Genomic DNA, 108,116 nt, shown 5'->3' on the forward strand with positions numbered 1-108,116 from the left:
CCCTTCCCTTCCCTTCCCTTCCCTTCCCTTCCCTTCCCTTTCCCTCGGATACATTCTGCCCATTGAGGCTGTCCCATCCCAAGCCAGCCTTGGCATCCGTGTTCCTTTTGCTTCCCAAATTAACTCTGTTATTTTGCAGAGTAAAAGAGGATTAAACAAGTAGTAAGATGTTATCATTAGAGGCTTCCTATTAAACTATTACTATAAATACTGGCACAGGGAGGATACGGCTTCCTCAAGCTCCGCATGTTAACAGCTGATGTTTCCTTAAACACTGTCCGCAAGGCACATTGGCTGACCCCGGTGTTTATCGGTGCTCCCTCACAAACCCACACCCGTTTATTTTAAGTTACTCCCATATTTAGTGCAGTAATGCATTACCTTCTACATAAAACTGCCCCATTAAATGGGTTCCCCAAATGATTTTCAACACCACAGAGGCAAAAGGATGAAACCGAAGACCACTGAGGCTCAATAGGAAGCTCTCACACAGCAGCACTCAGCAAACCCCTCTGTCCCATAGTGTATCTTGATGCCTTTCGCAGTTTAATTACCATTTTGGATTCCCTTCTTTGAAGTGCTGAGCTGCTCTGCTCCTTCGTGTCTCCTTCGCACGGGGAAACACAAGCATGGGAATCCCATCCGCGGGAGCTCCTTGCATGCCATGCATCCCACAGGCAGCGGCCACGTGTGTGCCTGGGGATCAGCTCTGGGCTCCACGTGGTAGAGAAGGAGCAGGCACACTGTGACTGCTAAGAACAGGCTGTCCGAAAGGTGTTTTATTAACTGAAGCTGGGGGAGAAAATGAAACTGAAAAGAATACGACTGCATATTAAACTACACGAAGTGGTCGTGACAACTGGGGATCTCTGCATCGTAAAACTTTAACAGCTGGATGCAATCAATGGGGATTTTCCTTTTTCTTCTTCTTCTTCTTCTTTTTTTTTTTTTTGTTAAGCTTAAGAAAGAAAAAGGGAAAACACAAAAGCAAAGCTTCATTGTACCCGAGCAAGCTGTTGGTGCAGCTCAGCATTCCCTGCTCACCGGCAGCAGCTGTCATTGCAGCTCTGCACACCTCGTCCCTCCCACGGCCTCCCCACGCCGTCCTGTCCTGGGGCAGCGGTGTCTCAGCAGGAGGTGTGCAATATCCAGCCAGCAGCGCTGCGAGAGACGGAAACCAGAGGAACGTGTGGTACCAGAAATATTCTCCAGTGGGAACACCATTTTCAGATCATACCGAACAATTAATTAACATCATATATATTTTTTTGCCTCAGGGTTCATTAAGTATAATTTGGGCCTGAACTCCCACCATAAATCCCATAGTATTTCTTCAGCAACAGGACTCAGCTCAGAGGTGATGGAAATGCTTGGCTCCTTGGCCAGGCATCTTCTGCTTTGTCACCTGTAACCACAGCACACTTTGTACCCAGTATCTTTTCTTTTGGTCCAGCACCACTTCCCTCGTGTTGATGTCAACACTTTCTTTGAGGTAATTTGAGAAATATTTTGCAGTCTGAGATTTATCTAACTGTAGAAAAGAGGAACATTGGCCAGAAAAGAAAAGTAATGGGATTTTGACCAAAAAAATAATGCATATGTTTAGAAAACAAGGCCAGAATTGCATATAGCTTACTGGAATCATATTCCTTGATAGCTCCACTGAGGACTTCCTTATTCATTCAGGGAATAATGGGATATTATTCAGCACAAGTAAGTTTGATGGCTCTCAGTCTGACTCGTACGGAGCTGCTCAGGCAGCCTTACAAGTCTCTGCTTCCTCTGTTTGTCATTATTTCTGTGCCTGTTAAAATGCAAACCAAGCCGGGACTTCTGACTCGACGTGCTGAAGGTTGCATTTCAATGTTTGTTTATCAAAATAACTTCACTTCTCATTTACTGATTCCTTGTGAAACCAACCACAGCTTGAATATATCAGAGGAAAATCTGCTGCTCGCTTTGTCTTCTGCCCATCCAAACCCAACTTGTTCCTGAAGGCAGTTTCCAGAGCACAGCTTTGCTTCCAGGCAGACTCCAAAACCCCATTCTGGAGTAGCATGGAGCACTGTGAGCCTGTACCAGGGTTGGGGTGATGCTGGATGGAACACCAGAGGTTGGCTTAACAAAAAGAGCCAAGATCCTGGGAAGCTTTCCCATTCAGCCTCCCTGTTCCTTCTTGAGGTTACCCCCAATCTTGTATTCCACATTTCTCCCCCAAAAGTCATTTGGAAATGCCTGTGGAAGGGCCAGAACTGGCAGCTGGTGATCAAGAAGGGTCAGGCTGCCCTTCATCCATGTGCCTGGGGAGAGAGAAGACAGCTCTATCGAAGCGCTCTGGAGAAGTGTTCTTTAGTGGAACAAGTTGCCCAGAGAGGTGGTGGCTGTCCCATCTTTGGAGACACTCAGGGTCAAACTGGACAGGGCTCTGAGCACCTGATCTAGCTGTAGGTGTCCCTGCTCATTGCAGGGGAGTTGGACCAGATGGCCTTTAAGGGTCCCTTGCAACTCAAACGATTCTCTGATGATCCTATGAAAATGCTTGGCAGGAGGTGGGGTGCTGGAATGGGGATCTGCTCTTTGCATCTGGGAAAAAGATTCTGAACAGAGGTGGACTTTTGGGTCGGGCACTTGCTTCAGTACCAAACGTCCCCCAGCTAGAAGAGAGCTGCTGCTGCATGGTACAGCGACGATGCTGCAGGCGATGCTCTGAGCAAACTGGGGAGCTGTGAGTGGGCTGCAGCCGGGCACGCACCGCGCAGGAGCTCGCGGCCGATTCATCCCCGGAGGCCGAGACCGGCCCTCGCCGGGGCCGTACCCGGGCCGGCAGCGACACCTCGCGGCCACGCGTTTTTATTTTTACTTATTTATATTTACTTTTACTTGCATGCATTTAAATTTAAAGTTTCCTTTTATCTATTTATATTTTTACTTTTACTGTTTACTTTCTAAAATTTATTTTTAATTTTTTTTTATTTTATATTTCCAGTGATGGAGATGTATGAGCAAATCACTGCGCCGTGTGAAGCTGACAAAAATCTCTGACCTGACTGTGCTCATTTCTGTGCTCAGTGCAGCACTCTCAGCCTATTTTTTTTTTTTTTTTTTGCACTAATGTATGCCTTTTTCACTGTAAGGATAAACCAGGAACAACACCAGGGATGTGAAGCAGCTGCAAAGCGCACCAAGGTTGAAGAAACCTGAAGGCAACTGGAGAAGCAGTGGGCATCCTGCCTGGAAATCCCAAATACCACCTGATGGTGCTGGGCAATGATGAAATAAAGACTTTTCCCAGAATAGTGGAGAGGAGAAAAACAGAGCTTTGAAAAAAATTGGAAGTTATTTTTGTATGCTTATTGTGAGACATAAATTCATGAAGAGTTTGGGTACAAGCAGCTCAGAATTAGCAGTCTTACGAGGAATGGCAGAGGGAACTGGAATTGTTCAGTCTGGGGAAGAGGAGCCTCAAGGGAGACCTTATCGCTCTCTACAACTGCCTGAAAGGAGGCTGTAATGATGGGGGGGGTTGGCCTCTTCTCCCAGGTTAAAGCAATATGATGAGAGAGAGTGGACTTAAGTTGCGCCAGGGGAGGTTTGTGTAGAATATTAGAAAAATCTCTTCTCAGAATGAGTGGTGAGGCATTGGAACAAATAGCCTTCCAGGAAGGTGGTGGAGTCACCACCCCTAGAGGTGTTTAAGAAACATGTGGATGTGGCACTGAAGGACATGGTTAGTGGGCATGGTTGGGATGGGTGAATGGTTGGACTAGGCGATCTTAGTGGCCATCTCCAATTTTAATGATTCTCTGATTCTATGAATGCACCAGTCCACGGGTGAAGTCACCCTGCCCAAGGCTGCTGACCCCAAGTGGATCTGTAACACAGAGCTGGCTCCGTGCCCACACAGCTGAAGCTCTATGGGCACAGCATCCCCTTGGCCAGGAGGTGACACGCATTGCGCTGCATCTATGCCTGCCCAGCGGGGACATGGGTGCCTGAGGGTTATGTCACTGAGCCCCACAGTTCTGTGCTTTCTTCTCTTTAGAAGGATTTCTTCTTGATGCAGAAGGGCCTTTCCGTTATTTTCTTTCTCTAGCATTCATGTTAATTTTGTACTTTCAACATGCTGATAAATGTAGCAGTCTGCTTTCCATTTTCACAGTGTGTTTTGCCCACAAACTTAATCTTCTAGTCAGATGTTGAGAGTTGCAGACGCACTTGGAGAGCTCTCAGCCCACATGCACTGCCCTGGACCACACCTTTTCCTTGAGGAATTCCCAGGCTTTCAACTCGAGACTGTGATCTCGGTAAGCCCTTGTCTGTGATATCTGAATATTTGCAATGCTTCTCATTGTTCAGGGTTTAGCAACAGCCAAGTGCACGGGGCAGCTTGCCATCCCCTGACAGAACAGTGCCGAGACCCCTCCAGCAGCGCTCCTTTATCTCTGGGGTCCTTGCTGTCCTCCTGTCCTGTGACCCACATCCCCAGGAGGATGCTGGTGGTGGTCAGCCCCATGAGCCCCAGGGAGCCATGCTGCTGCCCCCCCTGGAGCAACCTGCAGAAAGGCGTTTCCCTTCAGCATGCTCATTCTGCACTTGAGACAGTCCTGAAACGGTGCCTGGAGCCCTCAGTGCTTCCTCAGCTTTGGTGCGAGGCAAGGCAGAGCCTGGGAGTTCCAGTGAAGGAAAATAGCCCACGGTACATAAATAAGATTTAAGACTAATGGAGCTGTAAGAACAATAATTGCACGGCTACATGCTGGTAAATTTTTATCGCACAATAATACATATGGCACCAGCAAAGAGAGTCTCTGATTTCTTTGCTTAAGCATATAAAGTACCACACATTTATAAAAGCACCATTCCTATTCTGTTATGCTGTTCGGAATGTGTTTGAAAAGCACATTAAAGTGTGGGGAAGTGTCCAAAAAAGTTGGATTGGTCTGTTTTATGACTGACAGGAAAGGCCAAGCAATTATCTGAACTCCTGATGGGACAATTTTGTTCAGATGTAGTTTGGGGTCAGGAGGCAAGGATTTCATCAGAGAGAGTTCTCCAGATTATGAAACGTACAATGTGTCCAAAACAAGGTCTGAAGTTGATTAGACCTAAGTATTCAAAAGGAAATGATTTACATGACAGCACCAAATGTATTGTCCGCTCCATGAGATCGGACCCAGCAGCGCTGAGATAACTCATTTGTGAAACAGGACGTGTGGACACAGCGAGGAGACTCATTGACTCATTTTAGTTTATTTTTTCATGGCAGTGCTTCGTATGGAATTAGTGTATGGAATCTTCATCATGGAGCAGGTGAAAATACAGCCAGTTTAACTCAGCAGGACCCCACCAACCAGGCTGGTGTGCATTGGCAGAGAAGTGGGGACATGGTTTCTGGGCGGGCTAGGAGGTGGGATTCCCATGCTGTTTCCCAGTGCTTGGAATGAGGCATTCTTGGACCATTTTTTTTCCATTTAGAAGTAACTTCCATGGAAGAATAATGGGCTCATGGATTTCCCTTCTATCTAAGATGGCAAAACGAGCGTGGTTGCGGTTGGCGCGTGCTGCCTGCCATGGCTGCAAGGGGCACGTTGGGAACACCTGCATTTTGCTCCAGCAGCCAGCCAGAGGATGGAGCAGGATGGCTCTGCTCCCCCGGGCTGCCTCTTCTTCATCACCTGGAATGTGCAGTCTGAGCCTTCGTAGGGAAAGATTGCATCAAACGGATTAATACATACCTTTACATACTATATACATGTGCATATATTGTTTTCTGGCATTTTTTCCTCATCCTTAATTTTCCTATTACTTTTTATTTAGTATTCTGGTGGACAAAGCAGCCTATTTGGGAGAGTTTTATTCTTGGTGTGGTGAAATGCTGTTGTTTATTTCTATGCCTTTCTCATTTTTACTTCACATTGTGGTATGCATGGTATATTTCTCTGTGAAATACTGAGAATGGGTATTTTATAATTGAACGGGGTTCGCTTTTGTGAGCTTTCTCCTTCCAGGTGAGATCCCTTTCTCACACTTTCTTAAAGGGCTTTGCAAAGGTCCCTCATGCTTTTAGTGAGACGGGCTTGATTTCTCTGCAGGATTTATGACGAGTCACAACTTAATCAAGGAAGGAGAAAGATTCATTTTTCATGCAGCTTGTACAGCATCATCACCTGGGAGACTCGGCACTAGTAAATCTTGCTGGCATACTGTGAAGGGTGATCCCAGATTTTCAGAGGCTCCCCAAATGCAAACTGAAAGGATACGCTGCTTTATGTCTCCTTCCAAGCCCAAAAGAAATATGTTTGTGAAATAAGCCCATTTTATGGTGATTTAATCTGTGGCAGATGTACCCAGCAGTGCTGACATCATCCCAAAGCAGGTCTTTCCTCCCCCACGCTCCCACCCATCTTTACAGGAAAGATGCGGAACATAAAGGGATTTATCAGGTGTCTCACCATAAATGTGCTTTATATCCCAAAGTGCCTCGGTGAGTTGGTCCTCCTAGGTAAAAACAGCTGTTAGCTCAAAGTTGGGACAGATACACAGAAAGAAAGGCTGCATGGGAAAGAAAGAATTTCCAGTAATCATGTATGTTGTGGGGAGGTGGAATAAAATCCAGTATGCATCTCATTTGTCTCTAAGCATGTGTTTTCTTTTGCTGTCAGAACCATAGGTGAGTTCAGATGAAAGTGAATGCTGAGCTGGATTTACCAGCAAGCAGCAAAGAGACCTTCCCTGTCTGATCCACGAAGCCCCATCCATTCAGTCGTCACCGCTCTGCTGAGACAGCCAGCACAGCCACAATGTGTGTCACCTCCTGTGGTGGTTTTGGTTCTCTCCTCTTCTGTCGCATGTGGAAAACAACCACACCATACTGCACTCATAGGAGAGAAGTTAGAATATATTTGTGGATATAATATGGATGGAATACAGTGATTTAACAAAGTTTAATTGTAACTAAGGCGGAGACTTGACAAGATTTGAGATGGCTGGATACAGTGGATTATTTAACTGCATAGACGGTAGAGTTCAACACACACATACAGGAGGCCCTCCCGTTGAGTCACAAAGTTCAGAGCAGATCCTCTTGCTTCCTAAACTCCTTGAACTATGGAGGTAAAGAGCCTGGGTGCAGCTGGATCCACTCCTAGAGTCCTAAACCTGGTCAGTGGTTTGTGTCTATGGGACTGTATGTGCACAGTCAACCTAAGATATAATCTTAGAGAAGCTAACAAAGCCTACAATCGATCTAAGATGTGATCCTACGAGGCTAACAAAGCCTAAAACAATTAGTCACTTACTGAAGGTCTCTATCAGCAAGATCTCTTGATGTCAAGGTGTAAGGAATCACTGCACAGGTGTAACCTCCACCTGCTGCTAAATTCATAGAGCATTCATTAACATTTATTTGTCATCATGTCCAAGGCAGGCTTTGGGTACAGAGGTTTGTTCCCACTGCCTCTTCTCCTGGCACTTGGCACCACTGAACAGAGCCTGGCTCTGTCCTCTTTCTTCCATCCCATCATTACAGACACTGATGAGATCCCCTGGAGCCCCCTCTTCTCCAGGCTGAGCAGGCCCAGCTCTCTCAGCCTCTCCTCATGGGGGAGGGGCGGCAGGCCCTGCAGCATCTTCGTGGGCTTCTGCTGGGCTCTTTCCACTATGTCCAAATTTTTCTTGTTATTGGGAAGCACGTTGGAAATTTTGCGGTCTTTTTTGCTGTGGTCCCATAGACAAAAGTTCAGGGATCTCATGGCAGGGGGCAGTTTTCTAGCCTAGACACAAGAGGGGACATGCAAGACAGCGTGTGGATACCTATCACCCCATACATGCTCCCATCCATACAATAGAAAACACCTGTGCTTTCACCACACGAACCCCACAGTTATGTGAAAACATTCTTCCTGCAGTGCTTGCTCTTTTTGCTCTTGAAATGCCTGCAGCCAGCTGTGAGCACAGTGTGTGCCAGAAACAAGAGATGATTGTGGGAGGGCAGCACAGAAGGACCAGCTCTGTTGGTGGGTACCAAACCCAACCTCTTTGAGATGCCTTGGGCTTTGGGAAAGTGGAGAGCTGCGCTGACCAGGCTGAGGGCAGAATTTATCCAGATGTGACAGAAATACATGTATTTTTAGAAGGAAAAAAAAAAGGATAAAATTAATCGTTACTGTAGCCCTTTAGGACTTGGCTTTGTGCAAATTGTTTCAAGCCACTGCCATTGCTAAGTGGGTCGGTGGGCCAAATTCGATGATAAATACAAACCTTAGAGATCGTTATTCCCTCTTTGGGCTTTAACTGATGAAAAGCTCTGTTCTGTTTGGCTGGGCTGCACTCCAAAGCCCGGTGACCACCCCGCTGCAGCAAAATGCTGAATTAGAGTATTCTTGAAAACCAACAGCATCGCTGGAGCTTTTACTGATAGGAAACAGATAATGTCCGCGGTGTGTCTTTCTCTGATCTTTTGTGTCCTATTTTCCTCCAGGCTTGAAAAACCTCTGCCATCATGGCCCCGTGGCACAAGTGGGCTTCATCCTGGCTCAGTATTAGTTGGGCAATTCTCTCTGCTTTTTGAAAGCATCTGCCAAAACCTGGGTTGAGAGCAGAGTCTTCATGGGTGTTAGCAGCAATTGCTGGACTTTGGTTAAACTCATGTTTTACTTCCACAGGTTTTAATTTGGGGCAAGAGTTGAGTGTAATTTCAGAGCCAACATTAACAATGAGCCAACATTAACTTGTAAGTTTAACGTTCAGCTCCACCTCGCTTCTGTTTTTACGTGGGAATGAGTATTTCAGGACAAAAAGAAACCCAAGTCCCCCCAGCGCATCCACCTCCACTGTAGTAGGTGAAACTTGCTTTCCACAAGAATTCCCAAGCACATTATGGCAAATTTCCCCAAACCTGCTGCAGCTGTGCTGGCAGCCAGCCAGTGAGCTGAAGGCAGCATGGAATTGGATATCAAGGTGCAATATACATAGCCCAGAGCTACCAGCACGAATGGCTCTGCCCCAGGTCTGGCGGTGGCTGTGGTCATGGCAGCAGAGAGCATGGGGACAGGGTGAGGCATTCCTGGCAGAGACAGTGACACTGCTGAGGTGGGCAGCATGTTCCAGGACATCGCAGCCAGGGCTTGGCTGCACTTGGACGTTAGCACCCTCCAGTGTCAGGAATTGCTTAGGGCAATCAGAATGTGTATCGAAAACCGTTTGCCTCTTACCCTGTGAGGAATGACAAAATGTTGACCTGGAACAGATTCTTCAGGCTTGTGTTTGGGGAGTGCGGGCAGACTTCTCTCATGCCTTTGCTTCTTCTCTGTGATATCAAGTGCCAGGACAAGAGGCCATGGCACAAACTGGAGCACAGGGGCTCCCTCCGGGCACCAGGCAGCACTGCTGTACTGTGCGGTACCGGAGCACTAGCTCAGGTTGCCCAGAGGCTGTGGGGTCTCCTCCTTGGGGATGTTCAGAAGTCCTTGGCCATGGGCCTGGGCCTCCTGCTCTGGGTGTCCCTGCTGGAGCAGAGGTGGGCCCAAGGGGCACAGGGAGCCCTGCCAGCCTCAGTCTGCCTGGGGTTCTGGGGTTCTCCACCAAGGAAGGTTTCTATGAGCTTTGCTTCCCTGTAACAACAACCCCTCTTGGCCTCAGCAAAACAATGTCTCTCCGTTTTGCTACTTCTCTGCAAGGACTGCATGGAAATATTAATCCTTTCTTGAACTGAGAATTATTTTTACCTTGACACAGCAACAGTTTTACATTCCTCTTCTTTTCCAGGGCTGTAGGTGCTGCTGCTCCTACTGGTGGCTCCCAGAGGTGTTGGAGTTCAGTTTGGAGGGGGCTGTGGATGAGCCCAGGTGCCCACAAGTGAAGAATGAACAGCAACAAGAAACACTGTATTTAATGCATTTTTAAGAGTTTCAAAATAGCAGTCACCAGGAACTTCATTACGCAGACTTATGCCTTGAACACACTGGGCGGCACTTCCCATAGAGGAACCAAGATGGATTGGGTTGGGGAGGACAAAGCAGGTGGTGGTGCACACCTTGACCATAGCAGGGCATTGAATCTGTCCCCCGTCACGTTGCTGTAAGGACAGCTAAGGAAATACAGGCCAGATGAAGTCATTAGTCAGTGGGTGCACAAGTGGTCGAAAAACATACTGAACTTATCACAGTTCACCATCGAACTGAAAATTCTTTTTTAATAGGGTCACCCAGGGTCTGTCCAGGACCTGTTTCTATTTGATATTTTCATTGGTAACTCGGATAATGGAATAAAGTATGCTTATAAAATCTGCCCATCACACTAAGCCAGGAGGATTGTGAGCGTATTGGGGCCCAGGATTAAAATTCAAAATAGCTATGAAAAATTGGAGAGGTTTTCCAGAATCAACAAATGGAACTAAATAGAGACACGTGCAAAGAGCAAAGGGGTCAAAAGGACTCCTATTGAAATGGAGGTGACTGACTGGACTGCAGAGGAATCTGGGAGATGCTGTGGAGCCAACACAGACCAGTGACCACACGGCACACCTGTGTGTGCCCATGGGGATGAGGGAGGTGAGAGCCGGAGATTTTGTCACAGAGGGGATGTTGCAGCTTGAGCACTGTGTCCAGCAAAGTGTATCAGCTTTAAAGAATGATGTAAACAATATAGAAAGTCCCAAGAGACCAGTAGAGAGGTTAAGGGGTTTATAAAATCTGACCTGTAATGAGAGGTTGAAAGAACTTAGGGTTGTTTGTCTAGAGAACGTGGAGGGGGCAGAAGGGAGCGGGATAATGGCCTTCAGAAATTACCATAAAGAAGATGAAGATGAGTTGCCTTGAGTTGCCTGAGAATGGGACAAGGAATAGTAGTTTTAACTGGAAGCAAGGGAGATTTAGGTTAGATATGAAGACAAACATCTCAGCTATAATCAAAGAAAAGCTCAGAAGCAGGCAGCCTATGTGGGCTGGGGGAGCGCAGCCATTACACATTTTTAAGAACAAAAGAGGCAAAGATCTGTTGGTGATGGCCTGTGACAGCCCATCTCACATCAGGGATCAAGCCACCTCATCCTACATTGCTGGGATTGCTTTGTTTTCCCCACAGTCATTTCCTGGAGTATTGCAGGTGCTGAGGGAGCTGTGGGCCTGCTATTTGGGATACAGGGAACTATGGCAGGAGAAGAACACAAACACCTCTCTGGGGCATGAGCAGCGTGAGCATATGGTGCTGGTACTGCACACACCTTATCCACAGATGAATGCCTTTGCTTGCAGAGCAGGCACTTATTTAACTTCCATCTGCCCTTTGGTTTCCTTGCTCAATGGGGTGTTTAAAACATCTCCTAACGTACTTGAGGGCTGAGATGAAGTTCTGCTCTGATGCCTCATTCCTGAAGAGTATGAGCAGGTTTAGTGCTCAGAGGACACTCTCTGGAACCAGCCAACACTATAGTAGAATCATAGCATCATAGAATCTTTTGAGTTGGAAGGGACCTTTAAAGGTCATCTGCTCCAACTCCCCTGCAATGAACAGGGACATGCACAACTAGATCAGGTTGCTCAGGGACCCATCCAGCCTGACCTTGAATGTCTTCAGGGCTGGGGTGTACACCACCCCTCTGGGCAACCTCCCTCAGCACTTCACCACACTTATCGTAAAAAAAATTCCCTTATATCCATTCTAAAGCTCCCATTTTTTTCAGTTTGAAAACATTTCCCCTTGCCCTGTCACAGTCCCTTTTAAGGAGTCTGTCCCCATCTTTCTTATAGACCCCCTTTAGATACTGAAATGCCGCTATCAGGTCTCCTGAGAGCCTTCTCTTCTCGAGGCTGAACAGTCCCAGCTCTCTCAGACTGTCCTTGTAGGAGAGGTGTTCCATTCCTTGGATCATTTTTGTGGCCCTCCTCTGGACGTGCTCCAACAGGTCCATATCTCTCCTGTACTGAGAGATGCAGTCATCTGGAAGCAGTACTCCAGGTGAGGTCTCACCAGAGCAGAGTAGATGAGCAGAAGTAGATCATCTCCTTCACCCTGCTGTCCATGCTTCTTTTGATTCAGTCCAGGATACAGTTGGATTTCTGGGCTGTGAGGGCACATTGCTGGCTCGTGTCCAGCCTGCCATCCACCAGTACCTCCAAGTCCTTTTCAGCAGGGCCGTGTTCCATTTTTACATCCCCCATCTTGTACTGATAATGGGTTGCCATGACCCAGGTGCAAGACCTTGCACTTGGATTTATTGAACATCATGAAGTTCACATGGGCCCACTGCTCAAGCCTGCCTGGATATCTCTGGATGGCATCTCGTCCTTCAGGTATGTCAGCAGCACCGCACAGCTTGATGTCATCCACAGACTTGCTGAAGGTTGGGAGACAGCCTGTGATAAAATGTGATTTGAAAAGCACATGGTTAAATACAATGTGCAATCTGCTTGCTATTACAGATCCTGCCCTGAGCCGTGAATCAGTGCCTTTTCTCTGCAACAGTCCTGGGTTATTTAAGCATATAGAGCTGTGTTCTAGGAAACAGTAAAAATTGTCTCCTCAATGATAAATAATTGCTGCTTCTTTAGGAGCACTTGTTATCGCCTCCTCATATCGAGTATTTTTAGTACTGGTGAAGTATCTTCTTTTCAGCTCCCTGGAGACATCTGCTCTCCATATGGCTGTCTTGCTGCCGCTCCCACAGCCTGTTTCTGGGAAGGAGACTCTTTATATGACAGATTGGAATTATTTCCAGCTCCTCGAACCCATCACTGGTTCCTGACTCATGTAATTGAGCTTAACAAATTCTACACGACTATATATTTTTTAATCCCTCTTGACGAGGAAATTTGCGTCACTTTGCTTCTGTTGTCAACAAGCTGCCCTTGGAGCACCGAGGCAGAGAGCTGGTGTGGTGCTGAGCCCACCTAGCATGTGTGGTTTCTTTGAGCCCTTCTGGTCCCTTGCAGAAGCCTGTGGGATGTGGGAAGGGACACAAACTCACTGGTGTGGCTGCTGGCCCAGCACAGCCCCTATGAAGAGCCCCATTCCTGTGACCTCGTGTCAGAAAATCAGGGCCATCCCATGGCTATGCTGTTGCGTCAGTGGTTTCCAAACCTTATTCTGTGGAACAAAGTTTTGTTCTGCGATCACGGAGTGGGAACATCTTTTTTTTTTTTTGTTGGCTTGGCAGTGGATACTGGAGTATGGATCAAGAGCTAAAAGATAATCGCTCGTGTTTGTGTGTTGTGTGCATATCTATAGTTACCTCTTATTCCCTGCTGCACCCTGGCACATGCACACACTCTCTGATCTCACACTATGAAACACATGCACTGTTCAAATACGTTTCCTCATGCCTTACTGCAGGAACTGTCAGTGTGAACCTTTATGGAAGTTGTTACAGTAAAAAGAGACACAAAACTCTGCCAAGTGATGCACCCAGCACAGCAGAACAACGTTGCGAATACCAGAGGGGGAAAACGCCACAGCTGATTTTTTAAGAGCAAGACCTTCACAAAAATGCAGCGGTCAGTGCTGAATGTTAATACCTTTCACTCTTGATGTCTGCATACTGCAATAGCAGTCCAAGCACCCACTCTCATTCCAAGCTATCAGGAATTAGGGAGCTTCCTGCAACCCAATCCCAAAAGCCATGTTTGGGAGATGCCGTGCCAAAGCCCCGTGGGGCCATAGATCTGGGCACCACTCGTGTCAGAGTAGCACGGTGTGCTTAGACCCATGGTTGCTCCTGTGCTAAGCCAGTACTCATTTTGTCCTGAAAATCCGACATTTTGAGCTTTCTGCACACTATCATTTCAATGCTCTGTAGCTAAAACTTCAAGGATACAAGATGCGGCAGCGAAAAATTCACCCAGCCATACCACCTTTTGATAGCACAAATTCAATGGTTCTTAATTAGAAATAAGTCAATTAGTTCGGTAAATGTGTGCCTGTGTGTCACATACAAAATTCCTGGAGAAAGGCACTCTGGGTCCCACTGGCAATACTGGGGACAAAGTAAAATAATAAACCAGGGGGAAAAATACCGTGTTTCTGCTAAATTTTTGGTTAGTGAGAAACTTGCCTGTCTTTTTATCTGCTAAGTAAGAGATCTGGAATACAGATTGTTTCTTGCAAATTAAAATATCACGTGGGCTTGCACCTTTGAGTTGGTTCAGAGATCTGTGTTTTACGGCTATGCAAATAAAATCTACATATGAAGCAGCATATAGGGCACATTCAGCAAACACAATACTGCTTGGCTTCTGCATATGAGACAATTTCTGCAGCTAAACAATATTAAATGCATTAGTAATTCACTGCATCATTAAGGATCTAAAGGGCAGAGATCTGTCAAGTCTGCTATGCTGCTTTGTCTCAACATTTCCTACATCCCGGGTTAGAGCAGGACAATTCAGCGGCATGTTCTCCAGCACAGAGCCACTGCCAACATTTTCTTAATGGGATTAAGTTGTGCCTTGTTACTGTACAAAGACGTATTTTAAGTATGCTTGGCCATTCATTTGGAGTGGGATTCTCTTTAGGTCAACTATTATCCTAGATTTATGAATAGTAAAGTCTTTATTTCATTACTCACCAAAATTCTTCACCTTGAATTTATCCAATTAGTGATAGCGGTATTAATAGAAGGAGAAGCAAGATGGATCATTTAGATCCACTAGAAGCTTTCCCCTTCCATTAGTATCTCTATCAGTAACTGAATAAAAACCAGAAGAAGTGCAGCCTTTTGACATATGTACAGTTCCAAAAAATATCGAACAAACAACAGCACAGAGGAACTCTCCTGAGATGACGCCATGCCTTGTGGAAGCAGGAGGCTCAGACTGCAGCATCATCAAGCACAGCTAACCCTAGGCTTGGAGAGAGCACTCAGGGCACAGAGTGGAACTGGGGATGGAGGGGACTGCTGCCAAGCTGGGGGTTGGCATTGGCTGCCCAAGGAGCAGCAGGGACTGAGTCATTCTTGGGCCATGATGCAGGTGGAAGTCACAGCTAAAGCAGCCCAGACATAATAAAAATACTTCTGTTTGCTTCAGCCTCAGCCAGGACCCACACCTGGGCAGAAGTGCCCAGCACAAAAGCCAGCAGAGGTTTCACTCAGGCTGAGCAGGGCAGCTCACAGCCATGCACCACATGCTCACCGAGGCATTTGGCATGCTAGGTACAGCAGTGCACTGGACCTTTACAATAGCTGCAATCATTACAAGTAGTGGGTAGAAGGGCAGTACCTGTACAAGAGGTAATGGTCTCAGGTTGTGCTGGGGAGGTTCAGGTTCGATATTAGGAAAAATTTATTTTTTGGGCATGGTGGGGATAAATTGGCAGATGTATCAGATGATCTTAGAGGTCTTTTCCAATCTTAATGATTCTATGATTCTACCACAGACTTGAAATCTTCCTGGAGGCTTTTTAAGCATCACATAATGTCCCCTACAATATTTTTTTGAGAACTCAGCACTGTCTAGGAATGTTATCAAGAATGAGTATCTACATGTTTTGGTTCTTGTAATTGTTCAGTAGTGGAAGTCCTTCACTCACATAGATGTGGATTTATTAAAGACTTTGTTATGATCTTATTTCACAGCTATATAATTCTGCTGCTATGAAGTTATCCCAAATGACTTCTAAACACACCAAATGAATGTGGAATAATTAGGAGCATTGCCAGTACGTGCCTGGGGAGAGCATTCCTGTATTTGATTTTGATGTTGGAGCACAACGCCTTTTTCTCCCCTCTTAAAGGGTGGTAGTTGTATGAAGTATGTTGTATGTCACAGCTGCACTGGTAAAAAGAAGAGGCAAATTAAGACAAAGTCTCATCTCAAAGATGGATGTTTTCCATCTTTATAGTTTTATTCAAAAAATCTTTCTAGTTCTGTGGACCAAGCATTAGCATCGTTGACCAACTGTAGTCTGTAATTAAGCAGGGTCGCCCAGTAACTGCTCACAAAGGGCCCAGGACAACACTAACAAGCTCTGCACCCCTGACGATGGCTGCATCACTTTCAATGCAAAGGCCACTATTGGTAGAATTAAAACAAATTTATGGCAAAAATTAAAACATTTATATTTTAACATCTCCAGACTTTATTAGGTGTTCTTTATACAGTCATCTGGTATGTTTAAAGAGTGAGCAATCATATAAAAGGAAATATGGTCATAACTGATTGAAGTAATAAAACCCTGAAACTAAATAACATCTCATAACTCATTACACAGCATATATTAGATTTCATTACATCAGTATATGACTTAGTAGTAAATTCTCCTGTCGGTCGTAAACCTCTGAAGTGTTGTCATCCTGAAAAATGAAATTAAAAAAGAGAAGAAGACAATGCCGGGATGCTTTGGTGCTGCTTGGACTGTTGTGGAACAGCCCCACCTGCCGCTGGGGCAAAGAAACCTTCATGGGCCACGGGTGATGCTGGGGCATTTGGTAGGGACCTCAGAGAATCCACTCACCAAATGCGTTACCCACAGAAACAGCACTGCTGAGGCCTTCTATCCCCCTCCTTCTCACTGAGGGGCACTCACAAACACTGGGCCTACCAAGTTCCAAGGGCTCCCCAGGCCACTGGTGCCTTCTGCTGTCCTTCTAAGGCCTGAGCGCTGCCCATAAGGCTGGTGCCTTGCCACAAGGCCTTCTGTGCCCATCTCCCCCCTCCATTTTAACAGCTTATAATTACACCAAGCAACCGGTCGGCAGTCGTGCTGCCTGCAACATCTGGGAGATCTTAAGGCCGATCCCAGTCCAAGCCACACTGATGTAATTGTTTTGCTGGGTGAAGGATGATAACTCTCCCCACGTGTGTTTATACTCCTTCAAAATAATCCAATGGTTTTTTTGAAGATCACTTATGTCAACACGTGCTTTATTGTGTCTTATGTGTTTTTAAAGTGCTGGGTGGAAGCAGCTGGGAGAGAAGTCCCCTTTCAAAGCATACCTTCTCTTGTTCTTCTTGAAACAGTTTGTTGGATCACTGTAAAGCAGAGAGGCTTTAACGGCTGTTTTGGAGGTGTCCAGGCACAACACAGAGTATAAAAATGAATCAAAGAAATCCCCCAAACCTCGAGGAGTGGAGAGGGCTACTCCCCTCCTTTCCACAAAGCTTGCAATCATTAAGAAGGAGGCTATGCAAAGCCAGGCGCCGCGTACCCCAAACCTGCACCAAAACCAGCCCTAGGGAGCAGTTGCAGACCTTCAGGCTCTCCAGCAGGAGCTGCTGCTCCAGCAGAAGCTGTCCTCAGGGCATGAACAGCAGATGGGACAGGTAACGATGCTCTCCCAAGCAAGACAGGTGAACCTGGGCTGCTACATACAGGCTTTAAACTACAAATAGGAAACATCTGTCGTAACAGTATCACCAGCCCTATAATGGGAGTAGCAGTCTCTCCTTAAGACAGCTGTACTTCTGAACGAAACATGCTTTGTTAGATTTTCCCCAGACTTTTTTTTCCTGCGAAATACAGAATAAAAAAAATAAAACTAAAAACAAAACAACACCACACCTCTCTCTGCTGTCAGTGCAGGCTCAGGTTCTGATTTTGCTCTGCTACAGCCTAAGTAGCCCTAAGCAGGGATGAGTGCCATAATAAAGCTCCGAAATGTTGATCTCATTCTCTGGTAACCCAGGTTTTGCAATGCACAGAGCAGGGCTGAGCCAAACCTCACCTGGCAGCAGAATACATTTCGATTTTTATCAGAGCCACTTTCACACTCCAGCAACAGTCTCACAGTCTCATTTGCCCTAATAGGCAAGCTGGGCTCCAAGCATCAGCACAGTCCTGCCTATGCACTGATGGAAAATTAAAGGAGTTTCCTTTCATCTTCTTCAGTTCGAGAGTGCAGCTGAGAATCTTTCAGGATTTGAAGAATTTTTAGCTAATTGAGGTAAACCAAACATACCTAGCTGATTTTATGACTATTTCAGAACAGTATCTTTTTAAGCTAATACTCCACTGGGGAGCACAACTTGCAGACAAAAGCCCTCTGAAGTGCCTTGAAGAGATCTGAGCTCTGGGCTCTGAACTTTGCTGCTTATAAACAATCATTTCAATCTGCCAGGCCGCAGCGGGAGTATGGGGCTTCATAAAAGGGCTTAGGTGTCGTAATACTGAGCGCAGCAGCGAAATGCTGGGTGTCTCACTATCCAGCCTCCCTGTGCAATCCAGAAGTCTTAGACACAAAGAACCAGATCCATGCAAGCCAGCAGGGAACCACTTTAGGAAATGTTGAAGAGAGCATAGCCCAGCTGTGCCGAGGTACCTCTTTCTGATCAGGTTTCAAGCCCCAGATCCCTTCCCAGAGTAGGAACTGAAGCAGCACACGCTCATAAAATAGCAACGGCAATTATAACACTTGCTTAGGCCTTGGAAGAGAAAGATCCAGATCTCCCCTTACACTGCAGAGATGTGAATTTCCACTCCCAGCCCCAGGCTGTGACTATTGGATGTCCTCTTGAAGCCCTTCTGCTTTTCATGGGAAGAAGTAGATGAGGTTTGGCCAGAGGAAATGGATACTTTGGTTATGTCTGGGCACTCTGGCAACAGGACAAGGACAGCTTGGGCCCCTTTCCCAACTCAGTTCAATGAAAGATACTCACATATTTTCTGAGAAGACTGAAACCTCAGTGAGCACCATGAACTGGGGGCTTCCTAAAGCTAAGACACACAGGTGCCACCTTCTCTAGCAACATGCAAGGCTTTTAGTGAAGAAATTGAGCCCATTGCTTGCCAGCATAAATTAGCTTTGAATCGCTAGTGAGTACAAGGTATTGATGTGGTCTTCTCAAGTCTTACTCTGAGAACACCCACACTGCCAGGTAAACGGAAGGGTATGTGATTCCTGGCCCCCCAGGCTGCCCGACCAGCCTCTCACCCAGTCCGGCACTGAGGTCTCAGGCAAGCCAAGAACTGTTTGACACTGAAGCATTTACAAAACTGTACTGGAGGAAATCTGCACCTCTGCATGACTTGCAGTAGAATTTGGGAAACTGAGCTTTGGGATCAGGCCTAGTTCTCCAAGGGCACTTAGATACTAACCCAAACTGTTTGTTTACCGCGGAGACAGTCGCCTAAGTACTTTCCAAATCTGTCCTTTGGGTCTTAGACTGGCTGGAAAAAAAGAAGTGAAGTCACTCAGGGCACTTAAGTCAGCTGCATACCCAGAGGACCTCCAAGTTCCATCTCTGGCCTTCCCCCAGAGCAGCAGTGGTGCAGGTTGCATTTGCCTTCTGTGGATTGCACGGGCAGTCCTTCCCGCAGCTGGAGCTCCAGTCCATGAAAGGCAACTGCAAGGGTGCAACAGCACTGCAGTGTAATCCTAAAGACAGTCTTTGACTTCTGCTGTCTAGAGAGACAAAATGCTTCAAGTAGGAATGTGTTTACCATATTAATCCCAAAACAGTTCCATTATAATGACAAGCGTGATGTTTCATCAAAATTCTTATGAGATTTATATCTGCTGTAGCTCTCTTTTGGATGGAAGTTGGATGTAAAACAAGCATATGTTTCTTGTTACAGAGCTGCAAAAAAAATCCATTGTTTCTTGGTTGACTGATTGAAAATTTAAAGAAATCAGTCTGCCATGACAAACGTGATCTCCACAAATCCAAATGTATTCTTGTATTTCACTGTGTATTTAATAAAGGAACTTAGATGAAGTAAAGGTTCACTGAAAAACAATTAAAAGCACTTAAGCTATACCCATCATCAAACTGCAGGATTAACAATATTAACTCAGATTCTCTTAATTTGATATTTAGATGTGCCTAGAAGTGTGAATTCAAACTACAAAAAAGATCTCAATTCATGGAATCCATGGGATATGGAATAAATAGACGTTATATACAGAAAACTACTATCGAACAGTAAAACAGATCTCAAACTTTGCAATTTGTGTGTAATAACACAAAACAGGTCTCAAATTAACACTACCATTAAACTCAAGGTCTTCAGCAAGCAAGAGTTGGTATTTCCAGATACACCTGAATCACTTCTGTGTTTAAGTAGAGCCTGAATTACACATCTCCAATGTTAAGCCTGTTAGCACAATAGTTTAAAATATTTGATGCCACTTACTGCAAACAATATCCTCTAGGTCAAGAAAAAAAAAGAAATGGGAAGTTAATTATACTTGAGAAAGCACATCTGCATACCACTTTTATCCTTTAAAAAAATATCATAAGCTGAAATGAGACAGACATTAAGATTTATATGAAAATAATCTTTTACGCTTTAACAACACATACAGTATAAAAACCTAGAAAAACACTCTCTGATTTTATGATTAAGGAACCATTTACATTTGTCATTACTGTAGTACATATGTGGTTAGACACACAGACTGTTACATTCTGCTGTCTCATGACACCAACACAACATCAAGCACTGGCCCTGTATTCTCACCTCCAGGGAGAAGAGATGAAGGAAATATCGCCTCCTTTTTACGTTAACAGCTTAACCAGCAGTTCTGGGTGTTTCTTACCTAACCCTCTAACTACAGGAAACAGCTGTACTATGAAAGAAGTAAGAATCAAGAAGCTGGAATGAAGACTACATACCGTTAAGCTAATATGTAATGTATATGCTCATAGGAAAGATCTGAACATTAGCTTGCTAACATTTATAAAGAAGTTTTCCCAGGAGATTTTATACTTTCACATATTTATTTTAGTTGGATGAAGAGACTCAGTGAACAAGCTGAAACAAGTATGCCTTCAGCCTTACACGTGCTTCCCTGAAGACTTGAATAACCAAACATTTAGAAATATCAGAAAGATGTGGATATTTGCATGAAGTAGTTCAATAGTTATTTCTTGTTCCATGCTTCTCTTTCAAGTCGTTCACGGATTACTTCTTTTAGGTAAGGTTCAAGATAAGGCTTATCCTGAAAAAAAAAAAAAAAGAATATATTTAAACATGCTCATATTTAAAAAGGAGGTCCAGAAACAACTCAAACCATTCCCACAGATCACCTCTCTCTCATTCTTCCTCAGATTTGACTACAAAGCAATCTATGGAGTGGAAGAGAGGGGGGGTTAAAAAAGAAAAAAAAAAATCACATTACTTATTGTGAAAAGGTAGACTTGGTATCCGCCATGTCTGCAAAGACAAATTCCCTAATGTAACCACTTCTAATTCCTAATGCCTCACCAGCATTATCAAATAAAACGATGCTTTCAGTTACACCTTCAGAAATAACATAGGGTTGTTCTTGTTTTTTCTTGTTTTGCTTTTTTGACAAGTATCCAAATGAGCAAGATCCACTTTAATTACATCAGGTCCAAGTAAAATACAAGCACGGGAGAAACTTATTTTCAACTTAACTTCTAAATAGCACTGCAAACAGATTCAACAGAACACCTGACTGTGTTCAGTTGCTAATCAAACGGCTGCTCAATCACAATCAACCTACACAAGCAGATCATCAATGCAGTATTTACCAAAATATGACCAATAACACAAGAAACAGGTTCTGCTTCTAAGAAACTCATCAGAAGAACTTCCAGGGTAGCTAGAGTGTATTTCCTTACCTGACAGCTTAGAACATTTCATCTGAATACAAGAGTGGTATAATTTTGAGCTGTAGTTTAAGCTTTTGTTATCTTGAACAAAACGTTCTAATTTCCACTGTTAAAATCCAGACTTTTAAGCAGAATTCCAGCAATTAATTAAGCAATGTTATTCAAAGGTATCTTATAAGATACACACTGATTTACTCATATTAAATAACATGTAAGCATGCACCTCTTCATAGAGATTCTAAGTCCCAAAGACTGATCACAGCCCTGTCATTAAGAGCACCTTGAGAAGGCTCTGTACACTTACCTCTTCATATTTCACCCACTGTTCTTTTGGAAGGATGCGATGTTTCAAGCTTAAATCAAGTGCTCTCTTTATGCGAAACATTCTTTCATTGTAAACATCCTCTGGAAGTCTCTTCAGTGCTTCTTTTACATCATCATCTTCATACAAAGTATCATCTCGCATTAATCCTGTACCAGAAATATTTTTACAGCATCACTGAGTGATGTTCCTAAAATACAGATGTTCCTAAACAAGATTCAGGACGAACAAAGATGTTTCTAAACTTGGATGTAATGCTTAAAATGCAAAATTATGAAGAAAAAAAGGACAAATCCAGAAGAAGAAAAACACTAATCCCTCATAAAGAATAAAACAGTGAATATTGTCTTTCACATACTTACTTCTTTTCCTTTGCTTATGAAAGAATATGGAAAATGGATATTTGATTCAATGTGGTTCATCAGATATTCAGACCCGAGAGTGGATTTCTACTCCATTTTATATCCTTGTATTTCAGATGGCAGTCTACGTAAGAGGTTTAAGAACTGATTCTACTGCAGTCAGTTGACCACAGATGTGACTACTTCAGTACTGAAGAACAATTCTCTTAAACTCCAGTGTGAAAAAAACCTTGATGTCCACTGACTATAACAAGCAATGGAAACATGAAACGACTCAAACTGTTTGTGCCTGAGTTTCTCCTTCTTCCCTCCAATTGGGATTTAATTCAAGGAGTGACATCTAGTCCTCAGAAAGCCAAGAACACCACCACATTTTTTTTGGAATGAAGAATTTCTGAAATTTAACCAACCCTGCTTAAAATTTCAGTATTAACAACAGAGGACAAAATGTCACTTCTGTATCATTACAAGATTGATGTAGATTATAAGAGTACAGCTACTGACTTGAGGTCTAAGGGTTTTTGACCTCAGATGACTTGAGTTGGCAGTAGTCTCCCAGTAAAACAGAATTTCTTTTAAGCAATATATACTTGAACTCAGTTGTGCAGTTTCTTGCTAAAGGCACAAGAAACACAGCAGCTACTTTAATCACTGGATTTCAGAAAAGCAGCAAAAAGCTTCAAAGTCTTCAAGAGTTTTAGGAAACAGACAACACTGCACCTCTAGAAGCAAGACAATGGCATAGGAACAAACTTCAGTTGTTCAAATTTTGTTTTTCCTAATGTTCCTGGGGAAAGCATGTGAACTTCTTTTAAATGATTCACTCAAACTGCAGTCAGTAGTAATAGCAGTCTTCATATTCAGGTTCTCTTGTCACTCAAAAGCAGTTCTGCAATCTGCATTGTTGAAACGAGCTCACTAACAAATGGACAAATTAGGTACAATACCATCAAGGCAATCTCCTTGACATAAGGAAACACCACTTTTACAGTTACTTAACCGTTACATAGGCTAGAAATTAAATCACTCTTTGCGGATTGAATACTTCACACAAATATCCCAAACAGACTGACTGCTATTAGCAGCAAACTCTCCATTTTCAGTGGTAGCATTTGGGAACGTAACAAGGTTAGCAACTACTGATGTGTGCAATTGACTCATTGGGAAAAAAAAGAAAGAATCAAGCTCCGAGGATTGCTTTCCAGAAGTGTTTTCAACAGCTCCAGCCTAACTTTAACTGTTAAAAGGTATTTCACTGAAAAGGAGAGGAAATACAGAAATAACAGAAGTCACTTTTTTTTCTACCTTTTTTTCCACAAATAAATGTAGCAGCTAACACTGATGAAATAACACGTCAAAATACCTACACTGACCAGTTACCAATCATAACTAGATTGAGGATTGTTGCACTTGAAAAGCTTTAAGGCCCCATGAAGTACTTACCGTATTTGTTGAATCCAGCTGCGTTATAGTACCACTTTCGAAGTCTGTCCATCAGGCGGCCACCTCCTGAAACTAAAAATGACTGTCATCAGTTGGAGAGCAGCATAAAATTCAATATTCCACACCACCACGACAGCACGCAAATATTTCTCAACCTCCTTCACACACACAGTAATGGAGCACCACTGGAACTTATAGGCCTAGGCCTCTCTGCTTTCCAGTATTCAGAAACAGGCAATGAACGTATGTAATAAGTGCTTGTTCCATACAAAATTTTAATCTGTTCTGCACAATTTAAATATTAGACTACTTTAAGACTTATGTCACTAACAATTAATTACCAAAGACAGCAGCAATAGTTTCAAGCTCCACAACTCTTACTTGAGCTAAAAGCAGCGTTCTGCCACCACACTTTTCTAACCAGTTATCAGGCCTCATACTCTCACACTTCAGGACCTGAGAAGAAACATCACTAATGGACAGAGTGCGATGCCAGCGTTTGGGCAGGCCACCAGAGCCCGAGGCCTCCCAGAAAGGCAGCGGCTCCTAAGCTCTCCCCTATCGCGTCCGAGCCCCTCAGCCCGACAGAGGTCCGAACTGAAGGACAACCTCAGGGAAAGCTGGGACAGAGGTCACCAAGAGGTGACAGGGGCCAAGGACACGGGGCGCCCAAACGCGTCCCCACCTCCCCGCCGCGGCCTGCAGCCCCCTCAGAGCCTTGGGAAGGACGACGGGACGCAGACAATCTCGGCGGGACGAGCCCTGCGCCCCGGCCGCCCCAGTCGCGAGCCCTCCACCTCCTCACCCGTTGCCCTCGCCGCCATCTTGACCTCGGCGCGGCGCACTGCCTGTTGGGAGCGGCCTGCTGGGGACGCTGCGGCGCCGCGGGGCGGGGAGCAGCCGCCAATGGCGGTGCGGCGCGGGCGCATGCGCCTGGGCAGAGAGCCCGGGGGGTGGGACCGGCCGGCCAGGAGGCGGTGACGGGGCTGGGCCGGGGTCTAGCGGGTGCGCGACGCTGCCGTTTTAAAGAGAAAAAAAAAAAAAAACAAAAAAAACCGTAATTAGTCATTACTCTAGTAATACCACTGCAGCGCTCCCAGCCGAGCAGCAGGCCGGCGGACGGCCGGTGACTGCAGGCCAAACGTTTCTTCTGCAGGCTTTTCCCTCTTAAAGCCAAAAAGCACTTGGCATAAGGCAGGTCTGCTGTCCTCTCTCCACTGTTCTTTTAGCACTTGCATAAAGTCGTTTGTTGTCTTTCTTCGCGGTATTTCTGGGAAGCATATCTGGTGCAATCATTCAGCATTTCAAAGGAACTGTGTTAGCTCTGGCAGCAGTGGTTTTTTTTCGATTCACAAAGATTAAAGCTCAAATTTTAAGACGTCCAAAATGTGGTATGTGCTCTACCATGGTTTGTCACAAAATGGGTAGGTGCTGAGCACCGCAGAGTAAATTCACAAAAAACCCTCTCAGTTGCTGTCTGCAGGACCTTTTTCAGCCTCATACTCATGCAACACAAAGGGGTACTTAGCGTTCCAACACCAAGCTTCTAACAAATGGAGACGTTTTCATTAAATAAACATAAATCCAAAATGAAGACATCTGGATTTTAATTTCCTGACCTATTTTAACTGGAAGAATAGAAGCTTCTAAACAATAAAGTATTGGCTTGCGTTTGGGCTTAGTTTCTTCACATTGCTCAAATACACTGCAAAATATTTTGTAATTCTGTATTAACATAGTTTATTCACTGATTTTATAAAATACCTTTAATACTCCCACAATTCCCGTTTTACTTCAGTTACAACTGGGCAAGATAACAGTCAACTACACACTACAGCCTCTTTTTGTGTGGTTATTTCTATACCAAAGACAAATCACATCAGGGTGAAGTAAACTGCTTCTCCTGTCAACAAGGCAAAGACAAAGTGACTTAAAACTAGATGTGTCCCTAAAATTTAGGAGCTCTTTTTTTTTTTTTTATTGTGATTTGCCAAGATTCAATTTGCTGGGTTTTTCTGGTTTTTGTTTTTTTTTGTTACATTTTAAGCCAAGTTTCACACTACAGCTTTTAGGATATTAACTTCAGAAGCCAGCTTCCAAAAGAAAAACCTTTGTAACCTGTTAAAAATGCCCTTTTGTATGAGCGACTTTACATATGTAATAGTGTATTTCTGCCATATAAAAGAGCAAATAACATTGCAAGCTCTTAAGATGAGAACAGGTGATTGTGCTACTTCTCTGCTACTACGTTAGCTTGCTACTACATTAACTTGCTAGCTTGCTAGTAGGGCGAGGGGAGAAGATGGAGGGAGAGACTGGGAAGAAGTCATTAGCCAGTTTTTCCATTTCCCCAAACTCTGCAGTTATTGAAAGCAAAACAAACAAAAAAAAATCCACTTCAATTTACTTTCCTGTTAGTGTGCTCCATCGTTCATGCTGCATTAAAAGTTAGCAATTAATTACAAGGATTACATCAATGGCAGTAGACATATACCCACCTAATTCTTTTGAAATATACTTTTAAGTCACCATAAACATTGCTGTAAGCCTTTACTTATGAAACACTTGTAGGATGTAACTGATTCTAAAACAATAAGGAAATTGAGACCTTAAAAGGGAGCAGTTTTTAAAAATGTTTATTTCATAACTTTATTCCTTTCTACATGTGTTAATAATTAAATCGTTTTTAAGAATTTTTCAAAGTCCTGCATAGAGGCTTTGGCAATCTCTGTACAAAACACCTCATCGGGCAAGGACACTAGCTGGTCCAGAGAAATGTAGCTGGGCTGTGTTGGGTCATACTGGGCTCTTCCCAAGAATATAAGAAACATATGTCTCTCTTTGATTCGTAATAGCTTTGAGTTGAAAACCTAAGAAAGGAAGAAAGAAAGAATCATAAATTCGTGAAAGAGAATCTTTTAGGTAGTCTACATTTCAGACTCTGATGAATCTAAAATAAAACATTCTTCAGAAAACTGGACCAAGAAAACAAATAATTTACATCTTTCCTCCTCATTTTCATCAACCATCAAGTAGCTTGTATTTATATATACAATTGATTAAAATTCTAGAAGAATGTTTCAGTATAATGTACTGAGATGCATACACCAGGAAAATCAGGGAGTGATACAACTCTCTTGAGCATGATACTTAGTACGTTTATGTATAAAGATAACTATATGCTCTAATTTGTGTAATCACAGCCAAGGAAGTGGAGAAGACATCTGGAAACAGAGAAGAAGAATGCCTAAGCAGTTTCCCTCTATAATCAGAAACAATTTTACAGTCAGATTTAGATAAGCATTGTTATGGGGAAGAAAAAAAGAGGTGACAACCACAGAACAGTGGCATCAGAAAAGGTGAGTGGCTACACCTTCTTTCACAACACAATCAAAAGGCACAGCGCAGTGGTTCAAAACACCCACTTGTCTTCTGCACAGCAACGTCTACCTTTGAACATATTTGACATAAAAAGAATTGTAGACCATCAAAGGGTGAAAATAATGGTGAACAGCACCTACCATTTAGATTAACAGCTCACCTGAGGAAAACGAGTAAGCATGTTGTGGGGAATGCCCATTATGTTGTGCAGGTAGTCAAATGTCTGTCTGAGTCTCTTTTTACTTGCAGTTAAAATCTTGGGGGTTTTAAATGCAATCTGCTGAACTTCATTACGTTGAAAACCAAATTCAATCTGACAAACCTGAAAAAGAGAACAATATTCAAAAGTCAGATACAACAAAGTTAGCTTGTTTTAACATGCCAGTGAAATAAACTAATGTAAAATTATTCTATCTTCTACTACACAGTAATATGAATGCAATCCGTAATAATCTTTGAAGTTCTTTGAAGTCAGGGAGTGTGAACTGTTTATCACCCTGGATTAAAGTGTAATTTGTTTATAGAGTACTCTTGAAATTTAGATTACTTGTGCGAATGCTACCTATTTTTCAGTTTGTCTGAGATATGAACAAAAAAAAAATCTTGTATCTCAGTATGCGTGGCAGTTACAAGCATAAAAATTCTCCCATGAGAGTTTTTCATCAGTTCCAATACCAAACTTTCAAAAGAGACTGAGATATTAGTTGTGGAGCTGTTCAACCCAGTAAAACACAGTAATCAAAGTGACTACTTTTGTTTATGTGTTATTTCTTTTGCTAATGTATTCAAGTCATATTTTTTATATTATGGACTATAATTTCAATCCTAAACTGAAGTCTATTGAAAGAGCTGTGCAGAATGTGCACTGCATTCAGTTTATTTTACAGTTGGTTCATGTCTAAAGATAGATGTTTTTCTCAAAGCCTGCCTTGACTTTAATTATCATTTCTCAAAAGGAAAATAAAACACATTTTTTCAATAAAAACATGAGAACTCCTCCCAGCGTGCAGGCAGCAAGCAGTTCACTGAGTTGTTGATAAAGGAATTTATCATCCAAGAGCATCTCATAATTCAGCCATTTCTTCCATCCTCCAGTGACATTTAAAAGGAGCTTGCTTTCAGTCAAGAAGCGGGTATGCTTGCCAGTCATCACAAAGCAGACTTTGAAATCCAACTCAGGTACGTCTTCAGAGTTGGCAAAAAGATGATGCTTTTTGTTTGTCCAGTTTGATGTGATAACACTAAAGCTCTCCTGGCAAATGCAGAGTGAAGGGCCTGGAATCTGGGTTTTTAAGATACCTTCGGCAATTGCTTCCAGAGATGACTGTAATAAGGTCTTACAATTCCTGATTCTTTTTTATCTGCTTTATAAATATTTACCTATCATGGAAATACTAACCAAGTAAGACAGCATGCAAGTATGAAGAGATGTGTTTGCACTACAGTGGTGCTTTCCACAGATCTGAGTTGGCAGGGGTAGCTTATTGCATTACGAATTACAACTGAAAGTAAGACCTGGTGTTAAATCAATGGACACTTTATAGCTGGCTCCACTGCAGAGTTAATTCTGGCAAGTCTCTTCACCTTTTCTTTTCTACTCTGTGAAACTGAACAACAGTTTTCTGGACATAAATAGGGAGCTCATTTGTAAATTGCTTTGATTGTTTTTAGTTAATGTACTTGGTAATTCTCTACTCCACATGATGATTTCCTTACTGTGCAAGTCCTAGCTGTTACCAACGTACTCTGCATGATTCCCCCGACAGGTCCTGGTAATGCAAACTTCCCAGTTTTATTCTCTCAATGAATCTCTGATTGTGCTTGATGAGACCTTTAGGGGATGGATCTATGCTTGAGCTCACTTAGTCCATGATTGGTATGTTCTGACAATCAATGTCAACTGTAGCACTTGTTTCTAAGCAGCAGTGGGGGATAGCACTAGATTGCTTCCAAATGCTGCTAAATGGTTACACTTTCTGAATGCTGCTTGTCCACCCCCAGGTTAGAATATACAGGTCAGAATTCAGATTCTGAGTTGGATTCATCCAACCTCCTGAAAAGATGGTGCTTCTAAGTATCAGTACATTCCAACATCAAGGACCTAGAATTCCCTCTTCTCTCACCATACGTTTAAAGTAGGAATGCTACACCTCACTCTTCCTTGTAGGTAGACAAAAGATAGCTACCCAGAACTGAAAGTCTCAAAAAACGCATTCATTGTAATATACGGACTCCCCAGCCTGTGGAAACAATGTTCATTAAAAAGAAAGCACTGTTAATTGGAACAGTCTGCTACTTTCCAGTCTCCTCCCTTACCACACACACATTTCAGACTGCAAGATTCCTAGTGCTTAATGGTTTCAGAGCAGTGAGTCTGTCTGAAAAATTACATATTTTAATTCATAGTTATGCATTATAGGATAATGGGATTTCTCAAATTGTTAGACTACATCATGCTGTTTGGCCTAGCTGACTTTACAGCACAATAATTAAACCAATACATAGTTACATTTTCAAAGGGGAAAGGAGTCCCTGTGGGTTTGAAGTTATTTACCCAATGGTTGTTAATAATGACCATCTGCTATCAGACAATAGGTGTCAAATGCACATTTTGGCAGACTAGCTACCTGCCAAGAGGAAAATAATCAAAACCACATTTCTTCCTCCTAAATCTTCACGAACAAACCAAGTTAGCAAAAAACCATAGCAATTAAGAAGAAAAAAAGAAAAAAAAAAAAACAACCGAAAACCAAAAAAGCCCAAGGAACAAGCTCTATTTTTCACTCATTGTAAAGGAAAGGGTAACAATCTGTGTCATCGGATAGCAAATTTTGGCAGGAAGGGAGCCAGATGAAATTTCTAACCTACATCAGAATAGAAGTCAGAACAAGACATTGTTCCAAGTATGCTGTATGCTTACAAAACCATAGAGGAAAAAAAGCTGTTTGACAAAATGCTCAATTATTTTCTGTCTTCCCCAAAATTATTTCATGAAATTCTTTTTGTACAGGATTCTCCTCCAACAAATTTTATTTTCAATCAACTCTTAAACTATGTGGATACAGAACACACTTTCAACATCTACTAATAAGCTTACCTGAAGATTCTCTTTTACAGGCTCTAATTTGCCAGTCAGCAGCCTAGGAAAACGAATTACCAGATCCTTTGTCTGCAATTAGGGAAAACCCACACACAAAAGGAAGATTATTATTGACAGCATGCCTACAAACCTATCTATGAAGGAAAAAATACGGATCCCAAACAAACTCTATTTTGCAATTAAAAGAGGAATTAACTTTCACCTGCATTTTATTAGATCACTAATACAAAAATGAGTACATTTTTTGCATCTTGATAAATTAGATCTTCATGCAAAATCAAACGTCACGTTCATTTGGATAACAAAAAAAATACCATAGTCGCTACAAAACAGACAGGTAGATAGAGTAAAAGCATTCCCCAAAAGGAGAAAGCATACTGAAGAGCCCTTCCTCTTTCTCTCAGGCTTGAGTTGTTTTTCTTCATCTCTTTAAAAAGAATTAAGCAAAACACTACCTGATAGAGGCTATAAAAGAATTTTTCAGCTGCACTACTTTATCTATGTCAGGATCTACTAACACCATAATATTATGGAAACACAGGAAATTACTCCACATGTCCTGAGTCATGGGAGTACTTGTCATCCACCCCAAGTACAAGGCAGTGACTAAACTATTTTCCATAGACATCTCTTACCTGAAGCCTGGAAAGACCAAGAACAGGTATTGTGATAGCTCTGACTATTTAGCTAAGGAAGCCAACAGAACACAAGATTCCACTTGAAAGCTGACGTTTATTGTCACCACCAGCTACTGCAGAAGACTAAACACTGCCCACTCATTCTAGGAAGCTTAAGCTACTAGTTCTTGTCAAAATCCCAAAGCGTGGTGCTAAACCTTCTAAGCACCTAACATGGTAGTGCTCTGAGATGCGGTCTCAAAGATTACTCTTGGCGAACTGAGCACATGACAGTGTTTAGTTTGATTTGTATTTGGAGAATAGACTATTTTTCACTGATGAGTTAAGTATGTTACAGTATCTTGAAGAGACGAAAAGAGACAATCTGCTCAAAGTTAAAAAGCTCCATACAGTTTTCAGCAGTGCATTCAGTCCCGTGAACCACCACAAGTAATAAAACTGGGTACACACATGCTTGTTTGACAATATCCTACAGCAGATCATCTTTGAGAACTGTAAGATTCAAGTCTTCAGGATTTTTGGAATATTAAATGTCCTTATACTTTTTTAGAAGGCTAAAATCATGTTATTCATCCTGTAATTCTCTGCATTACACTGGTAATGTCACTAAAGTTTATGATGACAAATGTAAGTATTCATGTTCTAAGGCCAGAGAGATGTCACTGACAAGGTACTTAAAGACTTCAGAGTACAGATTTTACCTTTTTTACACTGAGGCCAAGTTCATTTTTGAAGAAACCCAGTCTGTTATCCAATCTTTCCACTGAAAACAACAGCAAATATGGAGCTCTTGAGACCATCTGAGCAATTTCTGCATTACCAAATTTTTTTGATTTTAGGTAAGCCACTCTAGAAATGGAACAAAAACAAAATAAAATCCAGTGATGAAAATTTTATTGCCTCCATTTATTCAGTACTTGTTTAAATTCCTCAGTGATATCTTATAAACGGACAGATGTTCTATCATTAACATGCAACTCTGCCAAAAATAATTAGAAGGAAATCTGCAGTTATCATAAAAGCAAAATACCGTCCCTCCCAATTAATTAGAAGTTAAATAAACCTCAGAGCAGAATGTCAATACTGAAGACAGATTTTAATTCCTTCCAGCTGTACTTAAGCAGATAACTATGTTAACCTACATTTAACTACCAGCCTGTCTCCTAGATTACAAACACATTAATAGATCATCATAGGATGTGGACAAGAAGATATACACAGCGTGTTGCTATTTTAATGAATTCCATTTCTACTGCTGAAAGAACAGAGTAGTATTCCTCATACATCTCTGTTTTGCCAATAACACTGAAGAAGAAATATCATACAACAATGCCACCTGTAAAGACATTGTCCAAAGACACTTCTAAATCAGCTGAAGTTCCTTCTGTTACAACAGGTTCCGATTTTTTTCCAAATTTCATGGAGTTTGAGGTGCAGAGGTTGGAGGCCTGTAACTAGCAGTGTTCCCTAAGGGCTGGTGCTGGGTCGGGTCTTGTTCAACATCTTCATCAGTGGCCTGCATGAACGGACAGAGTTCACCCACAGCAAGTTTGCTGATGATACAGAGCTGGGAGGAGTGGCTGACACACCAGAAGGCTGTGCTGCCATTCAGTGAGACCTGGACAGACCGATGAATTGTACAGGGAGGAACCCAATGAGGTTTAACAAGACCAAGTGTACTCTTGCACCTGAGGGGGAATAACTGCACGCATCAGTACAGGTTATGGGCTGATCTGCTGGAGAGGAGCTCTGCAGAGAATGACCTGAGTGTTTTGGTGAACAACAGGTTGGCTATGAGCCAGCAGTGTGCCCTTGTGGCCAAGAAGGCTGATGGTATCCTGGGGTGCATTAAAAAGACTGTGGCCAGCAGGTCGAGGGAGGTGATCCTCCCCCTCTACTTTGCCCTGCTGAGGCCACATTTGGAATACTGTGTCCAGTTCTGGGCTCCCCAGTTCAAAAAAGACAGGAACTCCTAGGAGTCCAGTGGAGGGCCAAAAAGATGATATAGGGCCTAGTGCATCTCCCATATGAAGGAAGGCTGAGTAACCTGGGCATGTTCAGCTTAGGGAAAAGAAGACTGAGGGGGGAGCTGATTAATGTTTATAAATATGTAAAGGGAGGTGGGAGGCAAATGGATGAGGCCAGGCTCTTCTAGGTGGTGCACAGTGATAGAACAAAGAGTAGTGGTCTAAAACGTGAACATAGGAAGTTCCATAAAAACTTCTTTATGGTAAGGGTGACAGAGTACTGGAACAGGTTGCCCAGAGAGGCTGTGGAGTCTACTTCTATTTAGATATTCAAGACTTGTCTGGGCACCTACCTGTGCAACCTATTGTAGGGTACCTGCTTTAGCAGGGGGGTGAGACTCAATGATCTCTTGAGGTCCCTTCCAACCCCTGCAATTCTGTGATTCTGTGAATTCAGTGAAAGTGAAATCCTGTTTCAAGCACTACTGCAATATTACTGAGGGGTCTGGAGCAAACGTCTTATGAAGAGCAGCTGAGGGAACTAGGATTGTTTAGTCTGGAAAAGAGGAGGCTCAGGGGAGACCTTATTTCTCTCTACAACCACCTGAAAGGAGGTTGTGGTGAGGTGGGGGTCGGCCTCTTCTTCCACGTTGGTCATATAAGAACTGATTTTATCTGACAGCAATTGAAATACTGTCTGGACTGTAGAATGTTCTGCAGAAGCAGATATTCAGCAAATGATGCCCACTATTAGAGTGGAAAAAAAGGGCTGTATTAAATTATATATTTTTGAGAGAAAAAAGTAGAAATGCCTTCTAGTCACTATATCCCCTTCCATAAAGTCTCAGAAATTAGATCACCATATGCCAAAAATCTCTAGAGAGCAGATGTAAAAATAAGCTCCAGAGGACCAATTCCTAACTAAGCAGGCATCTCAACTCAAAGGATAACAGCCTAGTCTCCAGGCAATGCTGATGCTACTGGCTACAGTAGCTTCAGAGACAAAGAAAGACGACAAGGGAGAGAAATATGGGACACAAAAATAGAGAATTATTCCTTCATAATTTATCTCATTATTTTTTGAATGCTGCAGCTTGGCTGTGCTGTACTTCTTCCATTCTATTTTTCAAGGGTATATCTGTCAAGGATCTTAAAAACATAGCTAAATGAGCAGTCAAAAAAACCAAAAACTTTTGGTTGTTCTGATTCTTCTCCTTTTGTTTTCTGGTAACAAGTTATTAAAACTCACACTTGAAGCACTTCTGTCCAACCTGGAAAGGCAAGAATTTTAAAAGGGGGATAGCAAGATTGTAATCAGCTGACTCTTCTAGACAGTACATTAAAGAATAGTCATTCAATCTGACCAAGGGTTGAGATAACTTTGTGAGTATTGGCACCAAGGTTAGCCCTCATTCTTACTGCAGGGGTCAGCAGTTCTATGTAGCATGTTAACAGTTTTAAGTCATCATTAACAATACCATAAAAACAAAGCATCTGGTGCAGCTGCAGTACAGACACTGATTTGCAACTGTCAGAATTGTTATGAATTATGGAATGTTTTGACTTTTACAGCGTTTATCCGAAGTCAAATGCCAAATCTATGAAAATTTCTGTTTTGTTTCCTGGCAATGTGGAATCCATAGCAATAAAACATTCCAGAGTGATGTAACCGATACCATGTCCATCTGTGATGGAGTGTTTATATAAAGGTGATACTTAGCTTTCAAAAGACAGCTATTTGAGACATGTTCAGCCTCTGCGGAATGCTTACCTTAAAGTTAGCGGAAAGGCATTCATCAATGCCAATCCGAGATAAATTTACTGAAAAAAATCAATCTGTAGAACATGAATAAGAAATGGGATTGCCCTGTTCAGCCCTAATCTCACTAACTGACCTCTGCCACAGAACAATCACTGAAAAACAAATCTGATTTCGCAGGTGAGTTACAATCCTCACTGTAGCAAAACTTACTCTCTTCTGGAAAACATAAGCAACTCAAGACAATCTCAACTCAAAGACTACAGCTGAAAAATGAACGAGGTTAGTTTTGCCTACTGTTTCCAAAATGACACTTAGTGAACAAGCAGATGGAAGAACAGAGGAAAAAGGAGAAAAAAGTCAAGTCTAGTTTAGACCTGAGTATGCTAGTATACTTGTTTCCATAAAGATGTACTTTCAGATTTCTGTCTTGGAAAGCTACTACATACATAATCCAAGCAGACAGACCTTCTGGCTTTGGAATTTCTACATACTAGGATATTGAGTTTTTTTACAAAGCACGTATGCATGCACACGAGTTGTTCTGAAAAAAAGTATTCAATTAAGGCAAGCCTGTCTGAGGTAATTTTCACAATCAGTGTCCATCTCCTGCAATTTTTTTTTGGTCTATAACCAACACACCTAATGAAAGTATGGATCAGAAGTATTAAATCACTCCATTTCAGAATCTAACGCATACTACAGATAGGTAACAAGCAAATACAGCTGAGTAAAGAAAGCTAGAATATCTATGAATACAAGATAAATCATATAGTTTGGTGGCATCCCACCTGTAAACATTTGGAAAGAAGCAATAAATGAAGAGAATAAGGAGAAACTGTTTCTATCCATAAACCAACAAGGAGAAAGATTGGCACACAGTTACAAGTCATCACATCAGCCCTGTGGCAAGGAATATTTGCATAAAAAAATACACACTAAAACCTACATTCAATTACTTTGGATAAATGAAGAACTAAGAGGAGCTCTTTTTTGAGGAAAAATATATTAATGCTACGTACTATCTTAAGTATCTTGAGTATTTTTGATTTGGGATATTTAACTTTAGGAAGGATTATGTTTAAAAGTGATGGGTTCCCTGTCGCAGATACAAACTTCATCTTTAAAGTTCTAGAAATAATCCTCCAAAGTTAACAACCTAAAAATACTAAGGACAGACTTCTGTGAATATATATTCACAGTTACCACCATTATGCCATTATATCTCTAGAACTGACCAAAGAATTGTTAACGAAATAATTACTGTTAAAGAGGATGTTCAACTGTTGGCAGAGAACAAGCAATACTATTAAACAGCTTGATTCAGACAACACTAAAACCAACAAAATTGGCAGTCAGACTGGCAGCTTCTGACACAAATCCCATCACTTTACAAATCATGCTGCTGGAGAAACAGGAGTATATACGTACATTTATCTTATTTCTTCAGTGCTTAGTTTCAGTCAAGTAGCTATTATATTCAGAACACAGTGTCTTCTGAAGCATATGTAATCAAGGGACAGTCTCCTTGGTAAGTCAATTTCAAGCTGCTACAAAAAGAGATAGTCTTTTCTGTTTATTCTCCTTTCTGAAGTATGCGTCTCATCTTTTTATGGAGATATGGCTTCACATCTCATTAAGTCAGATTGAAAACTTAAGCAGTAAAATTTGATATAATGGTCATCATTCAAATGGATCAGGGTGCTGATGTATGATACCACCAGGTGTTAACGCTGACTGATGGGAAAGGAACGTGAAGCCAGGAGCTGAATGTAAGCTGCAGCAACACACGTTCAGACAAGCTTAAGCCAATTGGGAAACTTCAACCCTGGGGCCTTAGCACTCTGTTGATACTTTACAGGCATACCTTGTTTCTAGAGCTTCCAGATCTTCACCAAGGATGTATGGATTTTTGGTCAGGAACGGTCCCAGTTGATTGTCTTCTATACCCACATCCTTCAGAAACAGAAGTATTTTAGTTATATCTTTTTCAAAGTCCAAGGTCAGTAAGAGTTGACCTGCCTTTTGACGTTTCTCCACTTGGGATAAGTCAACTCCTACAACAAATAAAATGAGAGATTGTTTTAATTAAACACAGACCTGATTTCCTATAAATGTTTCAGAAAGTCATGCTTAAGTTTCTAAGGAGTAATATATATATATATATATATTTGCTCTTATTTAACATACTTTGCTCAACACAGTAAGGTCATCATACCTGGTATATTATGGAAATGTTCCACATAAAACAAGCAGATTGTTTTTGCTCTTTTGCTAAATTTGTTTTCTGAAGGGAGACATCTCCAGTGAATCCCACTCGAGCACGCTAGTATGTCCCACGTGCACAGACCTGTCTTGTTGCACAGAAACACATACAAGGAACTCCTAACTCCATTACACAAGGGAAGGGGACAATTTCGCAGTGAAGTGCCCTTGGTGTGTGACTAACACATAGCAAATTCTTATTGCATAGGCCCAGATTTCTCCCTCTCAAGTACGTATTTCACCAACCTTCTTTTAGTATTCCTTAAACTTTTGGGTAACAAGGAAGGCTCCAGCAACCATGAACTCAGCTATTCTTTTTGCATGGCCCAAATGCTTTTTGATCAAAGTAAGGTGCTCTCCCACATCTTCCTCCTTTCCTTTTCAGTCTACTGTGTCCCACTTCTACAGTTCTGCATAGCAACCGCTCTCCTTCCTAGGTTGGAGAGCTGCAGTACTTTTTGCAGCAAATTAAAATATCCTTACTCAGGCAAAAATAAAAGACAAATGAAGTTAGACAAGTTACACAAAGAGCTCCCTATTTCCAGAAGCTCTGGGAGATACACTATGGAACTGGAGCTGGCCAGCCTTGTTTTCAACTAATTCAGCATTGCTGTAAGTCATGCAGGCACCTGTCTTGTTCCATTCACCCTGCAAAACATTCTGCTGCCCTTCTTATTGGTCACTGTTTCTACAGCCTGAAATTTTCAAGTTTACAAAGCCACCAGTAAGATCAAAACACGAACTGCAGAACCTCTGAAGCTTCAGGCACAGAGAAAACACGTAAACAAAATCACACATACCTAGATGGACAAGCTTGGTCAGGGTTTCTGAGTGATCAACATAATCTCGAAGTGTGGAAGACTGAGGGGGAAGAAGTGGATCTGCAATGATCTTCACAGCTTCTTCCTCAGAAATCTCCTCCAAAGCAGATGAAGGTGGAACGTCATCCCAGTCTAATAAATAAATACAGAAGATGAAGGTGCATTTTGTGAATGACAAAGCTGCAGCTCCCCTCAAATGCTATGGAGATCTCCTCAAATCCATTTCAAAATGCAAGAACATTTTGCAAGAGATGAACAGCTAATCTATCGTTATTTGAAAGTACATGCAAACAGACTCTGCTCCCAGTTTTTGCCTCTGTGATATTTCCTTGTCACTGTCCATCAGCTCTTGCTCGTAAGGCTAAATCTGAGCGAACTGGCCAGCAAGACTGCCTTCAGCCTCCCAGCTTCATCACTGCAGACAACAGATCACATCACCTTATTGAAAAAGACTTCTTTCTTGTCTTCTCAGATGCATTTTTGCCTGATCGTATCCAGACCAAAAGCTACTGGAAAGATTATTTTTAATTACCTGGTAGGTCTACTATCTTGCACCTCTTCTGAATACAATGCTTGAACTGCAGTTTTTAATTTTCAAGGTATTTCACAGCCAACTCCAATTGTGCTATCATGTCTTAACCATTACAGAATGGCTGCTGACTGCCACCACCTCTGACAACTAAAGAAATTGAGCTCCATTTCCTACTTATTAACGTTTCCAAATAAGCACCATTATGTTTGCTTCCACTAACACGTTCAGTCACACAACTTGGTGTCTTTTTTGAAAATATTTCCCCTAAATTCATCTATTTCTCAACTGACAGGATCTCGCAGCTGGTAAATCAAAACTGCTGTTTTGAAGGCTGACCATCAGCACTCACCTCAATTGTTCAACTGACTACTGATGAGCAGCACTATTTATAAACTCCTCAGGATGGGGATTTTTTGCATCCTGTACCCTACTTAGCACAATGACTTCCTAGACACTTGAGTGAGACTCTTCCGTGGCAAAATACACAAAGCTACGCCTGAACTATGAAGACAGGTTCCAAAATAAGCAGGAAGATTCTATTGTTCTAGGAAGAGTTGCATAGACTAGCTCAATTGTTGTAGCTCTTGCCATTTCGAAGCGTCGGCAAGAAAAGCACAATAAAACATTTTTAGCAACACTCACATCTTAAACAATAATAAGAGCTCTCTAGGAATCTATACGGATATGATGCATATCCTTTCAGGAACAAATCAATATCTACTACGATTCATTCTCATACCACAGATGCATTTTTTTTGCCTCTCAAAGTTTTTTAAACTTCCTATCATATAACATCTGAAATTAATAAATAAATCATAATTAAAAAAATAACAGTTGTGTCTCTCCCATTATGCACTGCCAACTGGGCAAATTGCTCCACATACTTGCACAACAGTAAGTGTGCCTGCAGATCAAAATCTGGCACATGAACAGACTGTGCTGCAGGTGCAGAGACATATAAGCTGGCTGACCTGTCAGATCTGGTGCTGCACAGTTTCCAGAACCAGCTGCACAAACACAGATCTCAGCTGCATCTTTGAGCCACCCCAAAAAATAAGCTCTGTAGGATCCAAGCTGTCTGAGCTCAAAGCTGAATTTGAACATACAAGACTGCCTAATAACTCCAGGTCATGTTTCCTTAGCATACTAACATTATTTTCAGATAACAGTATTTTTTATATTTTAATCCTCACTCAGATATGAATATAAAAAAAAAGGCCACTCTGAAAATATTTAGTAGAGAAAATTGAGGCTCATCCTCAGCGCGACAACACTAAGTACTCTCAGGACTCTCCTGTCCCTCAGGAGACAGTCTGACAAGCACTTCTCATTATGGCAGTGCTTCACACTCTGCTGTCCCTTGTTGCCTACTCTGGACCAACCCTCAGTGTTGTGTGAACTGCTTTGGACTGGTTTCCCCACCCCTGCTCATCTGCTGCAGGTAGTTATGAAAATAAAAGGTCTTCAGGGCACTGTCCCAGCCCAGCACATTACAACTTTATTTTGGATTAGCGCTATTTTTGGATTTTGGATTTATATGCTACGGAGCTACCGCAGGAATTCTACGCTAACTATGGGGGTAAAACCAAGAGAAAGTCAGGAACTTCAGATAAACGTTGAGAGCTGCTCCAAAAGTAATGCCTCCTATTTTATTCTGTTGGCCTGCGATGTCAGAGGTGGATGTTGGTGGTATGGCAGTAGAGGCTGCACCTTCCCACCAATACCCCATTACATGCCGTTGCTGTGTGACAGATGCCAGCAGAGGGGCAGTCTGACAAAATGGCGTCTAACATGGAAGTGTGAATGAAGCAAAGGTGTGTCACTGAATTCCTCCACGTGGAAAAAATGGCACCCACTGACACTCACTGACGCTTGCTGAATGTTGATGGAGACAAGACAGTGGATGCGAGCACAGTGAGGCGGTGGGTGGTGCATTCCAGCAGTGACATCAGCAAGTTACCTCCACTGGTGCAAATGCTTATAAGTGCTGTATGCAGGCTCTTCTTCACCACTGGCAAAAATGCACAGCTAACAGCAGTGACTATGTTGAAAAACAGTGCTTTGTAGCTGAGAATATGCTCTATCAAATAATTATTGTGCTCTTCATACCTGTTGTAGTTTGCATGGAAATAAATAGGAGGCATTACTTTCAAAGCAACCTATGTATTTTAGTTAAACAGGTCAGAAAAAAAAAGAGCAGCAATGGCAACACTTAAAGCATGATTTAGTCCTGCAGAAGAAACAGTTTCCCTGAGGCCTCTTACCTTCATACAATTTAGCTGTGCTCAGGTCAGAGACTGTCTCTGGTGCCGCCTGCTCCTGTTTTACTGCTACGGACAAGCTGCTTCTGGGAGCACAGCCCTCGCCCTTGGCACGGGACGGCTGAGCACCGTCTGCTACAGATACGTGCAGCCTCCACGGAAGAAGCCTGTGCCCAGAGAGCAGCGCAGGCAGCGGGGCCGCCCCACGGCACACCCGCGCGGCACCGCTGCGGCTCCTCGGGCCGAGCAACCCGGCAGCGCTCAGCCATCCGCAGCGGGCGGCCTGCCGCGCCCACACGGCCATCCGCTGCCACTGCCCGGCGCCCTGAGGAGCAGAAAGGACGGGCGGACGGAGCGACGCGGGCGCCGCGCTCACCTCACCCACGGGGCAGCATAAAGGCCGCGCTCGCAAACCCCGCCGGCCTCCCGCAGCCCAGCAACCCCTGCGCGCAGCGAGGCGGCATCGGGGAGGAGGAGCGCAGCCGCTCGGGAGAGACCACTAGGGAGCGGGGAGAGGGGCAGCAGGGAAGGAAGGGGCCGTCCCACGGCTTCCACGAGGGGGCGGCCCTGCTCCTGCTCCGCCCCACCCCCGCCTTCTCCCGTCGCGTGGGCGAGCGGCAGTCCGCGCACTGGGTCCGCCCCTCGGCGCGGCGGGCGCGGCGCTTCTCCCCTCGGCGGTGGCGGCGTTCGCCGGGCTCGGGCGGGTCGGGCCGGGCCGAGGGGAAGGGGTCGAGATGGCGGCGTGCGTGGGGAGCAGGACCCTGAGCAAGGACGACGTGAACTACCGCCTGCACTTCCGCATGATCAACGAGCAGCAGGTGGAGGACATCACGCTGGAGTTTTTCTACCGGCCGCACACCATCACCCTCCTCAGCTTCACCATCCTTAGCCTCATGGCCTTCGCCTTCACCAGGTGCGGGTGCCCCCTCCCCGCTCCGTGCCGCGCCCGGGGGAGGCCGCGGGATGAGGGGGAAGAAGAGGGGGTCCCCGCGGGGTGAGGGCGGGCGGGGCGCCGCCGGGGGCTGTGCCGGGCCGGGCCGCCCGTGTGCGCCGTGCTCTGAGGGAGCCCCGCGGGGAGAGCCTCCCCTGGAGGGGCCGTCCTCTGCTGCTGCCCCTCCTTGGCCTTGTCCGCCGTTTTGTGGCTCCCTTTACGAAAAAAAAAAGTGTGTGTGTTTTGAGCAGTAGCCAAAAATGGCTCTCCTTAGGCTATCAAGGAGCTCAGCAATGACATCACCCAAGTAGATAATCTACCAAGTGTGCAGCGGGCAGAAGCGGTTGCTTTGTGCTATCGTTTTCACATAACTTACTATATTGGAGGGTAATCACGCTTTTACTTAGGCCCCAGGACTGATAAGCTTGGCCACATCCTTTCCCCACCACAGAAAAAGCTCTGTGGGCTTTACTGCTGCACTCATTTGTGGAAATAAAGCTGAGAGTGGGCATGGATAACTCTAGGAGCCCCGCTTATAAACAAAGGGCATAGCACTGTCCTCTGTGGGGCAAGTTGCACTGCTTTTTCAGATTGTTCTTGTGTTTTATTCCTGCTACTGAACAGGTCTGGGAAGATGATGGCATTATGATCCTTCTCTAAGCGATGTCATGCAGCCTCTGGTAGAATCATAGCATTGTTAAGGTTGGGAGAGGCCACTAAGATCATCTAGTCCAACCATCAACCCATCACCACCATGCCCACTAAACCACGTCACTCATTGTAGAATCATTAAGGTTGGAAAAGATTAAATAGTGATTCCTGCAAGGTTCTAACTAGACTGAAGCATTGAGTTCTAGACTCATTGATGCTTTAGTGCTGTAGCATGTAGTTAGTCCCAGATAGCAGTAGCCTTGTTGATTATACTCTGCTTTTGACAGTGGAACATTGTTATTTATCTCTAGGGCTGAGATACAATTTGATGAGTAATCTGTATTACTCTAAAAATTCAAGTGGATAGTTTATATCCACTGCAAAAGTAATGATCAAGCCTGGGCTGAGCTGAGAAAATAGCATGAGGAGGTGTATAAGAGCGTAGCTGCAAATGGCCCTTGGCGTGTGTTTTCATTTTGCTTTTTATGTATGGCCCCATACAGTGAAGATATTCTTGGTAAATGCACCCCTTGTTCTACTCAGGTGGCAAAATCTAGGCTGAGGGAGTCTGTCTGAGGGATCCCTTTTTAATTCTTAGATCAGAAGTATGTTTCTATGCTTTGGTACGATATTAAATTGGGAATCTTTCCTATGAGGGCTGAATCGCCCCATCTGATAACTCATCCTATTGTAGGGCTGATTTAGGTCAAATTGATCTAATTTAAGTCAAACTTATGAGTTACTAGGGAATTCTCATCCAAATATCATTCTGAAGGATTAATGGAGTTGATCACTCACCTTTGGGAGAAGAAAGGGCTTTTACCTTTAATTGTTCCAAGTAGAGGATGAGTCAGCCAGCAAGCTCAGAGCTATGGAGTCTTCAAGGCCCAGAGAATATTGCTTTAATATTGTGGTGTTTACTTTTTCCCTAAGAGGGTTGCTAGTTTTTATTTCCATTTGTCTTGCCAGCTTTCTAACTGTGACTTGGGTTTCATTTTCTTCTCAGTCTGCATTTCTTCTCTGCCTCACTTCCGGTGTTTAAGTACCTATCAACTTCTCTTCAACTCTTCTCTCTTTCTCTTTTCAGGTTGTGGGAGTTACTCTTGTTTGTTTGCTTTCTTTTATGTTTTTTTTTTCCTCTTTTTCTGCTATCTCCAACTGTCCCAGGAGTTCCCTAAATGGGAGGTGATACCAAAGTGCTGCCACTGTTGCCTTATTTGGAGCACTACTCAAACTATACATTCTCTTTGAGAAGCTGAGGTGGAGAGGGAATAGTTTCCAACATGCTATCAGTGTGTGCTCCCAGCTCTCATCTTCCTATTCCCATCGGCTTACTGTGTGAGTCTGCAGTGGCTATGTTTAGAGCCCTACCTCCTGGGTGCAAAGCACTGTACACAGTTAAGATGTGACAAATAATTCTTTGCTTCCTCTGTGCCGTCAGTTGTTCCATAGTGCTTCTGATCAATTTATTAAGCAAGGGATTTTCCACGATACATTCATCTTCAGTAAATTATTTTTGTTTTCAGGAACTTCAGTGTAGGCAGAGGAAATTCTGCTTCCCTTGAAATCTCTCTTGCCTCTTCTGTAACTGTTCAGTGCCAGGAATACAGGAGGGTTCAGATCAAATTAGAAAATGCTTTTCTCTTGGATGCAGCAAGCCATAATGCACAATCTCCCTTGGGATCAATGAGAGTGAGATGATACTGTCTTTGAGCTGACAGTTGATGGTGAAACTCTGCTTCGGTTAGCAGTAACGTTCTCATATCAGTAATCATAATCCAGAGAAAGAGACGTGTTTTTAGCTTCTCCATTTTGAAGTGTGGAGTAGTGGGTTATCTGTTTTTGAAACACGTCCTTCTAGTGCTTCTGACAATGGCTGCAGCTGCCTTGCTCGTTTCCTGCTGAATGAGGCAGACAGCAGCTCCTCTGCTTCCAGGCTGCACCGCAGAGCAGAGGAGTGGAGTGGCTCTAGCTTTCCTTGTCCTTTTCCTCCCTGGAGAAGGGAAATGGTGGCCCTGCAGGAGGGCAGATTGCTGCTGGAGGAAGGTGACAGACTGGCAGCTTCTGGTTTGAAGTGCAGGGCTTTGTAGGAACAGGAACAAGACCTGTGAGGGTGTTGAACTGTAGTTTTTTTCACATCCCTTTGATCAAACTGGATTGTTATGCATTTTAGGGCGTTTTTGGAAGAATCTGTTTTCCCCCTCACGCACTCTAAATTTAGTGCTCTAACTATTTTTATCTCATTTCAGTGTCCTCTTTTTTTTTTTTTGTGATGTGATAACTGTTTTATGTTTTTGTAATGTGTTAGTGTATTACAATGTTCTGGAACAGGGAGAAGATCAAGAGAGAGGGAAAGGTTATGCAGTTATGATGCACTCTGGCTTTTTTATTATTTCTGGAGAAAGCATCAGACTTGAAAAATGCATTTGTGAAGTGGGCTTAAACTGAAAGAATTTTCTTCTGTCCTCCCACACAAGCCTCATTTGTGCTGTGTAGATGCCTATATTTCAAAGTCAGCATCAAAGTTCCTAAGGCAAAGTGAAGAGATGATTTAGCACGTTTTCCTGACTGCAGCTTGTCGTGATTGCCTCTTTCCTCCGACAGTTATTTTGCTTCTCTGTTTCTTTTGGTGATCCCCAAAATAACTCTTCCAGGAAAGCACTGTAATTCTTATCCTAACTAGCACGCAGCAGCGAGTCTCCTGCTGCTGCCTGCTTTTACCTGCTCCTGGTAAGGAGATGGGGTATCTATCCCTTCTCAAAGGTAACTCCAACCAAAATAAAGTGCTTGTACCACTCGCTTGGAATGAGAAGCGGTTTAACACTGCATGCAACATCTTGCTGGCACTCTTTTTTCCTCCAAAATCAATAAGATTAGAACAGCTTTCCTGAAACTGAGTGATACTCTGAATGCTGATAAGCAGAGGTGAGGGCCTTGGAGTGAGAATCAGTCGATGCGATCACAGTGCGCAGTGTCCTTCAGTTCTTAGCTGGCTGCACTAAACTGTGTGGTGATGTGACTTCAGTAACTTATCTCCTCAGAAAATAACAAGGAATCCCTTCAGTTGATGACACCAGTGACAGCATGTGAGTGTTATTTGTGTATGTTAAAGCAGGAGTATGGCTTCAGTTGAGCTGTTGGAATCTGGGGCTCTGTCTGGAAGTGCCGTGGATGACATGAGGCTCTTGGGGTTGCCAGGAGAGCCAGAGTTAAGGCCAGGAGCTCGGGATTCAGCCTGTGCAGCATGGCTGCTGGAACATGACTGGTGTATCTGGAGTCAGCTGGTTTGAGAGAAATGCTGTAGGGATTCCCAAAGGCCTGCAGAGAAACCATTCATGTTTAATGTAGTTTTGCCTGCCATACAGATGAACTTAACGTGGTACTTAAGTGCCTCGTGATGATGAGGGTCTTCTATGGAGCTGTTAAGGTGCAATTTTGAGGGAAAGGAAAATAATCTGGCAAAGTGAGAAACGTTTTATGACTGTAGCAAATTTCTAAGGTGGAACACACTTCTGCTGTCACAGATTCTTTGCTGTACCATCCAGAAATGTGCCAAATACTCTACCAGGAAGAGGTGTAGTCCCTCTAAAGTTGATGGGAATTTTTTTATTTATATAATGGACTGGAAATAAATAAAGGGATTTATTTAAATAGATAAACTGATCACAAGTACATTATAATTACCGAGATAGTAAAACTTAAAGTAGTAGTAGCTGATACATTGTGAAGTATTACTTTATATATTACTGATAATGTGCTTATTACTATAGTTGGAAGCTTTTCTATACCTACTACTGGAGTCCGCTAGAAGCTGACTGCTGATGAGGCTTGGATATGTTTTTTGGTCATCTCGTGTCTCCACGCTTCTTATTTTCTACCAGCTTGAAAAGAAAGAAGAGCTTAGTGAAGTGTGCCTTGTTATTCTGTCATAAAACCATGAAAAAACCCGAATTCTTAGATCTCTCTTCTGGCTGTAATATGGCAGTAGCACAAATGCTACCTGGTATTTCATTCAGAGCTATGGTTTAATAGATCACAAAGCAGATTAATGTTTTCCTCTGGTTCTTTTAAGTTCAGTTGTGTCACTGTTATACACAGTACCTTGCCTCACACAGCCTAGAAACTGTTCTGTGGGCCCCCAGCAGAGGGGCTCTCTTTTCTGTGACTAGGGTACAGGAACCTGGGGCAGTAGAATATTAAAGGCTGATTACAATAATTAATTTCCCTGTCCTGGCACTTATATCTGGTATTTGTCGTTGGGAACAGGCCAAGGGAACAAAGGGGATTGCAGAGACCATGAAAACAGGGGTAGCCAGAAGTGTAGCGAAAGTCATTCAGTGCAATTCCTGTCTTGACTTGGTACATAACCAGCATGCTTATTTCTTGTACTTTTTCTATGTAATCTTCATTTAAATAATGATATATTCAGTGTTTTTCAACTTCAGCCTTAAAATGACACTTTAACACTTTGATGCTCTCTGTCTCTTCAGGGATGATTCTGTCCCAGAGGAAAATATTTGGAGGGGTATCCTCTCTGTGATTTTCTTCTTTCTAATCATCAGTGTTCTAGCTTTTCCCAATGGTGAGTAAGGTTCATACATCGCTTTTTGCAACATGTACATTTCTCTTTATTGCCACTATATTTATTTTGATTGAAGTACCACTTTGATATGTAACCTTTTTTTTTTAACTTCTGAATTCCTTTGTGTTGTGAAACAGTCTAAAAATGGGTTGCAGTCAGTCTGAGGGGAGATAAGTTATTTATAGCTTGTCTTTATCTAACGAGGAAGTCAGGTTTTCAAAAGCAGTGTCTGTATTTGCAGGTGCGCGGTTGCAGCTCACAGTTGCTAAGTAATAATGCTGCCAGATCCTTAAGAAATGCATTAAAGGAATTTACCTTTAACAAAGTGTCATTCTACAAATTCTTAGAGATGTAGCACGCTAAGTAAATCACCTAGTGATAGTTAAAAGCCATCTAAATCACATTACAATGTAAAACCACAGTTGTTCAGTAGAAATTTAAGTCAGACAAAAGTTCTGGTAATTGTGTGGGAGCAGAAAGTGCAAAAGGGGCAGGACATTTGGGTGCCAATCCAGTGGAGGAAATGATATCTTTCCTGATTTTATTTGTTTATAAGTTTTGCTTATTGCTGTCCGCAAGAGAATTGATTCTTGGGTCAACTTCAAAGAATCTCAGGGGTGGCAGAGTCCAGAAATAAGTGAACAGTGATTGTGTTCATGACAGCTTTGTAGTTCAGAGTTGGAACGTATTTTTCTTGCTTTTGAACCTCATTAATTGATGGTTTTCAAAAATGAATCCCTGAAATGTCAGAGAAAAAAGAATTTCATGCTTACAGCCATGAGAGAGCAATCCACAGCGTGCACTGAAAGTGTTTATTCAGCCACTTCTTGCGACCTAGGTGTGTAACTCATGTGAAAGTGGAAAATGTCTAAACCAGACTTACCTCCTCTGCTTTTTGGGCTCGGAGGTTTTTAATCTAATAAAGTCAGTGTAATTACTGGCTCTGAAGTAAATAATAGTGTTACTGGTAAAGAACATAGGTGTATTAGATCCCATTAGATGTGTGACACTTAGTTTGCAAGCTTTTGTATGGCTGTTTGCTAACGTTTTGTGGTCATCTGAAGGCTGAGCACCGTGTTTCTTTGCTAATACACAAAAAATTGTATTTGATGACTTCGGTGATAGCAAGCCGTGTGTTAGCCGTGATCTGGAATCCAGATCAAGAGATTCTTAGCTGAGATAACGTATTTGCTCAGCAAGTGCTATATTACTGTTTTGGAAACAGCTCTCATTAAAATAATTGAACGCTTTGTCTGTCCTACTAATTGGCGGCGTCTTTCCCCTCTCAGTTCTGCTGTTAATTTTTTTTTTAAATATACAGCAAGGATCCCCCAAACGTTATGATATGTTACATACCTTGATGGAGAATTTTTCCGTGCTTATGCCAGATCTTCGTATGAGAACTCAAAAATGGATTATGTGGCTCATACTGTCTTCTAATAGGCTTTTTGTTTGCTATCCTCAGGACCTTTTACGCGCCCCCACCCTGCAATATGGCGAATGGTTTTTGGTAAGTTTGTGTTTCTGACTCTTTTGGTGCTTCTGTAGGACTGGTAGCCCCCCCTCCCTTTCCCCCCAGATGAATAGGTTTGTCACAAAACTTAATTGTGCATCACACTTCTGTGAATAACTCTTCCTTCCCACTTCTGTGCAATTACTTATAATCTGTTCTTAATTATGTTGGGAAACGTCATTGGAGTTTCTGTGTCAAGATGGTGTAAATTAAATCATCAGCGAAGGAACATTCCTTCTGATTCTTTGTTATAATCCTGTTTTGTCCTAATTCCCTTCCCTCTCTGGCACCATCTCTTCCCACTCTAAAAAGTTTTTATGACTACTATATGAGCTAGTTGACTTCTGACTAAATCCAGTTCAGCAGAATACTTCTTTTCATTATCTACAAAACATGCTATTCTTTTATTTCTTAGAAGGCATAGTTGTAAAGCTCAACATACATTTGTATTCCTAATGTGTATTTTTTTTTACTTCTAAACTTTTCCTTTCATAAAATTAGTGTAAATACTAATTGCATTCGTAGATGGGGAAAGATACTTCCGATTACAGAAATTAGAGTGAAATCCTGATCCTTAAACATCTGTATTACATGACAAAAATGTAAGAAATTGTATTTGTAAAATTCAGAGTTCACAGAGCGTAGCCAAGCCATTAAGCTTGCTTACAGAGAATTAGGCACATGTGCTTTAGAAGCTGATCCCCCTTTTTTTTTAAAGGGTCTATGAATACTTCTCTCTCCTGCCACCTTACGTAGCTAAAAATAAGTAGCTTCCAAAATTGGTTGTGTACTCATCTGTTGACATTGAGGGGGTACTGCTCATTAGATAGTACTCATTAATGAATCCTGATCCTGTTGGGCGGAAATGCAGGTCCTGCTGCTCCGTTCTGAGCAAATATAAGCTGAAAGAACATTCTCAGTTAGAGACCTTGTAATTCTGGGGGGAAAAGTGCAAACATTCAGGAGCAACATTTTCCCCTTTGTAATTCTGCTTCTTCTGGCTTGAGGTCTCACACCTGTGCAGCAGTGAAAGGCAGGAGTAGCACGTCCTCAGTGTTTCAGAATGCATCCTACCTGCAGGCCGTACTCCTTCCAGTAGTTGGGCATCCCTTTACCTGATGTGTTTATGGGATGCACTGCAGACGGCTGTGTATACTTCCTGTACATGTGCACTGGAATGGGACTTTTCCTCTACCATACTCTGGCGGTTAATAACTTCATCTCTAGTTATAAATTATTTTTTTTCCTGAAGAATTGCTATAATTTGTTTTAGATGGAAGATACTAAGTTTACTCATGTTAATTTTTCTGCCTTCCGTGACATTACTTCCATGACCTTGCAGGACACAAGTAAGTTTGAGTATTAGACTACAGAACTAGTGTTAGTGTTTATATGGTCTTAGATATCTGTGAACTTGTGAATAGTGTAAAGATGTGCTGCCAAAAACAGCTTCATCTACTCACAGGTCTACACAGGATTCTTCTTAACTTCTTACAAGTTTTTATTTTTTTAAAAAAATCTGTAATCTGGCATTGGGAAGAAAGAGGAAGTGGTCCAAAATGCAGTAATGTTTCATAATGTATAATGGTGTAAAAATGTACCATCATATTTATGTTCAAAAGTCTCAAACAGTAAATTTTCCAGCTCACAAAACTAACTCAAGCGTGCTAGGACGCTAGTTTATACTTGTAGCTACTCTATGTTGTAAGCATAGCTCAGAATTGCCAGGTAAGATTAATGAATTGATCTTTGTGTTGCAAACAAACAAAAAAAACAATCCTGTGATCCTAATCTGTCATTTACTGCAGAGCTATCCGATCACAGACTTGTGCTACTCGTGCTGAAGCGTCTAGACTCATTCTTTTTTGGCTGGGTTTATACACTTGAGTGTATATTATATGATGTGAAACAGGAGGTGATACGAAAGAAAGGCTGAGTGCTCAGAGATTACTGCCTGACTTGTCTGTTAGGCTTTGGGGCGCATAGCTGCTGTGTATAGAAAACTTACTTGTGCAAACCAGGCACATATTGAGTATCAGCTGGAAGGCAGCTTTATGGACTCTGTGTCCCAAGGAGTTTTATGTATGTGATTCTAAAGCAAAGTCTTTTTACAGGTCTCAGTGTGCTCTATTTTCTGTTCCTGGTATTCGTGCTCTTCCTTAACTTCGAGCAGGTAAAAGCAGTCATGTACTGGCTGGATCCTAATCTTCGATATGCCACAAGGGAAGCAGATATTATGGTATGTATCCTTGGCATTTTATTGGATGCTTTGGCTACTTAAGTATGTTTTACCTGAGTGGGAAGGAATGCATCTTAATTTGCTGACATGACAGGCACAAACTTGCATTGCAAAAGAGGGTGTGAACGACTGAGTACCAGAACAGAGTTATTTCAGGGAGAAGCAAGAGTTGTCAGTTCACCCTCCTCTGTCACATCGAGTTACTCTACCTGATCAGCACCTCTCTTTGCTCTCTGTTTTGTGTTTCTGTGCACCATGGTCATCTGCTGTCATCTGTTCTTGCCCCAAGAGTAAGCAAGTAAACTGGTTGTCTTATGTAGTAAGTTGCTATTTGCCGATGGCAATTACCACATGGTACCTAATTTAGTAGCAGCTGCAAAACTCTGCCCTGTAGCACATAAGAAAGAATGGAAATTTTTACAGTGCGCTTACCTTACATTAGATGATTGATAGTGAGGGCTGCATATAAGCTCCTTATGTGGAAAACTGAATGCTTCAGATGTTGCACCTCAGTTGATCAGCAGTATTTGCTGTGCAGCTGTAAGATCCGGAGCACGACTGTGACTTTGGTTTGCAGGATATGTGGTGGTAGTGAGGCACGGACAGCTTGCTGCTAGGGTGCTGGCAGGGCACATTCCTAAATGCAGCACGAGCATGGGGGTTAGTGACGTTGCTGAGCAACAAAAGGGAGCTGACATGAAGAGTCTGTTCGTAAGCCAGGCTCACCTGGCACTCCTGTCACTTTAGCTAGAAATAGATTCAAGTCAGGGGAGGACTTGTATTACTACTGTTGCCAAACTACCATACAGCGGATTTCCTGACTGTAGTGGCGAAAACTTGACTGTGTACTTTTGATCCTGATGTGATCACTTAAAGGAAGCTGGAGAAAATTTTTAAAGTGCAGCAGTAGTGAAGGCTGCAGCTTGGTCTCTTCCACTGTACTGGCAACGTGGCTTGAGAATAAAAGAAAGTTAAACGCATTTCACTGTATGACTGGCAGAGGTGCAATTGAAAAGCTTAGGTATAGCACAAAAATAAAAGCAAAAAAAAAGTTTTTCTCTTGTTTTAATCTGTACACCAGGGCAAGAGCCATGAAAAATAAGTTTACTGTTATAGTAGCCTTATTGTATCCAATCATCATGGAATTTCAGGTATCATGATGTAACTAGGAGCCCGTAGCTTTCGTTGCATGAGAATGTACATACTTTTGTTCAGGAAATTAAACACAGTGGCTTTAAGTGTGTGTGAGTATAGACTAAGGCACGCAAGTGTCTTCAACTCAGAGATTCCTGGGATTTGAACCTGGATGTTTTTCTCTATATATATGTGAGAGAAAAGAAGCAGAAATGTGGAAAGCAGCTCTTGTGTGTGTGGATTTGTCCAACTCTCTGCCAAGGTGTTCCCAGTTATACTCAGAATGCGGCAAATAAGCCAGTTTCAGATCTCTGGGTATTTGTGATAAAGCTGCAGCTTTGCCATCCTTCAGGCAGGTGACACACCTTTCTCTGAATGATCAGCAGCGGTGGCATCTGCAAGAAGCAGTGTCATTCTTCAGTATCAGGGAGCACCACCAGCAAGGGATATTTGTGGTTTCATAGTGGGACCTAGCTGCCTCTTGACAGGGAGCATGAGAGATGGGAGAAGTATTTGTGTGAAATTGTGTTCTTGTCTTCACGGAGACCAGGATTTAATTATTTATGTATCAATTCTTTTTCAACTTGATCATGGTTCACTTGTACAATAGTTCAGGCCTGAAGCTGAATCCTTGAATTCAGCAGCACTGAGCAGCGCTATTTTGTCAACTGCAGATGGCAGTGTGTATTTCAGGAGGGTTGGAGACCAGAGGGGTTTTATTTGTGAGCTCACCTGTGACAGAGCAGTTGCAAGTTCACTTTGATTGGTTATTTTTTCCCTTCAGCCTTATAACTGAACCTTCTTAAAATGAATGTGTTCTTGGAAATTGAGTAAGGAAAGCAAGACGAAAAGATAGCCAAGTGAATATTGAGGTGAATATCTTAACATTGCAAACTGGTGGGAATTAGCCACCACTGAGTATTTCTGACTACTAGACAGCATGAAAATGGGGATAGGTGGTTACTGCAAATCAGAACACCCAAAGAAAAGCGAAGAATCTGATTTTTTTTTCAAATATTTTGAAAAATATTCTGTTTGCTGTTTTTATTATTGATTTTATTTATTATTATTGCTGTTCCTCTGTTACATAAGAAATACATTCTCTTCCAAGAACCATGTTCTGTTCTCTCACTTCAAATTGGAGCTGCATGGTAACACTGAGTCTTAACACTGCAAGCTTTCCCACAGAGTTTAGGAGAAGAAAGGGGAATAATATCATTACAATTTCAGGCTTATTGCACTGGATAGGAAGTAGTTAACTTCATTCTAGTGTTTCTGCAGTTGTCTGTTCATTGAAGGCTTTTTGTTTGTTTTTATGTTCTATGTTTAACAGGAGTACGCTGTGAACTGCCATGTTATCACTTGGGAGAGAATCCTCAGCCACTTTGATATATTTGCTTTTGGGCATTTCTGGGGCTGGGCGATGAAGGCTTTGCTGATCCGCAGCTATGGCCTGTGCTGGACTATTAGCATCACCTGGGAGCTTACTGAGGTAGGTCACTCATTTGTCTCAAGTATAAGAAAATGTGTGGGAATTCAGTTGTTCTGGGGGAAAACGTGAATGTTAGTAGAAGGATGACTTACTAGTTCTCAGTATAAATTTATATTATAAGTCTTATCAATTAGATGCCAAGCAATTAGTGCAGTTGTACCTGGACTTTAGGTAAGTTGGGCAGATGAGGGCTTACTATTACCTAAAAGGAGGCTTACTAGCTAAAAGGAAGGAAGTCTCAGCCAGTATATTGGTGCCACCTATACTTTCTTTTTCTGATGTTACAGGAGCCAACACACTTGTGACTTCAGGTGCTGGCTTGTATACTCTGATTTAGAGCATATGTTCCCCTTTTTCACCTTGCAGTATCTACTGTTTTGATCCCCTTGTTCCAAATATAGCAATATTTAAACATTTTGTACAGTTGTGAATACTGTACAGCAAAAAGGAGATGCTGAATCCCCCAGGAAAGAGAGAGACCCATGAGGAAAAGTCTGTATGGAATGGCAGGACATAATGCAGTGTAATATTTTCTATCCTGAGGCTTGACAGCATAGACACTTGTTTTCAGAAATCATACCCCAAAGCATGGATTATTCATATCACTGACATAAAAATGTAGTTATTCTAGACCAGGATCTAAACCAGTTCACACCTATTATTGAACCATGTACCATAGTTTGGGGTACTGTGTACTTTTGTTGTTGTTGTTATTCAGCTTTACAATGGTTTTCCCAAGCACATGCTTAAGTTGGCTGGCTTTTGACACTTTCAAATCCTATTTTGGTGTAAAAACCTTCTGATACTTGAGTCAGTCATTAGACTGTTGCTTGGATTGCTGGTTCTTATTGTTCAACTTGTTTTGAGAATTCAAATTGATTGTTTCTTGTTTCTTCAAGTATTTTCGTTTTATCTAATTTGCATGTAACCTAGAGCTTGATTGGTAGAAAGGTGTCACCTAAATGCACCTGTCACCTAATATGCAAGGATGTGTTCCTATAAAAAATGAGTTTAATTTCATTATGTTCTTTGGCTGGATAGCTCAGAGCAAAATTAGAAAAATCTGAATCAGCTTTGAGGACAGTGTAGTTCAAAACGTCACACTTAAAGTACTAAATACAGATCTAAGCACCTGAATTTAATCTTTAAAATCTGTTTTCTATAGAGGGCATTTATAATTCAGAAATGTAGATAAGGGTCTGGTTGTCTAACGTTAAACTTCAGGTTTGGAAATGTTGGTGTCGCGAGTTCCTTTTCAAAGAAACGTTTTTGTTCCATGGCATTTGGTGATGTTTTTCAAGTCGTTTTGAAGCTGTTTAAGATCAGAATTTCACAAGTGCCCATCCACAAACAATAGCTTTGCTAGTTATTTTACTTATTTTTTTTTTCCTCTGGAAAAGAAGTTTAAATTTGGGTTTGTTTCACACACACTCTTATTGTTCAGTCTCACAACTGTTGTCTTCAATTTGATACCACATGGGGTGTCTAATATTCCCTGTTGTTGAAAGGGAGATCGTTGGATCAGACAATGTTCAACATATAGAAGGGTTATCACCACTCAAATGGATTTTTAATGAATTAGTTAATTCAAGAGAGTCACTAGAAACCTGCAGAAGTTATTAGGGCAGTTACATGGGGATTTAGCTGTGCATCTCCTATTAGCGTTAATGGTTTTCAGCTGGCTCCCCATTCTGAAATGGGACACTTGGCTCATGCTACTGACTATCAGATTAAAGTTGGGATGCAGGCAGACCTTGATCTCCTGTTCTGGGAAAAAAGCAAGCGCTTGAGAAACTGGTTGGCTAACACCTGTGGTTTGTTTTTTGCTGCCTCTCTATCTGTAGCTTCTGGTGTCTTTGGCTGGTTTATTGCTCATTGAGATTCATAGCCTACTGCCCCTTTAGTGTTAAATCTGCTTGAAACCTGAAAGGGAAGCTGTTTGTAGCATGATAATGAGTAACATTGTATAGCTTGGTTCCTGCAGGAAAATTCTGATTTTCTTTTCTACAGGTTGAAATTCATGTAGCTTTGGCAAAGAAGACCAAGCTACTTTGATACACTTCACAAGAATTTCCAAAGGAAGGGTCACTGTCAACATTGGTCACTGTAATTTTTTATAAATTGACCACTATTCACTCTTACTGTATACAGAGAACATTCTTCGTGTTCTTTTTCACACATCTCATTTTTTTGGGGGGGTGTTCTTTTCGTACATTTATCAACCACAGATACTCTATTACAAAATCATACCAATAATCTTCCACAGATGCACAAGTTGTGTATATACATTAACTGCTTAACTGACAAAACTTGTGCCATGTTTATGGGAGGGTTATTTAGCTTGTTATGTCTTTTGTTAAGCATCTCTGTGTGTATTCCACGGGCACTGCTTGACATAAGGATGTCTTGGTTTCCAGTCCACAACTAGATATTTGCAGCCTCTAATTCTTGTATTGTTGTGATTTTTTTTTTCCTCCCCCTTCTGGACTAAAGAATACAATTATTTTCTTTCAAATAAGAATGGGAAGAGGTGAATCCATTGCTAGCCCTCAGTAAATTGCACTTATATCTTGCCTTAACTGTGGCCGTCTGGCCTGTTGTCCTCCTTCACTCTACCAAAAGCTTAAAGTTACCCTTAAGGTTACCAAATGTATCTGCAAATACATTTAATTGCTTTACTGATGCCTCATTGTGGTCTTCAGTTAAACTGTAGATTAAATTCAGAGGGAATCCAATTGTTAAAGAAGTAAATCATTCGTACACTTTCCAGGGGAAGCCTAAACGTGTTTTTGATATATCCCAATCCCAGCAGCTTTTCAATCTGGTGTTGATTTGGTTTTGGCCTATTTTCCTACTTGTATTTTGATAGTATCTTCACAGTTAGTCTCCGGTAAGCCCTAGGAAGAGGGCCCTAAATGTCATCTCAATTGCTTGAGCCATTCTGGATCAAGTATTACAGCAAAGCTTGGAGTGTCTGAGTTATTGGCGAATTCTAAATCTCTTACAGTCATTAAATTACCTAAAAATAGTACATGAAAGACAGAATTTTGAAGTGTTTACATTAGAACAATGTTGACAATAAGGCATTAAGTCTTGAATTCCGAAATGCCTTATTGCTGACAGTTATTTCAACATAGATCCATTCTACTTATTGCGTCTTATTGCTTGTTCTGAAACATACTACTTCAAATAGCAGAAAAGAAAAATGTTCCTTTCGGTTTTTTAAAGCACAAAAACCAACTCCAAGTAGTAGTAGTAGTAGTTTTGCTTGCTTCATTTCATTTCTGTAAATATTCTGTGAATCCTCTTTGAGGCTGAAAGCTGAACGATATCCTTATATCCAAGATAGTCTTGTATACAGCATAGCCCCAGCAGGGGATGGGGAGAAGGACCTCTGTGGTCTTATCTAGACCTACTCAAGGCCTTCCAAAGTTAATGGAAGGACTCCCATCAATTTTCAGTGATTGTGGCTCACGTCCTTGAGGTATGACAAATACGAAAAGCTGATTTTTTTTTTAATGCGTTCTTAAAAATGAATTTGTATGAATTCTGTGCTGTTCCTCACCCAAAATCTTTTTTGCTGTATTCTGTAGCTCTTCTTCATGCATCTTCTGCCTAATTTTGCTGAATGCTGGTGGGATCAAGTCATTTTGGACATCCTGCTTTGTAACGGGGGTGGCATCTGGTTGGGCATGGTAGTTTGTCGTTTCTTGGAGATGAGGACCTATCACTGGGCAAGCTTCAAGTAGGTCTAAATTAAAGCTTGATTAAACATTGTTAGTTTAGTTTTAAATTCAGTTCTTTAGAAAGCAAGTTGTCTTTACATATGCATGTAGTATAGAAATAACATGCAATCTGCATGTGCTAACAGTGCTGTAAATTTAAATGTTAAAAATCCATCTTGTTGATGTTACTTGAGAGCATATATTCTTAAAATATGATTACATATATATAATTTTCCTTTGTAATCTAAGTTACAGTCATTAATCCTGAGTTTAAAAAAAAAATAAAGTAGTTATTTGCATTTTCAGTTTATTATTTGTGCCATAAAGCTTTGATGAAGGCAGTGAACAAAGGTAGTTGAAATTGTTTGCTCTTTATACAATGTTTATAAATACAAGTCTGGCGTTCACCTTGATGAGACATTAGTCTGGCAGTCTGTCAGGACTAGTTATCCATGCAGAAGAGAGATCAGGCTGATTGTACTTACGTTGTGAATTACCTTACCCTGCTATTGACCTTCTAAAATAAATCAAATTGCAAAATTAAGAAATTTTTGCATGTGGTGGCTACTTGCCCAGTAAGTTTCAATTCTTACCTCTCCCAAGTTTGATTTCTGCCATAGTTTTTTTCCCTTCCCCAACCTTCTTCCCTGCCAGTAAGTGGCAAACACAGTTATCTTTACATTACCAATAGATAGCATAGATGATACTAGTTTGAATAAAATGGGAAGGAAAAGGAGCTCAAGCCCTGACTTCCAAGTTTTTTCCCTGTATGGACTTCTGTCCTGCTTTCTTTCCTTACACATTTGTATGTAGCTTATAACAGTGCTATTTCACTTCTTACGAGAAGATTTGCATGCATCTAATATGAGAACAGGAAGGGCTGTGTGTCCAAACCTGTGGAGCTAGCCTCTTATGTGCGTAATGAATAACAGATCTGATTTCTTTGAAGGACAGATACCTATGAGCTCTGGAAAAAAAAAGAGGCATTGGGTGGGAGCATAGACTAAGGAGAAATATCCTCTAGATTCTCCAAGGCGTTTGCCGAACCATCATGATTGTTTCTTTTTCCTCACGGAGAGAATGATAGATGCATTTTGCTTTTAGTTAGACTGCCCTTCTCAGTCTTGAGTCTTTCATAGCAGAATGCCTGTTGCTTTTTTTTTCTCCTCCTCCCATCTTCCTTGTCTTCACTCCAGCCATTCTCTTTTTCTAGGGATATTCACACGACCACAGGGAAAATCAAAAGGGCTGTATTACAGTTCACCCCAGCCAGCTGGACCTATGTCCGCTGGTTTGACCCTAAGTCTTCATTTCAAAGAGTGGCTGGAATCTACCTTTTCATGATCATTTGGCAGGTAAGAAATAAATTCTGTGAAATCAAAGCTGCCATCAGCTCAGTTACTTATTGGCTGTGTTTGGCTAGAAGATATTCTAATGCAATGTATGTCCGTCATTGAAATGCACAATTAAATGAATTGATCATACAGAACCGGTCAGGGCATTGTTCACAAGAGTTACATGATAGTTCAGGAGTGTAATTACAGAATCTCTAGGAAAAAAAAAAAATGTTACAGATTGTTGTACTGGGTATCAGATTTCTCTTTGCAAGCGATACAGTTTTAAAAACTGCCAGTTTTTTGTGGTTTTTTTCTTTTCTTCTTCCCCATTGACTATTAGATGGCTCTCTTGTACCCAGAATTCTGGCTGTGATCCAGCAAGACTCCGTAATATGTCCCAGGTGCTTGAGTATGTAGTCATACAAATGCTGACAGACTTCACTAAAACCACTTTTTTAATTTGCCGCATTTAGTTTTTGAAATAAGATAAGAAGTGTTTAATGTATTTTAAAAAGAAATGATACGACCTCTTTTATCTCTCTTAGTCTTAATCATTCTTATCTGATTTAGAATATGAAAGGTTCCAGAAGACATTTGCGGTGCACTTTAGTATCTGACCCATTAACAAGTTTCAGGAAAGAGACCAAATACTTTCTTACAGGTGTCTAGGGGAGAATTCTGTGTTTTATTTGTGCATTCCTTATTTGTTCTAGGCTCTGTAAATTCTCAGCCTAACAAGCATGCTTATAGTGGAGCATAAACAGTTTTTCTTCTCTGTTTTAGTTCACATATTAATCTTTGCAATTTTTTTTTTGGAAGTAGATCATTAAGAATTATGCAAGTTGAAAACTGTTAACTGACTTTTTTTTTTTGCTGTTTTAGCTGACCGAGTTGAACACATTCTTCTTGAAACATATCTTTGTGTTCCAAGCGAGTCACCCTTTAAGCTGGGGGAGAATTCTCTTCATTGGAATCATTACGGCACCCACTGTAAGGTAATCTTGTTGCCATGGTATTTCTTCTTACCTCCCGAGTAGATTAACTTCTAGGTGCCTAAGAACTGCATGTAATTTGTGAATGACACCAGTCCATTTCAAAAAAAAAATACACGCTTTTGCCGCCATGAAAAGCAAAGTAGTCATCATTTTTCAATAAAGTGTCTTTTCTGCTCTGTAAGCTATTAAGATACAGGTGTGTTTCCGTAAGGATGCAGAATCTCTCTGTTCCATCTTTTGTTTGTGTAGAATCTGTGTACGTTATCTTTGAGGACCTTGTGCAAAAGTAGCTGAGTTGTTGAGTCAGATGCTCACAAAAGTGTAGATGAGGGAAAATAGAGCTGTTGATTTTTCTAACTAAGCTCCTTATTTTGCTTGTCTACTGGAAATGTTAGCGTGTTGTAAGAAAAGTAGAATATTACCTTATTCTGAATGACATAACAGCATATATGCACTGTTAACACATGTGGAAACATTAACCTGCTTTCAGTCATGCATGCTATTTCACATTGTCCTCATAATTTTTTCCCATGATGTAGCAGAAGATCAAATTCACGCAGTTTTGAAGACAGTCAAGCAATTCTCTAAATTCTTTCTTTTTTTTCTTTGCTCTGTTCTTGAGAGGAAAACATGCTTAGAGCACTCACCCAGGATGTGGCATAGCCACGTTCAGTTACTTCCCAGGTTCAAACACACAACTCTGAAGAAAATGCAATTGTTGGCAAATTAAAAAGAAACTGAAAAAAGTAAGGGATTTTCGGATTCTTCTGAAGCTATTGCATGTTGCCCAAAAGAACTGGAGATTCAGTGGAGAGGCAGGAGGCAAATTTGTAGTTTTACTCACCTAGTTCAGGTAATTTCCCAGTCCTTGCTCTCAGAATTGTTTTCTGTGTTGTTTCAAGCTATTTGATCTGTATGATAATCTCTGCTGCTGGAATCGAAGCCATCTGGTAGATATCCAGGTTGATTGCATGTGAATTCAAGCATCGGCACTTTATTTTCAGTACAGATCCACTTGTAACATAAACTACTTTTCTAAATGTAAATGTTCTGGGAACTTTTAACGTCACTGAAGAATTTTCTTGTTTTCCTTCTCAGGCAATACTATGCGTACCTCACAGATACGCAGTGCAAGAGGGTGGGAACTCAGTGCTGGGTGTTTGGGTAAGTGTTCTTGCTGCATGCAAACCTGCAAGCTTGGACAGGTGTTAAGCATGATTCCAGCACAGAAATAGGTTTTTGGTGAAGCCGATGCCTGTCATCTGTTCTGTTTAGTACGAAGAAGAGTGTAGAGAGATTTTCTTCTTGCTAGTTCAGATGAAAAGATAATGCTGGATTCAGAGATACTGAAAGGGGAAGTGATAGAATGAGTAAGGAGAGAAACAGAAGGAAAAAAACTGGAAACTACTGGTTAAAGCTAGCATCTTTCAGAGTAGCATTGGCCTTGCTGCCTGTATACTCAGATAGATAAGAAGGATAAAGCTTTGCACCTACTGTTTTCCTGTCATTAGAGTAACTCTTACCTGGCTGTTAAGGTGGACACTGCCGCTGTTCGAGTAATTGCAATAAAAGATGGTCAGACAAACCACAATTGTCAAAAATGCCTGTACTGTTCTCGAAGAGGGAAAAGAAGAATACTCAGAACAATGGTTACCTTGTCTGCAATTTCTTTCAACGTGTCTTGGAGACCTTTAAATGAAGAGTTAGCAAGATTATTTCTGGTGAGAACTCCCTTCTCTGGATGGGTTTACTGGAGTGGACCCTTCTTGAAACCAGAAGTGTATGCTGTTGTAGCATTGTAACAGCTTCCTGTAAGCAAGAAACATAATAGTGTCTCTTTTGTTTTATGATTTGGAAACTTACAAATTGGTAAGCATAAGAAATCTTAAGTCTTGTGAAAAAATATATATATTTTAAGAAACTAGTCAAGAAATTATTTTCCGATGGCAATGATTTTAAATTAAGACAGCTATTTTATTATCATTGTCAAGGTTACTGTATATCTTATCTCCAGTTGTCTGAACCATTTTTGTTTAATAGAAGAAGCTGTTGCTGTTTTAAATTAGAATAGCACTTCAGTGAGCCATAGAATGTTCAGATCTTATTTAGAGACAGTGCTTTGGCAAACTCTCTCACCTTTGCTGTTGGTCTCAGTGTTTCAGAAAGTGTTGAGTTAGCAGGTTTGTTTTCAGGTGCACCACCGTAAACAATATCCCTTTTGCAACAGTTAATTGAGATGAGAGCAGAACATGCTGCAGTTTAATTAAAGGGGTTTCTAATCTTGTTTTAATGGTACAATGGAGAATATGACATGTCTCCTTGAGTTTGGATGGACTTAAATACCCACTTCTTTCACTGAATTACCATCTTCCTTGATGGATCTATTGCTGTGTTCAGCTCATGATCACAACATCCAATGGATTTTCAAAAGGGAGTAGTATTCTATTCTTGTTTAGTTTTATTCTTGCTCTGTAGGAGTTTGTAATATTTTCTGTAAGTCTCTGGGGAGGACTTGGAATGTGCATTATGATTGATAAAGAGAGATTGTAATAATCCCAAAAAAGGCATTTTTGCGGTGATCATCACAGTGTAACCTGTCCTGGTTCTTGTGTGGATGGTGCTTTAGCACTGAAGATAACTGGTTAATCACACAGTTAATATGACCACTTAATTTACAATTAGTACCAAATAAACTTGCTCCATTTGTATATAAACATCTTAGTAGTTAAAGAGCAACTGAATTAGCATTTCAGATATTTGAATTTAAATGCAGACATTTTACTGAAATATGGAATAAATTATTTCAGTACATACAAACATGTCAGTTCCTAAAGGAATTTCTCAACCACAGATGGTAATCTCAGAGCCTTGTGGAAGACACATTTTAAACTATTTTATAATTTGAGAATAAGAGTTTACAAGTTCTGTGCTATAAAGAAAGACATATGAATGCATGTGGATGTAATCCTTGGTAAGATAAAGAGAAATACGATTCTGAATGTTTTCTTTCTCTCTCTGGAAAACCAGTAAGGGGTACGGTAAGCATATCATCCTTGGTTTAAAGCACATTAGTATAATATGTCAGAAAACAGATATTCAAATATTACATAATAGGGACTGCTATTAAACATTTGTTGACAGTCTGATCTAACTGTGCTAAGTGTGCGTGGAGCAAGTACCCATCTTCATACTGCTTGTTGCTGTAGTCTGCTAGAAAAAAGAGCAACATCAAGATTCTTGCCCGTTGTAGGCTGTTTATGCTGCAGAAAAGTAAAGAGTAAAAAATAAATTTCCCAGAGTCTTCCAGTTAATACCCTCATAGGGGAGCTGTTGTTTATACCTGGCAGTCCTGAGTTTGGGTTGTGAACATGAGTGAAATCTTTATTATTATTATTCTGTAGTATTTTTTTTTCAATTCCCCCTCTCTCTTCCCTTTACCCACAGGGTTATTGCTTTCCTTGAAGCTATTGTGTGCATAAAATTTGGACAGGATCTTTTCTCCAAGACACAAATACTGTATGTTGTGTTTTGGCTTCTCTGTGTGGTAAGTGAGAATTCTTTTATGAAACATAAGGCATGGTGAAAGCATCAAAAGCACCTAAAGTAGCACCACGGGGTCATTATGGGGAAATACTAGTAGAGAACTTTGTGCATCTTAGGAAAAGCAAAGCGAGGTCACTTAGAACACATTTTGGAGGAGCTAGAATAACTTTTTTTTCCAGTTCTTGACGTAGCAGAATGTAGCTGCTGTAGTGGTACTTAACAATGAGACAAACTGTAGTTTGAGAGCTTCTTTTCTCATGAAGAGAGAAAATATCAGTTCAATTTAAGATAATTTTGGAGATGCTTCCAGTGGTACCTAATAAGCAGTGCGTGTTGTTTCACACTGAAGTCTTAGAACTGCATAAACTCTGCCTTATCAGGCAGACTCTGCTTTCTGTACTTCATTGTGACTAGTGCAAATGCAGCACGAGATGCCCATTTTATAATGTATGCTAGTTTTGCCAGACTTGTAAAACCTATGTGAAATGTATTATTAACTGTCATTAAAAAAATAGCCAACACACACTTCTCCCTTCTGACAGGGAACACAGCTTTGAACAGGTGGTGGGGAGTTGGAATTGATTGCTGTGTTATTTAGCATGATGATTTTATTCCAAATACTTCAGAGTAGAAAGTACTAAATTGCATCCCAGATCAGAACATCGCAAAACCAAACGTGAAAGGCAGCACCAAGTATGGAGCAGGGAGAAGGAGGATTTTTTTCTCCCAGACTGATTGCTCCTGGTACATACCTAAATATGCCTGTCAACTGCCCATTTATGGTGACCATACAGGGTGAGGACGAAAATCATAGTAACAGTGGATCCAGAATGTATGTGAGTCATATGTACGTATGTATTCTCATGGTTCCATTAAGAGCTGGTCTGCATGGCTCAAGGTGGCACAATCTATGCACATTTTAAGTTGGAGCGCAAGTTTTATTAATCGCAAGGAAAGATGCAGAGAGAAACAGAGCGTGAAAATGTCCTACTGTGGAATCTCCAGGAACACAAAGACCTTGAGCTAGCAAAGAATTTGGAAAAAAATAAATGACTTTTTTTTCTTTCTCTTGTTTAGGCCTTTACAACTTTCCTGTGTTTATATGGCATGGTTTGGTATGCAGAATACTATGGACACCGAGAAAAGGTACCTTATTGGGAGGCCTGTTATTGTTTTATACCGAATTAGATGTTAGAATTCTTTACCAGAGCTAGCACACTTGTGGGAGAGGGGGATGGTCTAGAGTCTAACTGAAGTCAATAGAAAGAACTCTGAATTCAGTGAGCCTTGAACAGATCCCAGATTATGCTGTGGTTTCTAAAGAATGCTGTCCTCTTAGTCTCTCAAAACGAGGCTGTGATTTTTGTCTGAGACTTCAGGGATGAGTAGTTGATTAACATTCCCACTGCACAGGTGGTATGCTAGGGGAATATTAAGAACGCTTGATTTCACAACAGATCACCTGGCAAGTGGTGAGTTGTTATTGTATCATCTATGCTGTGCCTCTTAACTAGGAAGGGAAATGTCCTAAGTACAGGCTGTATCAGGATTTATCAGAATGTCTGCTGTGGTATAAATTTGTGAGTCTGACTGAACTGGAGAAGTGCTGATTCCAAGAACCAGCATCCTAATTACATGTGTCCCTCTTATTTTTCTCAGACTTTATCAGAAAGTGAAGACAGCCCGTACAGTCCAGATGCTTCCTGGCTTCATTCTAAATTCAGTAAAGGTATTGGCGCTTCTGCATGTATATTCACAAAGTGGTAGCATTAATGATTAGCATTAGGAGATGAAACTTGAGAAACTTGAAGACAGCTGGACTTCCTTAATGAGCTTGCAGGAGCTATACAGCTAAATCATCTGCAATGCTATTTGGCTTTACTGCCTTTTTTCTTCCAACTCTCACAAACGTATTTATTTTTTTCATGAAGTAGTTTCATTTTTCTGCTGGTATTCTAGATCATTCTTGTAGCTTTAGGACATTATGTATTTCATAACTGTTCTGAATGAGTTTTCTACCTGAACATTGCACGCTTGATTTTAAACGCATGAATGTGGATTATGCTGTTATTTCTGCTTTTTAAGACAGTCAAGAAATTGACCTGGAGCTTATGTTCTTACTGACGCTTGCCTAGTCAGTGTAGTGCTGATGGTCATAAGCAGCTTCCTCTGTACTAAGCGAAGACAACCCATTTCTCTGACTTCTTTTCCCTACACTAGAGCCTAGTTAAGTTACTTATCTCCTCCTTTTTCTCATTATTGTGGGCTTGCATATTGAAAAAAAAAATAAATTCAAACTTCACATCTGGAACTTACCTGTCAGAGCTTATGTTCCAGTTATGCTTGTATCATTAAAATATTTATGTATCATGAGTATATTAATTGAAAAGCACCCACAACAGAGCTTTTTTTATATGTGCTATATGCGACTTTTCTAGATGCTGATATTAACTTATTCTCAGTTTAATGAATTTGTGGACTTTTATATGGAGAGAAATTGCTTGCCTTTAGAAAGTCTCTCTCACATTGCTGGAGAAATCTAGCCAAGCAATTTTATATTTTCTAACTTTATCTGTTTCTTCATTAATTGCAAGCTTCAGCCTCTTTCATGATTCAGTCCCCTGTTGTCTCCCCTTGCTTTTTCAGAGTCACACATGGGCTGTCGTATGAAAGACTGAAAACAAGAAATGTACTCTTAAAGAATCTGTGACTTCATAGCTCATAGCTTTTGATATTACTGCATGCCAGCAATAAGTGTGAAGACTTTAATTATTGATGTCATTTAAAACAGAACATGTTGCACTACTATATTTTGTTATAAAAACTTGTGAAATTTCTTGTAGCATGAGGAATTTTGTAGAAATCTTTTAAGATTTTTTTTCTATTAGGCCACTAGGTGGAGTACAAGTACCACCCAGTTCATATTAGCTTGAGTTATTCCATACTATTCCATACTAGCTCCGGAAAGGGCAAGACCTTACTAATGTCAAATAGTCAAAAAGTGTTTATTTCTCAGCAGGTGCTGACAACAGTCCACCAAAACATCCAGTCAATAGTGAAAGCCATTCATCCCGAAGGAGGAATCGACACTCCAGATCAAAAGTAACAAATGGAATTGGCAAGAAATAAGAATGATGTCTGAAGATATTCTACGATGAGATGACAAAGAAATTCAGATTTAGCTCTGAGTTTCCAAATGGAAGATTGATTTTAAATTTTAAAAACGTTGTTGAAGAAAAGGATGGTCAAGGTGGAGCCACCAGTGTAGTGCAAATCATTGCCTGCTGATACTTGCCATTCACTGATTTAAATCTAGTTTCTTCAGCATGTGGCAACAAAAGCTAATGAAGAGTATGCTGGAAAGAATATAATCTTGTCAGGGTACACCCTGTTCTGTGTTCAGGTGTTGCAAGTTTTTAATATCTTAGTTGAGGACGTAAACACAAAGGTTAGTAAGCTGATGATCAGTTTGCATGGTCGGTGGGATTGTTTTATTTCACTGTGTTTTTGTTGTTGTCTAAAAGAATATGCAATCCTTTGGCTAAAAGCAACTGCCAGTCTTTCTCAGTCTCACAACTTTTCTATAGAGGAGTCAGTAAATATTTTAAATTTCTGTACTCATATCCAGCTGCTAGCTTTTTTTTAAAGGCTCTCCACACCTGGTGATGGTGTTTTACCAGCTAAGAAATGGGTCCAGATTTCTTGTAAAGGATGTGAAATTGACCTTCAAATATGACTTTTTAGTTCTGTGTTGTCCTTCTGCTTGACTGTTGCATACTCTGTTTCTTTAAGCTTTGTTAAATACTTCTATAAAACATATTGCGAAGTAGAGAGGGCCATGCCTCCTACACTCACACATGTCATTTAGTTATTTTTACCGCAGTACTTAGTTTTGCATCTTCAAGTGCAAGTCTGTCATTCTTTCAGCTGTGTCACCTTGTGGTCAGTGTTTCTTCCCGCTCTCCTTTAATTTGCCTCTGCCTCAGCTGGAACCAAGAAATCCCAGCTTCTTCAGACTGATAGCAGAAACTGCTTTGGAGGCTCTGATGTACTACCAGGCCTGATGATAAGGCAGATTTTCTGCTGAACTTGAGTTGCTTACTGCTTCCATAAACAATTATTAGTAAAGACTCTGTAGTCTTTGGTGTCTGAGAGGTAGTGTTGCTGGATGTTACTGTGATATACCACACTGATTTGGTATTTTCTATCATGAGGTCAGATAACCGACAGCAAAATGACTCTTTCATGCAGGTGGTGATTTTTTTTTGTTGTTGTTTTTTTGTTTGTTTGTTTTGAAACATCAATTCTGATGTCTAGCAAAGTGGATAATGCACCAACTGTGAACACGGAGATTAAGGCAAGAGGTAAACAATCAAGAACAATCTGTTCCTGTATTAAATTGGTTTTGTGCCAATTAGATTTTGGGATTCATGGAGTTCATACAAGTAGATACTTCAGTAAGGCTAATACCCATTTGTCACTAATCTGCAAAAGAGACTGGGGTTTTCTTGTTCCTTGATTAAGTTACTGTGATTTGCCACAGAGTAAATACTGAAGAAAACACAGCAAAGACTTTATACAAGTGTATTATACTGTAAATAGGAAAAAAAGTATCCTGTGTAAGCCATGAATTCCTATGTGCCACAAAATATTGACATTTTCAATGCACTTAACTGTGTTGCTGCTGAATTCCTCAGAGGCCCTTTATTCCCTTCCCTTTTTCAATCAAAGCAAGCGTACAACTTCAGAGGTAACGTAGAAGCTGCTATATAATCACTGATATGGTAACATTAAATGTTACATGAGAAAAATGATAGAAACACTTTAAAGCTTTCCTGAAAGTACTTGGTTGTCATTCACTTCCATGTATTGTCTTTATTTGTGGTGTGCTGCATATTGATGAATGTATTTGTAGATTTCTTTGGATATTCAGACTTGTTACTTTTTTATTTTCTTGATTAATGGCATTGTAAATTTTCTGTCAATTCAATACCAAAGCAAGAGGTTGGAAGTCTGATGGCTTGGATATGTTAAGTGCTGTGGTTTTGAAAGGTGAGAACCTGTTTTACACTTGCAAGGTGCATACACACAAACTGTGTATACAAAGCCCTGCATGTGCGAGCAGATGCTGAAGTACACGATCTTAGTTGCCTGTGGGGATGAGCCCACGTTTTGTAAATGCAGACCTGGTGCTTACACTGCTGAACTGCACCCTAAAAATATTGAGAAGGCAAATACAAAGTGTTGTCCTGGTGGAAGCTGATTCTATGTGCTGTTACAGCAGCACTGGTCTAGAAGAAATGTTGTTTGACAACACCTTTTAAATATTTTCTGTGATTTTTCTGTTTGGTTGGTTGAGTTTTCTTTGCTTCTTAAGAGAGGGAGGGCTGCGGTGAGTGTTAACTTAAGTCAGCTCTTCAGACATGGCTTGGAAAATGACATTTCCTGTCCTCTGTCAACAGTTGTGGCTGGAATTCACACGTGTTCTCACAAGTCCTCTGCTGACTGACAACTGTATTTTCAGCCCCATCATCTTTGGATATGAGCTTTGTGCTAGCTCGCGTTGGAAAGGTGCTTTTGATCACCGTTGTGAACTTAAAGTGATCCTGGTTTTATCATTTAGTATGCTACTGCTGAATTTGGTGTGTGTGACACCTACAATGGCAAATCACTGAGCTGTTTAGCAACAAGCATCCATGTATGAATTCTGCTGCTTGAACAGTGTTTTGTAATAGTCACAGGTACACTGTTCTGTTTTCAACTACTTGTTCTGTCTCACTTTCTCATTCTTGCTTTCCTGCTTCTGATGTTTCCTTTCTCTGTCCTCTGGTGATCTCCCCTGCTGCTAATGAGAGATCTGAATTGGCCTTCTGGAGGCTGTCCATTGGTGCTGTCAGTCATTGAAGGGAGGCTACTTTGGGGTGGCATGACATAAGCAGAGGGTCGTGGCATGAACTTTATGTGGTGGACTAACTGAAAATGAAGAGTTTTAAGATGCAGTCATGAGGTGAACCAGTGCTAGCCTGGAGTGCTTGATTCAAGTGCTAAAGTTGCTGTATAGATAATATACAGCATCTAATTAAATATTTGGAGTGTGATTTTTGACCAGTGCTTTTGTTACTCTTCTGTGAAGATAATTTGATGTTCCAGCTGTTAAAACTTTTAATATTTTTTATCATATTATCACAAGAGGACACAAATATTACCATGTATTTAATAGATTTGAATAGAATCGCTCTGTATTGATTGCAAAGTATTGTATTTTGCAATAACTCAGTAAATCAACCCATGTCACCCTGTGTGTCTGCTTGTCTGTACCTGTAAGGCATAGGAAAAGATTATATATAACCTTCAGAAATTACTGCAATTTACTGTGTGCAATTCCACGCTGACAACTATAGCAGTTCCTCAGCAGCCTACTGCGGACACTAAGATTTTGCTGTAATTTATTATTTCCACACAGCAGATCTGATAATATGAGCGGTTGTATGCCTTCTGAAGCTTCTACAGTTTACAGGGTAAGTCTTGTCTTACATTTAGTTACTCTTTTGGAATTTGTTTTACCTCTGGATGGGAGAATTGAGTTGCAAGATGGTCTCAAGAATCACAGTACTGTAGGAGTTGGAAGGGACTGTTAGTAGGGTCAGACAGTCCAACCTCCCTTGCTAAGGCAGGTTCCATACTTCAGGTTGCATAGGAGAGCGTCCAGGCAGGTTTTGAGTATCTCCAGAGAGACTCCACAATCCCTGTGGGCAACCTGTTCCAGATGTCTTTGACTCAAACCAGCTGATGTTTAGAAGCATAAGCTGTGTTTGTGTGGAGGAAGATTTGAGAAGGAATCCCTAGTGAGGACTATCCTGGCACAGAGGCAGTAGGTAGAGTATACCTGCTGTGAGCCATCCACGTGGTCTCTAGGCAGAATCAGCCTGGGACTATAACCAGGTCAGGTTTTACTTGGCACCGGTTCTGCCTGCTCCCAGCTCCTTTTGGAGTTACTAGTATGCCTTTCACGCTTCTCAACCCATCTGGGTCCAGCAGGACTTACCAGTGAAAGCATGAAGATAATCAGCTTTCAGGTTTGAATTAGCTCCTCGTGTTTGATATGGTTCCTATCAGGGCGATAACCTGCCCGTATGGGAGGATCCCATGCGTAAACCACCTCTAGAGACCCATTTAGGACTGGAAGACTTTCCAGTACTTGTTGGGTTGGTTTTTTTTTATGTTTTCCAAAGGATTTCAGATTTTTTGCCTTGGACAATGCACATTGGTGACAGAACAAGGGGAAATGATTTCAAGCTTAAAGAGGGTACATTTGGGCTGGATATGAGGAAAAAGTCTTACAGTGAGGGTGGTGATTGGACCAGATGATCTTTAAAGGTCCCTTCCAACTCTAAGAATTCTATGATCCTATAAGCAGCTTCTCAGCAAAACATCCTGAGTATCTTCATACTTAAAGATGAGTCCAAGGCGTGGTTATGTTGAAAGGCTTTCAAAATGTTTGGTAGCAAATTTTATTTCCAGCTCCTTCTTACATCTTTAATTTAGATTATATCTTCTTTTGATTCCATCATCTCTCAGACCAGAATTGCTGTCTCATGTTTGGACTTTGCTTGTCTCACAAGGATGCAATCCTGCTGCCCTCAGTGGTCTAATTTATTTTGTGGTGAGGCCAAGTGAGCTTTTACTTCAATTCAGGGAAGAAAAAAAGTCTGGGAAAGAATGTAAAGTGTAAACATTGAATTCCTATAATCAGCAACAATGTAAGTGCCAGACTATACTGAGCGTACACATGGGTTTAATTTTCATAGTTTTTGCGGCTCTCTGCTTGCAGATGATCATAGAATAACTGGATAGCTTATTTAATGGTTTTCTTTCTTTCTTTTTTTTTTTTTTGAGTAGGGGAATTTACAGCAGTAGCATTCCTATGGGTGCGATCCAAAATACGTTCTGCAATTGTACCCTCGGATTCAGTACCTTGATAGTTCTTTCTTTAAAAAAAAAAAAAAAGCACTAGATGCCTGTGAGTATGTACATATATACGTAGAGTTCACCTGGTAGATACATCGCATCGAAATGCTCAGGGCCTGATGGAGTGCAGTCTCTGTGGCAATGGCTGCTTACTGTGTGTCTGCGCGCAGGAGAGCATCCTAACGATGTGCGGGACAACGGGCGTTAATCTGCATCGCAGCCTCTAGAGGGTGCTGTAACACAGGCGCACAAATGTATTCGGATTTTCAGATGTTGCTTCTAATTTTGGGCCGCTAACTTTAGCCACCCTGGCTCAGTTTTAAAGGCTTTGTAACTTCTGTTAACTTTAATTACGTGTGCCATACACGTGGGCCTGCAAAGTGCCCATGTTGTCAAACTTGCCCCGGGACAACCGAAGCAAAATAAAGTCAAATGAGTAGCTTTGAGGAGGCTTTTAATTAAAGCATGAAATGATAGCTCTAGTCTTTAGAGAACAAGCAAGAGAAAGACTGCTATTTTGGTCGCTACCAATTTGTACCTTCCCAGTTTGAAGGAAGCGCTGCTCCTCCACAAGGTCTCTGGGCTGAAGCTGTGGGCAGGGTTCCTCTGGCTCCTCCTGTGCTCGCTGCCCTTTGTGCAAGGCTGTGGGTCAGGGCAGGGCGACCGCTGTTTGATCTTTGCCCCCAGGAACACTGCTGCACCAGCCCACAGGCTCTGGTGCTGCATGCTTGCCTGCAATTCAGCCCATTGCACCACAGCCACGAGCTCATCTGTGTGCTCAGATGAGCCTATCCCTCATCCCCGCGCTTTGGGAAAAGGAAGCCACTGTGTGCAGATTCATAGTGCTTCATCTCGTTATGTGGCTCAGAATTTGGAATGGTTCGGTGGGTGTTCAGAACGTCATACCTTATGGAAGGATTTCCCTTGTTTCTTATAAAAGCCTGTCATCAATAAGCATTTTTTTTTTTTAAAGGTTTGGAAAATCCTTTCAGTTCCAAACCTCAGCAGGACACCTGACTTGTACCAATTACTGTGACTGTGAGCTGCACTGAGGTGTTCCTGGGGGCTCGCTGAAAAATGAAGTCCAGATCATGTAACTTGCATATGGTCAGAGAGGAAAAATTCCAGCCCTCGTTCCATGCAGGAGGAAGCACGGTGTCCTTGCTGTTCTGAATCGTGCTCTGTACGGCATCACCACCAGCAGTAACCTGGGGTAGCTTTGCTGTGGCCTGACTTCAGTACTTGCTTTCACAAAACTCTCAATGGACGGGAAGAAGAAGGCAGAGAAGAGCACCACAAAAAGAAACTTAGTTCCATTAATTAAACAAATAATCTGGAAGAAAAGTAGGACCTTTTATTGAATTACTGGAGGGATTCAGTTGTTTTTTCTTTCCGTCCTGTGCTGCAAGAGCAGTACGTAACGAAAAGTGAAGCGTAGTATCTATTAAATATTCTCAATCCTGCACGTTAGCTGACTTTGCTGTATCTGGATCACAAATCTAGATCTGCACGTTCCATTTGCCCACATTTCGGATGCACTTGAAATATCAGGACTGAGACTGGGGAGGAGAAGCCAGACGCATTATGTAGAGCTGAACTGCAACTTCCTGGTGCTGTTCTCTAAAGAGCCCAGAATATCTCTCAGATGGAAGCGTTCTTCTTGGCTTCACGTTTAGGCAGCACGTGTCATTCGTTCAGGCCCACTGCTTTTTGCAGTCAGGATAACGTGATTGGCAGTGATGATCTCTCGTGCTGTATGCTTTTCTTCTTGCACCACTTCAATATTGAAGCATTTTCTTTCAAACAATGCATAGAACATGGCACCGTTGATGGGGTGGTCAGCAAGTTTGTGTGAAAGATTAGAAATGAGGACAAAGGGTAAGGGCCTTGTCTACGTTTCCTCAGGAAGCTGAAGACAAAGACTAGAGTAAGATTCCAGATCTTTGGTTCCCATGCTGTAACCACAAAATTATCATGGGACTTCCTAAAAAAAAAAAAGTGTTTCTGTAGTAAATCCAAGAATGTTATCCACATTTCTTAATCCCTAAAAATGAAAACATACTGTGCTATATAAAAAGGAAACAGAAGTGAGGTGATGCTACTCCCACCCCTATTTATATATTCTGGAGTTTGGTTTGTTTTCCTGGCTTCCTTCAATTTACTCACCTTTTCCAACGAGCTTTCATGACCAATATCTCGACTGTTGATTTAAAACTCATGTTTACTGAAGGTAGGTAAACATGTGCGGGGCAAAGTAGAGCTTCAGACAGCAGATTTTGTTAGAGTGCAGTCATTGCTCTCTGGCTGCTCTGAGATTTGTGCTGTTGCTGTGCGAAGGCATGCTGGAGCACGGTGCTTCCTACCAGCTCTGTGTTCTTCTGACCAATTCTTGTGGTCACATATATTTGGCTTTCCAAGCAACAAAACAGGCAAGCAGTTTGTGTTCCTCACCGGTACAGGTGATATTGGTTGGATCAGGCCTGCAGAACAGGCATCACACAGAGGCTTGGAGCGAGGTTCTCATGCTGGTTTTGAGTTGTAGCCAGTTTCAGGGGGAAATCTTTGCCCTCGGGAAGACTAAACCTCATTGTTAGCCCCCGCATACGTGAAAAAAAAATGCAGCTGGACTGTCCTAAAATAAATAACATGTAAGCTGTGTTTTGATCTCATTGGCTCCTCTCTGCTTGTTGGGGCATATGCAGAGGTGCCCACATCTGGGTGTGAGATTATGTCACCTTTCCCTTCTCTCAGGTGTGTCCATTTGTCCTGAGCTACGATCACTTTTGTCTCGCAGCTTCCTTTCTGCAAAATTGTACCTGCTGTGGGCCTCCATAATGATCATCGCTTGCTTCTTGTGTGTCCAACTATCTCCTTCCAGCAAATTTCCAGAGAAAATTTCCGAGGAAGGCTGCAGCAATCAGCTGATGGCACAATCCTGCATCTCAGCAGTGCATATTTCAAGTGTTAGTGTTTGTCACTGAGGCACGGGCTCTGTTATGGAGGTGGCTATGGATGCTCCTTGCATGCCCCTGCCTGTGTGCAAGGGGCAGGACTCCATGCCAAGTAACCACAGTATTGCCAAGCAACTGCTGACTCAAAAATATACTGCTATACCTCACCTGGAGCACCAGCACTGAACCATCAGTTCCCTCTCTGGAGACCTTGATATCTGCAAAGCCCAATGCCAAAGTAAGATAGCAGCCTGGCCCCTGCATATATTTAAACTTCTATTTAATGAGCATCTCCACATTGTTGTGGAGAAATGTGTTTGCTGTGGGCTTGCGTGCCAGGCATGCACTGCATGCTTACACCGGCATGAGGAGATTGCAGTTTGTATCAGTTAATGGTTTGGCACAGTCCTGCCACGAATGCCCAGATTTTAAGGCCCTCAAGTTTTTGGTTTTGCGTTTATTAAAATTGCTGAGTGGCTGATCACCTTCCCATCGTCCTGCTCTCCTTGTTTGGTTAAAACAAGAAAAACTTTTTTGTGCAGAGGGTGCTCTCAATCCCCCTGTTGATGTCATTGATGAAGATGCTAAAGAGCACCGGTCCCAGTACTGACCCTTGAGGGACACCACTTGTCACCAATCTCCATCCAGACACTGAGCCATTGACCACCACTCTCTGGGTACAATCTCACAACCAGTTCCTCATCCATCAGTCTACCTGTTGAATCCACATCTTTCCAATTTGGAGAGAAGAATGTTGCGGGAGCCGTGTCAAAGGCCCTACTGAAGTCCAGATAGATGACACTGGTGGCTCTTTCCTGTCCACTGACATGGTTACATCATCATAAAAAGCCACAGGGTAGGTCAGGTAGGACCTGCTCCTGGATGAAGCTGTGCTGGTTATCCCATATCACCTCCCTGTTTTCCTTGTACCTTAGCATATATTCCCAAGGATCTGTTCCACGCTCTTCCCTGGCACAGAGGTGAGGCTAACAGGTCGGTAGCTCCCTGGGTCATCCTTTATAACCCTTCTTAAAATGGGTGCTATATTGCCTTTTTTCCAATCACCAGGGACTTCATCTGACTGCTATGACTTTTCAAATATCATTGAGAGTGGCTTGGCAGCTATGTCAGCCAATTCCCTCAGGACTCTGGGATGCATCTCATCGGGGCCCATAGATTTATGGATCTTCAGCTCCACAGGCAGTCACAAACCTGATCTTCACTTACAGTGGAAGGGGCAATGCTCCCCCAGTTCCCACCTTCTGAACCGTCTACCCGAGGGCTGTGTGTAGAGCAGTTGCTGGTGAAGGCTGAGGGAAAGAAGTTGCTGAATACCTCAGCCTTCTCTTTGCCCATTGTTACTAGCCCACCTGTGTGGCTCACTAGGGAGGGCACACCTTCCTGGACTTTCCTTTTCCAGTTGATGTACCTATAGAAGCCTTTATTCTTCTTTGTGCCCCTTGCAAAGTCCAGTTCCAGTTGGGCCTTGGCCTACACAGCCCAACAGCCCTATATTCCTCCTAGGTTAACCCTCCCTGCTTGCACTGGTGCATTTTCTTCTTGCTCTCATCAAAGACTCTCATCATTTCATACTTGACATGAGAATGCCACCCATTTTGAAGTAAAAAGGAATAAAAATTGCTGCTTTTGTTTCTGATGGGGGTTCCCAGCTCATCTCTGTCCTTCCATCTGACATGAAGAACGAGGCTGTATCTTCCAGAGAGTGAGAGAGGACGGTGGTGTCCAAGCGTGGGTCAGTTTCAGCCTCTGATCTCCTGTTCCATTCACAAAGGCCTTGAATTGTGCTAGGGGAAGTTCAGGTTGGGTGTTAGGAAAAATCTCTTCTCAGAAAGAGCAGTGAGGCACTGGCACAGGATGGCCAGGGAGGTGGTGGAGTTGCTGTCCCTGGAGCTGTTCAAGAAATGTATAGATACGGCACTGAGGGACATGGGTTAGTGGGCACTGTGGGGGTGGCCTGGTGGTTGGATTTAATGATCTTAGAGAGTTTTCCAGCCTTAACGATTCTGTGATTCAATTATTTTTTGCTTATCTCTCTCAGGACCTGAAGGCTTAGGTTCATCTCCCATTGATACAACTGACAGAAGTGCAAGGTTGCCATGGGCTTCCTTGACAGTCAATAATGGGTAATGTTTGAAGAGCAAGGCAGATCTCAGAGGGTTTAATCATTCTCTGGAGCTGCAGCTGACCACAGATGGAGCTGCACAGCAGGCGTGTGGCTACACCAGCCCTCTAATAGCGGCGCCTCTTGGGCGTGCCTGGAAGGAAGGGATGGCTCCCGGCCTTTGTCCCACATTGCTCCATTAGTTTGAGCCAGCCATCTCTTTTCCTTCATAATCATCACAGTGTGCTGCTGTTTTCCAAATGCTCTGGAGAGCCTTCTTTCTTCTGTGAACTGTCCCCAGGTGTAATTCATATTCCCCAAAGCTTCCAGCTTTAGGAGCTCCCTACTGATGTTATGTTAGAAGAGGGTTAAACAGTCTCTCTAGGAAGCAGAGAACTTTATCATAGCTAAGTAGGATGAGCACACACGTAATCCCCTTACAAAGCCACTTGCCTTCCAACTCTGGTGCATAAAAATTAAAAAAGGATTGGATCAATGTTATTTTTCTCGTATCTAATTCGAGAACAATAGAACACATTAAGTAATTAAAATGTTCACCTTTAAGGTGCTTAAAAGCAAAGCTGCCGGCAGATATATAATTAGCTGCTGTTAGCTGCTTCCTTATTTACTTCAGTTAATTTATCTAGTGTGGGGTCTTTCAGCTTGGAGCTTTATTTAGAAAATGTTGTTGCATAAGGTAATGCAGCGGAATAGGTGGGGATTACAATTAAAAGCTTACAAAAATGATAGTTTATTAAGCCAACATACATACTAGTATACAGCATTTCGGGTCCTCTTTGTAGTGTCATCTACAGGTGTTGGCAATTAATCTTTTGTCAGAACTATAGTCCTTAAGAGCTGCATAAAATCACCCCAAATGGTACTATTTTTCTTGTGTTGCTGTTGGTTTTTTTTGCACAGAGACTGCAATTAGCTCTCTCTCCATGAGCTGCAGGCATCACTGCTTGTGAGTAAGGCCTATTCATTTTGCTTCTTTTTTGTCAGGTGTCTTAACAATCCAATTGCAATGGGAAAGCAGACCTTGGGGAGCTGTCTGCAGTTTGTTTATTGTTCTGATGTTGTTTGTGAATGAGGGACTCCGCTGAAGAGCCCACAGTGTTTATGGTCTGGATAAGACATATGGGAGGCTGGGAGATAAAGACTGACATTGGGGCAGAGGGGAAATATCCCTTATTATTGTACTGGTGTTTTCTGAGCGTTGTAGAGGAAGTGAGCCTTTACAGTGCAAGATGTCTCGCCCCTGAAATGATAAGTAATGCCTACAGATATCAGCTGCTGGGATCTACTACTCTTGCTGGGCTGTCTTTGAAGGTTTGGGGGCTGCTCTGCTCCGGGTGCCCCAGGAAACCTCCCCACCTCTCCTGTCTTGACAGCTGATCTCAGCTACACCCCCGGGTCTGTATGTGTTTGTATTCCCATTCGTATTCTGACAGAGATAAAAAACGATGGTTTTTGCACAGTATAAATGATTGTACTTCCCTGTAGGTCTCGAGTTCAACAGCCACAGGAGACTGAGCCTGTCAGCAAATGAGCCCTACCTGGCTTTTGCTTTCTTAGCCAAGTGTTGATTCCGTGGCTCCTGACAAGTGCAGCTCAATATAGAAATCATGTGTGTGAGGTGACATTTTTCCTGTCCTACGGAACATTTTTCTGTGCCTGTATTTACTGTGTTTCTCAGGGTCTCAGGAGCAAACCCTGCTAGCAGCTCCTGTGCTGAACTCAGGACTGACCCGTCCCTCCTGGAGTACCACACACTTCTAATGACCACTGGATGTTCCAGGGCCTTACCCAGACTGCAACAAAGTGTGGGCAGTTGCTGGTCTGCAATAACGTTCCCAAAGCTGGCAGGGTTTTACCAAAGCTGAATCCTTCCAATGGGTGGGACCTGCTCCTCCCGCATTGCTGTCCCTGCTGGGCTGCTGCTCCTTTTCCCAGCTGACAGACAGACAAGCACATGGAGCCTTCAAACTTGACTTGGCCTATGCTACAGGGGTGGAAAGAGGACAAATCCCAGGCATATGGTGTTCCCCTGCTTTTCTGTCCACAAGTCATTCCTGTTTGACGGCTAGCGAGCCCACATCAGTTAATCTGCTCTTACAGCATGCTTTGAGTGTCTCCAGCCTCCATCTGATCTTCACCAAACGGTGAGAAAGGTGAGGAGTTTGTGCTTCATCAGAAATATCTCGTGCTTCCATGCATCTTCTCTGAATGTGACTCCCAGATGTTTCCAAGCCAACTGATGAGCCCTTGGGCACCCCTGCAGGGAGCTGTTGTAGAGCTGGGAGACTCCAAAGACAGTTGAGTTGTGCTCCAAGCCTCTCGAGGGTTGCAGGAAAGAAACAGGATCTTGTGTCTGCTGAGGATGGGGCCAGCTCCTCCCAGGTATGGGCGGAGTCACTCTGAGTACTGGGTAAGCCCAGATCAGGGCACTCGAAGACAGCAGCTCCAGAGAAATGCCTGTGTGAAAGTTCAGTGTACAACAGGAACTTTAAGCCACATCTCCTGATAAGAAACTAGGAACCTTAAGTAACAGACTAGGAAATGAGACAAAAGGTAGCAACTGTGTTTATCATTCAAAGGATCTGCCTCGCCCTCTGACTTCACCCTTCCTGCAGCAGCTGGGTCACCCAGACCTAGTTTTCAGATGACAGCTCTGGACTCTTTGGAACCATGATGAAGCTCCACTAAGGAAGAGCTTTCTCCAAGTGCTGGTGCTTTTCACAATCCCCTATTACCAAAACCAGCCGCTATGGGTTGTGTGGGCACCACGGCTGGAGAAACCCAACTGACGCTTTCCATGGAAGCTAATTCTCCTCCTGGCAGGCAGGGATAAAGGTTAACTCAGCTGTTCAAACTGATTTAAATTCAGCTGCACATGGCTGCAGATTGCACCTTTTGTTCCTGACAAATACGAGCACAATGTTTGCTCTGAAAATTCACCGTTTCTCATGTACGATCTTTCCCCTCGCTGTTCATCTTGGAGACGTGGAGTTTTGCTTGGCAGGAGGACAGTGCAGGAGGGTGGTCGGGCTGGGTGGGAAGCAGCACCACCTGGGATGTGGGGTTTCCTCTTTTCCTCTGAACTCTTGTGCTACTTCTAATATCAGCAGTGAAATGCAAACAGCAAAAAAATTCTTCTAAACTACTGAGAGCAAAGGGGAGAAGATGCGCTCTAGTGAGAGCAGGAAGAGGATGGTGGTGGATACAGCTGGTGACAGAGGGCTTGTTGGGGCCCTTTTCCAGCTTGGAGGCTGGATTCAAATACGGGAACTGTCAGGGCTCCCAGCTGTTTTCCAAGGGCGCAGTGTTACATTTTAACTGCCCTCCCTGCCTCGCATCTCTTAGCTCTGGATGTAAGGGCACACAGTTTCATAGAATAGAATCATAGAATGGCCTGGGCTGGAATGGACCTCAAGGATCATCAAGTTCCAACCCCATTGCCACAGGCAAGGTTGCCAGCCACTAGATTTCCTGCCTACCTGAGGGAAATACTTGTGGTAGGTGGACAGTTGGACTGGATGATCTTAGAGGTCTTTTCCAGCCTTGGTGATTCTATGATTCTATGACTTCACTATGTGGATTGTTCCCACCAAGGAGCACCCATCAGGAGCAGCGTGCCACAACAACAACCATACAGTCTGTGGAGCCCTACAAGGCCTATCAGACACACAGGGGCATCTCTGCTCAGGTAATCAGCCAGCTTTCTCTGCCAAACAGAGCAGGTAGAAATGGCTCTGCCTGACTCCGAAAGTCACTCCATGAAGAATTTGTGAAGGATTTCAAAAAAGTATTATTATTTTTTTAATTATCAACTACATTCTGTGGGAACTATGAAATGACTGCATAATATGGTCAGGCAAAGTGTTATAAGAAATTTCTGCTTGAGCTTGGATACTCTCTCCATGTGAATGTTTTACGCTGTAATGTCAGAAAAATGCGCATATACAGTATAACGAATGTTTGCAGATCATTTCTCTAGCTCTATGAACTGAGAAAATAACAAAGAAAATGAATTAGATAATATGATGCTGGTGACCACAGAGCTGTTTCAAGGCTATTCTCCAGCCTGTTTCCTTTCGCACAAAAGAGCTGACTTTACATTCTGCCCATTCCAAAACTCATCACGTTCAACACGGGACCAAACCACAGGCACAGTGCTGGGGAGCACAGGAGAAATGGAAAAGCTTTTCCAGAAGTTGGCAGTTTACAGCAGGATCTTGAAAAATGATTTGCTTGGATTCAATGATATTTCTTCTCTGCTCCAGACAGGGTTTTTCTAGGAGATCGTTTGGTTCACCATGGTTGAACCAGCTGAAATTCCAGCCAGATGAATGAGCTAAAATTTAGAAATTGCTTTCAGCAAGCTCTGCTTTCCTGAGCACTGCTGTGTCCTCACCCAAGCAATTTGCTGCCCATCATAACATCAATCTACTCACACCCTGGGCAGGTGTCTCATGGCCCTATGCTGTGCTCACTTTTATTTGTTCCCCCAAATGTCATTGTCCCTTAGCACAGCGATCTTACAGTGACACCAGTGGAATTGCACCTTCTAGCTGATTGAGTCCTGCTTGAAATGAGGTCGTCAAGGGGTGTTAAGTGTCCTATATCAGTACCTTAAGACTTGAGCAGTCCAGTCCCTGTGGTTAATTGCAGCGAAGCATGTCCAGGACAAGTGTCAGGGCTTGGGCACAAATCTCACAAGCACCACAGAAGTGAGGGGCACAGGTGGAAAGCCAGAGGACATGTCTAGCCTAAGAGTGGCTCTCTGGGGGTAATTTATCTACTTAAAGAACCTCTCCTGATATTGGTACAGCTCTGCTGGAAAATCTTGGTGGTATACTAACCTGGTAACGTGGATGTCAGCCAGATGAGCTACACCAGGGAAAAGTTTCTGATGTTCTTTACTTTACCCACAGGATTTCTACTAGTATGACACTACTGATCTAGGGCTGGGGCTGTCAGCAGACCTGACTGATGGCTGTGGCTGGCTGATGTCTTTGACCAGGAAACCAAGGGGCCAGGAGACAGGGGCACCTACTCCAGGCTTGGATTTGAGGATGGGCAGCAAATTATCAGGGTGAGGAAACAGCGGTGCTTCCTCATTAGAAAGCAGCTTCTAATGAGTTCTTATCTCATTTGGGAACTAGCTGTTGATATCAACAGCTGAGTACAAAATTTACTGATAGCATAACAGAATGATTTGGGTTGTAAAGGACCTTAAGATCATGTAGTCCAACCCCTCTGCCATGAGCAGCTGCTAGACCAGGGTGCTGAAAACCCCATCAAACCCAGCTTTGAACAGGTGCAATGATGGGACATCCATACCAACTCTGGGCAACCTGTTCCAGAGGCTCACCACCGACAGGTTCAACACAGGCCCAGCTCAGGCTGGCACTGATGTCCTGGCCCTGGTGCAGCATGCAACGTGGGGCTATCTAAGGCTGGCATGCTCGGGGTCCTTGTGCCTCAGAGGTGGCCCAATGCCACAGAGTTCCGGCAGTCATCTTCACTTGCATGTGCTGCAAAGTCTTCTCTGATGATTAGATAATAGGAATTGCCCATTTACTTTCATTTCAATTGTGCGTGACTGGATCAAGGATGCGTGCTCCCTCTGCTTCAATTACGTATTTTGGTTTAATGTAGTCCAGATGGCTATTTCATCTCAGCTTTTATATTTATTCATGGCCTTTCTATTTAACTTCCTTAAAACAAATACTCACTTGTAGGCGTATATTAATTCAGGGACAAGAACTGCCTCAATCAATATGTTGAGGTTAAGTTCCTATACCACAATAGGTCCTATGTACGTAATTTCTATTTTTACTACCCCATTGCAAGCCTCAAATATATGACCAATCTCTTTAAAGAGTTTACTTTGATTTTTTCTCAGATTTAAATAAATAACATCTATCTCGATCATTAAATTTACAACATGCAGATATTCTTTCTTTGACATTTTGGTTAAACCCTTCTGCAAACTTTGGCTGAATACTTGCACACCAAGTACCCAAAATGTTTGCCAATGTGATAGTACACCGCCTCCAACTGTGGCTCGGGCATCCAGCAGAGTGTATGATTTGTTGCTGAATTTTTGTGCAATTCTGCAACCAGCATGTGAACAGGAAGAGGAAGAAAGCTTGAGAGGCCAACAAATTAAATACTGAGACTTTTCAGCTTCCAACCACATCGTTGTCGAAGCTGTGTGTGCTGTGTGTTGGTGTGGATGTTGCTGCGGGGACCTGAGGGCAGAACTGAGAACAGTGGAGCACTGGGACGTGGTGGGAGCTGGGGCTCAAGCTGTGGGACGGCAGAGGGGGAGCAGGGAGTGGGGAGAAGGAAGGAACAGTTTGATACTTCTTGTATTTGATTTGGGCTTTTAGTTCTTGTTTGGATAACAGGATTGCAATTCCTCTTGGTACACTTATACTAAGAACATCTGAAACTCGGCTGCAGCTAGACAACAGACTTTCATTTCGCGTAATCTGATTTTAGCTTCAGTGATTAGCTGCTCTGTTGTCAACAGCAAAATCTAATTGTCATTGTAGTTTCTCTTCTGGAGCCAATACGTGCTAACATCTTACAAACAGGCTTTCATCTCACACTTTTTCTTCTCGTGTAATGTCTCCCTAGGCATTAGCAAACAGGAGTGTGCAGGGCAGAGGTAATTTCAGACCGAGGTGTGAGGAAGCTGGTAGCAATCACTTGCCAGTTCTTCTGTTGCACTCAATGGACACAGTGAGCTTTCTTTTAATATTCTGGGCATTACCAATGGTCTGAAAACCTGGTATCCATATACATCCTCTAGCATCCCTAGAATAAATGTTCCCTTCATGATGCTCATTGTGTTAGGAGTCCCAGAACCAGATTCTAAATAGGATTTTAGAACTGAGTGAGAGTGACTTCTCCAAAAATCAGCCTGAAACTGAGGCTAGATGGGTTGTTCACCTCCTGACAAGGTTTTGTTGGAAATTATTTTTTGTTTGTGAAATTATTTCCTCCAGCAATTGCTTTTAAAAAGAATAAGAGTTTTCCGTGGATTTTTCTCTTCCCTGCCAAACTCATTAAATCACAGAGCCAGATAGTTATCTTAAACACAAATCCTACACCTGGGAGGAAAAGGAGGTGGCAAAGAGTGGAGTGAGGAGAAGCGTCCTTGGGACGTGGCATATCACTGCTAATGCCACACATTAGCAGCCTTTGGAATCTCTGTCCATGGAGTTAGTTCCCTTTGGGATACCTTGCACGCTTCCAGCCTAGCAATAAGTTAAAAGTCACTCCCAGTTCATGCTTCAGAGAAAACCCTCCAAAAAACCTACACATGAGAAAACATGCGCTTTCCAGTGAAATGACCTTAGTCTAACTGGAAAAGCAGGAACAGTACACAGTCACCCTCAATGCAATGGCATAAAAGTTTGCCTGCACAAATTAAAGTCCACCCGTTTGTCAATATTTCTGCAGTTGTGCCCTCAGGATTTGTAGGGCACATATGTGCTTGTTTATCCCAAGCCACAAGCCGTGCCAGCCAGCTCAGACAAGCACGTTTTTCTTGATGCTGCCAGTAAACAAGGAGGGCAATACTCACTGTGCTGGACGCTATCCCCATGAGCCTGATGGAATGTCTAGATGGCTAAACCACTCTTACCCTGTTAATAACATACCTGAATGAGGCATCATCTTTGCTCATGACCTCGTGAGTAAGGCTGGAGCCTTGAGCATTTGGACTTGACCCAAGTTGGAACGCCCATGGTTGGCCCATCCAATGTTTTCCTCATCAGTTGGTTGAAAATTTCTATGCATGGGTGGGAGTCCATGCATGGCCCATAGCCAAAAGGAGGACAGGAGATTGTTTCACTCCAAAATCTACATCGGTGAAGGACTGAGCAAAGTCTCAGTTGTAACTGCAAGTTATAACTTGGCTTCGGAGTTATGGTGTATGCACCCTGGGCAGTACAAATACTGCTGTGGTTATAGGAAAAACTGTTAATTTGTCAGTTTTCTGAGTAAACAATAAATTCACATGTTAGAATAAAATCTGACCACAAAATCGCTGGTCAGAATTTCTGCCCCTTAAATGTAACATCTTTGTGAGCGTGTTTTCCAGCTGCCTTCCCAGGCTCACCTAGTGCCAGCTACCTGGTGCTTTAGAGGGCGTAGGTTTGCCCGGAATAAGCTGCACAGGACAGCCAGCATTTTTGGTTACCCCCATGAGGCCCTGCATTAACAGCTGGAACCTTCTGTAATCACTTGGATTATATCTATCTGACACAGACACACACAGTGATTGCATAGAAATTTAAGAACAGTTGATGGTGCTGAAAAGGGGAGCCAGGTTTCTTGCTGCTTGCTCTTATGTGTGCTATCCTGGATTCACTTTCCTTTATTGCTACGATTTTCCTTTCTCTGTTTAACCTCATCCCCATAGGCCATCTTTAGTCAGATTACTGACAACTGATTTAATCGGTCTTATGGGGATGTACTCTGAGAGGCTCTCATGGAATAACGTGAGATGCTTGGTGCTGGCAACCATTCATAACATGCCCCACTTCATTTTCCTCTTATATTAATTTTTGTAGTGTTGAGAGATGGTGCTCTTCTTCATAAGTGGATTGTTTTTGGACAGAGACAGGATGCTGCACAGTTTTGAGAGTGATTTTGCAATTGCTTTTAATAAACGTCACTGTGCTGCTAGATGGGAATTTAACTCATGGTGTGTAAGGCTGGAAATCAAGAAGCCATCAGTCCTACACCTGGCTTGGCCGATCAGGCTGTGACCCAGTTCTTTCAGGTAGGCTGTTTGAAACACAGGGTACTGGGGAATGGACCCATGGTAGGCAGCTTCAGCTGAGGCATGTGTGGCTCCTTTGGCAAGCTGCTGGCTGGGGAGAGACACGTGTGCAGGGTGGTGCAGAGTTACTGGTGTCACCAGCTCTTCTGACACGAGATCAGCATCTAGGAAGCAATAATTTTAGCAAAAGAAATTGACCTTCTGGAAGGAGAAGTACATGGAGAGCTCTGAGTAAAAGACGCATGACTACCAAGGAGCACGATTGCTTCTAAATTGTGAATTAAATTAAAGTGGTTTGTATATTTTCTTTCTTCGGTGGTACTTATAGACAGCAGTTATACAGCAGCACTTGAGTTTCCTCTCTGGAAATACATTGTAGACCACAGGAAATTGCTAAGTCTAAATAAATGGGCTTATTAACTAAATAGAATATCTATCAAGACCGGACTCTTTGTGATCACGTTTCCCATTACATTCCAGCAACTATTTGAAACGTGGGCAAAGATCCCAAAAATCCAAGTAGATGGAACTACATGAGTTTTCCCTGACTTCAGCACGGCTGCATAAGGACACGAAGGTGGATCCTGCAGAGGGGCTGAAGCACTGACTCACACAGTATCACTGGTAGATATCTCCCCAAGTTTTACAGCATAGGATCTTGGTGTTTCACTACATTTTGAATTGCACCTCTCCTGCTTTCTTGTCATTTTCTTACTCCCCTTTCCTTGTTACCAAGCTTAAATTCACACTGTGGAGCTAATTGCTCCCCACGCATTTGGATGCGGCACTTTCAGTGTGCCAGAAACTGCAGCCAAGCATGCTCACTTCTGAGAGCCCACTGAAATTATTTGACTCACCTTAGAAACACTGCAGGTAATGGCAGAGTTGTGTTAATACTGCCGTGAGGGGAAAGCAAATCCCGCAGAAACAGGCACAAGAGGCTGGTAATAGCAACTGCTGCCCACAAGACATATTTGAAAAATCTCATGCTGAAAAACTGTTTTTTTTAAAGCCGTTTGATTCATTGGTTTCTTCCTTGGCAATGTAAAAGAAGTTGAGAAAAAGACACTAGGAATAGAACAGAACTAGAAAATACTCAAGTTCAGGAATAAGAAATCTTTTGCTGCAGTAGTGTGAGTAAGGATTGACTAAATGCCATCATGAAAGTTGAGAATGGTGCTGCATTTCTGTAGCTCTGCAGAATGCTCCAGAAATTGACTGGTCAATGCTGCCCATGGTCCTCTGGGAACACAGCTCGTTCTGCACCAATAGGAAAACATGGAGCCAACAGCTTGAGGGGCCTGGGGCACCCAGGTCAGTGAGGAGTGGTCCAACAACAAACTGAAGTCCTTTATTTAAATGGATTCAGCTCCAACTCAAGACTCTTCAGCTCTTTTTGTCCCCACTGCCCTGATTAGGAGCTGCTCCAGAGCTGCAGTGTCCTTGAAGGCTCGAAGTGGGCTGCCAGGCATTGCCCAGGCCCTGCTCTGGTAGGCCTCCATCAGGTCGTGCTGTGCACCGAGACCTGCAATGGTACTCCTCCAGAACCAAGCACACTAGATGTGTCCTACTGCTCCTGCCCTGTGCTTTTTCCAGCCTTGGTTCATCCTTTCTGACTGTTGGCAGCTAGAACAGAACACATACCACTGGATTACCAGTGCCTTGAAAATAGGATCAACAATTCCCATTTCCACTGGAAATGCTTCAGTGCTTCATTGCTCATCACAGTGTGCTGGTGGTGACTTACAGCCGGCCAATGACTGAGACACCTGCAATTTTTCCATCTGCTATTACTTTTAATTCCAAGTTTATTGTAGGAATAGTCATTTCTGATCCCTAAGTGCTTGAATTCCCATCCGTTCCCTGTGCCTTCAGAATCACCCTGTTTCCCCCATCAAATATCCCAGTCCAATCTGACAGTGTTCTGAAAAGCTAACTGTTTTAAGACACTTCTGTGTTTTGTGTCAACACCATTTCTCAAAATACAAAAAAACCCAACTCCTCAGTATGACCTTTCTACCAGAATTACCCTCTAATCTCTTAATTCCCAATTAATACTTGCTCATTATCTATTTCTTCTTTGCCTTCCTCACCGAGATGCTCTCTTCCCCATTTCAAAGGATAATTTCCCTTTGTTCTCCCATCAATTGGTTCATTGATGTCCAGATAGATGAGATCTATGATCTGTAAAAATTCAATCGTTCACACGATCAGCTCCTTATTAAAGAAAAAGCTACCATTTTATCCTGTTTTCCCATTAACTCCATGGTCGTGATTACTTTTCCCTGCAAAATGTATTTTAAATTGTGCAGACCCTTCTGGAACCTGACTTTATAGGAGTTACAGAAATAGTCTGGGAATTGCCTAGATTGATTTTCTCTCCGGTCCCTGGTAAGATATTGGGCTTTCATTTTCTTCGTTCTTAAGCCATACAGTACTATTCCTGAGCTGAGAGATTTACTGCAACCTGTCATTATCAAACCTCCACTTTCACAGAGGAGATCTTGGAGGAAAACTTGAGCAGACAGAGCTCTCCATGCATTGCTTCTCCCCTTGACAGGGCAGGATTTGATGATAATGCAGGTGGCCAAATGATGAAAAAGGTGGACTGAATGGGATCAGGACTTGGAGGGGACGTCTATGCCCTGTGGGGATAGAGCAAGGCACAAGAGCCTCAGTGAATGGGAAATGTCACAAGTGTGTCAGGTGGCACAGGGTCAGCTGAAGACTCCAGATTGCCTTCAAGCAGTGGCTGTTCTTGCTCGCCTTTTTGGGCTAAGCCACGTGAAGGATCAATGCACTCAGCCCTGCACCATCTTCATTCAGCACCAGGCTGCAAAAGGCAGAGCCAAACCTTGTGCCGCGAGCAGGAGACATCCCTCAGCAGCCAAATGAGAGCAAGGCTGCCTCTGACAGGAGGAAATGAGTTTAGGCTTTAAAGACAGCACTGGCAGGTCACTCATTCTCTGTGGAAAGGAGTTTTGATGTGTAGCTATCTCTCTGTCCAATTAAGAAGCAACATTGATGAGTGTGGTCTTGCCTGAAGGCTGTTGACCATGGCCTGAGCGGCTGCGTAGCCCAGAAGCACAGTTCTGGGATGAACCCAGGAGAACTTGGTCAGTGTCTATGTTCAACCCTGCGAACCTCTCCAGAGTCAGTGTCTTCAGCAGCTTTTAAAGAACCGGTTTTTGATGCTGATTTTGAAGGAATTTTGAATCACTTGTGATTTGGTATTACAGCCACGTTACGCTTGAACGCAGAAGTGTCCACGAGGGCTGTTCAAAAGCTATTTTTACTTCTGCAAACAAAGAAGCCCTTGATACCAAATGAGTGACTATATCCCCTAAGTATGCTGGTTTGTCTAAATATGGAGATATTAGTAAGCATTTATTTTCACTGTCCGAAAAAGGAGGAATTACTGTTTCCTTTTTTTAAAAAAAAAACTTTAATGGAGAGAAGAAAAAAAGCCCTATGGACAAGGGCATTTTTTTTAATTTCCCAAGAAATAATACTCTTCTCTCTGTGCACAATATTGGCCTTGCTTCCACAACAAAAATATTCTTTCAGGATATTTTGATTATGTCCCTTGGGAGGACATCATCATCAGCTGTTTTCCAGATGTTTTTGTATTTCTTAATCATACTTTCTCACTGGCTGTGAGATCTGATTCAAAACCAAAGAATATCATCCCATCCGGCATAGCTCTTCTGAGTTCCCAGGAAGTGTTTATTCTTGTAGCTTACATACATGAATTTAATTGAAAGATAAAGTGAAATAAATCTATTTAGAGTGTAGTTATATACGTGATGCTCCACTGGCAGCCTAGATCTACCAACATTGCCACTAGGAGATAAACGATGAGGAGAATTTATCAATCCTCATCAGGTTGAACTTTACAAGTCTACCCTGTGGAATTCTGAGTGCCCTTTTTGAAATCTTTGGGTTCACAGCACCTTGCAGAATTATATGAACAGCGTGGTGTTACCATCTCCATCAATTGTCTACAGAAAATGAAGAACAGGACAGGCACTCGTGGTGCTAACCTTCAGTTCACTCTCAGCCTCCAGCTGCTTTCAAGACAGAAATGTCTTGAGCCAGAAGAAGAAATTCTTTCAGGATTTCCCCCTCATTACCATGCTTGGTTCCTCTGAGTCCTTCCAGCAACGATATGCTTCTCAGCCAGGAGTCCCACAGACACTGCTGCCTTATGCTGGTCTTAGACATGGCACTGAGGGACATGGTTAGTGGGCATGGTGGTGATGGTTGGACTAGAAGATCTTAGTGGTCTTTTCCAGCCTTAATGGTTTTATGATTCCATGATTCAGCATGGCTCCCTGTATCGCCACATTGTACCAAATGCCTGTTAAACCTTCCCCATGCATGCATCTCCTTTCCACACAGGGAATCACTTGCTTGCTCCCCTCCTCCCCGCTTGGCTGCTGTGCCTCATCTGCCATCGCCTTTGCTTGCCTCTACACCGATGCTCCCCTTGGTCATGAGGGGTCATGGCCAAGATGGTCAAGATACGGTATTTGGGCAAACTATGGAGCTCTGCTGTGGTACTTTCTGTTTTGTAATTCCCTAAAAGAGTTCAAATTTACTTTTTGCACACTAACAAAAACTGAGTGGAAATTTTCAGAGAACTATCTGTCATAACCACAGAACATATAGTTCCTCAGTAGTAGGAGTAGCTCAGAACCCCCTTTTTTTTTGTGAAATTAAGATTTTTCTTCCTTTTTTCATCGCTATGAATTTATCTACGCTGAATTCTACCCCCATTTTATTGACATAGTCATCCAGTCTATTGAGGCCCTTCTGCCACCCTTTGCAGGTTGCCCTTACTACCCTGGGTGCTGTCATCAGAAGATGTTCTCATCTTCTGCTTACTTTCTCTTCCACGTTGTTTACAGCATGTTGATCTACACATCCTAGCATAAACTGCAGAGTCTGCTCATGAACTTTCTCCTCAGCAATTCATAGAACCCCAGGATGGCTGAGACTGGCAGTGCCCTCTGAGATATCTGGCCCACCCCTGCTCCAGCAGGGGGTGAAGGTCTTCAAGGAGGAGACCCCACAGCCTCTGGGCAACCTGTGCCAGTGCTCCGGCACCGCACAGCACAGCAGTGCTGCCTGGTGCTCAGAGGGAGCCCCTGTGCTCCAGTTTGTGCCCACAGTCTCTTGTCCAGGCACTGGGCACCACTGAAAAGTCATATTCTGCTTCCTCTCTTATGACCAAGTCTTTGGTTTCCCTAAGATCCTGCTGAGGAGTTTCGTCAGAAGCATTTGATCGAGGAGCCCTGGCAAGGCAGTCTTGATTCTCTGCATCTGTTGAGAGATTGTTTCACTAGCTCAATGATGCAAGAGTCTGCCTTTACTCCAGGCACTTGATTTTGTGTTTTTAGACTGAAATTCTCCATCAAAAAGTCCAATTTCCCTGCTGACCCATACTCCAAATTGTTATCTATTTCTGCATGTAATAGAGGTCAACTGCTCCTTAATCAAAATGGTACCTTCTCCTTCCATGTTATAATGCATAATAATAACCTGTGTATTCCTGCTCTCAAAAGTTAGTTGGCTATGCGTATCTCGGTGGGTTTATGCAGGACCTTGTTTGATGAGAATGGGCCTCCAAAATCCCACTGAAACCCTAGCATAAGGACAACAGCCATCCTGAGCAAATCAGAACATGCCTAGAGAATGCTTTATGCATAATGGGATGTATGGTCTAACCAGCAAAACAAAATGAATGTGAATTTTTGAGAAAAAAAAAAGTTCTACTTCTAAAAAAATCATGTCAAGCATTTTTTTTCTTAAAAGATAGTTTTTCCAGTAATTTCTATAATTACCTGAAGAATTTCTTTTCATTGTCTATACAGTAATCCTCCAGGAATCTTTGTTCTAAGACATATTGAGGTCAATGAATTTATCTCGTTTTCTTTTGTAAAGGTCCAAATCCTACAAACATTTGAGCATAGCAGTGTTTTTGTAGGCAGTGGACATGTACAGTTTTGCAAGCACTCATAGCACTCATAACACACACTGTGTTAGGTTCTTGGATACACCCACGTGTTTTTTTTTTTATAATTTTTCACTCTAAAGGAGATGGGGAAACACGATCCTGTTTATGTAGATGTTGAAAATAATTTTTTTAATGGATGCCAAATGTTAGGCTAGCAACCTTGAGAGTCTGGTCACTCCTTATAGAAATGCAGATGAATGGAAAACTCCATAAGAAGTTCCTCTACATATTTTATTCTGGATTTTCCTAGTTATCAGCCCCCTTGGGATCTGCAGTTTCAGGAAGAAGGATGTGGTGTGGCCCTGCGGCTTCGGAGAGCCTGAGACTGCATGAGGTGTCCTCTGGCCAGACTGAAGACAAGACCCATCATCTCCTCTCCACTCCCCCAGCCTTGCTGGTGGGCAGAGCAATCACAAATCAGGCTGGGGTCACAATGCTGCAGGCATCCTGGGATGAGCTGAGAAAAGTGGTGATCCTGGGCTGCAGAACTGGCTGTGAAACTCAGTCCTGCTGGGCTGTTCAGAGTGTATATGTTTGCACAGGTTTCTCTTCTTCCTTCTTTTCCTTAGCCACATCAGACACATGTGAACATCTTCCCTTGTTACTGGTCTGTTTTCAGAACACACATTTTCAACTTTCCCCAGCCATCCCATTGTCTCTCCTGAAATTCAGGCTCCCAGCCAGCTGGGACACTGGGTCTTGTTTATGTGTAACCTCAGCATTTACACAGAATCATAGAATCCGGGAATCATCTAGGCTGGAAAACAACTTAAAGATCACCAAAGCCAACTGTCGACCTGACCTACTGAGCCCTATCACTAAACAATGTCCCTTAGTGCCATGTCCACGTATCTCATAAACACCGCCAGGGATGGGCAGCCCATTCCATTGTTTGACTTCTTCAAGAATTGAAGAAATTCTTCCTGATGTCCAACCTAAATCTTCCTTATTAAAACTTGAGACTGTTTCCTCATGCTTCTTTGCTACTGCACAAAACCTGGGTCTGACCCTACTCATTCATTCTCTCCTTCCCCAGGACAGAACCAGAAAGGAGAAAAGAGCATCAACATCAAAATTCCCAAGAAAACTAGGCAGAATATTTATTCTCCTTGTAAGATTTGTCATGTCTGCCATTTATTTTTGACACCAGTCTACTGCTGTTGTGGGATGACAAGCCCATGGGTGTGAGTGGTGTAAGAGAGTGAGGCCTTAGACTGTGCAAACACAATAACAGTTGTGACATGGATCCACCTCCAGTGGCTGCGGGGTCCTGCAGGGTCAGAGCTGGAAGACCTTCTGACATCGATATCCTGAAGTTACTCGGGCACCTGCTAGCCTACTGCCTACTTCCACAAGTCTCAGTTAGAGGAAGAAAGAACCACAAACCACAGGAAGAAAACACATACACTGGAAAGCAATAATTGTCCATTTTTTGGCTTTTGCAAAGGAAGTGGATGCAGGTGAGCACAGATTGGAATGCGGTTTCTAATTTGTTGACATTTGCTTATTCAAGTGCAGATGAGGTAAAAAAAAACCTGCAGTTCAGTTTAATACCGTTATCCATTAGGAAGTACAGGCTGTTTATTTTAGTGCTACTTCTTTCTGATTTATAACTCCCATGTAAACTCTACGCAGGCTTTACAGAACAGAGCTGTGCCAGGTTCAAGGATTGAGACCTTTACCATACATTCCCATTAATAAAACCTTCATATTTGCCAGAGGCAGCCTATAGTTTGTTTTCATAAAAAGGAAGCACTGTGAACTTCTCCATGGAGTTTTCACTTACAATCTTCCTCATTTTATTTCTCCTTAACCTTAAAATATATCGTTTCAGCTGAAAGCCATTGGTTCCACTTTGTACAGGGAAGGCAGAGCAGAACAGTGTGAGATGAAATGTGGGAGCTCGTCCAGAATGATGCAATGAAGAAAGCGTCTTCAGCTGCAAATGTGGAAGTAGCCAAGATGCACAAACCACCTCTCTCCTTCAAGCTAGAATGAAAATGGAACTGAAAATATCATTTCTGGGAGGCATGAGCAATAGTCTCAGGACCTGTTGTAAAAAAGGAAGTTGTTTAAATATACAAAGTTTGCATTAGGAGCTTTTGGAAGGCAGATGAGCAGAAATTACTTGCTGATCATGCCATGCATTTTTAGAGGTTCTCCTCATTCATCCCTGTTACTTATGTGCTCACCTATTCTTTCACTAGGAAGAGCTGCTTAGCCCACAGAGATCCACATTTCACCATGCATGAATTGTAAAACCACTATAGGAAGAGTGTTTAGTGAAGAGTTAATGGCTTCCTTAGAAGGATAATACAGTTAACAGTGGAGAGGATGTACAGCTAAATATGGCCCTTATAAAACTTAGCAGATTCCATTAAAAAACAGACGTGCAGGAAGTGTCTAGTTCCTATTAGAACTGATTGTACACAGTTGCATGGGAAGAAATAAATTTAGTGTACAGAATTTTACATCACATCCTTTGAAAGCAGTGAATTCTCTGGGGTCCGCAACTCTCTACATCTGGTCCACATGCACATATGTACACACACAAACAATTAACTGGTGTGCAAGGACTTTAAAGGAAAATACATATCTAAAAGTCAGCGCCTACACATGCTGAAGTGAATGGCAATGTTGTGACTGGCTGCAACGTTTCTGGGTTGGGTTGCACCCAAATCCATAAGAGAGAGATCTTCCTCCTCCCGATGCTGCACTCGCCTGGGGGAGCTCCATGTGTGTATGAAGGAGGGAGAAACCCATTCCTGTGCTTTGTGAGTTAGAAAAGCCATTCCATTCTTTTCTTTGGTCTAATTCTTATTTTAGAAATAAGACAAGAACTAGTTATAGAATTTCCATCATTTGGTAGATCATTTATTATGAACAGAAAATTGCATTTTCTCTTATTCAAGTTAACTGATTTTATGGGATTCTACATGTTTATTTTGGAGATATTTTCAGGAGCAAAATCTGGAGCCGGAATCATCTAGCATTAAATGGTGGCTGTTCACAGGAGCCTAAAAAGCCTTTCTCAACTGTGTTTGAAATGACTTTTTTATTCATTTGTGGGGACATCAAAGAATCAGTTTGCCTCTAGCCACACTTCTGCTGCCAGCAGGTATTGCCAAGGAAGTGACCCAGAGAGCATCAAGACAAATGTGTGCTGAAGTGCAAGGTAAAAATGCCTACCAGCATAAAGAGGTGGACTCCAAGTATGTTTCTGGACTCAAACCCAAGGCTTTTGTTCCCAGAAGACTCACTTCCCATCAGTACATGGTGAAGCTTCAAGCCTGTGCAGTGAGGATGCCCCAACTGGGCTCAAGGCTTGTGGAGGAAGGAGGCTCCAGGCCTCTTTCGGGTGGGAGCTTGGGCTGCCCTGCAGTCCCCAGTGGGGACAAGAGTCATGCCTGGCTCCTCACACTGCCCTGTGGCCTCTGAGAACTGAGACATCACAAAAATAATGTTCAAAACCAAATATCCTTGAAAGCTGTTGTGTTGTAGCACCCCAGAAGAATCTCCATACTTTGGTGCCTGGCCTGTAATAAGGAGAAAGTCTAAAAATGCAGATTGAGAAATCAAAGCAGCAGCCATCATACCATGGACAAGTGCTTTGACAGGTGGGTAACGAGGTATCTCCTGTAGTGACATATTATCATATGCTAGGAAGCAAATTAAACCAGGGTGCCTGGTCCATCTGGATTTGCAACACCGGTAAGAAAGAGCAAAGTGAAGAGAACCACTATGGCCAAGAAAAGGGTATGGAAGATGAAAAGGACTTTTTCAATACAGAATCTGGGTTTTACGTTGTGTTTTTATTGCTACAGATGGCTTTGTGTGGAATATGGTGGCTGTCCTGCTGTGTTGGAAGAATTATGTTCAATTTAAATGTCTGGATTTCCAGTCTACAGGTTTTGTAGGAAATAAGTAAGCAGTTTAATGCAAGAAATAAGAAGAAAACTCTCTGCTGCACACAGCATTTACAAATCATTTTTTGGTCATTTGGTATTTAATGAAATACCTTGCATCAAGAATACTGAGACAAGAAGTGAAATTAAATGACTGACGCTGTTCGGTATATGCTGCTGGGGCAGAATGATTTTTTTCTCCAATGAAAGGTACCTATTTCAGCTACCTTGGCAGCTCCAAAGTTCATCTGCTGGCTTTGGATAAGGCTTGCACAGCAAATCCCCCATACACAGCAGGGCACGGGCAGACAAACCTTTACAACGAGGTTACTTCTCAACTCCAGGAGCATGCTACGTAATGAGAATGCAAAGTAGCAGCAGCAGCAGAACATTATTGAACAGCACGCCTAACACTTTGTTATTACTTACCATCTGGTAAAAGTTAAATTTCATTAATAAATATTATTATTTACTATGGATTTCAGGAGGCTGTGAGAGCCATGGGAAAATCTACCCGAGCAGCAGCAAGTTCTCTGATGTTCTTCATAATGGCCTCTTTACAAAGTCTAAATAATTTTCCTGTTTAGTTCTATGCAAGCAACAAAAATGTTCAAAAACAGGAATACATATTTCATTTTGTGCAGAGCTTCTTAGAGAATTCATCAGCTGAATTTATCTGGCGAGCACAGAACATCACCATATTAAAAAGATGACCCCCTCCGCTATGCCAGCTAACCCATGTTGCTTTGAGTGACATCAGTAGATTAGAAAGGTTACTTTTACCCACTAACAGCAGCAGCAAGCCTTCTAATGGGCAGGTTTGTTGTCACAAGCAGCACTGATAATCCCCTTCCTAAAAGCCCACACTTAAGGAGTGGAGTCCCCAGCATCTCTTGTCACATCCTTTTTCCAACTGTGCCAAAGTGCTTGGGCTAACAGCCACCTACTTGTGACTCTGGCATAGTTTGTCCTGAGCTGAAGGGATAAATTTATTTCTGTACATATATATGAATATAGGCATGTTGTAAAGGTGTTGCTTAGAAACTATTCACAGCAACAGGATGGGCATGGATCTGCTTCTGTTGAGTCTGACTTGTAATTACCCAATGGGGTAATGCCAGCTGCTGTATAACAGGACTACATGTGCCTGCGTGGCTCCTGTAGGGCTGTCACCACCCAGCCCTCCTTCCCTAACCAGAAAACCACTAGTTTTCTGCCACCACTGGTGGCAAAGCAGAAGTATGATCACATACAAAAAAACTTGTCATTCACCCTATTTGCCCAAGATGTCAGAGAGGGCTCAGGAGTTTCTTGTCTCTTCCATCTGCATTTCTGGTGAGAATCAGTCTCCTGGTCCAGTAGCAGGGAGCAGCTGCCCAAGTGCTTGGCAGTGCTACTGCCCTCTGCAGTCCCTGATTAGTGCTTGAACCTGGGGGGGTTCTCTTTTGTCATCAGGGAGATTGTTCATCAGCTCAGTTCTGCAATGTCACATCATATCAGGTTCTCAGACACAATGAGACCAGTGGCCACAGCTGTCTCTGAAGTCTTCTCAAGCAGGGTGATTCTCAGCAGTTTCTTCTCCCTCTCAGGGTCTGGAGAAGTTGACACCTTTGCTCAATAGATCATAGACTCATAAGATCATAAGAGTTGGAAAAGACCACTAAGGTCACCTAGTCCAACCATCAACCCATCCCCTCTATGCCCACTAACCACGTCCCTTAGCACCACATCTCCACATTTCTTGAACACCTCCAGGGACAGTGACTCCATCACTTCCCTGGGCAACCTGTTTCAATGCCTCACCACTCAAGAGCCACTATCCCACATCCCTCTCTGTAGGAGCGGTGGATCAGCGGGAATTTTCCAAGACATCCCCATGTTACTGGCAGTGAGGCAGCCTGGCAACTCACATCATCCCCTAAGAGCAACCCCTAGAGCTGCTGGTCTGAATGACCCCTAGGCAAGTTCAGCATGACCCCAGTGATGCAATCCTAGGAGTATGTCTCCAAGAGAAGAGATCTCTCAAGGCATCCATCCTTCTCCCAGACTAATCCACTAAGGTTTTCCTCTGGCCATTCATCAAGACTTGAGGACACTACCCTCTCTCTTTAGCATACCATCACTGTTGTCAGGCCTCTACACACATCTACAGAGATGGGCTATACTTATTATTGAGTTGGCAAAGCTGTGGGACCCCAAAATGCCGGTTAGAGCTGTTTTCCTAAGAATGACCTTATCAAAGCCAGGCCTTGGCTATGCCTTGGACACCCACACCTGGCTGGGAGGTGCTAGGTGGTGTACTGCCCTGAAGTTCACAGGGGAGGCTCATAAACTGTGCCCATGACCACCTAGGAACCAGCCACAGGGGAGGGGGAAGATGTTGACCAGAGCAGTTGCTACTGAGGCAATATAAAGGAAACTGGCCACCTGAGCACACCTGTGAAATGGGCTGAGCAGGAGAAGGAGGTCCTGCACCCACCATGACACATCAGGAGGAAGATTGCAGGGAAAAGAGGTGGAGGGTACAGCCCAGGCTAATTGCTGGTGGCATCCATCCTTAATGTGGCCAACCCTAGCCCTGATTTTCTCAAAACAGGCTTAATAATGACTAACTTCAGGCTGGATGAGGAGAAAACAAATGTTAGCTCACAACCTTGATTTCCTAGCACATGCAACACAGGCTATTTTTTTAATGTTGTCTCCTCTTGCATTTTTCTATTTGCCTGGGAAACATCGACCCCACCGACCCCCTTTCTTCAGCTTTATACCAAGGGAATGATGGAAAATCTGGAGTGATGAATCAGTGAGGCAAAGCAAAGGCTGCAACCCATGAGCACCACTGGGTATGCAACCAAGCTGATGGAGCCGCAGATCCTTTTCTTCCTCTTACCTTATGAATTAATTTGCCATCATGTCAGTCCAATTGTAACTAAACTGGCTTCTTTTCTTCCGTTTTTTATGATGCACTCTGCAGTGCTATGCGTAGCCTGAAGGTTTCAAATGGCATGTAAATGGATATTGCCCTGCAAGCTGCATTCTGCCTTACAATCACAACCGTCTCCTAAGTCTTAAAAGCCAGAGCATGATGTGAATTATAGGCTTTTCTTCTCCATGTGGGGCTCACAGCTTATAGTCCTAAATTACATTTTGTCAGCCTGTTAACAAAGCAAGATAGAAGACCATTAAAAATAAGCTGCAGTTATGTAAGTGTTCACGAGTGTCTAAATATTAATGTCAGGACTCCGCATTATGGAAGTGCTCTAAATAATCCCTTTTAGCCTTTGTAGTTTAATCTTTATTCATATTTTATCCATTAGTTACCTTTAAATAGCATGGTTCTTTTGATAACTAAGAGGCTGTGAATAACACTCACTGAAATTACAATATCCCTGTCTTTCAGTGGCACAGTCAAAAATGACTGTATTGCTGGGGCTGCGTTGTCTTTGGTATTTTAATTGCAAATGAACCACACAACCTGCAGCAGTTTAAACAAAAAAACGCAGACATCCTGGTGCCCACCTCCTTCCTCCATCCACCATCTGCAGCAGTACTGAAATCTCAGCCCACTGCCATTGTCAGTGCTTAACTCACACCACTTTAACACCCCATGTTATTTACTGGTTTCCAAAACTTACCACCAAAATGCTACCTCGATGATGTCAAGGTGATGAGATAAAATGATAAAAAGCAGGAATTAAAGGCTTCCACACTATGCCTCGCTAGCTGCCACTGTCCACAAACGATCTATTGTGTCAGGGAATTGCAGGGGTTGGCTGGAGGCCACAGTAGTGTGCATTGTGTTTGTTATAATATCCAGCAGCAGAAGAGGAGACATTCATTTATTTTATTTGCTCTCAGTATGGTACGATCCCTGCTCTACCTGGGCTTTCATCTAGAAAGCACACAAGCAATAGTGGAATGCAAGGAGTATAATATTTGCACATGAGGAAATAAATGACCTCAGGTGATCATTTGTCATGTCATGGCAGAAGGCTGGATCTTGTGCACAGGCAGCTACAACATCTGCTGGAGCCCAGAAGCTGCATCTCCTCCAGTCTACCTTGTTGGCGATCACATTGGTTATTATGTGACAGCAACTCTGTCACGACTGGTGGCACTTCCATGCAAAATGAGTGCTCATCGCTGAGGTTTCCCCCCCACCCTCAGGATGGGCTACTCAAAGTTTGGGTAAGACAAGAATTAATTCCATAAATTTCCAAGCCTTCTGTATCTCAGCAAATGCAGTGAGAAGGCAGTTGTATCAATATTTTGTAGATGAATGCCTGTATCAGCTGGTCACAAAGGTTTGAAATCCATCTCCAAAATGCTCCAGTGTTTGTTTGTTAGTTGAGATTGTCCTTAACTAAATAAAAAGAGCCAAGGAAGAGGGATTGGAACACTGTGAGAAGAGTGATTGAACCAGTTTATCTCACTCCGTCAGGCTGCCCAGAGAAGCTGTGGTGCCCCATCCCTGGAGGCATTCAAGGCCAGGTTGGATGGGGCCCTGAGCAGCATGAGCTGGTGGGTGGCAACCAGCTCATAGCAGGGGGTTGGAGCTGGGTGATCTTTGAGGTACCCTCCAAACCATGCCATTCTATGATTCTGTGTCTTGTCTTGTCTTGCAGTGTCATGGGAATACAACACAGCCAGAGGAGGAATCGCCTCATGAAGGAATTCCTCACTAATAGATTTACGGACAAGGGTATTTGCTATGTTGAAACACAGTACTGGGATCCTGTGGTGAAAGCTTTGCCATTACAGCTGGGTTTCTAAGGAAGTAGGGATAACATTACGTGCTGATGAGAAAGTCCTACACACTTGTGCTAAATGATTCACAGGGTCACGCTGGAGCACACTGTAGAAATAGCTGCTGGTAAGGGAGAGCATCCCAAACTGTGGCCTACAAAGCAAATTCTACTGCGTGAATCATGTGGGAGTCATTCTCTCCCATTGCTTCCAGCTGCTAAATTGCTCCAAAAGTTACTAAAAATATGACTATTGCTTAATATAATCCTTATACGTAGCTTTTCTGCAACATCATCTTGCAAGTTGTATGGGGAAATCCTCCCACTCATGTGACAAAAATATGCAATTACTCTTTAGTATCTGGAGTTTTCAGGGGATGCATACATTTTCCCTACTTCAAACAAATCCTTCATCGTTTGGTCAAATGAATGTGGTTCTTTGATGACCAAAGAAATGGAAGGAGCCCCAGGAGGGCACTGCCAACCATAAAGGGGGAGGGGTCACTGCCTCCAGCTAAAGCACCTCGCATCGACATCCTCCTTTTTGAGAAACACACACGTGGACGGATGCTTTTATTTTTCTTTCAGGGCTTCAGGTGATGGTAATAACTTTAAATGAGAACATAAATTTTCACTCTTATTATCCAAGCTCTCTGGAGCACCGCATCATCCTGAATTATAGCAGAAATAAGTAATTAGGTACCATCACAGTGTCTAAATGTTATTTGATTTTGAATGCTGACTTCCAGGAAATCAATGACAAATAAAAATTCAGCTCCCCGAATTGTTATGCCTGGGATTACGAGCTACAAACAGAGCACTAAACCGAGAGAGCATCCAGAGGTTTTGCACCATAGCAAGTGGCACTAAGCATTTCTTTAAGCTTTACAGAGGATTTGCAAAGTGATATTTTCACAGCAAAAGCACAGAAACTGTCAATGTATGCAGTATTTGCACAAGGGTTATGTTTTCTTCAGTACTTGTGCATCCACACACGCACCCATGCAAACACACACGCACGCAGGAGGCTGGATAAACATAAAAGAAACCTACAGTTTTGATATTTTTAATGCCCCGTGTTCCATTTGCTATAAACTTTGAAATGATATTACTGACATTTTGACAGCAGTTGGGCAACTGTTGATGCCTACAAAAATCCGATGAAGTTTGATGAACTGTAGAGCAAATGTGTCTTCACAGCAGAAATGCATTGTTTTCTGCACGCCATTCTCTCCTCTTCTCTTTAAAATACTTCAGCCATCTAATCCGGGATCAGGAATGACACAGTGTCACTTAAATTGCCAATCACACAGAACACGTAATGAGCAGTGAGTAGCTGAAACAAAACAGTTGGAGCACAACCGGTAATCTGAAAATCATCGGTCCAAGCAAGTCAGTGCCTAGTTATGAATAACAAATGCATTTTAAGAAATCGGTGCAGGCTCACAGATTGATTTGCTAACCACAAACGGGGATGGAGTATTCACAACCCTGAACAACAGCCACCATTATGGAAGAAGGATTATGGGTTGTGGCATCTTCGAGATGTTTCTGGGGGAGTCTTTTGTGCTGCCTCTGCATTGTTAAGTCCCTCAGATTGTGCAATGTTTGTGGCCCGTTCCTGGGATGCTCTGATCCCTTCCTGGTCACATGAGAGCACCTGTCCCGGGGAACAGGGCTGTGGGGAAGCCAGCAAACACGGGTTTCAACACAGCTGAAAGCAGAGGCAGATGATGCTCGCTCTGTGCTTTGGGATATTTCCAGCACTGGGCTGGAATTTTGCTGGCAAATGTTGGCAAAAGGTGCCTGTGATCTTATCAGGAGGCACAGGGAGGGATGGAGGTATGCAGGGAGGGTTCAGAGATGCATCTGTGCAAGGCAGAGTTATCGCCCTAGTGAGGGCTGTGGTGCTATAATAGCAAAACCTCTACCTTTCTTATTGTCGTTTCTTATACTTTTATCCTGCAAGAAGCATACATGAAGAAGCATGGAGTAGTTACGTTTTCCATCAGTGTTGTATACCGTCCGTCAGTTGGACTCGATGACCGTTACAGGTCTCTTCCAACTTGCGATATACTATGATTCTGGGATTCTATGATTCTATGCCAGAAACAGGCTTTAGTTCTTTGTTGGCTTCCAGTCCATGTTAACAAAATACAGCAAAAGCGACTGCTGAGCAAAACAGAACTGGAGAGATCTGCAGAGAGAGGACAGATTGTGAAAAATGAATGGCACCTCTGAGCTGCTGCACAGCCTGAGCATGGGCTGCACAGCACCTTTGGGACCTTACAAAGCACCACCACTGACCAGGCAGCACATATTTTCCACCTTTCTAACTGAAAAAAAAAAAAAAGCTATTTTCTCTTTGAAATCCTTGGAAGCTCTGCTAGAATAAACTCTCTAATCCTGTTTGAACAAATGTGATTTTATATTCTCAGTGTTTGCTTTGAGTTGCATTACAAACCCCCATAGCCACTCACTCGGAAAAATGCTTGTGGCTCAAATACAGTGAATAGCAAAAAACAAACACTGTTTACTTTTCTGATTGAATTAAAAGCATTTTATTTAAAGTGTTTACAAAATTTTCTACACATAGTAACAATTCCCTGCAAAATCGGAGCAGCACTTCTAGGGCTTTTTGAAATCGTTGCCCAGTAATCATTGTAATTTGATTACGTTATAAAGACTGTTTAAAAAATCAGGAAATTGGGTTCCTCTTTGGTAAAATGAAAACAGGTTGTAGGGAAGAGATACTCGGGCACTGAGTGCTACAAGAGCAGCTTCTGCAAAAAGCCAGATGTTCCCATGCAGCGCGCCGGGCGGAGTGAGGGGTTTTAGTGTAGGACGGCAGCGTGCTATGCAGCCATAGACTGTCCTCAGGCAAGGGGACAGAACTCCCGTGCCCTTTTGGAAGGTGCAGGGCAGCGAGTGCCATCCTCTCTGAGTTCAGTGTGTGCAAGCAGCTCGCGCCAGTGGCTCAGTGAGTGCGTTTACAGTTTGTCACTTCAGGATTCATCACGCTGTGCATGTGCCTGGCAATACTCAATCCGCTCAGGAAAAGGGTTCTCCTTGAAAGTTTGGAGTGACTGAACGCACCGCCCCATGCCTTGAGTGCACCCTCTGTCCTGCCCTGGATGAATGCAGGAGCCATCTGAAATCAAAACTGCTGGGGAGTAAGTCCCAGGAAGTTTGGCTTTGCATTGTGTTTTTGGGTACATAAAACTGCAGTATAAGTTCTTTGGATGGTAAAAAGCACGCAACCATCTCACGTAGGTAGTTGGGCGCAGCAGCCACGATGGCTTTGGATGCATATTGCAGCTCATCAAATGGTCAGAAGGAATTTGGCAACGTTGTCGGGGTTACATGTTCACTCCTCTCTTTTCAGGAATGCTGTGGGATTGATCTCTGACCCAGAGGGCGGCACAGAGGCGGCCTTTGCCTCTGACCTCCCTTCCTCTGAACTGCCCTGTAATGTCTGCATGACATCCTTCCAATCTGACAGGAGAGGAGTAGGGATTCGTAAAATCATAGAATCATTAAGGTTGGAAAAGACCACTAACATTATCTAGTCCAACCATCAACCCATCCCCACCACACCCACTAAGCCTGTCCCTCAGTGCCACATCTCCACGTCTCTTGAACACCTCCAGGGACGGTGACTCCCCCACCTCCCTGGACAGCCTGTGCCAGTGCCTCACCACTCTTTCTGAGAAGAAGTTGCTCCTAATGTCCAACCTGATGCCCTCCGGAAGACACTCAGGGCTGGTGTCTGTAACAGAGAAGGGCAAATGCAGTCTGCCTGAGCAGGAGCACCACTGAAATCCAGACGGAAATAGTCATCCTCCTTTGGGATAGCTGTGGCCATGAACTGTCTGGGTCTCCTCTGAACCCTCCTTGCTGGTGCTCACTCCCATGGGAAGCTGAACCCTTCCTATCTCCAGGTGGGAGCATCTGCAGGAAAACCTCTAGCGTCCATGAAGACAGTACAGCATGAGCTGTACCTTCCCCAAGCCATTTCTGGCTCCCAGCAATGCTCACCACTCTCATTAGTCTCAGTTCCTACCTGTTTGTCCCTCACTTTCAGGAGAATTACTGTGAAGCTCATACAGATGGGGACCTCCACCTAAAAGGCTGTAACTCTGATGGAAATCCTCTAAACTATTTCTAGGTCCCAAGGGTATTTTTTTAAGTACTCTTATGTTGTCAGCAGCGCATTTGGGATTAATCTCAGATTTCCATTAAAAAGGCACACCTTATCTTGTACATTGTCACTATTCAGTACATCCCTTTAATATTCTTCAAAGAGTAGATCCAGGTTGGAAATGTAGTTTTTGAAGTATAGTGGGCATATATATCTTCTCAGAGTTTCACCAGAGAGTTCTATCGTGGTCAGTTTTTTTTTCTTTATGCCTTTTTGATGCTGTTGTGACCATAAACACAAGTAAAGTTTTGTGGGAGGAAGGAAGGCAGTGAGGGCACCCCAGAAGGGCTGGACCTTAGCCTCTGCTGCTGATTCTGTATTGTGCTGGACTATGGCTCCAAAATGCCCCAGCTGTCTCACTTGAGGTGTCTCTGCACCTCTCCATCACAGGGAGATGGAGGTGTGTGGGGCTCATCTCAGATCTCACTGTTGAGGAGGAAAGCATCATCATGTGATGCTCACAGGATCATAGACTCCCAGGAAGGCTGAAGTTGGCAGCGATCTCTGGAGCCATCTATCCCATCCCTGCTCCAGCAGAGACACTCAGAGCAGGGGGCCCAGGCCCATGCCCAGGCAGCTTCTGAAGGTCTCCAAGGAAAAGACAACACAACCTTTGGGCAACCTGTGCCAGTGCCCCAGCACCCGCACAGTAAATAGGGCTCCTGGAGTTCATCCATCCTTCTTCTACCGTTGACGGATAGAAATTCAGGATTTTGGGGTCTCTTTAGGCAAAAAGGACCCCTACTAATCTGCTTAGAGATGGACACCCCACAGGCACTTGCCCGGCCCAAGATGGTCGTTGCACTGCAAGTCAGATTCTTGAACACATGACAATGCCCATAGAGCTTCTTATTGATGTGGTGCTGGAACACCAAGACAGTAAATCAAATTTAGTCTCTTAATAAAGTTTAGTTAGATTTGCTTTAGTCATGGGCCTGAGAGTCTAGGAAACCATAATCCTTTTATACACTCAAGCTCCTGAAAAGAGATAGGTGAATCTCCAAACATCATGGGAAAGAAACGGATGAGTTGGGACTGCGCCCTGCTCACAAGGAATGCTGGAGGTCGTGCTCCCTTTGAAGGAGTGAGCAGGGATCTCAGAGGTGCCATCTCTCCTGGCTTTTGGGTACTCCTGGGCTAAGGAACAGGGACCGTAAAGACGTGGACCTAAATGCTGAAAATGAAATTGTCTTTTTATATATCTGTAACAAGCTCTCTTTTCCAAAAATTTTTATGAGAAGCAAAGGATATTCTGCAAAACCCATGCCGTGACTAGTGGAGCTTGAAGAAACAGTGCTCTAAGCTGCTGAAAAAGGATCAAAGCCCTCAGCAATGGATTTATCAAAATGCTTGAGTGAACTCTTCTGAATGTGAAGCAGAATTGGTATCCTTGATAATAAGGATTCTTACCATGTTAAATAATAACGTAGGATTTTGAAGCAAATAAACTCCTGCGGCCTGCTACTGTCACTGCACTTTTCATCTCAGGAAATTCTGGGGACTAAAACAGTTAAAGATTTATTTCATTATGTACTTCCGAAGGAAAATCCGTGTTAGAAAACAAGGACTGGAGCTGAGGCAGATGGTGCTATTCTGGAGAAGAAATTAGCGTTTAATAAAGATTGTAATAGCATGAACCAGATGTTCATCTCACATTTTATCTTTGAAAAGATTTGGGAGAATGCCAGAGAGATACATATGCGCATCACAGATCTTGAAACGGTACACAACTGGATCCCCTGGGACTCATTAAGGGAGGAGTCACTTTTTGGGAGCCATCAAACTCAACTGCAGCGAGCAATGAAGCTGTGACTAAACATCTCCTCGGAACTCCCCTTCGCTGTTCACATGGCCAGAGCAGTGCTGTCAGAACAAGGATGGCAGTAACCCATTTTTCCAATGAAAACGGTGACCCTAGTTGGATCACACCACGTAGGAATCTTCTGGAAAATAATAGATGACTCAGTATGGAAAGCTTGTAATGAGATGCTGCTCTCATCGGGCTTTGCCTAGCTGCACATGTGGTGCCATTCCTCAGCCCAGTGCGAGCCTTGCACGCGCTCACGGGGTGACATTTTGGCGTGGCTGCTTGCAGGAGCACAGCTGTGCCAGTACTGCTAGGGAACCAGGTCCTGCCTCCGCTCTCCCAGGACTGGATGCTATAAGAGGGATTTCACTGCATGACAGAAAGAGATCAAGTCATTGTGAACTTCAGCGGGCAGAGGATGTGGTCCTTTCATTTTTAGGAGGAGGCTCATTCCCCAGAGATCGTGTGCAGCAGGTACTGATGCTGACAGCTGTGTTATGGCAATCAGAGCAGGCACCTACTGCAGGGTGCAGTATTTATTACCATCTCCTGTGTTACGGTAAAAATCACGCATCTATGTATCTAAAGAACCTCTGAGCTCCTGATACCCTCCTTTAGTACTCAAACACATTCAATACGAAGGATGCTCACACTATGTGAGGCACATTAGAGGGGCACATATCATTCCATAAGCCCATGGTGGATGTCAGTGCCAGGATCTTTTCCTATGCACGGCACATGTACTTCAGAGTACTGCTGGGAGATTCAGTGCCACAGTCATTTCTGCTGTCAGAGCTCAAGGTGGGCTATCAGAGGAACCTGTGTTGTAAATGGACGTACGTTTCGTATAAACACAAAAACAGAATTAATTAATGGGATTTTAATTAAGAGGACTAGCTAGCTATGCAGGCATAAACTGCTTTAGAACTGATTTACATCAATTTGCTTGCTATTAGTCATTTGTAAATCAATTAAATGCATCCGCACAGAGGATCTGATTGGTACCAAAGGCAAGGCCAATTTGCAGGCTGCCTGTACTCACACTCCAAGGTCTCCTCCTCGCAGAGGGGCGAGGCTCTATCCTGTAAACAGCACTCTTATCTTATTCAGTGTACTGTTTTCTTGCGTCTCAGTTGCAAAACTGAACTACAATCATTCAGCTATGTAGTAGATGCTTTAGCTTTTAAAATCTCCCACCAGATTCACGCTGAGCTGCCTTACCTTGCAATTACAGCAGGTGAGGAGCGCACAGAGATGATTACGGTCATCTATGGAACTCAGCTGATGTGAGGTTAGATATTTAACTCCATTTTCTACTGGAGCCCTCAAACTAAAATAAAGGTTATTCTCATTGACAGCATCTTTTGTGTATGCAAAAGTGCAGGAGAACTCATTAAGGACTTTGTTCTTCTCTGAAATTCTTAAGAGTCACACCAAAACCCCTGGGCTGCTACAAGTGTCCTTCAGGAGCTGGAAGTTAATGATTTTAAAACGTTCATTATAGAAAAGAAGAAAGAAGGAAAGCATTGTAAATGTCATCATATCACACTGGTGAAGAATTTGGAAGGGAAATAAAGATTTTCAATGTGAAGACATTTGCGTGACTTTCCAGCTTTCCTGTGCTGCTACAGAAGCATTGTAGCTTGTACTGTCAAAATAATTGTACTTCTGTAAAGAATTTCAGAAGAACATTTATGAGTAAAACCAGCTGAGATTTCTGAACTGAGGGCTGCATCAGCCAGCACCAGCAGGCAGAGCCCTCCAGCAGAGCTGGGGAATACGGGCTCATTGATGACCAAGGCGCAGCCAGCTCTGCACCTGGAAATCAGCTACGTCACCTACCTAAACCCTCTGCATGTGTTCGTGGGACAGCCTGGCAGAGAACCTAGCGGGACAGAAGCAACAATTTTCCTTGTGCCTTAAGAGCTGTTGCAGCTTTTCAAGCAGTGTCTGAGCAGACAATTGTTATAGCAGGGTGTTCACAATTTTCTTGGCCACAGAACACTGCTTCCATTTCCTTTGTCCCAGGTTCTGCCCTGATGAGCTCCAACGCTGTCCAGGGTCCATTGCACATTAGGGAGCTGGCATGGCCAGATCTTGCAAGCATGCATGGGCAGTCACTCCCAGAGCAATCCTAACGGCACACACATGGAAATGCTCAAGGGAGTTCTGTTGCTCATATGGGTTATCACTAAAAAACAAGGCCTTTATAATAATGTTTATGACTGTGCTTACTGCCCCACATAAAAAAGCGGGGAAGGAAGAAAGCACCCACTACCTTGGCCAAAGTGCAGGAGATGATTCCCACTGCAGTGCATATTACTCTTTTTTCTCCCCACTGCTTGCACCCTTCTCCCTCCCTTCTATCCTCCCATTTCCTTCCGCCACTACAAAGCCCTTCAAAGATCAAAGTCATCAATGACCATGAGTTTGCACAAAGTTTCTGCTTTGACACTGGCTGGGAGCCAGCTGGCATGTGTTAAAAACCATCATCAGAATCTGTTTAATTACTGTTCCCAATGCAGTATTTTAACAAAACACTGGAACGGACACTGTTCCAGCAAGCTGATGCCCAGTGATCGGACACTGCAGAAATGCAGATATGACTTTGATGTTGGCTGCTGTTTCTTTTTTTTTATTTCATATTGTTAATCCACCATTTGGACTGCTTTGAAAAGATGTCTTTGCAAATGTAGTAAGAACATTTCTCTGAGATCTTCCCCAATTTAGTTTGAATATGTTAATATAAGAGATCCCACGGAGATTTGTATTGAAGGTACTCTACTCTAAAAGGATGCTCCCTCTGCTAGGGCTCCTTGCATCTGCGACCTGCTGCCGGAGAGGGGCACTCTCCCAGCCAGCCTTGGAGAAGAGGGTTAGCTGATGATATAAACCCATTGCTGCTGCTTCTAAGCCTTTCTATCTTTTGATGTATCATTCAACTTCTAGTCCTGTCAAAATCTTTGGGTGTCTTACACCTCCTCTGGGTTATTCTCTAGACCATAACTGTGTGTTCATGCTGCCTTTGGAAAGCACATCCAGCACAGACCAGGCTGTGCACCTCAGGTAGCCACCAGCCCTCCACATTGA

The 108,116-nt window shown here is 42.7% G+C and overlaps 3 protein-coding genes and 2 long non-coding RNA genes across 7 annotated transcripts; 2 read left to right on the forward strand and 3 right to left on the reverse strand.

Annotated features, from left to right (window-relative positions):
* Nucleotides 19,602-24,585, reverse strand: LOC110393212 (cytochrome b-c1 complex subunit 7). Of its 2 annotated transcripts, none has more exons than XM_021385802.1 (4): nucleotides 24,442-24,585; nucleotides 23,637-23,708; nucleotides 21,814-21,980; nucleotides 19,602-20,872 (listed from the first exon to the last, which is right to left on the reverse strand). In XM_021385802.1, exons 1-4 carry the CDS (start codon nucleotides 24,563-24,565, stop codon nucleotides 20,795-20,797), a joined length of 441 nt encoding a protein of 146 aa, XP_021241477.1. In that variant the 5' UTR covers nucleotides 24,566-24,585; the 3' UTR covers nucleotides 19,602-20,794. The 2 variants fall into 2 exon arrangements, with proteins under 2 accessions (XP_021241477.1, XP_021241478.1); XM_021385803.1 differs by lacking the exon at nucleotides 24,442-24,585 and adding an exon at nucleotides 24,322-24,344.
* MTERF3 (mitochondrial transcription termination factor 3) lies at nucleotides 26,256-40,838 on the reverse strand. Its single transcript, XM_021385801.1, has 7 exons — nucleotides 40,364-40,838; nucleotides 37,547-37,699; nucleotides 36,349-36,538; nucleotides 31,457-31,604; nucleotides 30,115-30,186; nucleotides 27,178-27,339; nucleotides 26,256-26,506 (listed from the first exon to the last, which is right to left on the reverse strand). The coding sequence occupies exons 1-7, from the start codon at nucleotides 40,662-40,664 to the stop codon at nucleotides 26,312-26,314; spliced, it is 1,221 nt and encodes a 406-aa protein (XP_021241476.1). The 5' UTR covers nucleotides 40,665-40,838; the 3' UTR covers nucleotides 26,256-26,311.
* Nucleotides 40,959-68,797, forward strand: PTDSS1 (phosphatidylserine synthase 1). 2 transcript variants are annotated; one of them, XM_021385799.1, is made up of 13 exons: nucleotides 40,959-41,273; nucleotides 46,433-46,524; nucleotides 47,990-48,034; nucleotides 50,152-50,276; nucleotides 52,744-52,902; nucleotides 56,496-56,647; nucleotides 57,841-57,982; nucleotides 58,847-58,959; nucleotides 60,058-60,123; nucleotides 62,404-62,503; nucleotides 63,580-63,648; nucleotides 64,162-64,231; nucleotides 65,519-68,797. In XM_021385799.1, the coding sequence occupies exons 1-13, from the start codon at nucleotides 41,095-41,097 to the stop codon at nucleotides 65,629-65,631; spliced, it is 1,425 nt and encodes a 474-aa protein (XP_021241474.1). In that variant the 5' UTR covers nucleotides 40,959-41,094; the 3' UTR covers nucleotides 65,632-68,797. The 2 variants fall into 2 exon arrangements, with proteins under 2 accessions (XP_021241474.1, XP_021241475.1); XM_021385800.1 differs by having other exon boundaries at nucleotides 40,960-41,273; nucleotides 65,522-68,797.
* LOC110393214 lies at nucleotides 76,279-79,105 on the reverse strand. Its single transcript, XR_002434890.1, has 2 exons — nucleotides 79,044-79,105; nucleotides 76,279-78,021 (listed from the first exon to the last, which is right to left on the reverse strand). It is a non-coding gene; the product is annotated as an uncharacterized LOC110393214 (long non-coding RNA).
* Nucleotides 79,150-93,010, forward strand: LOC110393213. Its single transcript, XR_002434889.1, has 3 exons — nucleotides 79,150-79,252; nucleotides 91,405-91,828; nucleotides 92,203-93,010. It is a non-coding gene; the product is annotated as an uncharacterized LOC110393213 (long non-coding RNA).

This window comes from Numida meleagris, chromosome 2 (genome assembly GCF_002078875.1).
Source record: "Numida meleagris isolate 19003 breed g44 Domestic line chromosome 2, NumMel1.0, whole genome shotgun sequence".
Taxonomy (NCBI): Eukaryota; Metazoa; Chordata; class Aves; order Galliformes; family Numididae; genus Numida; species Numida meleagris.

Excerpts from the sequence above, each read along its gene's own strand:
- LOC110393212 (XM_021385802.1), bottom strand. The coding sequence starts at position 24,565 with ATGCGCCCGCGCCGCACCGCCATTGGCGGCTGCTCCCCGCCCCGCGGC. Across the intron at positions 23,709-24,441 it reads GATGGCGGCGAGGGCAACGG|TTTCAGGAGGTGGCCGCCTG; the intron begins GTGAGGAGGTGG and ends AGTCATTTTTAG. Across the intron at positions 21,981-23,636 it reads AGCTGGATTCAACAAATACG|GATTAATGCGAGATGATACT; the intron begins GTAAGTACTTCA and ends TTTCTGGTACAG.
- MTERF3 (XM_021385801.1), bottom strand. The coding sequence starts at position 40,664 with ATGGCCGTGTGGGCGCGGCAGGCCGCCCGCTGCGGATGGCTGAGCGCT. Across the intron at positions 30,187-31,456 it reads TTGGCCTCAGTGTAAAAAAG|ACAAAGGATCTGGTAATTCG; the intron begins GTAAAATCTGTA and ends CCCTAATTGCAG. Across the intron at positions 27,340-30,114 it reads CTGTAAAAGAGAATCTTCAG|GTTTGTCAGATTGAATTTGG; the intron begins GTAAGCTTATTA and ends TCTCTTTTTCAG.
- PTDSS1 (XM_021385799.1), top strand. The coding sequence starts at position 41,095 with ATGGCGGCGTGCGTGGGGAGCAGGACCCTGAGCAAGGACGACGTGAAC. Across the intron at positions 41,274-46,432 it reads ATGGCCTTCGCCTTCACCAG|GGATGATTCTGTCCCAGAGG; the intron begins GTGCGGGTGCCC and ends CTGTCTCTTCAG. Across the intron at positions 57,983-58,846 it reads TTTTCATGATCATTTGGCAG|CTGACCGAGTTGAACACATT; the intron begins GTAAGAAATAAA and ends TTGCTGTTTTAG.